This window comes from Simochromis diagramma, unplaced genomic scaffold (assembly GCF_900408965.1).
Source record: "Simochromis diagramma unplaced genomic scaffold, fSimDia1.1 OVJJ01000113.1, whole genome shotgun sequence".
Taxonomy (NCBI): Eukaryota; Metazoa; Chordata; class Actinopteri; order Cichliformes; family Cichlidae; genus Simochromis; species Simochromis diagramma.
In genome coordinates, this window is record NW_024387142.1 from 294943 (window position 1) to 439121 (window position 144179).

Here is a 144179-nt window from a genome sequence, read left to right on the forward strand (position 1 = left end):
GTCTGCCCCCTTCCTATTTTAACATAATGATATGATCCCAGATTGCCTGCATGGTGTGCCCATCGAAATAAAGTCCCATCCCTGCCTGCATGGCTTCTCAGCAGGGCCGAAGATTCTGTTTCTACTGAGGACCATCAATAACTGACGTGAAATTATCTAGGGCTGGATATAATCATAGGCAGGCTACTTCCAGCCCATTTGGACTTAAGAAGTGTAGTTGGATCGTTAAAAGAAAAGGGGGAGGGGGTAGTCCCATAGACAAATAGGAACGAACCATGAAATAAGCTGGCCAAAAGAGGAGATAGAAGCCACTGACATGCATGCAGCACCCTAAGACTGTACACTAAGAAGGAGGAAGGTGGCCAAGGTTAGTGAGTGTCAGAACTGCTACCCAGGATGACACAATGAACATCCACAAGTACTTCAGGAAGATGGCCACAACTGAGAGTGTGGTTAGTTAATATCTCAGGCAGCAGAAATTTGAGAAGAGGAGCATCATGGATCTACAGGACCCTGCATGGTATATACGGCCGGCAGAAGAAGTGGCTGATGTCCAGAAATCCTACCAGTGGCTGGACAAAGGTGAACTGAGAGAAAGGCACTAATCATGGCAGTGCAGGAACACACTCTGAGCACTAGACTTTACGGTCTATCACACAAGGCAAGACCCCAAGGGCGGGCTGTGCAAAGATGCCCCTGAGCACATATAACAACAGGGTGCTAGATGCTAGCAAACAGGAACGCCATAACCAAGTGGCCGGCATAGGATACAGAAACATCTGTGCTGAGTATGGCCTGGAAGTCTCGGGGTCAAAATGGAGCACGCCCCCCTAAGGTGCTGCAGTGTCTATGTGTTTTTTTATGGGATTATTAGGACGTGTATCATCACCTCATCACCCTGGATTTATTTTCCAGGGAAATTATGTTAAAATGGTCGGGCTTAAGATTCTCTGGTTTGTTTGCTTGTTTAAAATAAATCTTAGCTCGTTATACTGTCTCAGCAGGAATATTTTATGAGCTGGAACAATGTTTCTAACTTTGTTTATTTTTCCCTTTGAATTTGAATGCATCTGCTTGTAATCACACAAATTAGTCTGAGTTGGTGGGATTAATAAACATTTCTGAAAAGGGGTGTCTAAGAGTTGAACAAACATTCTGCATTTAAAGTCTTTTATACAATATACTCAATCCATCTTCCTTCATAATTCTGTTGAAAGGTATTTATATTGAAGAGGTAAATCACAACAAGTGTGAGTCAGTTAGCACTGTTAACACACAGCATGAAATGTGAGTATTTTTGATTCAGTCCAGTGTAAAATTGGGCAAAATCCTCTATATTCCACAATGTGTGACCAAAATATATAAAGAAAAAACCCCAAAAGGCCCACATTAGGAGTTTATTTACCTTTACATTATTGTAAAAGAATAAGTGATGGAACTTGCTCTTTATTTATTTACCATAGATCTGTAGTTCTACTATATGGTCCAGTTTTTGTTTTTTCTTCTTTCCTGTGTAAAAGTCAAAAGCACTCAGTGGGTGGGTTGGTGGGGGTAAGGGGGAAATTTTTTTCATGTCTCTCCAAATGTACAGTTATATTAGGCTCTAGGTTGAATGGTCCAGCAGTCAGAAATATCCTGTAGTCTTCTGTCATTTGACGACAGGTCAGCGTAGTCACTCCACACACCAGTTTCAAAGTGGCACAGAAATCCACACCCTTGCACATACAGGTGCATCTGTGTGGCAAGTGGAGCTATATGAAATATAGAGATGCAACTTAAAACTTTAATGGCGCAGTTTAACTTAGATAAGAATCCCAATAGTTAAGAATTATAATAATTACCCTGACTGGCAAGTAAAAGAAAAGGTTTCAAGTTTAGTAAAGTTCAGAACAATGGCAACTGTTGTTTACCTAAAAAAAACATTCTTATTTTCACATTTCACTAGTTGTGCACGTCCAGTAGCTATACACCCCACAGATGGAGAACCACTGGGTTAATTGGTGATTCCAAATTGGCCTTGGGTGTGATTGTTGGTGCGAATACACTAAAAGTTGATTCTGTTCATCTGGACGTAGCGATTTCAGATGGAGAAATGTTTCGTCCTTCATCCAAGTGACATCTTCAGTCTCAGCTCACTGCGGGTTTCCTGCATTGATATATTGCAGAGATACCTGTAAAGACTAGCATGCCCAACCACAGTGAGATTAAACTGCTAACAAAAAACTAGAAGACTAGAATGAAGTGTAGTCTACGCACTTTCAAAAACTATACTTGTCATCCAGATTCATAACAGGAACTCTTCACCTGGTGTTAATAAAGGTTAACTGACAGAGCTAAACTTTGAGAACTGATGAATTTTATCTTGTATTATTTAGAAAAAATGTAGTCGTGGTGATCACTGAGTGATGATACGTACTGAACAAACATTGGATTGGATATTTTTTAGTTGGCACATCATCAGTTTTATTCTTTGACATTTATATTTCAAGCTGATTTATACTGTTTATATTGTAAGCAAAAAACTTTACAATAATACAGAGAAAACGAGACGAGCCTCTTTGAGCAAATACTTTATATTAGAAGGTGAAGAAACTATACATAGAGTATAAAGAAAACAGAAAACTCCAGTAGAGGGCTTTTTCTTATAGAGCAGCAAACTATTTTTCCAGGCTAAATGAAGCTTTTATAAATTAGGTAGATGTAATTTCAGCTATACCAGAATTACTGCTTTAAGGTAAATGTTTGAGAGTTGTACCAGTGAGCAAAGTACTTCTCATTTTAGGCTTTCTTTTTCAGATGAGCCACTGTATCCAGAGACATACACAGATGAAGATGACCCCTGTGGGTCAATTAACATTTTTAACAGATTTACCATTTCTTTGTCACAGCATCATATTCATAGAGTTGCATTACGGTTTCTTTTTTGCATTTTAACTGACATGGTGGTTTAAGACAAACATTAAAGGCTCTGGGTGGTAGTGAAGACTTGGAAAGGACAGCTGAAGAGGTGAAGAAAACTGAGAATAAAGAAAAGAAGACAAAGAGGCTTGATGGCAGAATTAGGAACTACAGGAAAATATGTCAGTGAAGAATAAGTGGTAATAAAAAAGTTGGACAGTCTATGAGATGAAGGAGAAGTAGCCAGGAACACTGGTAGGGCACGTGCATTGCAAAGAGAAAGGTGGAAAAGAAAAAGTGTGTTGCACGTGAGATTGGACAGTATGGAAGGAGAATTGGACTTCTATGAATTGGCTAGACAGAGAGCATGAGCTTGGAAGCAGGAAGTGCAGAAGATTAATTAAGAGGAAGTTGAGGCAACTATGAAAATAATGAAGAGTAGAAAAGTTCCCCAAAAGTTGATTCTGTTCATCTGGATGTTTTCAGTGGGAGGAACAGATGATGTCTCAGCTAACTGCAGGTTTCCCCGAACTTAAAAACTGTACGTTTGCACAATAACTGAAACCAGCACCACTGAATGAAAGGTTCAGATGATGCAGCTGTAGCAGTGCGGAAATATCTAAGAGAGGGCAGTGGACTTAACCAGACATTTTAACACAAAACTGGAGACGCTGATGAATGCAGAATTGTACCAGTGAACAGAAGGATGGAGATGATGATCCATGAAAAATAAATGTATTTATTTACTAAAACTGAGCCCTTTCACAGCTTATTAGGAGAGCTATTTTTGCCTCCATTGTCACACACCAGTGCACAGCATCCTTAAGCTCTGATGGCACACAAACGTGAGACAGCCGCAGAAATAAGCGTGTCTATGTGTAAAGAAAACCCCAAAGGTTCCCTCTTGCACTCAGGTTTGCCCGTGAAAGCTTGGACCAGCTCTCTGAGGTTGCACCATGAATTACGAATATTCTGTTTATTCAACAGCAGCACTGCAGCTAATTGGTCTGATAAAATAGGGGAGGAGGGATAAGATAAGGTCGGTGGGGTGCAGAAAAATCTTATGAATGAAATCCAGTCTATTGACGTCAATGGGGACCTTGACGCAAGGATCACGTGTGTGCGGAAGGAGGGGGTAGAAGACAGCCGCAGCCTCTGTCCGTAGTCCTGAAAATAGAGGAATTAGGTTCTGACTCCTGTGATAGGAGCACACGAAGAGTCCGAAACCCAGCGACATACAACAATAACAGTAACAAGGATTAACAGCACGTTACAACACGGCACGCGTCACGACGAGCACGGAGTGGATGACTGCAGGACTTCAGCAGCTGTGTGACGTGACGAGGAGGGAAAGCAGGAATTCCCCCGCCGCACACACTGAACTGCAAGTAAGCGGCAACTTATTTTGCATTAAAGCATTTAACCTTGTGCTCTCCGAAAGAAGTACTGTTGCTCATTAATATAAGCGTTCTTAGAAATACTCATAAATGTTTGAAATATTGCAACAAAATTATGATGTCACGCTACAGCTTTGTAGTCAAAGCAAAGCGAGGCGCAGGAAATGTGCAAAATATATAGAAAATGCAGAAAAAGGTGGTAATGCCTGCTGTGTGATGGGTTGGAGGAGGTTTAGTAGATGAATCGGAAGTATTTATGTTCGTCCCAAACTGTGGCACATTTAATTGATTTTAAGGAATAAAAATCAATTAGGCCCCAGTCAATATTTTGCGGACACGCAGGCGGTTCGTAAGTCAGGCGTCACGTTGAAGTGTGAATCTTGTTTGGCCCAAAGACACGGCAGGTGGAACCAAAGATCTCAGATTTGGACAGACCAAAGCACAGATGTCCTCTGGTCTAATGTCCACTCCTTGTGTTTCTCAGCAGCTGTTTGACCATAAAGGCCTGATCCACACAGTCTCCTCTGAACATGTAGAGATGTGTCTGCTACTGGAGCTCTGTGTGGCATCTATCTGGGCTCTGATCTGAGCTGCTGTTAACTTGTGATTTCTGAGGCTGGTGACTCGGATGAATGTATCCTCAGCAGCAGAGGGGAAGAAATTATATTTTGTGCTTGGGCTTTGAGGCCCACAAATGCCAAAATAAATACATAATTAAATGTGTAATTAATTAATTACAAATTAAAATTGAAATAATTAACTATATCAGTCATTACTATTCCATTAAAGTGTTTATTATTTATTAAATGCTTCAAATTTCTTTAAATGCCTTTGAATGATTTTACATTTTTATTAATTAATGACACTTTAAAAAGATATTTAATGACGTGGCTGTAGCTCAGGAGGTAGGGCAGGGCAGCTGCTGATCAGGAGGTTGGTGGTTCAATCCCTGGCTCCCACAGAGTGGACGAGTATCCCACAGCCAGCTTGGATTAATGCACCTCTTTCTAGATGATACCCACAGGTCAGGTGCTTGGCACACAACAAATACTTCACCTTAGAATGACGAAAAAAATCCGACTTGTGAATATTGTAGTCGCAGTAACACATTGCACATTATGTGTAATAGTTTATTAGGAGAAATCAGGACAAAGTGATGCCATGTAGGGAGAGACACTTCTTTTTCCATGAAAACAAGCTTGAACACTAACATGAAAATTTTGCATGGATCCAATCTACTTAATATATGATCATCAGTTACACAAACACTCCAACCACTTTCTGAACCAGCAAGGCTTCAGATGTCATCAGTGACATCACTCACCCTAATGAAGCAAGCCTCATGACGAAGAATCTTCATAAAAGACTTTCTGGTGACATGTTTGTTTGTTTTTAAGGAAGTACAGGAGAACTTCTGTCGTTTAAAAGATTTAATTTGCTTCAGCACGTGAAATTACAAGTTTACAGCGCTGGACCTCAGAGTGAAATCAGCCGTCTGTCTCACACAGAGGATGACCATCAGAGCGGGCTGTACAGTTTTATAAAACAAGAACAAACAAGTATTGTTATGACTGTCTTCTTCTGGGAAGCAAAGTGGCGGTCCTGCCGTCTCCCTGCGAATCCTCTCTCTCTGTTCACATCTGGCCTTGTCTCGTATCTGCTCTTCTCCTGGAATATAACAGAAAACTCCTCCCTGCCTAGCCTTGATTAATATTATCCCACTGATTCTATTTATTATCTAAGTTCAGGATATTCTGAACCCTGATCTCTTGGCCCAGAAATATCATCCTGATTTTTAAAGGGTATAATGTGTAAGCATGTTGCAAAACCCTCTGCACAATCACGATAATCCAATTCCCTCTTTAATGAGCACATAGCAATGTGTATAAAAACAGCTTTATTTAATCATTTTATTCCTAATACTGGATTTCTCGGCACATACCCCGAAGCCTCAGCACAGTCCGTTCCATCACTGACAAGAGTTATTGGCCAAATTTTGTGAATTTTACATTTTGATTTGTATTTTTTTCCACTTCACAACAAAACATGCTAATTGTCCTGCAGGGTTCAGGATTTTATGTGCAACTGTTTGCAAAGATTTCTGGTATTATTAAAACATAAACGTAGCAGTAATTTATAACAAGACTTCAATATAACTAAACAGCACAAGTTAAAGAACAGTTCCTATTTACATTTATGAATATCTTCTTTTTAAAAAGTATATAATATAGCACATGTAAAGTATAACAAAAATGTGTAACAATTTTGTATTAAATTTTTTTTCCTTTCTGTATTTCAACAACCAGTGTTTTTACATGTAAAGGACATCAGACATTGAATAAAGTGAAATGAAACAATAAATCTTTTCATATTTTTCAATAACAGTTCAAGAGTTTGCATTCTTCTCCTGGACCACGGTGTGGATCTTTCTTAAGTTCTGTCGGACTCGAACAAACTCCATCAGCTGGGATTCCTCTCGTACCTCCTCATCTTGTTTTCTCTCTCTCTAAGAGACAAAGAGAAGCACATAGAGCTTATTATTGAAAATAAATGACAGAGAAAAAGTAACTTTTTCATGTCATAAAAAGGTCCTTTTTATGACATAATATGTTTATTGTTTGTGAAATACATTCTGCGTGAATGTATGCAAATGTTAAACGCATTGAGTAAGAAGTGCTTTAACTGAGTTCAGTCCGTTTGCGTTCTGTGTTAATAATGTTCTTCATGATATCTGAAATCCACTCATTTTATCTACAGTCCTTCCTTAGTACAATTATGTTTTATATAGTACCAAATCACAACAGCAGTAACCTCAGGGTGGTTTATATTGTAAGATAAATACCCTACAGTAGTCTTGGAGGAAATGGTCTTGAACCCTACTAGACACTGTTTATAATGGATGATCCGATTAAATGAAGGAACTTACTAAAAGTAGCTAAAGCTGGTGCAACACTTTAAGTTTACTACCTCATGCTGTTTCTGCTGACGTCTGAGTAGGACTTTCTCCAGAGGAGTCCTACTATGTTGTTCCTCATCCTGGTAACTCTGTTCCCTTTTCCTCCTCTCAAGCACCTGCTGAAGTTCTGATCTGCTGCTCAGAGCCAAACCCCTTTATCCATAAAGGAAGCAGAGAAAAACTGCAGTTAAGATGAGAATACGGGGCTGTTGAAATGCTACCACACCTACCAGCGGAAGGTGTTACATCAAGAGGAGGTAGGACCTAAGGAATCTTCAACACCTAAAATCTAGACTAACAAAGAAGCAACTAGTAGCTCAGTGTTCCAGCATCAGGAAGCAACTGTTATCACAACTGAAGATTGATGAGGTAAAACTCGAAAGCTACAGCAAGGGGGAGCCATGATGTCAGGTAAAGGCCTACTGGTAAAATCAGACCCTACTGACTGATTTACCAAGACTATGTGAAGTACCAACTACAGATGTATATGCAGCACAGACAATCTCTACTGCAACCATCACTGCAACCAAATAACTTATCTAAAACCACTGGAATGCTTGGTTACAAGGACCCACAATGAGGAGGACCCTCCATGGAGAAGGATATGCGATGCCAAGATCAAGGCAACATGGGGAGAAATTTCAAAGCTAGCTATTGGAGCTGTAGAGCACTGCCAAGTAAAGACTCATATCCCTGGCTAGGATCATGAAGAGGTATACAATGGAGACAGAATTCAGGAAAGTCAAAGTCAGAGTAAACTTCATCCTGTCATCTCTGCTATATCCAGTGCAGCATACAGAGAAGCAAGACGACAGGGCTCCGGTTGCATCAGTGGAAAAGGGCTAATAAATAGATATAAAAAGGAGTACGGAAAACAAATATACACTTAAGTCTTAGGGGATCAAGAGAAGTTACAATTTAGAGTTTGGAGTGGTTTAAAGTCACCAGCTTGTAAACCTGGAGTAAAACATTTGTCTATAAAGCAGCATGTGGCGGTGGTGCCAGTGTCCGGCAGCTCCGCCTCTGTCAGTGCGCCCCAGGGTGGCTGTGGCTACAATGTAGCTGCCATCACCAGTGTGTGAATGGGTGGATGTAGTGTGAAGCGCTTTGGGGTCCTTAGGGACTAGTAAAAGCGCTATACAAATACAGGCCATTTACCATTTACCATCTTACAGAGGGAGTGGTGTGTAAAGTGCAAAAGAGTCTGTTAACAGTTTGTGTGGGTGTTTTGTTGTGGGGGGAGACGGGGGCCTGGTAGTGAGTTCAGGAGTCTGATGGCTTGTGGGAAAAAGCTATTCCGCAGTCTGGAGGATCAGGCCCCGATGCTGCGGTAGCGTCTGCCAAATGGAAGGAGAGAAAAGAGTCCATGTGAGGAGTGTGAGGGGTCAAGCACAATCCAGGAGGCCTTACTGATGCAGCTGCTTGGTCCAGGCTTGTACTGTGTGATGGCCTGAATGCCCTGCCATAAACTGCGTGAGTCTTTTGTGTTGTGGATGTGGCTCTGGATCTTTTGTGCATGCACACGCTTTGCATGTCGGATGGCGCGAGAGAGGTGGGCTCTGGCTGTTCTGAGAGCCGGTTTATCTCCAGACCGGAAAGCAGCATCTCTCTCTCTCAGACATGCACGTACTGCTGCAGTGAACCAGGGCTTCTCGTTGGTTCTCGTGGTGTGTTTTTGGAGACCGTTACATCCTCTGTGCACTTACTGATGTAGCAGGTCACAAATTCAGTGAACTTGTCCAGGTCCAGGAGGCCGTTTCATGTGGCTGCTTCTTTAAACATGCTCCCGTCTGTGCGCACGAAGTAGTCCTGAAGCGCTGCCAGCTACTCTCCACTGAGACATCCAAGGTATACTATCAGTGTATACAGCGCAACTGAGACCGAGCAATATCAGAAGAGCATATGGCAGAATGACACAACATATTGCACCAGTGCTTAGTGGCTAGTGGAGCTAAAAGCAGACTACAGTAACCTCCATAAACAGGATTGAGTATCCATCGCAGTGGCAGATATTCAAGTAGGTGTCTCAAGCAGGGGGAGATTGACAGTATCAGCCCCTGCGATGATCCACATCTACTGGCTAAAGAAAACAACAGATGCAGCAATTCAGCAGCAGAGGCTGGGGCTGAGTCATCCAGGACAGAGTTAATGAATTGAATGTGTTTTTCAACAGATTCGACACTGCAGTGAATGCTCACCCCCCAACAGCCTTACCTGTAGTCAGCTACATCCACAGCCATACCACTCTCTCTCCCTCCCTCTCCACATTGCACCGTTGCCTCCTGTAAAAGTCCTGACGCCCCTCTATCGTGGGAAGAACAAGACAGAGGTGGGACCACGTCATTGTTTTGGATCCAAAGCAGCTGCTTTGAGGTACACTGGATCTGAGGAGGCTGCTCTAGCCATTCGCACACTGATAATGATTCCAAGAAATCTTTTGTTCAAAGATGCTTGGAAACTCCTTACCAGGCCATTCAGGAAATTGACTTGAGGCTTAAGTTTTTTAAGGTGGTGATTGAGGAACAGTATGGATGGACAGCACTAATTGCGACTTTGTTCTTACCTTGTGTCAAATATGTTGTTTCTTCAAAAGGTTACAAGATGTCCACCATCTTCAACAGGATAAAATAGGAAACTCAACACACATTCAAAGACACAGACTCAGAGAGATGGGCTTTACACAGTGACCTGACTACACTGGAAACAAGGGAACACACAGGCAGGGATAGCAAGACACAGAACAGAGGGAGCACAGAGAAACATGAGGGGCAAAGGGAAGAAAACCAAAACACCGACAGCAATAATGTGGCAAGTAAATAATAAACAATTCAACTCACTGGGTCACAGACCATGACATAAACTTTATTATCTTTATTTTACTCCAAATCTAAAGGCTTTTCAAGTAAACAGTTTCAAGTTCAGTTCAAGTTGCAAGCCATCGGTGTAAAAGTCCAAGACAAGTCACAAGACTTTTTTCTTTTCAGTCATATGACTCAAGTCCACACCTCTGGAACAAGATCCCAGCAGTCAACACAGGACAATAAGGACAATAAGCTGGTGAAAGGAGGAAATAAAAGCCACTGACATCAATAGAATTAGAGTAGAATAGAATTCAACTTTATTGTCATTGCACATGTCACAGGTACAAGGCAACGAAATGCAGTTTGCATCCATCCAGAAGTGCTTTAGCCATGATATAGATATATTATAATATATATTAGCAATAATGTAGATATGTAAGTATATTACAGAAATATGTCTATTATGGTATGTTATAATGTACACAGTATGAAGGTATGTTATGAATATGCTATAACTTTAAGTACAGTATGTCCAGGCTGTAGCGAGTACAAGCTGTACAGGCTATGAACAGGATATAACTATGAAAAACTATACAGAATATGAAATAAAAAAAATATACAGAAATATGAGATATACAGCTATACAGAAATGGGAACTATGCAGGTTATAAACAGTTGTAGGATTAAAAATTATCGTATGTACAGAATGATTATTTACACAGAGCTATACAGTAGTGCAGTTAAGATAAGTGAGGGTGTAGATAGTTTCTACAGAGGCTATATAAAGTGCTAGTGGTTGTGAGTGGTGGTTCAGTCCATGTTATTATTGTGTGTTTGAGAGTACAGTTGTCCATTGTGGGTGTGTGTATGTTCAGTCCATGTGTTAACGTGGGTCAGATGTCAGGAGGCAGAGTTCAGGAGTCTGACAGCTGTGGGGAAGAAGCTGTTCCGGTACCTGGTGGTCTTAGTCCGGAGGCTCCTGTGGCGCCTCCCAGAGGGCAGCAGGGTGAAGAGTCCATGTGATGGGTGACTGGGGTCGTTGATGATTTTCCCAGCCCTTTTCAGACACCGCTTCCTGTAGATGTCTTTTATGGCAGGAAGTGGTGCTCCGGCGATGCGCTAGGCAGTTTTCACGACCCTCTGCAACGCCTTCCGGTCCGAGGCAGAGCAGTTCCCGTACCAGACTGTTATACAGTTGGTCAGGATGCTCTCGATGGTGCAGCGATAGAAGTTCACCAGGATGTCTGAGGACAGGTGGTTCTTCCTCAGAGTCCTCAAGAAGAAGAGGCACTGGTGAGCCTTCTTGACCAGCTTGGAGCAGTTGGTCGTCCAGGTGAGATCCTCGGAGATGTGGACTCCCAGGAACTTGAAGCTGCTCACACGCTCCACAGCCGTCCCCTTAATGTGGATGGGTGGATGTGGGTCAGCATTCCTCCTGTAGTCCACGATGAGCTCCTTGGTCTTCTCGGTGTTAAGCAGCAGGTTGTTTGTGTCGCACCACTCAGCCAGACAATCCACCTCCTCCTTGTAAGCGGCCTCATCGTTGTCACTGATGAGGCCAATCACTGTGGTGTCATCTGCAAGCTTAATGATGGTGTTGGAACCATCGGCAGGCCTGCAGTCGTGGGTGAAGAGGGAGTAGAGGAAAGGGCTCATCACACAGCCTTGTGGTACACCGATGTTCATTGTGATTGTAGATGAGCAGTGGTTATCCAGCCGGACATGTTGGGGGCGGTTGGTCAGGAAGTCCAGTGACCATTTGCAGATGAGGGAACTGATGCCCAGGTCTGTCAGTTTCCTGATGAGTTGTGAGGGGTGGATTGTATTGAATGCTGAACTGAAGTCTATAAACAGCATTCTGGCGTAGGCGTTGTTGTTGTCCAGGTGTGAGAGGACAGAGTGCAGTGCGATGGAGACTGCATCCTCTGTGCTCCTGTTCTGGCGGTATGCGAATTGGTGGGGGTTCAGGGTGGGGGGGAGACAGGATTTGAAGTGTGCTTCATCACTTAGTGATGATGGGGGTGAGTGCTACTGGGCGGTAATCATTGAGGCAAGATGGGTTGGAGTTTTTGGGTATCGGGACGATGGAGGTGGATTTGAAGCAGGCCGGTACCACAGCGTGGGCCAAGGACAGGTTGAATATGTCTGTGAGCACTCCTGCAAGCTCCCCAGAACACGCTCTGAGAACACACCCGGGGATGCCATCAGGGCCTGCCGCCTTTTGGACATTGATCCTGCTCAGCACCGCTCCTACATCGGTGGGGGAGAGAGTCAGAGGTTGGTGGTCTGGCGTCACGTCTGCTTTGGTTGTGGTTGTGGGGTTCCCTCACTCAAAACGAGCATAAAAGTTGTTGAGCTTGTTGAGGAAGGAGACATCGGAGGATGCGGGGGAGGGTTTGGTGGTCCTGTAGTCTGTAATGGTCTGGAGTCCTTGCCACATGCGTCGGGGGTTGGAGTTGGAGAAGTGTTCTTCTACCTTCTTTTTGTAATGGTGTTTGGCTTTTTTGATGCCCTTCTTTAGATTAGCCCTGGCTGTACTGTAGGCGTGTGCATCTCCTGACCTAAAGGCGGTGTTGCGGGCCTTCAGGAGGAGACGAACATCCCGGTTCATCCAAGGCTTCTGGTTGGGGTACATGGTGATACGTTTCTGGGTGGTGACACTGTCTGTGGTTTTGGAGATGTACTCCAGTACAGATGAGGCGTACTGGTCCAGGTCTGTGTGAGTGAACGTATTCCAGTCTGTGTTTTTAAATCTGTCCTGGAGCACTGCGTCTGTCCCCTCTGGCCACACTTTAATTGTCCTCACAGCAGGTTTCACACGTTAGATGAGTGGTGAATACCGAGGTGTGAGGAACAGGGAGACATGGTCCGATTGTCCAGTGTGGGGGAGGGGTGTTGCTTTGTAGGCTCCAGCCAGGTTGGAATAAACACGGTCTAAAGTCTTGTCTCCTCTGGTGTGGCAGAAGACTCCGCATTAGGTGAGCAGTGACTCTCAATAGTAGTGGAGTTCATGCACCAAGCATTGTTAATATAAATGCACAAACCTCCACCTCTGGTCTTGCCGGAGTCATCTGCTAGCCTGTCGGCTCGGTGTGTGTGGCGTCCTGCTAACTCGATAGCATTGTCCGGGCAGCTGTTGTTCAACCATGTTTCGGTGAAAAACATGACATTTGAGTCCATAATCCGTCTGTTGTTAGTGATGGAGAGCCATATCTCATCCATTTTGTTTGCCAGAGAACGGACATTGGCGAGGAAAATACTGTTGTTAGCTTTAGCTTAGCCCTTAGCCCATAGCCCTCCGCGCCTACCTCGCCTTTGTTTACGTTCTCGGCGCCGTCTGCGTGCACTTCCGCCCGGCCGGGGAGAGTGGGCAGCCTCTGGTGTTCTGGAGATCTCTGGGATGAGTCGGAGATCCGCGATAAAACTGTTGGAGTTATGAGTCCAGATGTCCAGAAGCTCTTGTCTGCTGTAGGTCAGCAACGCACAGCAATTCTGGATGAATAATCCGGTTAAAAGTAGATTAAAAAAACGCTAAATAGCAGATTCTGGAGAGACACTGAGCCTCGTGTTCACGCGCCGCCATCTTGGTCCTTGGTCAAGACAAGAAAGCTCCTTACCCGCTGTGGGTTTCAACCGAAATCCAGTGCTCTAAGACGCTAAATAGAACGAAGGTGCCCGCGGAGTGTCAGAAAATTTTTCAAATGAAAAATCTGACACTAGAATTATTGCAGTGGCCTACTAACCCCTTAAACTGTCAAAAGACTACACAAGACAAAAGGTGGATGAATTCTTTCTTGGTTAAGACAAACTTCATCACAACAACTTGCCAGGTCAAGAACACTATTGAGACAGATGTATCACTGTCCATCTATGGACACCAATCTAAAAGAGCCTGCTCTGTTCTGGAAAACATTTTTTAGCTTGACGAAACCAAGATAACCTTGTATGGCTGCAAATAAAACAGGATCACTGGGGTTTATGTGACAACAGATAAAAATAACAAAAGCTAACAAAAATCAATGCAAATGTGAACTTCATTAGCTTCCTGCTCAGAAGACCAGGGTTCTACAGCTGGCATTTTCTTGTGACCACCTTTAACCAGCAATAAACCCTTACTAAGACAACACTAAGACAAACTAAGACAACAAACATGTACAGTTACCCAGAACACAATCTCTGAAACCTGCTGGAAAAACGGTCCCCCCATTTAAATCAACAATAGTGGGACTCACTAAGTCGAGAATCTAAAATAAAAAGCTAGAACTAACTTACATGTGTTGACAACATACAAAACCCCTCTCTCTGGAGAATTAACTTTTACTTGGTGCTTCCAAAAAGCATTCAAAGCTATGAATGAGCCCACATGTGTTACAAAGTTGGCTCAAAATTGACAACAAAGAACAGAGACTGTACAGACAAAGCTTAGCTTGCTCATTTAGTTTATTTAACAAAGAAATCATGAACTATCACATGGGTAATGGTAGATATCAGTGGAAAAATGTCCCGAACAGATGATTGTAAAGATATGTGCAACATGTTGAAAGAAGTTGCCTGTAAAAACAGACTCGCCCTCAGGTGACCCTTGAAGAACAGGTGAAGACTTGCAATGTAATTTACTCCCACCTATAGTGTGGTGTAGCACTTTTCTAGTCTTACTGACCACTCGCAGTAATTTAGACTACAAGTCACATTTGTGTGTGATAAAAAATGAACAGACCGCATTAGACTTCATTCAAATGTTAGAAAATATTTGGTTTTCATATGGTACCTACTTCTTATGTGCCAGGAGCAGTTCCTTGTGGAGTGCATCGTGAGCCCTGGAAGCCTTCATGGGTTTTGAGTGCTCTACACAGGCGCCAGATTTGACTCCATTATCTGACACAGAAATGATAATTAAAAAAACAAAACAAAAGAAAAAATGTTAAAGGAGTAGCTCAAAGGAATGACAGATGCAAATATCTAAACTCGCTCTGCACACGCAAACAGATATTTCATCTGTGACATTTGTGAGGTTTCCTCAAACACAGTCTGACAGTCTTGTTGCTGTTGAACAACAAAATGTTTAAAAATGTCGCAAGTTTACCTGGTGATATTCCCATGCAGGAGGCGATTGTGAGAACAGCAAACAATTAACACCACGCCGATGCTGTTCACAGGACAGCAAGAGTAACGATCAGGAGCATCTTGTCTTCGTTATTATTCCCCTCGTACGTGTTATTACTGCGATTTCAGTGTTTTCACTTCACAGCTAAAGTGTGCAGTTTACTTTGTGTGCACTCAAATGGAGTCGAGTCAATTACCACCACCTGTGGCTGAGTACCATAGCCTACAGCCAGATTAACTTGTGACACACATCTGCACCTGGCTCTGTCACCACGTTTGAATTCGTTTCATGCACAGCACATTTGTAACTTTTAATTTTGCCTGTTTTTGTGTCTTGCAAATAAACCTTTAAACTAAATAAAATTATATTATGTATTTATTTTTGACCTACAATAAGAAATGCCAAATTATATACACAAGTTTAGAGAAATCGCCACTCCTGTTGTTCATCATGATTTTAATGTTCTTTACCATAACAAAGAAATACGTCTTGAACAAATAAATTACACATTAGTGTTATAACATCACATCCTGTAAGCATAGTCTGACTGTGTCATTTCACTGGAAATGAACATTTTCACCCAATAAAGGTAATTCATCAACATGGCTGGAGAGAGTTGGTGGTTTAAAATGTCTAGCTTTTGGTAAATAATTATCTGAATCTTACAACCAAAGTGGTCATCTGATGTAAAATGTATAGAAATCATACTTATATACCAACAAGGCAGTGTACATCACTGTCGCAACAGTGTTGGTTTATGGCTTTTCTGATAATACCTGGTGGGCTGGTCTTGAGTCAAAGTGCCCGGGCCAATTTTTTGTCCCACTCCAGCTCGCCCTCCCACTTATGCTGGCTAGATGAAACAAGAAATCATTCATGCCTGTACAACTCTCTGTACATCTATCTAAAAGCACAAGTATACACTGCAATAGTTGTACAATCCTTTATCGACCAAGCATCATTTAAGCCACCTGGACTTATATGGTAATTTTGGCTGGAAAAAGACCAGAAATCATATTATAAATGAATACGTTTGTCCCCTTTTTTCAGAATAAACTCAGCTTTCAATATCTGGCCTCATTTTATATTATTGTATTGTTATGATGGAACCACAGTTTAAATTCGAAAAAACAACAACAAACGGACTCTGTTTTTTCAGATTTATAGTTAAGTGGAAACAGGAACAAAATGCAACACAACATCAACTTTAAATGTGAACTACACTAAATATGTACAAAAACGTTTTGGAGCCTACTCAGTTTTATAAATCTGTTTTTTGGTGCGTTGCCACTTCTCCACACCCGCCTCTCTGCTCCGTGCGTCATCAATTCTTACTTGTGATTGGACTGTTATTGCATGCGCTTTCTAATGATGCACCATAAAGTTTCGTAAAGCTTGTCTTCTCATCTTTCAGTAACCGTTTGAAGTGTCTCTCTAGTCCAAATGGTCAAGGAGTTACGTTAGTATGAAGCGCACATGGTAAAACCTAAGCTGTGTTGACTTTTCTTTTTTCAGACAGCAGTAGCTTGTGAACACTGTGTGCTACCATAATACACCAAAGATCCCTGTAAAGCGCAGCTTCTCTTCTTTTTGAAACTTTTCAATAAATTAATATCTGCACATCCTCTAAGAAGAGAAAATAGTTGTTAATTTGTTTGAGGGGCACCTTGTGTCCTTCGTTGGGACATTTATATATTAAAGCTATTTGTATTGATAGAGCTACTTTGTAATTACAATGAACATGTTAACACTGGACATTAGGCACACAAAGAACTACAAAACACAGAAGCATTCACTCAGAAAATGAAAGCTATACACTTAAAAAAGTAAACTGTTGGATTAACAAGAAAAAAATACTATGTGTTTTTTTTTTTTTTTTACTCAGTTCGCACACAATAAGTTTGTTTAGTTTAAACTTAATGTTCTGATTTATAGCTGCACAGCTTTTACATGCTAAATGAACATGATTTTTATATGATATTTATTATGTTTTTCAGTCATTTACAGTTATCGCATGTAAATATAACACAAAATGTTTGTTTATGTTTAACCTTTTTATGTTCAGTGTATTTAGTTATCTTATGTTAAACCAATATAATGACTTCATTTTAATAATTATTATATATATATATTTGTTTTACTAATCTCAAATTACAGATAAATATCAGTTGGTCTACAGGCTCACATCTGCAGATGATAAATACATTTTGTACATCATTTGGTTTAAATAAATATCTCTGAGATATTAATTCTAAGCACTTTAATAACAGCAAGGCAATGACCAAAAACATGTGTCTTTAACCAGTTATCTGTATTTTCTCAGTATTGCAGAATTACAAAACTGGACTTACACTTAACACTGTAAGCATGTGACACACTTTTTTTGAACTGTAATACAACACAGCACTGAGAAAACCCGCTGCTCTCGAGCAAGAAAAGCTACAACAGGAAAGTTACTAAATTGTCTCATAGCAAATAGTAAAGTGGGACGCGGCCCAAGACCAAGCTGCCATAGTACCTCAAAAGTATCCTTCAGCTCAGGAGAGTATCCAGAGGTACAAGGTAAGTGTTCAATACTCCGAATAACAGCAGCAGCTTATTGCACTGACAGTTTACTGTAACTAGTCAGTCATTGTCAGTCACTGTCATTGTGTATAAACGGTGGAAGATGTAGGTCCAGCAAGAAGTGAGCAGTTTTCTAAATGCTGTGCGTGCTGTTTGTTGTCCCACAAACTGGAGTATGCCCAGTCTTGTCTATGGTGAACATGCAGCTAGCATGGAGCAAGCTTTCATTTAATTTGATTTAGTATATTTTCAGTGCTTGCAAACAGGATACACAACATTTGGATAACTGTTACACTACATCTGGGGTCTGTGTGGATTCCCCAGAAACTACAGGGTGGGCCACTTATATGGATACACCGTAATAACATGGGAATGGTTGGTGATATTAAAGTCCTGTTTGTGGCACATTAGTATATGTGAGGGGGCAAACTCCTCAAGATGGGTGGTGACCATGGTGGCCATTTAGAAGTCGGCCATCTTGGATACAACTTTTGTTTTTTCAATAGGAAGAGGGCCATGTGACACATAAATAATGGCCCACCCTAGTTTCTGCAGTTCTGCATGTTTATCGTGCCCGAGGCTGTGTGTGGATATTGTTACTGCTGACACACTTTCAAAGGAGCAGCTACATTAATAATAATAATTTTGTAATTGTTGCTGGTAACACCACTTGCTACAGACACTGATAAAAGTTTATAATGGTCTGTTAATTTAGCTTTAAAAATGTAAATAATCTTAACTCACATTATATTTGAATATTTCTGATTTGATTCTCACACCAATTGACAATAGTTAACATTAGCTAACTGGTGCCTTACGTTGCTCCTGACCAGCCAACATACTAGTAAAAAAAATGTTACCGCCAAATGTTACTTATATATAAAGGGTCTACGCTCTTTCTCATTGGTATTTTAGCTTTAAATTTGTATTTACCTGTAAAGTGTAGATCTCCAGACCACAATAAAGTTTCCAAACAATGGTGAACTGAGCTGCTGTCCAGGGGGCGGAGCTTCCAGAGAAAACGCATATATATGACAATTACAAGACTAAATTATGTTTAGATGACAAATTTAAGTTAGTCATTTCGGATATATGATGTTCTTATATGCAGATTCAACAACCACGCCTATTGCATTTTTTTTATATCTCTGGTGAGTTTTACAAAAAGGCAAGCAGAATTAAGTGCTCTTTGACTTTGTCAAAAAGGATGTTAAACTATTTATAACAAAAAATCAGTTTAATTAAAAGTGTGTGACATGGTTAACTGACAATATGTAGACAAGGGATTAAAATATGAATGTGGAGCATTTGGTAAAACATATTAGACTCAGACATTAAGGATGGTTAACAAGATGAAACTTATTTGTTAATGACCATAAACCATTGAAGCTCATTTACTTGCTAATGCTAGCTGTTTCTGTATAAAGCGCCCACTATAATTGATCTCAGAGCAGTGAAAGCAGCCTGCTTTGTACACTGGTCTCCCATCAGTGAAAGACCAGAGGTTATGACAGCTGTGTTTGAGATGAAAGCAAACTGATCGCTTTATTTTGGTACATTTTATTTTGTCTCTTTTTCAGATTTGACACATACGACTCTGACACATGAGTCGTATGTGTTGGGTTGATGTTACAGCAGAGATGAGAGACAGAAGGGCAGTTTAGGTGATTCTTGGTGCATGCAAATCACGATAAAGAGTAGTACGCGTGAACCTAGACTGAAGTCACAGCTGCTGTTGCATACCAAATAGCAACTTATAGGGCACAGGGAATGGGGATGACTGATTCAGTATCATGAAAAGCGAGACTTGAAATGTGAGTCGATAGCAGACAGAGAAACAGTAGTGTGGAAACTGATAGCTAAAGTAGAAATGCATAATTGATGTTGTCATTGAGTAGGTGTATATGTAAATGCTTCACCCCAGTGCAGATAAGAAATGGTTACTTGACAGAGATTAAATGTAAAAATGATCATCTATCTCACTTACAAAACTACAAAATGTAGAAAGTAAAGAAATGCTTCTTGCATAACGATGCCAGATCATGAAGAAAAATGCAGACAAGAATTTACATTTTGTACTTTGCACTGATGTTGCTCTGTTATGTTAGTTTTCTATAAAACAGAATAACAGTTACACATTCTGACACAGAAAGATATTCAATATGATACAGATAAAATATAACAGATGATATAAAGTCAGAAATGTGAAATGTGCAGATCTGCATCTAGGTATTCTATCAGGCGTGTCTAAGAAGCTGTTAAAATGAAAAAAATGTCATGTATGATGTGACAGTTGGACATAGTGCCGCTCCATGCAGCTCTACGTAGTTTATATACAGCAGCCAAAGTAAAAGGGAAAGGATGCCGGATTTAGCCCTACCTTTGCTGCATTGTTCCTTCCTGAGAGCTTGTTGTTTGAGGACATCAGCCATAGTGTGGAGCTGGCAGGCAGTGATACTGAGACTAGTGTTACTTGAGAGCCTTAAATGTGGCCCTCATTGTTCAGTGCCTCTTGGTCAGAAAGTGTTTGAGAAGTCGAACTTCGTTTGTGAAAACAGTGCTGTTGCATTTTTCAACTTATGACAAAGTTTTCAAGACATCATTGGGGGACCCTTGAAAATATGTTCCTGTGTGCAAAAATTGTGCAACAGTGTTACAGTAGAGTCCTGATCAAAAGTTTAGACCACATGCCTTTAAAAGGTCAAATCTGTGCAAAAATAAGGATTTTTGTGGCTTTGGAGTGGAGTGGATCAATCCTTTTGAGAGAGAGGGACTTACCATCAAATAGATGATTTTCTTCTAAGCCCATTTCATTTAATTTAGAGAGGCTCACCTTGTGCATGTTTAAAGGGATGTCGAAACCCAGGATGGGGGGCACGGCAGACCCACGACCAGGCCGGCAAGGCGAGGAGCTGGCCCAAATGGTGGCTGAAATGGCGACTACCCAGTGGAGTTGGTGCCTGTACGGGGAAGTCTGTGCGACCGAAGGCAAAGGTCGATGCGTGGTTGTGGTCTTGTCCTGCCTTCATTATTGTGGTTTATGTGCTCTTGGGTGGTGTTTTTCTGTTGGCTGTGTGCAGGAGGATGGAGGCTGGTCTGTGCTGGCAGACATAGGTACCAGGCTAGTAGTCTAGCTGCACCTAGGTGGGTCTGGGGCGGGCTTGGGGTTCTGTGTGTGCTCCACCTCCAGGCTGGGGCTCTGGCTGGGCCTTGGGGGCTTGGGTCCAGGTTGGTGTGTGGCACTTGGCCCCAGCGTCTGTGGGGCTTGGCAGTACCCCTGCTGTGGGCCCTGGAGCAGCCCTGGTCCAAGGGCAGGCTGTTGCCCTTGGTGGATTCCAGGGAACGGGAGTGCCTACCAGGGTCAGCGGGGTTGCTGGGTCCAGGGAGGGGGACTTTACATAGAGTATGAGAATATATGTGTGTACAGTGTTCACTTCTGTTTGTCTCCATGTTGGGCGCGTGCTGAGTATTTGCATATGTGTGCATGAGGGTGGCAATGCATGTTTGTGTCTGTGTGTGCCTGTTTGTCTGTGTTTATTGATGGATGGATGGATGGATGGATGGATGGATGGTAGTCGGACGATTGGATGGATGGATGGATGGTAGTCAGACGATTGGATGGATGGATGGATGGATGGATGGATGGATGGATGGACTGACTTTTATGGTTTCTTGACTGACATTATGCTTTATATGATGGTGTCCTCATTGTTAGGGATTTTAATGTTCACGTTCTATTAATGAGCCAGTGGCAAAGGACTTTGTAAACATCACGGACACTTTTAACCTTGTGTCTCATTCCACACATAAAGGCGGACACACACTTGATCTTCATTTATGTTCTTTTCTCAACTTGTGATGCAGTGTTCTCTGATCATGTCCCTGTGTTATTTGAAGTTCCTCTTTCTTGTACCACAGTTTTTTTTTAAATATGTTTGATTGTCTGTGCTTTTCTTATTTGTGCCTATACCACAGTTAAACCGCACTCTCCTGCTCGCTGTAGGCACCAGTATACCCTCTGTATTGCTTCACGACATCATCACAGATTCAGCCACTTATACCTGCTGCTTCTGGCCATTTGCACTCTACTCCTGCACTCCGTAGACATTGAGGGTTCTTGGGAGGGGTTGAGCTGACACCAGCTGTTGTCTCGCAAACGGTCATTGGCATCATGCCCCCCACCCCCCTTCGCCTCTCTGGGGCTGCAGGCTGGCCCGGTCGGGGGTCTGGACTGGTGGGCTGCTCTGCTGCTGCTGCGTAGGCTGGGGTAATTGTCATGCTTAGTACTGGCACAAGATGGTGCTAAACATATTCTAAAAATTCTAACTTTAAGCACTTATTCCCTAAATCCAGTTTTTGAGAGCAGGGCTCCACGCTTCAAATAGTCTTCACACATGTGGAGTTTCATGTCCACTTTAACCCTGCATTTCAACATACAACTACTTGTATAGATGCCCTTCTCCACGTTAAACAGATAAGGGCATCTATTACATTTTAAAACAGAGAAGGTGGACAGATACCCCACCAGCACTTTAATATCAACATATCAATGAAAAAACTTCGTTGGCTAAATGTACAACATGTAAACAGCTTTTTTGCTAATACATAATTCATTTTTAATCATCCTGTAGATATATACAGTGAACCATGTCACACAGTGCTCCCTTAATTTCAGATGTGATTTTATTTTTAAGTAAAATTTACTTTTTAAAATTATGATGTAGGCCTGTGTTTCTGAGCAGATTAAAAGCTTTGAAAAGCGTTGTTAATCTGTAGAGCCAGCACCCCAATAATCTGAATCGGCTCTTTGTTTAAGAAATCCTAATGTTTGCTCCTGTGAATATTACCCAGTAGTCTTTGAAGAAGTTAGATGGAGCTGCTGGGTGAGGGGACTCCCCCAGTTCTAACTGCCTCTATCCTCCAGATGTCTACCCTGCCTACTCTGATAAAACCCAGTGGTCATGAATAGCTTTGCAGGCCCAGTATTTCACCAGCCACACTGTTGCAGAAGCTCCCTTCTACATAGGTGGATTTGGTGGATTCAATTTAGTGGCTTGGAAAACTAAGCTCCAAGGTGTTACTGTTTATTTAAAGGCTAATACTCAGATTTTTACATTTACTGCTTAGCAGCGGGTTAAAAAGGGAATGTCCACAATTTAGACTTTCTGAAGATTGTTTTAGTAAAGCAATTTAGCAGGAGCAAAGCAAACAACAAACCAAGTAATAATAATAATCACATAATAATCAAATGACTTGAATTATACTTATCTAATTAACCTACTCTGAGCTAACACTGATTTTGTTCTGATCTTTGAGAGGAGAGAGACTGAGGAGAGAACAGGCACGCCTTGGCCACCGACGCACTTATGTGTCTTTCATGCTGCTGATAATAATAATCCAACAGGAAAACAGCAAAACTTGTAAATTCAGTCCATCAGTAATAACATTGATAGAGTCACTAGTGTTTTGTTTTTATAAGGTGTTGTTTTTATGTATCTAATGATATTAGGAGTCAACTGTATTGTATAAATACACATGTATAAACACGGGATAGTAAAATACAGTTTGCATCTAATCAGAAGTGCAAGAGCAGTAAGTGCAACAGGAGCAGATTATACACAGAGTGGTGGGATAACAGGTGGGAATAGTTATGAACAGATTATGTACAAATAAGTATACAGATGTTTATATAGAGACAGCAAATATACAGATGCACTGATATGTCTTTTGTTTTCAAATAGATTTTATATGGTATAGTTATGTGTGAAATAAATATAAGATCAGTTCCATTCCTATTTTCAGAGTGCAGTGTATTCGTTTCCTGGTGCATGCTTTTGGCTTATAGTAATTCATGTAAACTCTGATATTGTTGCAGCTCTGTTCTGTGTCTGTCAAGTACCACGTGTCCAAAACAATACTTCCATTCGCTCATTTCGAAACAAAATGGGTAATGAGCCTACATCCAGACAGCTATTCGACACGAAATGCTTTTATTTTGAAAGTACATTTCCGGTAACAGTCACGTTAAGTGAGGCAAACCTAACAATCCGACCGTCTCTCAGCACCATCCAAACATTAGCTTGCTAAATAGCTTCCAGCTACCCAAACTGAAGAAAACCGAGCGCTCCATCCCAATAATCTATGAGTCGCAAACGAAACCACAGTTTCACTGAAGCGAGCCTGTCTCCTGAAGCCCACGGCGTCTTCATGGAGCCTCCCGGGTCAGTAAGTGCAGCTGACGGTGATTTCGTGGAGCTGGAACCCGACGAAGAGCTTCTCTGCTCGGTTAGCGACATCACTGAGCACCTCGGGAGAAACATCACCGTAGTGCTGGAGACTGCGTTGTCCGAGATCCGTAAAATGGTCAGCATCCGGATAAGAGTATTGAAAATGGAACTTCGCGAGAAAAGCGAAGAAATCGAAATGTTAAAAGCACAACTGGATACAGTTCAGCGGGATGGTAGGGACGCATTTCCTGGCGTGGCGAGCGTAGAGCCGCCTGCAGAGGCTGGCTTCAAGAAACATGACTTCAGCTCTGGAGCCAAGCACAACAATATCGACCCACGGAGAGCCAAAGCGCTCATGTCTGGTGTGAAGAAGGAAAATATAGACGCCATTTGTCACTATCTGATGAAAGACAAGAACTCGAGGGGATGTGCTGAAATGGACGGAGACCAGAGCGACCAGGCCGGTGACAGGGAGGTCCGCCAAGGGCCAGACCCGCATTCCCTTAACTTGTGGTCGGACAGCGGGATGGCCGGGACCGTGTCTATGCACGTAGATTCCGAGTCCACCACAGATGACATCTTCAGCATGCTCCCTTCCGGTAGCAAGCGAATGTATGAATATGAATGGATGGCACCAATGGAATACACTTCAGACCTGAAAGGTAAACGCACATGGACGTAGTCATAAATAATGCTTATTTACTTATAACTTGATGACTAATATGAAAACAGAGCCAAGTACGTGTTTACCACAATATAGAAACGTATAAGTGCTTGAAGTAGTTCTCGAGGCTTGTTGAAGGGCATCCAAGGCTCTCCAACTCCAAATGCGTCCTAAAGCATGACTGAGCATGCGTTTCACACGCGAACCTCTCATGAACTCTTCTGTGCACATAGTGACCATTTTTGCCACTTTTTTTTTGTAGTGTTAAAATGGGAACAAATTATGTGTTTTTGCAGTTTGCTGCTAAAACAAAATAACTAATGACATCACAAGCCCAGCACGTTCAGGGTGCATCCTCCTGTTGTCCACGTGGGGACAGTGTTTGTATTGCAAACTGCCTTTGGTAGATTTTTTTACCAGCGTCTGTGACATTCAACAGTTGGCTCACTGTTTGGATGCACAAAAGAAAATAATGACTACACTACACACTAACTACACACTAACTACACACTCCAAATAAGCCGAGTGTCACAAATCTTTTACCATCACGCTCACTCTTCCCCTGGTTGGTGTGGTGCATTTTTCCTACAGAAATGGGGAGTGCCATGTTTGTTTTTCCTTTGTTTTTCTCACAAGCACTTTGTTTGTGACGGCTTTCTTTAGAAAATCCCATTTTTACCTTTTCTTATTGCACTAAATGTGACGATGCATTCATGGAAAGCATCGTGTAAATCATTTATCATAAGTCTCATTTTGCTTTGTCTGTCAGCAAAATAAAAAAATTGGTACATATTGGTTCACACTTTGGACAAAAGTTGAGATGAGACTCTGCGAGGTTGTGTCATTTTAAATCAGTCATGTGATTTGGGGGCCACTTACTTACCCTAACCCTATACAGGCCTCTATGGGGTTAGGTTAGTGGTGCTGGCAGACCACCTGACTCCAGGACATCTCCATCAAGCACAATCATTACCTTACAGCATAAAAATGTAATACAATAATATGTTCATACACTTCATGATAAATTTGATTTCCATTGTTGACTTTTACTTTTCTGCAAATTCAAGTTTTGTATTTTGAACTTAATTGTTCAAAAATATCCAATAATATATCAATATGTTAGATCTGGACAGTTTTGCAAGTAATAAGTCTTTATATTGATTTGATCTGTTGTATCAGTCTATTTATATGGTAACCACTGGCTTGTAGAACATTAACATTAATCCTGATTTTTCTGCTATTGTGCCGCAGTTATAAAGGAGCCTGATCATGAGAACGCCTGCACCACTGAGACAGAGAATGATGGGAATGAAGATGACTCGACCACGAGGGAGGGGTCGATACCTGAGCAAGCACAGACTCCGCTGTCACGTGCCCAGCCTTGCGACTTCTCTATGGAGCCTCAGAGCTCTCCAGGGGAGGAAGGGAATCCTTTGGAGGACTGCACAGACAGGCCTGAGGCAGGTGCGAATGTAGCGAATTATTTTAAAACCCCGTACTTATTGCATACAATTACAAGTGGCATATTGCAATACCAGGTCAGTGTATACAGCTGAACTATGATACTGGTGGTGACACATAGATAGGTTGTCTGTCATCAGTGACAGAAACTTTGATAAGAAAATAACTTTCATTTTGTGCACACTAATAAATGCAGCTGCCTGGTTGCTGCGCTCGGCGATGAAATTTTGTTTAGTGTTTATGTCATAAATGTTATCGTGAATTTATTTGAAATACTGTGATTTAATTTCAAGGCTAAATCACCCACCTTTAAGTGCCAGTTCACAACAATAATCAACTCAAGGCATGTTGTGTGGTGGACGTTTCAAATAACGACTGAAACCGACAATTTCAAACTAAATATTTACTTGATGAAAATGCTGATGTTGACGAATAGCAAGAGATACATAACTTTCTTATTCTGCACATAACCTTCATAACATCAGCTAGAGGCTAGCAGCAGCACTAGGATAATTCCCTGCATTTCAAAATAAAAACACTTCCTGTCTATACCTTTCACAATAAAGCAAAAATAATTGTCACTAGCAGTTTAAACATAGCTGCAGTTTATATATTCACTGTAATAAATGACAAGAAGAATAAGCTGAATCAGCTGAACCCAATATCATAAAGTGTCATTTAATTTCAATTCACAACATCCTCACCCCCCCATCAGCAGTTGTTCATCAGTATCCAGCTACCTTACATCTCTAATGGATGTGATAGCCGAACAGGTCTCTTCAGCAAACTTCCTCACAAGTGTGAACATTACATGAACAAATGCGTTCATCGCTCCCTGGAAAAAATGCTCTTCTCCCGATCCTCCAGGTTTGGGAGGGTCAGTTATTGTCTCCAGTCAAGACAACATCTCCCACTTTCAACACTTCAGAGCAAATCCAGAGCAGTTCACTTCAGAGCCGTCTGTCAAGTTGTCACTGCCAGTGGCTCCATAAGCTGGTTAAGAATCTCTACCCATACTTCATCCTCGACCAATGTCCCCCCAGCTTACGTTGATCGTCTGAGATGGGGAAAGTGTAGTCTTTGGCAGAATAGAAGTGAGTCTCCCCCAAACGGACCTCTGATGCATCACTGTACACATAAGAAAGAGGTCGGGAATTCAACATGGCCTCTACCTCAAGTAAAGTAGTTAACACCTCAAAGTTCAGGACTCATCAAGAATGGATGCTCTCCGATGCATTCATCGCAGTATGACTGTGTATGACTGTTAGATAGTAAGCACTTAACGACTTAGAAAACGTGCTTGTGTGGTGTGGATGTGGGTTTGATTGGGTGAAAGAATTAGTTTTATAAAGCACTTTGAGCTTTGAGTGCTTTTCTACTCTATCTGAGCACTCAGAGTAGAAAAGCGCTGTATAATAACCACTCCATTTACCAGATGTGGGGTTCAACACCTGGCCCTGTGGTGCAGTCAGAGTAACAGAACTGAATACGCTCAAAACTAGAGACGGCTGTGGATAGAGCAGGGTAGGACTGGGCGATATATCGAGTTTTTTAAAAATATCGATATATTTTCATACGACATATAAGATGTGACAATATCGTTTATATCGATATAGTCTATGTTACGTTATAACTATTCTTGTGGAGCCGCAGGTTTGCCTCTCTTTCATCCACTTTTGTCTCTACGCAACGTTACTCGGCCTCGCCTCTCCTTCACTGAACACCACTCCCCCTCCTCCCCCATAGCTTCGCCTGCAGGCAATGACAAGATGAACACGGCAAATCTCCGTTAACGAGTTACCGCGGATCGCCCCATGCGTGGGAGTGGACAGCGTCAACATGTTAGCGAGCTAACCACCTAACGCCATGGCCTAGCATGGCCTAAAATCCTTTCATTTTCTCATAAATCGACAGTGCGCCTTATGTATGAATTCTGGTAGTGCTTGATGACCGCAAACCGATTTTATGTGGTACACAGCGCTCAGCAATCTGTCAAATGTTTCAGTACGACTTTGCTAAGCTATGGAGCTGCACCGCTTGATGGATTGTTGGAGCATTACGGCTACCGAGGAGCCTCGCGGAGTGATACGTACTGTGCTTCAACGTGATATTACCGTACTGTGTATAAGGACCATAAATGGCACCTGTTCAGAGACGTGGTTACGAAGCGGATTTCAAACTCCAGGCTGTCAGTCACACAGTAGAACTTGGGAACAGAGCAGCTGTGAAATCTGTCTGTTATTATGCTCAGCGTCTGTTAGTTTACATTTTGACTGCACAAAAACAGTTTTCTTTTATTTATGGAACATTATTATTTAATAAATGCTCATAATTTATTTTTGAGTAATTTCTTCATTTACATCTATGCTGTATGTTAATAAAAGTGCCCGTGTGACATCTGAGACACAGCAAAAAGAACTCTGTTTTTGTTTTTACCTTATGGCTTTAAAACAAAAATATCGAGATATGAATTTTGGGTCATATCGCCCAGTTCTAGAGCAGGGCACTATGACCAAAAATATTTATCACGATATACATTTGAAAATTTGCGATAACGATATAACTGACGATATGATTGACACTAAACAAAATACTTTACAACTCCACAACTTTATTAGTGCAAAAAAAAACCCATCAATGTATTTTCACTTAAACAAGCAGCTGTTTTTTATGTGCATTAAAGTTATATAAACATTTAACAGTGCAAATGCAAATTCCTCGCTGACAGTTTAACCAAAAGGCATTTCCAGTGGAAATTGGCCGACATATCCTGAGCATAACCATGTATAATATCCACTAAAGTTAAAAAGAGGTTATACACACACAATACGGTAACATTATGTTGAAGCACAGTACGTATCACTCCACAAGGCTCCTGACTACGATACCCGTAATGCTCCGACAATCCATCAAGCAGTGCGGCTTCGTAGCTTAGCAAAGTCGTACTAAAACATTTGACAAAATAGTGCTTTGTTGTGTATCTGACGGATGAAAGCTTAACCAGTTCCACACCACTGAAGTTGCAGCATTTTTACAAACCAATTCTAGTTCATCCGTTTCATTCAACGATCCGCTTTCGCCCTTCTCATTTTCCGTCGCCACCATGCTTTTTCCGCCATGTGCGTATGAAAACAAAGGCACTGCACATGCGTCATTTTCTTATCGTTGCCCAACATTATACCGGTATTACCGTGAACGGTATGATATGGCCCAGCCCTAGTTGTGGACTCTCCATTATCCCCCCTCACCTTACTCAAAAGCACTGTGTCTGCTGTGGAAACCTTCAGGTTTCTGGGATCCACAGTCTCGCCTCAGGAACTGTTGATCCAGTCTATAATCCAGTCTGTTCTCTGCTCATCCATTATCGTAGGACTTGGATCAGCCACCAAACAGGCCAAGACCAGACTACAACGGACAATGAGGTCTGCAGAAAAAGTCAATGGTGCTGGTAGGCGCTACAGAGCACTGTATGCCAAAACAAGCAGACAGCGTCTTTCTATAGGTCATCACTTTGATGAATACTTACTACATTCACATAGTCCTGTACCAGCCATAGTACAGGACCATACCTGCTGAAATCAAAGCGTACTGCATACACTGTTTTGTTCTTTTGTATGTAATTACTTATCCATCCCTTATTTATCCCATGATTTCATTCCAACATTTTTGCTCTCTGCACCATACGTGTTGTTATTGTCTTTGTATACGCGCACACATACGTGGTCAATAAAACTGATTCTGATTCTGACATTTCCACGACCACCTCATTTGTGTGCACTGTCTGTCCACATAACTCTCAGATCTGGTGATTTTGTCCCATTTGCACAGATTCATGGCTGCGTTTGCTGTTGTGGTAACCAAAAAGGCCTTCTCCACAAATGGTAAATGGACTGATTCTTATATAGCGCTTTTCTACTCTCCCGGAGTACTCAAAGCACTCTATACAACATGTCACATTCACCCACTCACACCCATTCTCACAAGCACTGACTCTAAACTGAGTGCTTTTCTAACTACATTCACACAACTTGGGGTGAGTATCTTGCCCAAGGATACTTAGCATGCAGACTGGAGGAGCCAGGGATCTAACCACCAACCTTCCAATCAGTAGGTCACCTGCTCTACCTCAAGAGCTACAGCCACCACATTACATGAACTGCAACGGAAACGTTTCATACTGCCTGAGATGTTTTCTTATGGTTGCAGCTAACAGGAATAGGCCGGCTAACACATCAAATACCACTCATTCACATGTCTGTGAAGGTTCTCAGTCATCCAGGTCATCGTAGTCAAAGGATCTTGCAAAGAAAAGCGTCTGAACTTCTTTAAGTTGCTTGAAGACGGGTGAGAGGTGAGAGGTGAAACGTCTTCAAGCAACTTAAAGAAGTCCAGCCGCTTTTCTTTGCAAGCTCCTTTGAACACTCATTCACATGATGCACAACTCAGTTTTGCAGCCTTTGGTTGGAGGTCCATCAAGCCACAGAAACCAAACAGCATGTGTGTCCTGTTGTCCTAGAGCAGGGGTAGGCAACCTTTTTGATGACGAGTGCCATCTAAAATTTCCTCAGAAGTCAATGTGCCATATAATTGCATTAGCAATAAATTTAATAACACTCGATATTAACAGTTGCTGCGCTGAGCGGAGAGCTCCTGAAGCATTTGAAGTGTCAGAATGTGGAAATTTCAACATCGCTTGAAAAAACTGACAGCTAGCAACGTCCCTCTCACCAGTAGGCTAAGTGATTTTTAGCCAATGACAAGTTGAATCTGGTAGTTGGGGTTATTAGCTAAGATACCATCATTAAGAAGCGGTACAACTAATGTGTCTATGCGAGCTAATTTGCGATGTGCACCGCTGGCCCGGCCATTTATTTTTTAATTCACTGCATGAAAACAAACGCTGTGGTGACACTGATGTACAGTCTTGTTGGCATATGTATGATTTCTATACATTTTACATCAGATAAAAACTTTGGTTTAAGCTTCAGATAATTATTTAACAAAAGCTAGATATTTTAAATGAGAATAAGAAAGTATTTCTTTGTACCCCCCTCTCCCTGTTAATGCCCTACCTGGCCCCCTGGCAAAACTTTCCTAGAGCCGCCCCTGCACAGCTACCAGCTGTCAGCTACTTAGAAAAGGATCCTGGTGTTATTTGTCTCTCAGAAACAGTTCATAACTTCCCTTCAACACATTCATGTCAACTAAAAGGTAAACCTGTTTCTCCATCACAGCTCTGATGATTCAGTAAGGACATCTCCTGGTTTCATCTTCATGTTTCCCTCTCACCACATATCCAAACCGACATCATGACCAGCAGCTTTACAGCTGTGGCTCCAGCAAACATCAGCTGATACTAGAAAATAATATTAAATACATTCTAACAACAGCTGATCAAGCTTAAACGTGCTGCTGTTGTTTAGCGTGACATCCGCTGGTTTCCTCTTTCTGGCGCAAAGTCGGAGATAAACAAAGAAGAGACGGGACTTGCGTCAGAAATACCGATCAACTGATCATTGATCAGTTTCATGATTGAATGAGAGAAGAAAACGCAGCTGACAGCGTAAAGATTCAGAATGACTCCAGCTTTGTGTATTTTTTTCATTCTAGCTAAAGTACAGGACAAACTGTGTTCCTTTTCAGCTCAATACGAAACGCGTGATATTTTCTCTGAATACGAGACGATTCCGTTTTATACGGCACTGTTTGCAACTCCACTAACTAACCTTATGAATAAAATAAAGTTCACTATCAGTAACATCATAGCACCCACCCAGCTGTATAGAAACTCCATCATGCTAGCTAGTACGCAGTACGAGTTATTGTAACTGACTGTAAAAAGTCAGCACAAGGAAAATAAACTCCACCTAAACTTGGTTTGTATCTGACCCAGATAGACTGCAGGTCATAACTTCTTACCTGAAGTTCAGTTCATTGATCAGTGGTCATGAGAATTTGCATAATTAAGATTAAGGAACTGACCTCCCAGCCCTTTGTTCCTTCAGTGGGCTGGTTTCAGTCATTATGCAAATGTCCTGTTTATAAGATTGAAACCTGCAGTCAGCTGAGACTGAAGGAGTCACCTGGATGAGTGACGAAACGTTTCTCCCACTGAAAACGTCCAGATGAACAGAATCAACTTTTGGAGAACAATGGAAAATGCACAACATGAGGAAAGATGAGGAGAAAAAATAACTCAAACAGGGAGATCAGTTTGAGAACAGAAAAAAACACCTCAGCACATGAATCAGCACATCTCACTACATAGAAGACATAAGCTTCGAAGTCATTTGGAGGGGGGGGGGGTGATTGTAGGTCTGTGTCAGTGTACATGCATATGTGTGCGTAGGAGTGTGTGTGTGTTCCGTGTTCAGCCAAGAGAAAGTGTCCCTTCACCGGGTTAGGCAAAAGTCAACAATCTTCGGTCGACGCGGGTGGCCTTGAATGAGGGGGGAGAAAGTCACAACACAGTTTTGTTATCTAAAGGAGGATTGTTATTCCTGTCAGCTTTTGCCTTGAGCGTCCAGCTGGCGTCATGAGATGAAGATGGTAGTTGTTTTGGTTAGTGCGAACAAACTGCATCCAATTTTACAATTGGTCTAATGTCCGTCACTGGTCACCAGGTCTCTCAATTCGTGCTGTTCTTCCTAAAGATGTTATCCATATAGCAGAGCCATGAGCTTCTCCATGATCTTATCCATATTGCGTTCAAAAACACCGTCTGAGTACTCACAGCCCTGTCCATCGTCTATCATGTCGGCCAGCCTTGTGGGATTTTGAACAGCTGTAGCCGCTTCTTGTTCTTCAGTAAGCCAGGTCCGAGCCAGGTCCAATCAGCCAGAACTCTGTTATCGTGGTTCCGAATTGGTAGATGTCATTCATTGTCCTCCATCAAGAGTGTCGCCAGACACACGACGCAACTGACCATCGAGTATCCGTCAGCAAACGTCTCCGCAGGACAATCAGGCTCTCCCAAGCCCAGGAAGGTGTCAGTTTCATTAAGGGACCAGTTGATCAAATCCATAATTCTTCTTTAGGTTTTTAGAGAACCAGTCTGGGAGACTCTCTTAGGGTTAGAGAATAAGCGAGACTATACAATAGACATGAGAAGCAAATTATTATAAACCTTGTATGTGAGGAGCAGGATTTTCAATGTAATTCTAGATTTAACAGGGAGCCAATGAAGGGAAGCCAATATAGCAGAAAGCTGCTCTCTCTTTCTAGTCCCTGTCAGTGCTGTCACTGCAGTATTTTAGATCAACTGAAAGTTTTTTTGGGAGTTTTTGGGGGGACGTGATAATAATTCATTACAGTAGTGCATTGAGAATATCCTGTTAAAAAATGACTCCTAAATTCCTCACACTATTAATGCAGGCCAAAGCAATGGCACCCAGGTTAAAGATCTGGTTAGATGTCATATTTCTAACATTTTTAGTGCAATGACCTCAGTTTATCTGAATTTAGGAGCAGGAAGTTAGAGGACATCTAGGTCTTTGTTTTTAAGACTTTCCTGCAGTTTAAGTAACTGGTGTGTGTTATCTGGCTCCATGGATAGACAGAGCTCGGGATCATCACATGGCATTAGAAATCTTGGAGTCATTTTTGACTATGATATGTCCTTCAGTGCATATATGTAGGACTGCTTTCTTCCATTTGTGCAAAATCTCTAAAATTAGAAATATTCTGTCTCAGAGTGACATGCATTTATTAGGCTGGACGACTGTAATTCATTATTATCAGGATGTCCTAAAACTCCCTGAAAAACCTTCAGTTAATCCAAAATGCTGCAGCAAGAGTCCTGACAGGGACTAGAAAGAGAGAGCAGATTTCTCCTGTATTGGCTTCCCTTCATTGGCTCCCTGTTAAATCCAGAACCCTGCTCCTCACATACATCTCATCAGTCAGTGGACTGGTTCATTCACACAGGCACTTTTTCTATATTGTTTTTAACAGCATAGTTTGTGTCTAACATTCACCCTTACTTAGTATCTTGCACCAGGAGATTGGCATGCAGCTGTTGAACCAACAACTCTGGTGTTGTATTGGCCCGCGCTACAAACCGGAGCTGCAGCCACCCACCTTATATGACCATATCACCCCATTAGAGCACTTCTGAGCTTTCTTTTTAGGTAGTTGAGATCCAGAGAGGATTTAACACTTAACACTAGAGTGGCAGAGTAGTTACGGTTATTGCCAAAAGTCCATATCCATGAAAATACTAGGATGCAAGCTGCAAGTTCATACTCAAGTTTAAAACAACAACTACACTAAAGCTATTCTGTTATACCTGTATACAAAAAAATATTTCATAGTTCAGCAATACTGATCAATCTAATAAACTTAGACCTACACCATCCTCCCTATTCTGGTATTTTAAAGAGTACTTAGCGTAAATATTAAGCAACCTAACTAATAGGGTTCCAACTCCCAGCAACAACAAAAATAAATAAATAAAAAATAGGGAACCACCCCTCACGCGCCACCTCATGATGCTTAATCGACGTAATCAACCTTAATTTGATGCAGTGTGAAAAAAAATGCACAGAAATCAATTATTTTTCAAGAAATATTAAATAGATTCAACATCTTTCTTCAACAAAATTGCAGACTGCACAGATGGTACCTTCCCAAAGGAAAAAGTACTATAGCTTACTAGGGTATATATATTAGACTTAATAGTCACTATATACAGTAATTGACTTCTATTCATTTTACATCAAATTAAAACTTTGGGTGTCAGATAATTATTTATTAAAAGCTCGACATTTTAAATGAGAATAAGAAAGAAAAGTATGTCTTTGTGCCCCCTTTTCCCAGTTAATGCCCTATCGGCCCCCCTGGCTAAACTTTGCTAGATCCGCCCCTGCACAGTTACCAGCCGTCAGCTACGTAGAAAAAGATCCTCGAGTAGAAAGTAATATTAAATAAATTGTAACAACAGCTTATCAAGCTTAAACGTGCTGCTGTTGTTCAGCCGCTGGTTTCCTCTTTCTGGCGCAAAGTGGACCAAAAACAAACAAGAGAGACTCGCGACAGAAAAGCCAATCAGCTGATCATTAAGCAGTTTCATGATTGAAGTAGCAGCCGGAGAGCGAGAGGCAGTTGCTCATTAAGCTTAACGCAGGAATGCTTTACAAACATTCAGAGATGGACTTACACACTTGCTTTACTTCTCTCGGGGATAACTTTGTCAGAGATGAAATGCCAGGTTGCTAGCGAAGCTCCAAATGCTATCCAGACCACCGACAGGTCCCGCATGCCACAGCCGCTCTATCACGTGATGCATACTGCTCCGACGTGCTAACATTCTGAGGTGAGTTACGGCGTGTTGCAAGTTTTGTGAGGTGCTTTCGTGATATTTAATGGATCGGATTACATTTTTTATTTTTCTCCGATATCCGATCCAGTAATTTAGGTCAGTATCGGACCGATACCGATACGTAATATCGGATCGGTCCATCTCTATTAACAACTAGATCTGGGGGGAGCTCAGGTAGCTGCTCTCCTCTATGTTGGAACATGTCATCGAAGACGATAACAGTGGAGGAATTATATCCTTAAACTTAGTTACAGCACTTTCAGACTGTAATGCAATTTATTCCCTACTGCTGTGTTATTCATCATTGTAAATTTAACTGTCTTTGTTTCAGACCAGCAGTTATCCAGTCACACCTACATCTGCTCAATGTGTGGAACCTTCTGCCCTGACTCTTTCTTTCTGGAGGAGCACATAAAACTAATACACTCAGACTCTGCTGGAGCCCTGGCTCTCCAGGCACTCCAGTCCACGTCCTCCACTACACCCTCCATGGGAGATAGCAGTGGTGATTCCAGGAGGGCTGGTGGGAGCCAAAATGAGGGAAGCACACAATTTGGGTCTGTTGCAAGCATCAGTCAAGGAGGGGGTCCTATAAAAAAGGAGATAAAAATTGAGGGGGGGTATGAATGTGGGGACTGTGGCCGCCGCTTCAACTACCTCGGCAACCTGCGGCAGCACCAGCGCATCCATACTGGAGAAAAACCCTTTGTGTGTCCAGAGTGCGGGGAGAGATTTCGCCATGCAGCCCGCTTAAAAAGCCACAGGCTAATTCACAGCGGTGCCCAGAGCCCGTTTCCTTGCCCTCAGTGTGGGAAAGGTTTCTCTGTGCTGTCAGGACTCAAGAGACACCAACGGGTGCACACTGGTGAGAGTCCATACGCATGTCCTCAGTGCGGACGGCGCTTTAAAGAACTGGGAAACTTGTACACCCACCAGAGGATTCACAGCGGGGCCACACCCTACCGCTGTCAGCAGTGTGGGCGCAGCTTCCGACATCTGGGCACCTACAAGAGTCACCGCTGCACCCCGGGACAGTAATCGGCCTCTGCTTCTGTTCTCCACACTCCTAATACTATGAAGTCTAAAATGTAGATCAAAGATAGATTGTGATCCAGAGTTTGACTCATAAGTCGTAATTTCAGTGCTCTCTGATGACACCGTGAGGACGCTGGACATGTGAAGACTCGGTTTTATGAGATGATGCCCCAATGTTCATGTTCTGTTATATTCATGATGGAGATGTGCTTAATGAGCCTCAGTGTCTTGAATAAACTGACCTCAAGGCAAATACATTGAATTGTTCTTTAGCTTTCAACAGTATTGCAACGCCTTCATCACCAGATGAAGTCTGAAATTCTCTGAGAAAAATCGGAAACCACCGGCAAAATGATATTTCTATGATCATTAAGCAAACCACTGGTACAAGTTACCTGTCCTGCAGTGAGATTGGTAAAGTTTTTTTCAATGTGTATACATTGAGCTTGGAAGTCCTATGGTGTATAGTGTATAGTATGGTGCTTATAAACATGACGGCAGGTGTGTCATAGCTAAATTCTCAAGAGCCTGCTGTCTCTAAAGTCACTTTTAACTACTTCCTGAAGTAAAGCACAACATATTTTTTAAATTTAAAACTGCTTGAACAGACACAGAAACTTGTCAGCTTCTATGTGTAACAGGTAAGGTCCTAGATTTCTTCCTTTCTAATGATAAGAATATCATATTCACAGCCACATTTCTAAATTATGGCAAAATATTATATTTTTAAACCGGGTTTCATTTTGTCTGTTGTTAGTATTGCATCCACAAGGTCACATATCAGGCAAGCCTTTGGCTAATTCTTTTATTTATTTATTTTTTGCCATAAGGACAAGTTCACCTGACATTGAGAATTAAAGCTAGAGTATAATTTCTTTCTGGAGTAGCTGCTGGTTCACAGGTTTTGCTTATCAGGACATAAGAAATCTTCTGGTCCTTTGCAGAGGGTTTGATTTTAGATTTGAGAAGTGATTCTACTCTACCGGAGTTGCAGCTCATTGAACATTGTACACACATCAAGAATACCTGTTCAGTCATTAAAATTAATTTCATTTTGATCTGCTGACAAATTAAGGCGATTTACACATCTCTTTTATTAGCGTATAGTTAATATAGTTAGTATTTAAATATGTCCAAATGAAATCTTCAGAGCTCTGATGTGCAGCTGTCAATGTCGATATAAAAAGCAGCACTAAGGGCGCAGTTAAAGCTAAAGTTACTAACTCAAATTAAAATATTAATTGAAGCACTCTGTGCAATAAAACACCACATTAATAACTTTCTGCAGCATTATTCTCTCATCATGTCAATAAAAATGTTGCGTTTAACTTACATTTTGTATATTCTTTATATTTATCATCATCATCTGGTAACATTTGTGATTCGATTGGGGAAAAACCCAAGAGATCACTTTATGCGGAAGAGTCATATGACGTGCAAAAGTCCCATTTTAATATGAGTGCACACAGAGCTCGGCCTAACAGAGACAGCTGTTAATCACTATTGTGATACCTGTTATTCCCAACTTGGGTTTTAGGTTTGTTGAACAAGCAAAGGCAAAAAAAAAGAAAAGCCTGTGTGTGTTTGTTTCTGGAACACTGAACTTTCTGCACTTATTTCAAAAGATCCTGAAACAACAACGCATTTTAATAATTTACCAAAAACGATGCCAAACTGGAGTAATGGCGTATGAAAAGCTAAGTACACTCCATGAACTCAGTAACTTGGAGAACCACTTGAAGAAGATGTTTTCTGTGTGACTTTATCAGTCTCCTCATCACATTGTTGTGGAGGGACTTTGGCCTACTCTTGTTTACAGCGTTGGTTCAGTTCAGTGTTTATGTACAGGTCTGCTAAGGCCCACCACAGCTTTCACGACATGGTCTGGACTTCGACTGGGCCATTGCAACACTTTCTTTTCTGTTTTTTAACCATTCTGTTTGATATTTTCTGTTTTGTGGTCATTGTCCTGCTGCAGTATTAGAAAAGCTCATGACTGCTTCAATGACTACGAGATCATGTGGCTGCAAAACAGAACAAGCAGACCAAATACTTTTTTGTTTTGTTTTTTTGTGTTTGTTTACAATTTCTTCATGTGAATTTGCTGTGACATCAAACCCTGGGTCAGTGATTTTGAATATTATCCACTTGTGAATAATTGTTCTCACTGCAGAATGACAGATGCAATTGTTGGAAATGGCCTTTAACCCTTCCCAGATTAATGGTCAGCGTCCCTGAGTTAATGGCTTTCCTCCTCAGCATTGTGTAGACTTTTTATCTCCTGAAAATATGAATAAAAATAAATCTAACTACAAGTATTGGCTCCTCTATTATACACTATGTTACTCCTCATATTATTTAAGTAATAAAATGATCTTTGTTACCAGGCCAGTAAAACACTGGTCTTTTTTTATGCATTCAGAAATTTGATGACATGCTGGGATATTTGAATCAGAAAGGCAAAGCATTTCTTATTTGACCAACATGGTTGAAGTATGTTTAAATCATGAATCTTTGAGTACTAAAATGTAACAGTTTGACTCTAGTAGGTTCATATTAACTGATTTGTTCTCAAACCCGCTGAATCTCCAGGATCCCTCTTACACGTGTAACTAAATGGATGGACCTGACGAAGCTTTTGGACAGCACCACCCACATGTAGACTGTTTGTGTAACACCAACAAAACTTGGCTTTTGTGATATGTTTGCTGTCCTGATGCTACTTTGTGTTTATATTTAAAACCTAATTCTACAGTTTGTGTGTTTGATGATACAAAATTGTGAATTGCAGAAAAGTCATTAGCCACTGAAAGAAAAAGAAAAAAGCACATAAGTGTCAAACATGAGTTTGACACTTATGTGCTAGAGGGTGTGGGAAGCCATAGCCCCGCCCCCCAGAGCATGGGACATATCAGGAAGGAACTTGGGGTTAGTAGTATAGTTAGGATATTTGGCATTCTGACTGGGAGCAGCAGGGACCAAACCACCAACCCTCTGATTAGAGAATGACCTGCTCTACCTTCTGAGGTACAGCTGCTCCAACTTAACATGTGTCTCATTGGACTGTGGAAGAGCCTATAAACTCCACAAATATGCTCTAGGTAACCAGTTAGTTTAAACACAAAGCCCTCTTGCTGTAGGGCATCAGTGCCAGTCACCTCACGATCTCAATGTCAGGTTCTATTCCTGCATTTTGTGTTTTAATACAGAGTAACGCCATTAAAACTGCCTGAAAGATATCCATGCAGTCAGCTGTGCTCTGTGTCAGCCCAACTGAAGATCATAATTTCATGTAGTAGCTTCTTTTCCCTGACTTCCATCCACAGACAGATGTGCACAGATGTTCAGACCTCGGTCAGATAGTGGACCAGCGTCGCTGACGAGAGAACACATCCACTGTGCCAAGACATATTTATTGTATTTAACATTTCAAAGTTTGGCACACTTATGCTCTTGTCTGCAAACATTAATAGACTCTGCAGTCCAGCTGGCCCCTTTCCTTTTTATTATTCTGCACGGGCGTCTTCTTCAGCTACAGCTGCTGTGAAACATGAATGTGTGATTGAATGTGTTTTAAAATATATCAAGATACAAAAGTATTCTTGTCATTGATTAAGTTTATGGTGTTCTACCATCTTCAGTGTTTTAAGGTTTTAAAATAGGTTATAGATTTGTCTGGATTATTTTTAGCCCACACATTGAATTTTAGCAGTGTTTCCATGTTTTTCTTAATTTGTTTTCTTCACTATATTCTATTATAGGATAATGTAGGAATGTTTTCTTTTTAAAGCAACGTTAGATGACGGTTTAACAGAGGTGCTACATCATTTCAGTGTAAAAACATTTCATCCTTTTTCTTGGTGTAATGTTGGCCCATCAGCACAACACAACCCCTGTCTGTAAGGGCTAAAAGACAGGTAAAATATAGTGCTAAGCAATGTAGAAACGACCTCTTTCCAATAAATAAACACATGTTTCTGCAACATAGGGACTACCTATGTAACAGAAACTACTACCTACCCTATCCCTATTATTGTGCGATCTACTGGACAATATAAAGCACCTTGAGGCGACTGTTGTTGTGATTTGTCGCTATATAAATAAACTTGAATTGAATTGAATTACCACTACACACACAGTGAATATAGGTCGGCATACATCGCTGTGCGGTCTGGAAAAGACCTTAGACGCTACTACAAAACTTTAGACACTCTTATTCTCCTCGTACAGAGGTGTGCATGGTCATGAAATATACAAAGCAACAATTGGTCAAGAAGGAGGTTTTGCCTACCAGGTATTCATCAGTGCAATTCTGGTTTCTAGTTACTTTTGCTGTTATTTATACAACTGGAACTGGATCCGGAAGACTGCTAAAAGTACAGCAGTGGTGAGAAAGCACTGCTGCATGCTGCATGGAGGGATACGCACGCTGACAAATATGGCAATAAAATCCTTTAGACCCACTGTTTCACCAACCTTCTACTTGCCTTTCACTAACCCCTGTCTTCATGACTAACGCACTACTTCCTGTTATATTTTTGGAAGGTTCAGTTGGAGCGTGAGAATGCCTTGGGGTATGGCTGTCTTGACCTAGTGGTATAAAAATAATATTTAAAAACAAACAAACACATAGTTTGAAAAAGATCTGATGGCAAACCTCGCCCTTTTGTGAGGCCATGAGGGCTGGTATGTATTAGGATGCTTTCTTTTTATCACGATTAGAGCGAAGAGTTAAGTTTGGGTGAGTCCCACGAGAGCCTGTGGTTTTTAAGTGGGTTGTAGCACTCTTGACTTAGGGAATGGCTTGGTTAAACATTGCCTCCCAGAAAGAAAATGTGAAAGGAAGTTATGGGAACAGGAGGTGGGGTTCCAAAGGAGGCCCTAGACTGACCAATTTAAACTTGTTATTAATGACTGCCTGAGTTTTTGCATGGCAAACATCTGGATTTCTCCCACAGTTGGGCTGATACACCTCCAGAACTCCCACCACAAGTCTCTTCCACCCTCGGCTAAATATTATCTCACCTTACAACCTGTAGAACTCCCATAAAGTACGCTGGTTTGGAGGTGCGCCACAGTCTGTTTCGATTAGTGGCTGTCAGTGTGACAGCAGCGCTGTGCTATCTTAGTGGCTGGAAGTGGCCGATCTCTGCTCTGTAATGTTTGGTTATCAGCTTGGTCACAAAGACATGTTGTGCCTTGTGTCAGAAACAATGCTTGGTGCATTTTGCTATGTCAGTCTAATGCAGTACAGTCCCAAAACAAAGCTGAAACAGTTGCAGAGAGTGGTCCAAGTATCTTTGGTTTGTTTCCCTGTCACAATCCAAGCTGACCAGGACAAAGACACAACACAGTGGAACTGTTTCTGGCCTTTTCTATATTTATCAACAGTCCCAAAGCAATCTTTGTCTTCTGAGCATGAAGCTGCTGCTGATCACTCCCGCTCTTCTCACCCTCGCTTCAACTACATCCATCAGCTTTATGCCTGTGTAGTTACTATAGCTCGGCACTAGCACACTTCAGTATTCCTCAGACATCCTTCCATTTTCCAAGACTGTGTTAAACAATCCAGTCAAAAAGTCCACTGTCTGTCCACAGGTATGTTATCTGGTCTTTTCTATTCTTCATCCTCTTCATCCTCTTTAGTAATGTACTCCACTCTCTGGTTTACTATCCTCCATCTGTTATCCCTCATCTCTTATTTTCAGCATTCATCAGCTCCATAAAGAACTCTTTCTCTCTTCTCTTAACTTGTACATTAAAAAAACTGGACGGTAACATCTGAAAAGTAAACATACTTTTTCAAATGTTAAAAAAAACCCAAAAAAAACGAGAGAAATCAGAAAGGTCTGAAGTGACTTGTGAAAATGCACTATTCTAGTCACATTATTATGTCTGAACCAAGTACAAGTACCAAGAATAGTTTTTATATTTTTACTAGTGTGTCACACAAACAGCAATATTGTCAAAAAAAGTAAGAAATCTTTGGGGTGCTTTGATTCATTTTCAGCACACCCAGAAATGAGCTAAACCCCCCCACCTAGATTAAATAAAGTTGAGACCCTAGCTAAACCAAATTTATCTCATAAATATGATATCTGTTCATCAAAGTTGTCTTGTTGTTTCCAAGTGTTCCACTGTGTAGGTCAGTACATATTAGCCAGCCAGTAGGTCAGAGGTGAATCATCTCCGCTGACTCCAATAAACAGCAATGGTGAATCACAGAGGCTTGTAATAGTTACTGGAAGTTAATAGCATACACAATCTGTGCCAAGAGATATAGCAGCACAGATGTTTGAGATGCATTTTTTAATTGTAAGAAGTTAAACAAGACTCTGTCATCGGCACGCATCAATCAAATGAATTTGTTCCTGATGACCAGGCTTGGGCAATCCTGTTAGCAAACACGTAATACTACTGAGTACCACCAAACTAATTACAAATTCTGTTCTCTTAATGTTATTTTATCAAACATATTTAGTCTTCATCTTGTTCATGGGGGTTGTTAGCCTGTGTTCGGTTCATTCTTGGCTGATAGTAAAAGCAGAGTGAACACAGAGGACCAAATTGACTAAAGTTGCGCAGTCTAATTTCCTCATATGTCAATCAACATTTCTCAGTAGATTTCAAGAACCTCAAAGTATTCTGTCCATCTTTTGAAGAAGCAACTTCTTCAATGATATGTTTGTTTTTGCCTGAAGATATTAGAGGATATCTTGATGCATGCTCAGTCATCCGGACGTTTTCAGTGGGAGAAACATTTCGTCACTGATTCGGGTGACTTCTTCAGTCTCAGCTGACTGCAGGTTTCAATCTTATAAACAGAACATTTGCATAACGACTGAAACCAGCCCACTGAAGGAACAATGGGCTGGGAGGTCATGACCATTAATCAACAACCACTGATCAGTGGCCATGAGTCCCATTCACAGAGAGTTGGGGAATGGCTGCAATCACAGCATTGTAAGATGGTGACAGATGTAACCTTAGGCCCCCTCCATGATTCAGAGATGGTCTTTCCCTTTTCACGTAAATGGCCTCCTTGACTCCGCCCTCAAACCAGCGTTCCTCCCTGTCCAGGATGTTACATCCTCATCATTGAAAGAGTGTCACTGGCCTGTAGGTGTAAACAGACTGCAGAGTCCTGACCTGACAAGGTGGCTCTTCTGTGTTGTGCCATCCGCTTTGCCAGAAGTTGTTTGGTTTCCCCGATGTATAAATCCTGACAATCCTCCTGCACTTAACAGCTACACTATGTTACTCTTTTTGTGTCGGGGGACCCGATCCTTGGGGCGAACCCATTTTTGGTGCAGCGTGTTTTGGGGTTTTTGGGGAAACCTGCAGTCAGCTGAGACTGAAGAAGTCACCTGGATGAGTGACGAAACGTTTGTCCCACTGAAAACGTCCAGATGAACAGAATCAACTTCTGGAGATATTAGAGGATGGTGATCATTTATATCATCTGGCTCAAGTATTTCAATGTCACATTTTTTCAGACACCTCGTGGTTTCTGAAATGTTGACTACATTGCCAACAAAGCTTTCTGCAGAGCAAAGAGACATTCTTAATGGTAGAATTTATACAAACAGTAACCAGTTCAGAGTGCACTGACCTGCAGATAACATCAAGTCTTCATGGAAGAGGACTCCATGCAAAAGCAAGTGATAGCATTTCCAGATGTGGAGATCTTTCCCACTATATTTCTTTCTTTCCGAGCTACATGTGCTGACTGTTTTGATGTTTCGCACTAATAAGGAAATGAGGCTTGAACCACCCAGGTAGCCATTATTAACTCATGTTTGTTGGTTGAAAGCTTTTTTGGAAGCAATCTAGAGCAACAGCTGCAAGATGATCAGCACATAAACATAAGACTATTCAATTTAAATGTGAGTCTATCACAAATATATGCTGCGAATCCACGTAATAAAAACCTAATTATACACTAACTAAGAATCTCAGAGCTCATGAGACCCATTAAAGGAAGTGCACATCATGGATTTGACCCATTAGGACTGGGAATGTGGAGGATGCATGCTACTGGTGACCACAACATATTTGATTATAACTTAAAATCTATTTTATCAATGTAATAAAAAAGTGTTTCTTCCACTTAAAACTGTAGTATGCTTCATGCCTAATGTGTCATTTGACTTCTTAGCAAAAGTGGTTTATGTTAATGTTAAAAAATAAAGAATTTGATCGTTTTGTTAGTTAATACTCAAAACCAAGCCATGATATCATTAGGACCTGCTTTTAAATAAAGCACAGGAGTGTTCTACACAAGAACAACGACTGTCACGTAGTAAAGTGCACTGTATGAGTTAATTCTTTAAAACAAAGTGTTATTAGAGGGTTTTTTTTTTCAGGTCTTCTATTAAAATTGATATATATCAGCACTCCTTGGTCTGAGTCATACTGCTACATGGTTTGTGTCACAGTCTTATAATACACTTAAAACTTTGACAGACTCAGATTTTGTGGTAGAAACAATGAGCATTGCTAATTAAGTAAACACTACAGGGACTAATAAGAGTTCACATGCCTGACGCGTCCAACCGACTGTAATCTAATTTGTAGAAACAACACCAACTTACAAAAGAAAGAAAAAACATTCTCCTGTGCAGTTAGTGAATAGCCTGGGTGTGTGTGCAGATGTCTGGGTGTGTGCGTGGCTGGGCCTGGGTCTGGCTGAACCGTGGCTCCTTTGGAACATGGTTATGGAGGGTGGGGGTTGCCCCTCTGGGCACTGGCCAGTATCCACACCCTACTTAGTGCCCTGTGGACCTGTTCTCGGCCCCTGGCTCTGACTGGGTCGGCTACTCGTTGCCTCTGGTTCTCTGAGACTTTGGCCACAGTTGTCATTAAGGTGTCGGGCTTCAGGTCTTTTGGGGTCTGTGGATGGGCCATCCTACCCCAAGCATGGCTCTAACGTCTTAGTTCAAGAAAGAAAGCAGTTGGAGTCATAGGATAGCTCAACTTAAATATACTGAAGTTTCTTCATTAAAAAAAAATATAAATAAGATAATCACAAAACATTAGTGAACACTTCACTGGGTTTTTAACAACAACAACATAGAAACACAACTGATAATTCAGGAAAATGTCTATGGGATGTTTGAAATTGCTTTACTTCATCCACTGTTTTGTAGCCTGTTAGCTCGCTTTGGTCACATAAGTTAGTATCCAGTCAGGTTCAGCTCCAAAGTGCTCCTGAAATCGAAGCAATTGTCCAGGTGTTGGGTCACATGCCTCCACACAAGTGTACTCGGCTGCAATGAAAGAAGCAGTGGACGGTGTACACCACAGTGAAAACTCAGAGCTGCTCCTTTGTGTCAGGAGGTGATCCGGTGGCTCTCTGTCATCAAGGAGAAACCCGAATCAATCGGCATTCCCATGGGATCTTTGAATCCCCTGCCTGTAAAACAGGGATGTTACTGCATTAAATCAATAAATACTAATATTTCATTATCATCATGAAAATCAAACCAGGCCTCTCAAAATATGCCAATGCTTGTATATGTGTCACACAGTGGAAATTTGTATTTATCTTGTATATTGTTTTTATTCTGATTTTTAGTGTTTATTTATGAGTGTCGTTTTATTTGCATGGTTTTATTCTGTTTCTATTGCATGGTTTTTAGTGTTTTATGTGACATGGTTTTTATCCACTGTGGACTGGCTGCACATGGGACAAATTAGCTGATAGGGACCACCTGCTGAGGCAGGGGTGTGTCCAGAGGTGGCCTATCAGCTGTGTAAAGACCTTTTAAAAGCAGGCTAGCTGAGCACTGAAGAAAACAAAAAAGGCCCCAGACTGGAAGGTGAATGTGAGATGGCCAGCGTGACACGGCGACCCAGTCCTGACCTCATGGAACAGCAACAGCAACAGTAGGAGACAGCGCGTGTGATTGGCAGCAGGGCAGAGGTTTAGGGTCTCTACTGTTGTTTACTGGGTGCAGCTGGATTGGGAGAGGGTCGTCATGGCCATGAGCCAGGGCCGCTTCTGGGAACATTGTTCTGGCCCCTATTTGTTATTTCACAGGACACCGACGCACGGGGAGCTGTGGCGGTGGTCGCATGATGGATTCGGGTGCAGAACGCAAGCTGGGCTGGGATATGATGGGCCCGTGGAAGGACAAGAAGATGGGAGGCGCTTCCTTGTCTGCCGAAGACGGGGCTGGCGTGGACTCTGCTCTAAAGCTGGAATTCCTGGCCTGCTGATGGACCCATAATGAACATGTGGCATAATTATAGCAGGGGTTTTTAGTGAATGTAGAAAATGGTAGTTTTACGGGTTTTAGAATTGTTTTATTTAGTTTTAGTAGATTTAGTTTTAGTAGAGTACATTTTATTACGTACATTTTAAGAGGTTTTTGTTTTTGTTTTTTTTAATATTTGTGCTCCCAGGCCGTAATAAACTGTTTCTGATCAGACCTGCTTCCTCTCTGTGCCCTGGGTGTCTGACTCGCTTGCTCCCTTGTATTTTAAAGAATCTTTAGCAGGACATTCTGGCACGACTGCTTTAGTGTCCCTATGTGTTACATATACATGGCTTATCCACACAGCTGATTATTAAGGGTGAGCATTTGTTTTCTGTGCGTTTTGTGTGCTTGTACAGCATTTTTCTATTTGCTGGTGTTTTCTTAAGCTGCAGAGCATTTGGCCTCCCAGTACTACAATGTGAATAACAGCTGGAACCCTCAGCTTTGTGTTTACAGAAGGGAAGGAGCTAACCTGAGGGTTGCATAGCTCTCTGATTGTCTCTCTGCTTCTTTGTAGAGACAGCAACATGTTCCCAGATCCTTGCAGCAAATGTGTACACCGTGTTATATTCATGCTAAATAATGGACAAACTATGACTGCTTTTATTTATCATATACATCAGAGTTGTAAGAAGTGAGTAGATTGTGTCTGTATACTGAGACCTGCAGAAAAGACGGTGATTTTGATAATTGGACAGACAGTGAGAGAAGAGACCCCCTCTGAGAGCCAAGCAAATACATCAGCTGGTTTTAATCAGTAGACTCTATTAGTCAGTACAGGCACAATGTGAGGTCCTGAATCATCCTGTTGTATTTCCTGTAAAAACACATTCTAAGGAAGGACTCTGCTGATAATAGTTACTTTTCCAATCACAGCATCCTTTTTCCCCTTTTCTGAGCTAATGACAGCAAATACTTCTAGGATTTTGAATACAGTAGTAAATGACAAGAATATCACAGCAATGACTAAAATAAATGGAAACCCTTGCTGCATATTTAATCTGCTCAGCAGCTTTGAGTGTTCAAATGCATTTAACAGATGCCACTTCCTGTCTGAGGTGACGTGATTGCCACTGCTCAAAGAAAGCTCTCCTCTAACTGAACTGTTATTTCCAATAAACTTTCAAACTCAACACTTTAACTTACAAATTCTTAACACAACCTGTTCTCCTCCCTTCTGGTACAGAGCACTGTACACCAACATAAGCAGACATCTACAGTTTCTCTCCGCAGGCTGTCACGCTGATGAACACTGTATTTAAACACACCACACCTGCTGCTGTATCACAGCATACTGTACATATTATTTTTATTCTGTTGTACATCTTTCTCTCATATATATGCATTCATAGTTAATCCTTCTGTATATAGTAGGTAAGAGCCCAATTCCATGTATGTGTACACGTACTTTCTCTGAGTCTGACAAGTGAACATCAGATAATGTCGAGGTGACTGTTGTTGTGATTTAGCACTGTTTATAAATAAAAACGAATGAATGAACAGATTTAGCTATAAAAATCATACCACATTTCATTAGTTTGAGTCGATTACTAGTATTATCTTTATTAGTATTTTTAGTACTCTATACAATCTTCTTTCCTCCCGTGTTAGTAGTCAGTTTTGAACGCAGGATACAAATCCCTTGAAATCTCAATGTCATTTGGGAATTTAAAAATCGAAGCTCCATCGGCAGCTGCACTGAAAGCAGTCTGTACACAGCTGGATTTCATCCAAGGTGGCCAGAAATGATTTCTTTAGTGCATTCAGGAATTAGCAGTACAAAGGGTGACTGATGGCCATTTCACAAACAAGGCCAGTGTCACAAAACAGCTGCTACAGCCACTCTCTGTGTAACAGTCACAGGGTTTATGGAGTGTGACATTATTTCAATGAACTATTACAAGCATTATATTTTTAAAATGCTAACAAGAAACAAGCATGAAAGAGGGTTTTGTTCAATCGCAGCTCCACAATTCTGCTCCAACACAGCGAACTTGTGTTCAGCATTTTTCTGTAAATTGTGTCTGCTTCTGGACATTTATGTAGTTTCCCTTCATTCATTGCTGACTGAGGCAACCACACTTATAAAACACAGGTAACAGTAACAGTTATGAGCAGAGATGTGAAACTGAGTCAAATTCCATTACAAAACAAAAACCTCTGTTACCTTTATAAGCAGGAATTACTTCATCTGGGACATGCTGAAACGAATAAACATGTCAATAATCAGGACGGTGTGTGTGTGTGCGTGTGTGTGTGTGTGTGTGTGTGTGTTCTGTACCACATAGAAAACATATTCACAAAAAGACTTTCTCTGTACTTTCCCTCCTGTCACTATGAGTTTAGATTCAAGAGTTATTTAAATGTGTCCCAGAGTCAGAGGGACCAGATGCATTCGTCACCGTTCTTTCCCTCTGACACAGGGTTTGTTTATGTAAACGTCTTCACAGTTTTAAACACAGCTCTGCGCCCCTGCTGAGGGGTCAGGAGCTCCCTGTTTCTCATGAGACCCTGAGATCCAGTGGTAGCAGTCAGCGGCATTCTTATCGTGTGCCGTAACTCTATAGCGGTTGCAGTAGACAAAACCGAGTGCCACCATTATGGCAATGAAGATGCAGATGGGTATGAAGAGTCCCACCATGAGCCAAGTGCTCCCCTTTGTCTGGACAGAATCCGAGCTGTCGTCACCTTCCTCGTCCTCTGTTAGGGGCGGCTGGGAAGAAGCCAGCCTGGTGGGAAAGGCCAGGTTTTGACTGGGGGTAGATTCCACAAAGGTCATTTCCTCTTTGCTTAACTCCGCCTCTGTGAACTGAAAGTTTTCCCTGAGGAGATTCGTCTGTGTTTCTCCTTCTGGCTCTTTGTGGTAACTGGACTCTTCAGGCATGTCTGTGACAGAACCCTGTGGAATCTTGCTTGAAGTAACGAGATCCGCCCCCCAGTTCCAAGCTCCTTCTACTGTTGAGGTGGGGTATAAGGGAAGAGCTGTAGTAGCTTCACCCTCATCTTCCTTGTACGGGTCTGGGGTAGCACTGGAGCTAAGGACATGAGGAGTATTGGAGGCAGTTGCTGACAAAACCTTCAGCTCAGTCTGAAATCTCTGATCACCGTTTGACCAGTCAGCTCTGTCTACAGCTTCTTCTTCATCTTTATCAGTTCCCTGTGTCAGGGGAACCAGCACCAGTGGGGGACTGGTGGCCCAAATTACATCAGAATTCAAAACTCTGGTGGACTCTGTCAGCCAGTCCAGAGACTCCTCCTCCTGTGTAGGCCAGTCAGTGTGGCGCTGCTCTGGGTTCCAGCCATAGTCCCACAGAGGTCCAGCCTGGCCTGTGACCCAAAGAGAAGGAGGAGTGACAGCATATTGGTCGTCTCCTTCCTCTCTCTTCTCACATGAATAGTTATCAGACATGAGTTCAAAGCCTTCACTGCAATAGCACTCAAAACCGCCTTCATAATTCACACACATCTGCTCGCATGTTCCAGGAATCTCGCACTCATTGATATCCTGGCATTGCCTGGGATGCTCAGGCACTACGGAATAGCCCAGATGGCAGTGGCAGATATGAGAGCCTGGGGTGTTCTCACAAGCATGTTCACATGGGTCATTTATACACTCGTCAATATCCTCACACTCACCCCCATCGTTTATATCATAGCCCTCGTGACACTGACATTCAAATGTCCCCACGGTGTTCACACAGATCTGCTCGCAAGGACCTCCGAGGCACTCGTCTACATCGAGGCAAGTGCGTTCATCTGGTGCAAGCGTGTATCCATCAGCACATTCACAGTAGACATGAGCACCAGCTGCCATGCAGAAATGCCCACATCCACCATTATCCTGGTCACATAGGTCGTGTGATATAGAGGAATGAGAACAAAGAGGAGTTTCTTTGGTCCATCCCACTGAGCCATCTTCCCTCGTCATACATGAAACCTCTTCTTTGGCGCCTGAAGGACAGCGTACGGTAGCAACAGATCCAACGGGTACATGAGTCAGCAGTGCGCTCAGAAGGTTAAACGGTGTGGTGTAGGTAACATTGCCTTCTCCCTCACTCCACAGGGGAGGGCACATGCCTGCGTAGGCATAATGGCACAGATACCCATCTGCAGAGACTGCACAAGCACTGTCTATCCATTTAAAATTATGATCCTGGTCTTCAGTGCTGTAGCCCATAAACACACAGCGAGGCACTGAACACGAGTCAGGGGAGTCCGGGTTCTGCCAGTCGGTGTACTCTGTGTCCTGGTCACCGATAGTCCAAGAGAAACCTCGCAGCGGGTGCGTGGCATTGCACTGGCGAGGCTGGCGCTGAAGGCCAATCCATACTTGGACAGTAGTGCGTGAGTGGCGCAGATCCACAGTGGAAAAGAGAGTGGCAATAGCGGTTGCGTCCACCTTCCGCTTGATGGTGGCCAGGTCGCCACCTTTTTCTTTGCAGGCCCTCCATGACTCCAAAAAGGTTTTGGGTTGAAAATAGACAACAAAGCAGCCATCTGTGTTACAGAGTGCATCTCTTTGTCTCAGGGTCTGGGCCAAGACTGAAGAACATCCAAAAAGCAAAGCCAGCAGGGAGGTTAAGAGGAAAGCACTGCTCACCGGGGAGCCCATTCTTTATTTTAAACCGGCTTTATAGATCCTCTCTCTGCTTGCCTCTCACCCTGATTTTCTTTACACTTTTATCGTCTGCCTTTAAAAGATTTTTTCTTAATGTGATGTTTTAGTCTTGGTCTGAAATTTCCTCCCTGAATTTTAACTTCTTTTCCTCTGTGGTCTTCACTCTATACTGCTGAAACAGATCAGCACTGGAGTGTTTGCAGGCTCAAGACTTCAGGAAGCAGAGAGGGAGGAGAGAAGAGGAAATAGGAGTAAGAAGGAGGGAGTTATAGCAACAAGCAGGACGAGGAGAAGGGCAAAGAGGGAGGGAGTTAAAGGGAGATTAATATGTTATTGAAAGGGGAGGGGTGAGAGGGAACCCTGTGAATGTGTATGTCAGAGTTGGGGGAGGAATAGCAAACTGATTTCTTTTTCAGAGTATGTCATATGGTTTTCATAAGTTCCATCTGTGGACATAGTTGGTACTCTGCCATTTGGACAAGCAGACAGATATGTATGTGCTGATGCATCCAAACTCGTTCATATACAGAGATAAAATCGTGACACTTATCTCAAATGGAGATTAAATGATAGTTTGAATAAATATTCTTTCTAGAAAAGCATCAAACATATTCTGTCTTCTCTTCTATATATTCCACCTTCTGAAACCTTTCAGTATGATTTTGATAACACATTAACATGTATGCCACTCATGGCTTCCATGATGTCTCTTGCCTTTCAACATGTTTAGTGTTTATGATTGTCTTATCTTTCCTTTTCAGTTCTTCTGAAACTTTCCTTCTGTGCAAAGAGAGCGTTTTACCTACTTTTACTGAGGGCTTGCTCATAAGAAGTTAATTGTTTTCATTCTATGGAGCTGTGAGGTCCTGACTTTACAATGTAAATGTGCTGAGATGCCTGTTGTGTGAACTGGCTCTGAGTGAATCCAACCTGTGAAATCAAATTTGATTCCATAGAGTTCCATGCGTTTATTCATGTATTTTAATGTGCATGTGAGTTTGTTGATAATTAAATAATAATTCTCATTTATTTATTCTTAATTATAATGTGGCAATGCTGACATCATGCAGCTCAATTCTGTTTTACTTACACAACAACATTCACCTCAAGGTGCTTTATACTGTAAGGTAGATCCTACAATAATACATACAGAGAAAAACCCAACAATCACATGACCCCCTATGAGCAAGCACTTTGGCGACAGTGGGAAGGAAAAACTCCCTTTTAACAGGAAGAAACCTCCGACAGAACCAGGCTCAGGGAGGGGCGGGGCCATCTGCTGCAACCGGTTGGGGTGAGAGAAAGAAGACAGGATAAAGACATGCTGTGGAAGAGAGACAGAGATTAATGACAGATATGATTCAGTGCAGAGAGGTCTGTCAATGCATCACACAACGCTTGGACACAAAGAGGATACTTAGTTCAGCACAAATTTTCTTTACCTACATGAAAACAACAGCACTCTCCTCCATGCTAATAATGCCAGGGCAGTAAAATGGAGACTTGTGCTTTAAATAGGACCTTTTAGATGGAGAAGGCTCTGGTTGTGTGTGTCTGGGAGAGAGGGTTAGGAAGTAGAGAATGGCTGGGGGTTCACTATTGGAGCCCTGTGAGTCTGACATAAATCAAGTTGCCTGCTTCAGAGTCTATAATGTGTTGGACGCACCTCTAAAGACAGAGATGTGAGGAGGGAATATTAATGCACCTGAAGCTGCAGTAGCCACAATTTCTTTTTTTTTCTGTACTACACAAAAGAGCAAATAAGGAGATAATACATTTGGATATTGGAAACTGCTTACTTAATGTAAACAGATGTGATGTAATCTAAATTAGGTTTTCTATCTATGTTCTGTTTTATTATCCAAAATTCAGAGACCTAGTGTTCAAGACACAGACAACTTTTTCTCCACTGTGTGAGTCAAGCTCCAAAACCACTAATCAACAATTGACCATAATTAAAAATCACTATGTATTACCATTAGAAGGTATATACCGTACATATATTTTGGGTAAATTACAAGTAAAGAATACATCTTTTAGCTATCAGCTTGAGGTTGGTATCTCATCTAAAGATATTTGGCATAAATACTCCAGTGCTACTGTGGGACAAGAATGGAAAAAAAATATAATAAAAATAAATAAATAAAACCAAAACATAAAGAGTAGTCTGCAAAGACGAAGGAACTGTAGACAGAACAAGCTGGTTGACCTGTATCCTGCATCAGAGCTTGCTTCCTTTCTGCACTCATCCTGCTGCATTAACTAGTTACCTACATGAAGACTGCCATAAGTTTGACTTATCCGATTGCTTTGTTTCACTTAATGCGCCTTATAATCCAGAAAATATGGTAAATCTACCTTCCTTTAGCATGTCCAGAAGTCCAACTTTTTGTGCGATGGTTGGCATCTTCCTCTGCCTCCTGGATGCTACCGCAGGTGCCTTTGTGGTGCAAAACATTTCGTTGTGTTTGTTGGGGAGAAAACATACAAACATACAGTACCGCACTTCAGAGTCACACTGCTAGGATAGAAGATTTATGTAAATTTCTGTACTGTACAGGAGACACGGCACAAGATTGATTGACAGCGGTCTGGACGCAGAACACAATGTGCTGTTCAAAAAAAGAAAAAACAGGCAAAATTACACAAAAACATTCGCGAAACAGCAAAACCGTAAAAGGTGAACCGTGTTATAGCGAGGGACCACTGCATTCTTAGAGTCCAGTGCTCTCAGCAGTGTTGGTCAAGTTACTTGAAAAAAGTAATCAGTAACTAATTACGGATTACTCCCCCCAAAAAGTAATCCCGTTACTTTACTGATTACTTATTTTCAAAAGTAATTAATTACTTAGTTACTTAGTTACTTTTTAAAAACACGATTTACAACCTGAATAGGTGATAAAGCGATAGATCTTACAGCCCAATTCTACTTTTTCTGCATAATCCATCATACAAAATGTAATCAAATGGAAAAGTCTCTTTTTAAAACTTGTTTTATTAGTTTTAATCTTTTAACTTTATGCATCAAGCAAAAATTTAATTATATGCAACATTCTCTGACTTGAATAAATTAGTTTAATATTTAAACCTATTTTCTGCACATTCCAGCACATAAAATAAAATATTTTTTGTGTTTACACTCACTCTTTCAAATAGATGCAAGTAAAACACAGCAGAAAATAAATAAAGTCAAAGACTCAGCGGTCCTGTTGCTCTATTTTCACCTGTAAAGCAGGAGTGGGGTAGGCGGAGGTTTACCCTGGTGCAGGTGTGCAGCGGTCAGTTGAAGAATCCGCGAGTTTCTCTGTGAGTTTCCCATTACGTCGTAGTTACTCGGTGCTTGCTTGGAAGTTTAGGGTTTTTTTTCGCTGTAAAAAGTTTTCTTCCCACGCACGATGGACACTAAAGTTTTTGTCACTTTTTATGGAATCAAACTCAAAGTAAGGTCAGTACTTCCACGCTTTAAACGCTGCACGCTCATACTCTCTCCCACAATCGATATGTGATCCATTGTTGATCTGCACACAGCTGTTGTCACTAACGTCGCACTCGCTTACGTCACTGTCATGAGACATTCTCGCAAAAAAAATCACGGTTTTAGTAACGCAGTAACGCAGCGTTCCTACGGGAAAGTAACGGTAATCTAATTACCGATTTTGCAATAGTAATCCCTTACTTTACTCGTTACTTGAAAAAAGTAATCAGATTACAGTAACGCGTTACAAGTAACGCGTTACTGCCCATCTCTGGCTCTCAGTGTATCAAAATGTGTTCAAGTAAGACAACAGAGATGTGGACTAACAGGACTGTTTGTAGCTGTGCACTTTAGTCTACACACACTAGGAAACTTTCTCTGATGGTGCTTCTTCACTCTGCAGGATCTTTCCTTCCTGCTTCAACACAAGATTTTCAGGGTTGACTTGTCAGTTGGAGTTATGTGACTAAAGAATTGAAAGGTGTGGTGCAATGTAAAGACTTCCCTAACGGATCCTATTTTTAAATGAAATCTGTAAATAACTGTTTAGGAGCTGAAACAAGCTTCCAAAAATGAGCTTTATTGTGAAATCAGCTGTAATTATAATTAAAGTGCATTTGTACTGTTTGTTTAACACCATGTGATGTTGTTGCTATGGAAATAACTGTGTCCGTGATGCCACAAAGTTCTTTAATTTAAGAAACACAACAGAAAACTGTCCTTTCCCTCCTGCTGGTAGGACAGCCCTTTTGCTGCTTGGAGAGGCTGTCCAGCAAAAGCTGGAAGGGCTACAATTCCAGGTCCCGCCCCCAGCCCCCTTCCAGGTTTTCTGCTGTCAACAGAACCTGAAACCCAAACCAAGTCTGGTTTTAGACTGCTGCATCCAAATATAAACAACAACACAGATTTCAATCCAGTAAAATAGCTTCACGTCAGGTCTGACCACTGAACAAAGTCCTCTGGTTCAGCTCGCCTCAGTCCAAGCTGGAAGACAGAAGAGGGTTTGTAATACTCAGCTGATACCTACTGAAAAAAGAAAGGGCATTTTTTCCCTTCGCTGCATGAACCCCCCTGCCTCTCCCAGTGTTTGGGAGGGTAGACCACTCACAGCTTGTCTTTCTCTGGCCGCCGTTGCCAGAGAGTGAAGAGTCTGTTTACCCTCTTATCAGCAAACCCCTGAAGCCTCCTGACTTCCACCAGGGCTTGGGCCAGCTTCAGGACATTTTGTCCTGACTAACCATCAGGACTTTGGACCTCATCCTGAGAGGACTCTTTGGTGCAGATGTGGATACTGGATTGTTCTTTCTTTGTGATATTTTATGTTTAACTCATTAGTTTGGTTTTTGCTTGTTTAGGGGCAGACAGACTGCAAAGGGGATGGGATCTTCGGGGGATAACCGGAGGAGAGAAGCAGCAGAGAGTCGTGTAAGACTGCAACTGGCTAGTTACGGGTTTTATATCAGCTGCAGACACCAGATCCTGTAAGCTGGGTTTGAAGAGGGTACCACCATCGATTCTGTTCAATGATAAGCCGTGGTCTCCCTGAGCTGTCCCTGGGAAACAGCATCACCATCTGTCCAGCACCATGCAAAGATGGTGCTGGACAGATGGTACTATGTGCTCACCTTCTTTGGCAGGGAACAGAAGTGGTTGGAAACCAAGGGAGGCCTCGAAGGGAGATGATCTGTTGCTGAAGAGGTGAGGCTGTTGCGGGTATACTCTATCCAGCAGAGCTGCTCACTCCAGATGGTCTGAGTTGGTGGATGCAACACAACGGAGAGCAGCCTCCAGCTCCTGATGAGCCCGCTCTGTCTGACAATTTGTTTGCAGTTGAAAACTCGAGGAAAGACTGACCATAGCGCCCAGGGTGGGACAGAAATTTGGTGCTGCGTGACCCGGATCTTTGGTGTGCTGAGGAAGACCGATTTGGCCTGTGGCGAGATCGTGAGGCGAGGCGAGCAGAGGACCGGTCCAAATATGATCAAAATGATACAGCTCTGGAAGGCCCAGTTACCAGGGCATGGAAGGATGACAGACTTTATTAAATGAGAAGAAGGAATTTTCTGAGATTGAAGGTGCTCTGGGTAAGTGGTTGACTAAAGCATGCATAAAATAAAAGCTATCATTTTGTTATTGATTGGTAATAGATGGATAATTAGCCACATTTACAGCTGTATTGACTCATTGTAGATGCAGTCTACTTCATGTTTAAGGACTTTAATTAACAGATTGAAAACAGCGACATTAAGGGAAGAATATGCAGCGCCACACTATCAGATGCCTATCAGCACCTTTTGTTCCTCCTTCAATTAACTCTCAATCACAGAAAACGCAGCACTCCGAAATAAAACTTACACCGTTAGTTCATCATTTTCACTCTGTACCACTTCTCCTCATCAGGCTGTGTGAAGCACAGTAAACAAAGAACCAGTAAAGGACCAAGGATAAAGGAGGACTAGTGCTGTGTCCGAATTCCTAGGCCCAATCCTTCAGAGGACCCGGCCTTCGCGGTCTACGTGGGCCGGGTCCTTTGAAGACCAATAAGGCCACGAGGCTGTGAAATGGGACGGTCTAGCCTTCTGATTAGCGTCACCGCTGTCTCGGTGGAGTTTAATAAACTCGGCCGTCTGCTCCCTGCTATCTAAAATATATCAGGACACTGGAGTAAACTCTCGACCGTCTCACACTTCTGATAATCAGTTTTCTGTGTGACGTTTATTCAGCTGTGTGAAAACTATAACTTTAATCTCAGCCAAACCGATTTCCTCAGGATCAAATAAAACACTGAAAAAGCCAAACAATAACGTTTTTAATTTTCTGGTGGAAGTGTCTAAAAATGACAGTCTTCATTAATCCCATGCAAACGTACACTGTCCAGAACAACCTGACATACTACAGAACAATAACATGACTCATTTCACAGATTGGAGTGTAAAGAAATTAAATACACATATTCAAAGGACCAGACTGATTCTGTTCTACAGATTGATGAAACTCCTAAACTCTTCATCCACTTTGAATGTGGATACCCTCAAATTAAAGCGTCTGTGGTCGACACATTATGTCCATGTCCATTAAATAACTCTACTTGGAATGTGACTCAGTAAACAAGTAAAAAAACAAAAGTCAGGTCCATATATATTTGGACACTGACACAACTGTGCACCCATTTTCTTACCTGAGCTTCATCATGAGCTTTTGGGTACTACCAGGAAAAATGAAACCATGGATAGAAGCAGCTGCTGCTGTCACTACATCTCAATATATCCTGTCAAGGAAACGGATTTTGCCTTGACGGGGTGGCTGTAGTAGCTCAGGAGGTAGAGCAGGTCATCTACTGATCGTTGGATTTCTAGACATGCTAAAGGAAGGTAGAATTACCGTATTTTCCAGATTATAAGGCGCATGAAGTGAAACAAAACTCATTCTTCTTACTACCTCTACTTCCGTACCATTGATTCATTAATGCTGAGTTCTCTATTCCCATTTTCTGGACCTGAAAACAGGGTTTGATCTTTGGTTTCATTCTATAATACTGGACTTATGTTTCTACGAAGGTTTGAACGTTGAGAGTTTAAACAAGAGAGAAAAGTGTGAAAATGTTCGTGCCTGTCTGAGAAAAGTCTATAAAGTGTGTAGTGAGGGGTTTTACAGCCTTAAAACATCTATAATAATTGTAAAGAATTAAGTTGGCTACTTCGTGGATTTCACCCATCGGATGTTATTTTTAGAACGTAACTCCCGCGATAAACGAGGGACCGCTGTGTAGGATACAGTACTTTGTCTTTTTTTAAAGCAAGACAGTCCCTTTGATCCAACGACAAAGAACAAGATTACTTAACAGTCAATGTTTAAGAGACAAAAGCACAGACGCTGGCAGTTTTATAAAACGACATTCTTTATTTACAAATTTATATTTTGCAGTAAATGCAAAATTCCTGTAAAAGACTGTTGTACTAAAACATGGTTCTGTAGCCTCTAACTGTAAAACAAGTGGGACACAGTGAGCATAAAATACATGCACATATCTGTACACTGTCACCAAAATACATCTGATTACAAAATATAGTGCTCGATACAAATATCTGGAGTTTGGATTCAGCAGATGTCTCAGATTTCACATATGCACGTGTGAAACAATCTTCCTTTGCATTTCTGTATGAAAATAAGGAGCTGTTTAAGCAAAAATAGACTCTGCCTTCCACCTATTCTTTCACATGTACAGGTTGTGCATCTTCAGTAGCAAATACTCACTATTGGCTGAGGAAGTATTTTTCTCCAACAACAGTAAAAAACAAACAAACCAAAACAAGAAAGAAAAACAAACAAACAAAAGCCTCAAACCAGTGCTTCAGTCTGATCATCAATCCCACATCTTCAAGCTAATGTCAGTGGGAGGAAAGTGAAACACTTGCAGTCAAACCAAGACGAGGAGAAAATACTACAACTATTTGCTCTCAGAGAGAATAATTAGATGGAAACTGCTGCTTCCACCTGGTATGAAGGGTATATCCAGTCTCTGTGAGGTAACGTCAGAGGCAAGACAGTGAATCAAACCAGGACAGGATCTGTACTCACACTACACATGCTCACAAAGAACTATAACTGATGCTACCGGCCCCCAGCATGCGTATGCATTTGTTGATTTGATGTGTGAGTGGCCACATAACTGAGCAGTTGCAGAAACCATGTTTCAGCTTTTATTTCAGGACGTGTCGCCTCATTTCATGGGTTGCATTTTCATTTTGGGTAAAGCCAGGAAATCTGGGATTCATTCAGTCGGGATTAGGAGAGTACTGATTATCAGTTTGCATATATAAATATATTCTTACAGCAGTCGATCTATACAGCACTTAAATCAAAAAGTAAATTTTAAAATAACTGCATGCTTTTCCTGATTTTAAACCCTAACTCTGAACATAACCTGGTCTTAATCAGTTTATGTGTTTGCACTAAGATGCTAGTGATTTAACCCAGTAAAATAGATCCCCCATGTGTAACTGTGACTCTGTATCTCAGGTCAGGTCATGCACCAACTGGAAGGTTGGTGGTTCGTTCCCGGGCCATCTCAGTCTGTATGCTTAGACATGACACTGAAAACCAATTTGTTCTCCAATAAATGATTGAATTGAATTTTAGAGCTGGTGTGAATGAGGCATGTTGTGCTCCAGTCGAGTGGAAAAGCACTATATAAGAACCAGTCTGTTAATGATGCCGGTATTACTGGAACATGTTTACATCCTCTGGGCTCAAGTAGTGCAAGCCAGTAAGACCAAATTTGTGCTGAGTTTTTCTTAAGATTCTGAAAGTTTCACAGTTTATTATATATTATTAATAATCCTATTTCTGCATAGAGGTAGGCCCAGAATTAGACAAGAGTTTTTGTAATGTTGCTTCTGTTTACTTCAGTGAATCAAGTGGATTTTAATCAAACAGTCAAGTTATAGATTTTCAGCTATAATTCAAAGGTCTTACCCAAAGTATCGCATCGTGTTTAGAAATGACAGACATGTTTACATGTAGCAGCTCATTCTTCTGTCAACGACAGAAACATGAAACACTTGATTTTATAGATTTTTTCTAATGAACGCATTAAAGCCATACATCCAAAATAATAAATAATCAAGTATCTAACTCTCAGGCTGTTACTTTCATCCTCTGGGTTCGATCAAGTTAAACTAGCTGTAGAAGCAGTGGCTCATCTGGCATGTTTGTGGCAGAAGGGAAACTGCATGCCTCTATCATACAGGATCTTCAAAAGAAAATGTTAGCAAGCAAACTTGACGACTTAAACTTTAAAGCACCTTGAGGCAACTGTTGTTGTGATTTGGAGCCATATAAATAAAACTGAACTGAATTGAATCTACTTTTAGAAATATATTAAACACAGGATGGGATGTTCTGCATTGACACCCTTCCTTTCAATACTCAACATCTGGCTTGTTAGCCTTAATGTTCACTCTGCAGAGGTGTGGAGTGCAGCTTTAACTGTTCAGATATCTGTCTGTCACTGTTGTTGGCAACACATTTACATAAAGAATGTCATTTTATAGAGACACACAGATGAGGACAAACATATTTTCAGTTTGTCTTTTTTGACAAAGCATTGGATTTTCAAAATAGCATTTTTAAATTCTTTAGAAAGCACATATTACTTCTATTTGCACATAAAAACAGAATCAAAGTTCAATGTAGTTATCCCCCTAACAAACTGACTTTATTGGGCCCCTGCACAAAGCCCCGCTCTGCAAAGATGTGCTTTAACTTCTTATAAAACTGAGAGTCATCTTCTGACTTATACACAGACTTTAGCGAGGGCTCGAGTCGTCAAACATCACACCAAAATGAAAAGAAAGACTTGAGGAGAAGAATGGTTGATGCTCACAAAGCAGGAGATGGCTATACAAAGTAATGACTGGGTTTCAAAACTGGCATAAGAAGTATGATCGAGAAACTCAAGGAGAACCACACAGCGCACAAATAAAACACGGTAGACGAGGAGGTTCAAAGACCATTTCAAAGACTCTGGAAAGGAAACTAGTAAAAGATGTTCTCAAGACCGCGGAACAACTGCCAGGACTCTAGACTTAGCCAAGCTTGGAATCAGTAAAGGACTGCAGACCAAGAAAAAGCCAGACTGAAGTAATCGAAGGAGAACCCTGAGAAAAATGGTGCATGCTGCAAATATGCTCTTTGACCAGATTAGATGAAATTGGAGCGCTCTGGTCACAAAGACCACACACCCCAAGGGACACCATCCCTGCAGTCAAACATCATGCTGCGGGGCTGCTTCAGTGTGTCTGGAACTGGGAATCTTGTCAAGGAAGGAATCATGAAGAAGGATGTTTCTGACTGCTTGAGTTAAAGCACAACTCAAGCAGTCAGCAGCAAAACTGGACCTGGGTCATTGTTTCATCTTCCAACACGACAGCCCAAACCATACAGTGCTCGTTGTGAAGACCAAAACAAATACTAACAAGCTGGGGACAATCGTTCCTGCCCTTATCTGTAAATGCAACTGAATTGACTGGCATGCATTGTTTGTGGATTGACTCTTGTAAATTGATATTACTAAAAGGATCGTGAGTAAATCACCCAGCACAGTGTGTGACTTGATTACCAGACTGGATCCAATTTGAATTAAGTCTTCCTTCACGAGGCTACTGGACTCTGCACACTATTTTGTATTACCGGAAAATAAAATAATTATATAATCTTCTAGACCTTTCAGTAAAATGTAAGAAAAAACTCACAATTCAACATTAATAAAAAGTTCAGGCGCTGTGTTTTGGAACAGGGCGGATCATAACATCAATGTGAAACTGACGCACAGGCCAGCACTGTTTCTATTCAGCAGTTATACAAATAAACTGGGGTAAGTAGTCAAATATTTCACCACACAGCCACATGGAAACTGGCAGACGGTGTGTCTAGTGGTGCCTCCTAAATATTGTAACTGGTTGTGTAGTACTGGGAGCAATAAGTACACAACCAGAGTTGTTCACGTTGTTGTGGAGGAATTTTAGCCCATTCTTCTATGCAAAATTGTTTTAATTCACACACAATGAAAGGTTTTCGACCACCAACAGCGTCGTTACAGGTCATGTTGCTCACTCTGAAGCAACAAAGCAGCCCTGACAGTTACACCACCACCACCACCCATGTTTGACTGTTGGCGTGATGTTATTTGTAGGAAATTAAGTGTTAGTTTTACACCTGATATACTGAGAGGGTAGTCTTCCAAAAGGCTTGACTTTTTGTCTCACAGGTGCACAAACTATTTTCCCAGAAGTATTTGTGGTTGTTTAGGTCAGCCCTCGTTTCCACCTCTGAACTTTCCCACAGAGGCCATTTTTTCCTCTTTTTGTATTCTTCAATGACGAACACTGACCTGAACTGAGGAAAGTCAGGCCTGCAATTCTTTAGATGTTGTTCTGGGTTCTTTTGTTTCCTCCCGGGTGAGTCATTGATGCACTCTTGGTCTAATATTAGTAGGCTGGCCACTCTGGGAAGGTTCACCACTGCTCCAAGTTTTCTATAATAGTGAATATCAGGTGTGCATGTCGCTTTTTACATGCCTGGACTGAACAGAGCAATCAAGCACTTATGAGTCAAAGTAGGAAGCAGACAAGGAGATAAGTTAGAGGGAAATGATTTTTCAGTACCAGATGACTGATGCCATCGGGATGATAAACAGAACTGAAAGGTCCTTTGTTCCTTACAATCAGTTCATTCTGCATTTCCCAAAGTGCTTCGCTGCCCTCGACTGACAGCTTCAGGGAGGTAAGGCCAAGACAAAACACGCCACATGAAAAATGTTTGGAATTAGATACGAACAAAAATGGCATATTTCACTGACTGAAGATCAATCTACAAGCTTTTCCATACGTAGGACTTATTGCTGAAGGTCAGAGCAATCTACTTTGTCTTCACAGTAAGAGTGCAGCTTTGTGTCTTCAAGTTTTCTGGGTTTTTGTTTAGTTGTTTGTTTTCTCCAGTCTCACATTAGCTTTAACCTGTTACTGGTTTACTAGTGGACATGAAGCAAGCAGAGACACTGGGCGACTGTACCAGTCTGTCACTAAGAACAAGCGTCAGGGCACACTGTTGTGTCACAGAAGTCTGGTGCAAACAGCTAAAGCTTGAGTTTGATTGCTGTAACTATTCTCTCGTGATTATTCTTAATCATGCACAGGTCAGGTAATAGTTAAACCACTTTGCACTTTAATGAAATGTACCTCTGTACATTGCACATTGTGCCATTCAGGGTTCAATTCAGGAGTTTCCCAGTTGGGGCTTATCATCTTATTAGTCACTGACTGGTCACAGATGCTACTCTCTTTAAAAATACCAGCTGCTGCCAGAGCTACTTATAGATGCACATTTGCTATCAAACCTCCGACCCTGAGGTCAAGCTCACTGAGAATCAAACTCTTTCAGTATTTTTAGTAGACGCACCAACTGTATCAATTTGAAAATCCTAGACGACTTAGTTATGATATAGTTTTTGTGTTCACAAGAGTGTTAGAGAACCTGACCTCTGACCTTGAGGTCACTGAGATTTACTCAAAGCTTCCTGTTTACTTGGGTTTTATTCAGTTTTTGCTGAATGTATTTGTTTGGCTTCAATATGATGTAAAAATAAGTGGTTTACATAATCTGGTTTATTTAAGAGGGCGCCATCAACAGCGACAATCCTGAGTGCTTGTATTTCTGCCCGCTGATGGCGAACGATGGTTAAAACAGCGACAAACCTTTTGTCCTTTGGGCATGTACTGGTGACTAATTTCAGCAACACTGACTAGCTCTTGTTTGTAGTAAAGCTGTGTTCACGTTGCTTGCTTCTCTCTTAAATTATGCCCAAAGTGTTTTATTTAGTTGAAGCTAAATTAAATGAGTCCTACTCAGTCTGCACACATACGATGTAGGAAAGTCTAAGAAATCTCATTTTAAACAGAGACTAGATTACAAACTGGAACCTGCCGTGGAAAACTGGCACGAAAGTGAAAATAATTAGCAACTGATGTGAGCAACATAGCAATCACTCTGCATATACGCAATATACAACGGACTATTAGTTGAAAATATAAATTAGTCATGTTTCTCACAAACAACGAGCCAGGTGAAAGGAGCAGGAAGTACGTTTGTTTCCAACCTGTCCTGTGATGTCAGTGAGGTGATTGCAGCCATCGTAATAATGAAAACATGAGGTGCAGCAAACCAGACTCACGGGAAACGAGTCAGACCGAATGGAGTCCATCACAGAGTATACTGTGGTACCTTATCACAGAGTATACTGTGGTACCAGCATTCTAAGGAGAACTTGCTCATCTGTGTTATGTCAGTTCTGCTGCACTATCCTGTATCTGTGTGGCAGTGTAGGACACATTAGCTGTCTTTGGAAATCGACTGTCCCAGTTTATTCTCAGCTTAGTCTCAGCAACGCGACTCTAACGTCTGCACACCATGAGAACCAGTTACAGGACTGGTGCCACATAAATACAGACAAACAAAGTGTCTACAGACCGAGGAACGGGTCTACAGAGTTCCTCCCCTCTCTGTGACAACAGAGTCGTCACTGTTGGCCCAACAGACCTTAACTCTTAACGCTAATGAGGAAAAAAAAAAAAGTCAAAAAAGCAAAAACACCCTCAATTACTTCTTGACAACAGTAGAAATGTGAGGGTGGGACAAGGATCAGGAGAGGCAGGAGGAACTGGGAAAGGAGGTGAGGGTGCAGACTGGGAGGCTGTAATAGGAGGGGTCGGTGAAGGGGAACAGAAGGAGAAAGAAGAGGAGGACCCCCAGCAAATAGGAGGAGAGGACAGTGAGTCGGTAAGGGTGCTCCAGAGCTGTGCTGATGGCAGGGAAACCCATGTAGTTACAGAAGGAGTGGCAAAGTACCGGACCAATCAGGTGGCCTGTAACAGACAGAAAAAACAGCCATTTACTCCCACTGGTTGACAGCGTTACAGCTTCCTTCAGCTTCTCATTCAGCTGTGACAGACGAAAAACAAATGCTTTGATTTAAAAATAATCCTTTAAATCCTGTAACTGAAAATATTAAAACTGTGTTTTAAAGACAGAAGAGAACATTTTGGACAAGAGGAAAGAATTTTAGATAATCAGCTAACGTGCAGCTTGGACACCAAACTGCTGAGTGATGAAGAGTATAGTTTATATACAGAAGAGACCGCTCTCATCCAACTGCCGGCCTGTAACCTACCTCAGTACCACAGTACGATGAACAGGCACACTCAATACATGAGCTACTGGTAGACGGAGCAGTTGCTCCACACTGCAAGGCCACACTGGCCACCCTGTGCACTGTGTGACACTTTAAACACTCATCCAAGGCCAATGACACCAACGTCCAGCACATAAGTGCTACAGCAAATTTAAAAATTACTTCATCACACTTATTAACTTAATGTCTCTAAATCCCGCACATATAATATTGCTGGAGACAAGGATAAACTATGACGCAGGCTTGTGGGACAAGCTGCAGGCTGCAGTGTCCCGAACAGTTAACTACATATATCATAGGCCTTTATATACGACTGTTTAATATGGAAAACATTTTATTTTTAGGTTTTACTCAATTACAGTGGTATGCAAAAGTTAATTATAAGTTAATAAGTTAATAATTTTCATGTTTCTCCTTCAGAAATCGCTGGTTGTTTGGATCAGTAATTTCATTTAAACACAATATTTGAGAAGTGAAATGAAGTTTACAGGATTTACAGAAAGTTTGCAATAGTTACTTCAACTAATTTAGGCAGGTGCATAAATGTGGGCACCCTCGCTGTTTTATTGGTTTGGATGCCTTCAGCACTCATTATTGAAACATAAAATTTGTTTGGTAAGCTCATTGACCCTTGACCTACATACACAGATGAATCCAGCCATGAGAAAGCGTATTTAGGGTGGCTAGTTGCAAGTTTTTCTCCTCTTTGCATCTCCTCTCGAGAGCAGCAACATGGGAGCCTCAGCTCTCAAATGACCTGAAAACAAACCATGTTCAACATCATGGTTTAGGGGAAGGATACAAAAAGCTATCACCTCCACTGGGAGGAATATAGTGAGGAAATGGAAGACCACAGGCACAGTTCTAGTTAAGGCCGGAAGTGACAGGTCAAGGAAAACCTTAGATAAGCAGAGGCGATGGATGGTGAGAACAGTCAGAGTCAACCCACACACCAAATAGAGTCACTGTGCATCGTTCAACTATTCAGCGCACTTTACACAGGAGACGCTGTATGGGAGAGTAAAGCAGAAGAAGCCTTTTCTGCACACATGCCACAAACGGAGCCGCTTGAGGTTTGCTAAAGCACATTTGGACAAGCCAGCTTCATTTTGGAATAAAGTGCTGTGGACTGATGAGACTAAAATTGAGTTATCTGGGCATAACAAGAGGTGGTATGCATGGCAGAAACAGTACACAGCATTCAAAGAGAAACACCTGCTGCCCACAGTAAACTGTGGTGGTGCTTCCATCATGCTGTGGGGCTGTGCCCAGTGCAGGGACTGGGAATCTTGTTAAAGTTGAGGGTCGCATGGATTCCACTCAGTATCAGCAGATTCTTGAGAACAATGTTCAAGAATCAGTCACAAAGTTGAAGTTGCACCGGTGCTGGATCTTTCAACAAGACAACAACCCGAAACAATGCTCAGAACCCACTAAGGCGTTCATGCAGAGGAACAAGTCCAACGCTCTGGAACGGCCATCTCAGCCCAGACCTGAATGTTATTGAAAATCTGTGGTGTGAGTTAAAGAGAGCTGTCCGTGCTCGGAAACCATCAAACCTGACTGAACTGGAGACGTTTTGTAAAGACGAAAGGTCCAAAATACCTTCAACCAGAATCCAGGCTCTCATTGGAAGCTATAAGAAGTGTTTGGAGGGGTTATTTCTGCAAAGGTGGATCTCCTAAATATTGATGTATTTTTTCTGTTGGGGTGCCCAGATATAAGCACCTGCCTGATTTAGTTTAAGTAGCTATTGCACACTTCCTGTAAATCCTAGAAACTTCGTTTCACTTCTCAAATATCACTGTGTTCGTCTGCTATATGATATATTTAAATGAAACTGCTGATCCAAACAACCAATCATTTATGAAGGAAAATCATGAAAAGGGTGCCCAAACTTTTGCATGTCACCATATATGGCAAATCAAACTTGTCCATATTCAGTAAACCTTCAATTATTTAGTAACTGTACAAACCCCTCTGTGTGGTCCACAACAGGAAAAAACATCCAGTGCACTTCAACGTTGAAAGCTATGCACAAATGATCTTAAATCCTCTTTCACATACAGCAGATATATTTTTCCCAGTAATGCACATCTGTTGGCTCATACGATGGCTGACCTGTGCATTTTATTTTAAAATGACGTACTGGTAAGTTTCTTTCATTTAGTTTATCTCAGGTTAATTGCTGCTTCAGGACTGATGACAGACAACATTTCTGTAAACGCTCTTAAGCCCAGGCTTGGACAGCCCGGCTCAGAAAACCCAAACTTAATCATACCACCCAGCGCCGGGCCGACGGGACGCTCCAAGAACAAGAATAGTGAAGGAAAGCCTCTTACCTGTTCTGATGAAGATGAAGGCTGTGTAGGCTCCAAACACTGCCGTGTAGGAAAACTGAAACACTGGTGCAAAACAGAAGAACAGAAGTGCATCTTCCTGCTATCCTGTGATGAAGTCACAATAAACGCAGTGAAAAAGATGTTCTCACCTGCAGAGAGGAAAATACCCAACAGAGTGCCCTGTCTGAACCTCAGCAACTCAATCACATGGTGGAAGTGAGCTGGAAGAGAGGACAGAGCAGGCACTCAGACATGCTGCAACTTCAACACAGACATTATTGGAACACACTCTGTATTATTTATTATACACACTGCTACTTCCAATCAACACAAAAGTTAGGGGGAAAAAACTTTCCAAAAAGCACTCAAAGTCGTGGCTTCTTTGTTTGACTTGTGCTCTTACAGCAGCGATATCGTCTGAGTGGCGACACCATCGTTCAGAAGAAAACTGCAGGGGCTTCCTGCGCTGTAATGGTGGGTATAAAGGCTAGTGTCCTGTAAACAGGGTAGCGACAGAGCTCAGATTTTGCCTGTAAGTCTGGAGAGGATGAACCAGGCAGTGATCAGACTACAGCAGATGGAGGACAGAGGTGCTTTTGTCCCTGGTAGGACAGTTCATGTGCTGGCTGAATTCTCATGTCTGACGTTTACTCTGTTAAGTAACAATGAGCAGGGAGTCCGGGTGTTGTCCTCAGTGTTCGGTATATGATGCTTTGCTAACACAGGCCTAACAAGGTGAACTCCTGTGGAGTATGAAATGATTTAAACTCAGTGATAATGGTCTCTAGGTGAGGGACTGCATGTTTCTTTCCCAACACTGCCCCATCTAAACACCAACCTTTGTTTATATACAAACAGATTTCGCCTCCTCTTTTCACAAGCAGCCGGGGATGTAGTCACCTAGCTAGCTTTTAGTGAAGCACAAAGTTCAGAGCTGCTGCTCCTCCAGCTAAGAGCTAAACACTCTGGGTGGCACTGACTCGGCCTGCAGTAACAGCGAGGAATCCTGGAGTCATTTTTGAGAAGGACACATCTTTCAATATTAAACAAATATGCAGAGCTGCTTTCTTCCATTGGTGCAATATTTTGTAAATTAGAAGCTTGTGTATTTATTTCTTCTTAGCTGGTTTTACTGTAATTCATAATTACAGTAAAACCAGTAAAAAAACAATTTAACACAATTAACGCATCTGGAGTGCAGAATGACTCAAAATCCCTGAAATGTTTCTGTAAACACATTTCGGGCAGTTTGTCCAAGCAGTTACCTTCGAACATGCAGGCGGCAGTTGATCTGGTAGTGACGGGCAGCTGAACCAGTCAACTCAATATGGAAGATGATAAACGCACATCGGCCCTCTCGATGGGACATTTGAGTATTTATTTCAGCACTTTGTGACGTTTTTAAAACGACTGAATAATAACAGAAAAATAAATAAACAACTTGTGGCTAAGCTGGAAAAAACTTGCACTCACCCACTCCGAAAAAGAGGGGGCAGGTTATGATAGCGGTAGAAGGACCAGCACAGGGCACCAACATGGGCAACATGCATGCTCTGAACACCAGCTCCTCAGTTAGCGGCGCCACCACTTGATTCCTCAGCCACCGCATATCGTTGGCACACAACATCCAGAACCACGGGTCTAGAGGAAGAAGCGAGAGCAACAGGTGTAAACCAAATTTAGAAACAGATCTAAAATCATGAATCAAGAATAAAACACAGCACAGCTTGTTGGCTCACCAAAGGCCACCCGGATCCCATCGGTGAAGCTCCACGGACAATCCATGGCCAACTGCATGAGTGGGCCCAGAAACAGGACCTGCAGCACATGGCCAGACAAATAAAAGTACTTCCAAATATTTGAGATGTTGCTGCCATTATCAGAGCTGCATATCAAATGTATGTTTTCTCCTCTGTCCACATAATTTCATTCAGCAGTGTAATTGTGAGCACTGACTGAATGACAGTAAAGGAACCTGAATCTGAAAGTCAAACAAATCCGAGCATCTGTGTCTTTCTTGCATCTCGAGTTTCTCACCTGACTCAAACCATTGTTTTAGCATTCCTACTGCACACGTCACCACTGTCTCGCTGTCCTCATACTTCACTGGAACTCGTGATTTCCTCATGTGGGGCCACAGTTCCTTCTCATCATAAGCTTTCTATACATCCACAAAGACAGTACGACTCCTGACCTTCTTTATACTTCAACAACACTCTGAAAACATCACATCTGTCGTGTTATCTCTCAACATGAAGCCCTCGCCCTGATCACTGATCATCACCTCTCTTCATAACCGAACATCAATAATTTTTCCCATAGCTTCATGATATGGTTCATCAACTTTGTCCCTCCATAGTTACAACAGCTCTGCACATCGCCCTTGTTCTTGAAAACCATCACTTCTCTATCTCTAGGTATCCTCCCACTTTCCAAGACTGTGCTAAATACTTGTGTTAAAAGGTTCACTGAAATCTCTTCTGGACATCCACACACCCCCACAGACATGTCATCTAGACCAGCTGCCAGCGTTGCCCTCGCTGTCCTCCATCCATCCTCTTCACTCTCCTTTTTCTTTCCTCCAGCTCCTCAAGAGGTTCCACCTCTTCAGTACATTCGTTCAAGACTCTCTATGACTCTGTCTAGCCACATGGTAGAAGTCCTTTTCTCCTTCCTCAGTGTCAAGCCTCACATGTGAGTCACTATAAGCCTTTTTGTTTTTGCCACCAGCCTGTTTGTTGAACACATAGACTCTGGGTATTTCCGCCTCCTTTCTTCATCTCTCTGGCTACTTTTCTGTTGTGGTTGTAGGTGAATGTAAGTACGAATGAAAGCAACACTAAAACATTTAACTACAGATTCACAGTTCTCAGTATATTTGTATAAATATCACATTTGTGAATCTTTTTAGGTTGAAAAAAAGTGTGTGAACATTAATAAAGTAACAATTTAAATTATTATTTGAAATAGTTTCTATACATTCTCATATTTTGCTCTGAGTGACATTACAAGGACACAAAAGTGTGCATGTTTCCCACAACTGATGTTTTCATCATTCAAACTAAAGAAAAATAAATGTTTTCTTTCCCAAAATATTCCAATCAAGCAGTTTAACGATGAACATGTACTAACCCAGTAGTAATGTTAGGTAAGCACATTGGCTGTTTCTTACCATGGTGAGGAGCAGAGGAAGTATAATGGCAGGAATGAGGCCTTCAAACCGGATCCCCATGAGAACCAGCAAAGACGGGCCATTCTGACACACAAATGAAAACAGAAAGTGTGATACAACGCAGCACAAAATGTCCATCCCGAGGGACTGGAACACAGCACAGTTATCCAAGATCTCAACTCACCACGACGCCTGCAGATTCTCTCCACGCCCACACAAACAGGGGCGACAGACCTGACACAATCAGGACGCTGGTGAAGCGTCTCTTTATGACAGCAGGATGGTCCCTGAGGACAGGGGACACGCACAGAACGTTATCCCAAGCACACAAGCAGGAGATACGAACAGCTTCTGTGCGCTGATAAGATGGAGGCGCTTTGGTTTAATAATGCACACATAGAGAAGCACATTAAAATCCTCCAACCAATAACAAATCTGCAAATGTAAAGTGATGCGTCGCAGACACACTCTGGTATCAATGTGAATGATAAAAGCTGTGCTGCACGGAGTCGTGCTGAAGACAGAAACAACCCAAAAGTTTTCAGGTTCATTTCAGCCCCATTCAGTCTTACTGATACATCTATAACTCACAACAGCAGTTGCCTGGCAGGATTTATATTGTAATAAAACTATTTAAACAGCGAGCTGTGAAACGGTTTTTTCATGCTTTAAAGTTGCCCATTTAAATGGTAACTGGTAAGTGGGCTGGTTCTTATACAGCGTTTTCTACTCTGAGCACTCAAAAAACCGTCTGCAAGCGCCACAGTTTTCAGTGTCTAATTTAGTGGTCGTTGTGATCCGGGAGGTGTGTGAGCTGTGGAAGCATGCATCACACGGTCACTGCAATTTACATCCATTCAGTTGGTGCTGAATACAATACAACAACGTTTTAAATCAGATTTCAGGTTTCTCCACCACAGCCCCCCCCTCCCTCCTTCTCCTCTCACACCTGTGTCATTAATCTGAGTACAAATGAAGCAGGTGTTGACATTGTGGAAAACATCCTGTACCAAAAATGAAGTGTCCAGCTGAACTGAATGCCTACAGAGCAGTGGCCCCCACATCATGAAAACCTTGGAACAGCTGATTCTACACCGACTGTGACTTCAGGTCAACAACATACGAGACCCCCGTCCTCTACATGCTTCACCGTGCCCGAGCTCATCTGGAGAAATCTGGCACTCATGTGATCTTTGACAAGCTCACAGAGATTACAGACTACCTGACAGAAAGACCACAGTCAGGTTGGAAAACTGTGTTTCTGGAACATTAATGAGCAGCACGGGGGCAACACAGGGGACTGTCCTGGCTCTGTCCCCTTTCACATCGCGTACAGCAGACTTCAAATACCATTCGGAGTCCTGCCACATCCAGAAACACTCAGATGATACTGCCATTGTGCTGTGTTTTAACAATGGACAGAATTCTGAATATAAGGATCCTGTAAAAGTCACAAAAACGACCTCATGTTGAACACCTGTAAGATGAAGGAAATGATAGTAGAATTTAAAAGATTCAGGCCTCCTCTCCAGCCTGTGAAAGTCTTTGGGCTGGACATAGAAATATCTAGGGTTACACATAGGTAACAAACCACACTACTCCCTAAATACAGAAAAAATATACAAAAAAGGGCAGAGTTGGCGCTTGTTGCTAAGGAAACTAAGATCTCTTAACATCTGCAGTACAGATGTTCCTTCAGTCTGTGGGGGCAGGTGTGCTGTTCTAGTCTGAGCAGGGATGGAAATCGAGAAGCGGTCCCTAGTAGTTCAAGTCTTTGTTAGTCTTCTTGTCAGTTCAGCTCATCGGTTCCACTGGCACTTACACTACAATCAGCTGATTTCAGTTGATTAGTGGTACAGTCTACATATTTTTATGGCACAAAAAGACAAGAGCGCGATGTGTGAGACAGAAGCACCTCGTTATGCTGCTAACACAGCGTTGGCATCTTCACAGACGGCTCGCTGCGCCTAAGCTATCCAAGAAGACAGAGGAGTTAAAAAGCTGAGTGAATGCTGATCCGAGCCCAGCAGCCAGACCTTGACCTTCAACTGGTAGCAAAAGCAGTGATGAGCAGTCGGGCTCATGTTTGTAAATCACTGTGGTGATCGTTTTAAAGCAGCAGTGCAGGTTGCTTTAAAACCTGCAGGTTTTAGGTCTCACCCTGGGTCAACACACCTGAATCAGAGGATTTGTTCATTACCAGGCCTCTGGAGAACTTCAAGGATCAAGGACACGTCTAAAACCTGCAGGACACCAGCCCTCGAGGCCTGGAGTTCCCCACTCGTGCTTTAAAGTCTCCTTTTTTGGTTGATGGTTTTCATCTTTGCTTTGTGGTCATACTTACATTCTAAAGGAGGACACACACATGATCTTTCTCTAATAGAGATTTGTGGTGGTGCCTGGGTCAGTTTACAGTTAAGAGGTAATTATCAGACAATTCATTTCAGACCATTTTACAGAGAAAGTAACACAGCAAAGAGCGTAAAAGTTACTTTTACCTGGAGTACTTAAGTAATGTACTGCATTATCTCTAAGAGCAGTGTTCTGTGTAATAGATCGCTATTTTGAGTAATGACCCAAACACAACAAAGAGGGTAAATACCTCCAGCATGCACAAACTTCTGACCACAGCGTGCAGACTAACGCCTGTAAATGTCTCGAGGGAACCAGTGAGAATCCACTTAACACAATCAATAAGTGATATCTGTGAATCACTAGACACTTATCAATTCCCATCACTATGAATGGAGTGGTGGTGACGATGAGCTGCCACAGTCTCTGCTACATTAGTACCATCACAGACAGACATTTGCTAAATGTTGGACGTTACTGTCAGTGCAACATTTTTCTCCCAGAACAGTTGTTAAACCAAACAGGAGGGTGGAGGCCAGCGTTTTGGTGCATTAGCTTTGTGCCATCCACTTGTTATGACTCTGTGGGCAGGTGTAAGCAGCTGCTCTCTACACCTGTGCAAACACAGTAGATAAGAGGGGAAGAAACAGGAGAGTTTCTATTGTCTAAGGAGCTGGGAAACAAAGGTGTCTGGACTTCTTTAATCCCGTGCATCTTATGGTCCGAAAAATACATATTTGATTTTTTTATTTGGCACAAAGCAGTTTAATGTTGCAAAGCAGCTCTTTTTAACTTCAGTGGATATTATACATGGTTATGCTCAGGATATGTCAGCACATTTCTACTGGAAATGCCTTTTGGTTAAACTGTCAGCAAGGAATTTGCATTTGCACTGTTAAATGTTTATACAGCTTTAATGCACATAAAAAACAGCTGCTTGTTTAAATGAAAATAAATGGATGGTGGGGGTTTTTGCGCGAGTAAAGTTGTGGAGTTTTATTTTGTCTCGCAGAAATTATATCGTCAGTTATAATGTTATTGCAAATTTTCAAATATATATTGTGATATATATTTTTGGCCATGTCGCCCTGCTCTAGTAGCAAGGAGACATATGGCGTAGCACTATACAGCTCATCTATCTTTGTACAGTCTCACGACTGCTATGAACCACTCACCATTCAGTCCTGGAACAAACACTTTTCCCTAGGAACAAGCAGAGAGTCACTGACGGGTCTTAGGCCCATTTGACTGGCGCTTTAGTAATCAGCTTCACAACTACTACCAGAAACCACACACAAGTGGTTAGAGAAGCTGCATTTTCTTTCCCTATATGACTGGGGCCAGCTAATATGAACATCGCAGTATAGTCCTGTGGCGTTTGCTATTCACAATGATAGGTGACAGGATACATGCATCTTTACACACAGTGACACTTAAGACATCATCTAGTCTCTGCCCTGGTCCATTTTGAGTGGCAACATAATTCAACACAACTTCAAAGTAAAGCCTGAGCCAGGCGCTTGTGATATAGTGGAGCATGAACATTTTGTAGTACAGGTATCACTTAGCTGCAGAATGAACCAAGGACTCATTTTTCCTCACAGAAAGGAATCCATTATTTTTTGTGCAAACTTCTGCATTGTTAGATTTTTGCCTCGACTGCCATCAAGTCGTTGCCAAATAGGATTCCATAAATTTAGCAGCCCTATTTTGTAGCCATTCAAATTTCAAGATCCCCTGATACAAGCACAGGAACGAAAGAAAAACAATCAGAGTCAAGCAAAACAAAGAAAATATTTCTTTTGCAATTGGCCACTTTGTTATTAAATACTTGCTCTGGCCCAGAATCTGACAACTGTTGCATCCATATATGCCCTTGTCAGATGACAGGAAATTCTTTGTGCATCTGTGAGTGAAAAACTGAACCAAGTTTTACTTCAAGTTTAAAAAACACCCTGAGAAAAGAAGCTGTCCTAGTCTACAGCGGGGGTGGAGAACTCCAGGCCTCTAAGGCCCATCTCCTGCAGGTTTTAGGTCTCACCCTGGGTCAACACACCTGAATCAAATGATTCATTCATTACCAGGCCTGGAGAAGTTCAAGAGAGGTTGAAGAGTCGTTTAGCCACTTAAATCAGCTGTGTTCAAGGACACATGTAAAACCTGGTCTGCAGTGTGCCCAGGTGGAGGTGAAGTAGCAACAGCCCTGGAAGCTCCTCACAGGTTAATCCAGTCAGAAACAAGGAAGCTGTCATTGCTTCATTACTGCACTGGTAGCCACACACTGTGACATGAGTACTGAAGGTTATCATAGAAGATACATTTCCTCAATAAAACGAACGGAACCGCGTGAAAAATCTCACTTGCAGATGCCACCAGCCTTTCTTCAGTGACTCTTTAACATGCTCCACAAACATGCAGACTGATCAGTTATTTCTAATGAAATATTAATTCAAACTTGATGCAAACTTCAGTATGGGTAAATAATACAGGAATGAAAGCAGTTCACTGACTCTCCTTTCAAATAAGCCCCACTATAAAGCGTATGTAGCTCACCTCGGCAGGTGACTCCTCCACACATATAAGCTGCCAACATAAAAACAAGCCAGCATCAGACAGAACAGCACTGACAACCAACACAGGCCGTCGGGAGGGACCAGCTCTCCACTGCTGTGCTGCATCTTCTCTGTCAAAAAGTTGGCTGGTAAATCATCTTCCTCTGTCATAATGAAGGCGAGCCAGGACTAACCCAAACAGCTGCTAGGAACCAGAGGTGCTGCTGGGTCATTTACCAAGACGAAACATTGGCCCACACGAGCTACGAAGCTGTCAGTAAGCTCCTTTCAAATTGCGGGCTAACGGAGCTAACTGGTTTGCTAACGTCTACGGCGCTTTCTGATTACGTCATCGTATCTCCTTTCCGATATTTGCTGGTGCTACCGTTAGCGTCCTCTTCGTCTTCTTCTGGGTCGTGGCCGTGTGGGATCTACGATGCGATTAATCGACGATGCAGGTGCGTAACAAAAGTTCGCGATGGCCAAATGAAGCTTTCTGAAGCTTGTATCGAAACAGGTTACTCGAAGCTTTTCAACACTGCTCTCTGTGGTGACATCTGGTGGCCAGAAATATGAAGAGCAGCTTCAATCTACAAAATGATATTAACTTCATATGAGCTTCATTCTGACTGCCCACTCTACAGAGGTGAACTGACAGTTTCGGTTTAATATCATGTAACAGTTCTGTGATATCGGGCCCATTTTTTTTTTTTTTTTTTTTTTTTTTTTTTTGGGGGGGGTGGGGGTGTTATTTGATTAATAAATACTTTGGATCATTTGAGCATGTGCCACACTGTTCTCCTCTTAGTTCCTCCACAGTGACATCTGCTGGCCCAATTTGGCTATGACTACATCTTCATAATGCTTTCCTGTGAAGCAATCCCAAACAAAGCTACTTATTACACCAGACTGTCAATAACGGTGATCAACACTGAGGATTTTGGAGAAATCTTCACACAATCAAGGCAAGAAACATATTGAGCCTGTTAAAGACAGCAGGCTGTGACTGTAACAACTAGTGTCTCCATTTGTTAACATTTGCGTTGCTCATAATAAATCCATTTATAAAGTCAAACATACAGAGAAAAGACTGCTGTGTTTGCTGTAATACACAGAAACGTTCCTGAACTTTATCACTGTGAGTCTGGAGTTTTGGTCATAGTGTACCTGCATAGCTGGGAAGAAAAGGGGGGGATAGGAAAAACACATCTGTCAGGACATTGTTTTTCTAGCTTTTGTTTCTATAATATAAATATACTTTTTATGGCGGCGCAGTGTGTGAGTAACAGATCATAGTGAGGATGATGTCACTCAATGCTACAAATAACATCTTCTGTTGAAAGCAGGAAAAATTGAGAGCACAGACGGAGTCAGAGCTGACCTGCCTGTTTTATTTTCTCCTTGAAAGCAGACGTGGTTTTTATTAAGATATTTTAAGGATTTTACAGCCCAGTTGTTTTTATATCTATATAATCTATATTTGATTTTGCTTTGGGTTCCAGTGTTTAAGTGAATGGGTAGGCTAGTCTTCACAATCACCCCAACACTCTTGGGGATTCTCCAGTTTTCCAGTGTTTGGTTCACTCGGGTTGGACCTCCACTATCCACAGTGACATTTCACGTCCTCCCTGCAGGACGTCTCTTCAGACTTTCAGCCATTGCTGTGGTCTCTGGAATTAGGATAATTCCCTTTTCTTCATCCTCCAGCATCATTAGATGGGCAGCGCTTTTAGACATGTGCAATAATTTCACACTGTTCTGATGAGAGTGGGCTAATGTCAGTGTGTAGGCCTGCCAAAGGTGCTCCTACAGGTTATCCGAGGTCATAAACACATTGGAGCATTTGGTATGTGCAGTTTCAATGTGTATCCACCTCTTGAATTAGCTTCTGCACCGGTCCAAGGCGGGTGTTCAGTGCAGGCCAGGCTGATTTGCTCCTGCACCTCTGTCAGCCTCTATTACAAAATTAGCCAACAAAAAGTGATGAATTCAAGTGTCACTGCAGCAGCAACTTAAACAATATGGTGCCGTTTAGAATATTGGAATAAAATAAAGGAACTCTTCTTTTCAGTGGTACTGAAAAGCACTTTGTTACAGCGCTGAAGCTACAGGTGAAAGACTGTAACTATAGAAATAATGACCAAATGCTCAGGGACTGTATTGTATTTGGAACTTGCTCATCAATAGTAAGGGAAAAGCTGCCCAGCTAAGGAGCAGACCTAAACAGACATAGGCCCCTCCCATGAGTGAGCTCAGATGCAGCTAAAGGCTATGGTTAGCAACAGCCACGAGGTCCACTCAATACAAGATAAACATGGAAGAAAAGGCACAGTAGGGCACGCTGATGGGGTACGCGAAAGGTTAGAAGCACCAGTTAAGGCACGTGAGACATCACAGTACACAAGCAGTATGCTTGACAGTGTCTGAAATACAAAAAGTATTAGTTTGCAAAAGCCTGTAGAACGAAGTTTCACATGAATCAGGTCATAGAGAAGTGCGCTCCATCAAAGAAATCCATGAGGACATAGACTCAGAACTGTTTGTGGTTACTGTTACTGTAACTGAAGATGAGGCTGGCGCACATGCAGACAGAGAACTTGGATGCGAAAATGTAAAGACAATATTCAAGCTGGATACCAGTGCACAGACCAGCATCATGCCCTCATGGCAAATAAAGGGCACTCTTCTTCTTAAAACCATGGATTTTTTTGCACCCAGCATTTAACACAAGCTTCTTTTTTTGTCTTGTTGTGATACAGCCTGAGTTTGTAATCGGTCTATAATCTTTAGTAATGTAATTGATCTTAGTTTCCCCAGTACCCTTGTGTCTTTACCCTGTTTGGGGACGAGGATTATTGTGCCTGTTCTTTGTTTCAGAACTTGGTTGTAAGTCCATCGAACCTTTAAGTGCAGGTTTTAGAATCATGTCCAATTTCTCTGACTTTAGGTCAGAGACACAATATAAATAATTCATTCATTTTTGAACATGAAACCTTTTTCTACAACTTGACTATATGCAGATGAATAAAGTATAACATTGCAGAGCTTCTTTGCTTTTCTGTTGTTTTACATGGTTGCATGGTCATAAATGGTTGCATCGCTTTGCCTCAATTTTTAACAGCTCATGGTTTTCCTGATACATTTATTTAACGCATCATATTTTGCCACACATACCTTATTGTAGAATTCTGTAACACAACCTTTTGTTTCAAATTGGCTTGAAAGGTTTTTTTTATTGAATAAATCATGCAAATAAAGCAAAACAATACTAGATTTCCTTGACAAACAATCACCAGTGAACATCTAAATACATTTGATACTTTATTGGCCTCCTAAAATGGAAATCATTCAGTAAAGAACACCTGCTGTTACCATTTCTGTCCTGTAAATCTACATTTCAGTGACATTGCAAAACGGAAAATACTCCCAGGAGACACAGTGAATGATCTGAAATGACTATTGAAGCACATAATAAATTGAACTGTGTATTAATCTTTGTGTTATTTTATTGTATTTTTTTAATTACTTGTCTTTTATTATTTTATTCTATTATGATTTATGTGTTGTTGTTTTAAGAAACTGGCCGTATGGCACTTTTGAACTGAGCTGAGGAGAGAGAGGGGGAGACAGAGGTGACATCGCACTGTCTGCCGTTATTTGTGGGAGAATCGATTCTGGCGTAAGATGAACGGAAGAGAGATGATATTGCTTGTGATGCTCTGCGCTTCCTGTTCTTCTCCATCACTCCTCTTTACGCTTCCCAGGCCGTGCGGCGACTGAAGCCCCCGCAAATATTCCCATCAACAGGAGGAATTCCACACAGATCCGAGCCGTCCTGGACCTCTGCTGGCAACCATCCGCGGGTACGGGCCTGTTTATCCCCATTTTCCATCACCTGTCTTTCTTACAGCTTTCCTCTTACAGCAGCTTCCTCTACAAAACATCAAATGTCAGGAGACGCCAGCCGGCCTGTCTTGTGCTTTATTCCTCCTCTGGAGAGGTGATGGGAATCCAAGTCGCCTTTTAATTCGTGGATTGTTGACTTTATCGCCTATTCAAGGCTGACGTGAGTCTTTATGAGGTAAAGAGATTTATGTGATGTCAGCCTAATGTGAGTGATGAAGAACGGGTTTCGTTTGGTTGTTATATCGGCTACTGTGTACATGTCGTACACAGATATGCGTGCTTCTGCATGGAGGGTGTGTGCTCGCAGTATGTAGCTTATGTTGTTCGTGCGGGGGAATCACCTACGTAAATGTCTTATTTTTCTCTGTGTAGCCTGTTTGTGTGATCACATCTGCTCAGATTACTACACGTCCTCCGTGCACACAAACATGGCCCGGAAAAAAACGCAATTGGCTGCAATCCGCGCACACAGAAGGAATAAGAAGAGGAGAAAGAAGCCATATTTGAATCATCTTGTATCACAAATCAAGCCTTTGTGGTGCATTAACACTTCCATGTGACACTTCCAGCTTCTAGACGTTTCCAGAGTGAATGAGGCGGAGGAGGATTTGGTGGGATGGTCCTTCAAAAAGGCTCAGAGCGTTAAAAGTAACAGTCCTTCGACGATATTCACGATGCAACAATAATTAGTCATTTGTAACTTGATGGGATGTGACCGTACACAAAACACACGTCTGTGCATTCTCAGTGCTGCTGAGGCTTTGTGCTGTGATTCGGCTGCTAGTGGCTACAGACGCGAAGCCAAACTATTCCAAAGCATATTACAGTCACCAACATCACCAATGAATGTATGCAGTTCTGTGCTGTAGTGATAAAAACCTTTACAGTTGTCCTAGGATAAAATACTCAAAACCATTTTTCAATATCACATGAAATTTTGGACCCCATCCTGCAACAACTCTGAACGAGAAGAAGCAATTCTATGAAAATGTAAATGATAATTATCAACCAGTTTTGTTAACCATAAGGTAGATTTAACAAAGTATTTAAGTTTAGAGGTTTTATTCGCTGTGCAGATGATTTAGCTCTTTTCGTATGCTGAAGACAATATATTTCAGAACCAACTAATGAAGGGTACAACAGTACACTACCTAACATATTTAAATAATTAAATTATTGTATAAGAAGAGAAATATGGAAATGTTAAAAATTAACTTTGGATCAGTGTGATTCCAGCTATGCTAAAATGAAGGCATCAAAAACAGAGCTTTCTTTGATCCAGCGACGGCCTGCATTTTAAAACTGACCTCACAGCGTGCTACAAAAAATAATCTCAGTTCAGCGACAGATTTCCTGCTGCTCTGCACAGCCAGCAACCCACCTGGTTCTCCAGGCGTCTGTAATCCAGTCAGCCACAGCTCCATATCCCACCGGTGACCCATTCAGCCCAACAGCAATTATTGCTTTTCGGGGTTTTTAATCTAACGACTGCCTGCTAGTTTCTATGTTAATGATTAAAAACAGCTAACGTGACTGTTGAAAATTACTAATAGTTAATCTGCTATAATCATAAAGGACCAGTCGCACACGTCGTTGCAAGAAAAGTGTGTTTCTTCATGAGGTTTTCCACTACTTGCACAGCTTTTCAGCTGCTTCAGGTCTCAGTACTCGAGTAGAGAAGGCATGGTTAGGTTGTGACCACCAGCCTTCCCTGACACGAAATCCTAATCCCACTGCTCCACCCCTCCTCTGCAGGTGAGCCACAAACCATACGACAACGGCAAACACCACTGTGTGTCCCAGCAAGATTAAATTATAACTGTTGAAACAGGAGCTTGACCTCTCAAAAATTCCTCCTAAAGTGTTGTTCAGTATTACCTACGTTGACTACTTCAGCTGTTAGTGAGAGGACAGGACCTGTGTGCTTGCCTGCCTGCAGCAGAGGTGTCTAAAGTTGTGTCGGCTTGAGGAGGCATTTATGAGACTGCTGATATTTGCTTTTTGAAAAAGTGTGATTTAATATTCGCTTTAGCATTGATTATTATCTGAGTTGCTTTTTTAACTACTACCTTTACTACCTGGGTAACAGGCAGGGGTTATAGATAAGGAATGTGGAGGACCTTTAAGGTCATGTGTAAGCGGTGCAATGGATATAGTGGTATGAAGTGATTTTGTCACTTTCCATAAGTCACACAATAATTTGTATTGTGCGTTCCCGTTGAGTCTTCTTTGTGTTTAGGCTGTGATCAGCTGATTTGTTTCTGCTGCTGCTCTGGGATTTTTTGCTCTTTGTGGATTTCTGTATCTAAATGAATTCCACCAGATATAAGTAAATGCAAAATGAGCTGTCATATAAAAGCAGCATGAAAGGTGCAATTAAGTGAGTAAATCTAATCATCTTAAACTTATTGATGTCTGCCATCCTTGATGTAACCTTACAGTGACACAAGCATCAGTCTGCTCTGCACCAGACTAACCAGTTGAGCCTGCATTAAGCTCTATTTAACTGCTTGGTATTTTTATGTAACTTTTAAATAACCCAAAATTTTATACTTTAGTTTGCTTTGCAAGATGCTTTACAAAATAGCAATATATGCATTGATCCAATACCTGACTTGAAAAAAACCCCCAAAACAAACAATCAATCAGTCAATCAGAACTGAATGGATGGATGAATATTTCCGTCCATCCAGTCAGCCATCCATTTTGTGCTGCTTATCCAGGTTCAGGTAGTTAGGACAGCAGTCAGAGCAGAGAAGCCCAGGCTTCCCTCACCCCAGCCACCTGTTGGGGACACAGAGATGTACCTAAGCCAACCAAGAAATGTAATCTCTCTAGAAAGTCCTGTCCTAGAACCTCCTCACCAGTACGAGATCCCCGGAATACTTCAGCAGGCATCCTGGTCAGATTCCCGAACCACCTCAGCTGGCTCCTTTTGATGAGTAGGAGCAGTACCTCTACTCTGACTCCCTCTTTAATGACTGAGCTCCTCACCCAGGCGAGGCCAGCCACTCTTTGAAGAAAATTCACATATGCTGGTTGTATCCGTCACTCCACCCTTTTCCAGCTGAGAACCACAGTCTAGGACATAGGTGTCGAACTCCAGTCCTCGAGGGCCGGTGTCTTTTAACTTTTCCATGTGTCCCACTGTAACACATCTGTATTAGTAGGTCATTAGCAAGACTCTATAGAACTTGACTCCATGCTGAGGTGACAATTCAGCCATTTGATTCATGTTACAGCAGCTCATGACTGAATGAACAACAATAAAAGTACTTTTAGAATTAGATTTTTTCACAAACTTAGATTTATTTACATTTACTTGAGGTTAGGGGTTGCCACCTCAGCATGCAGTCGGTTCTTACTAATGACCTACTACTTTTATTCAGGTGTGTTGCAGCAGGGACATATTTAAAAGTTTCAGGAGTCCTGAAGTACTGGAGTTCAACACCCGTGGTCAAAGTGTTAATTTTCATTCCCACGTTTCACAGCCAACAGAACCACATCCTCACCAAAGAGGAGACCCTCCCCGACTTGGCTACCCCTAGATATCCGATCCATGAAGAGAATCTGTGGCAAAGGCCAGCCACCAGAAAGGTGTTTGACTTACTTGCTACAGTTGTAGAGCTTGAATGGCCCATAACAACTGGCCAAACAGCCCCAACTCCTGAAACTCCCTCCACAGGATACCCCGAGGGACTTGGTTGAATGTTGTCTCCAAGTCCCGAAATTACATTAGTACATTGGTTGGCCAAATACTCACAACCCGTTGAATATCTTCAAGAACATAAAGAGCTGGTTTAGTGTTCCACGACCAGGGCAAAAGTGGCTTTATTTCTCCTGAATCCAAGGGCTGACTAACGGATGGACTCTTCTCTCGAGTACCCTGTGATAGACTTTTCCTGGGAGGCTGAGGAGTGTGATCCTCCGGTAGTTGGAGCACCCCCTCTGGTCCCCTTACTTATGGGGGAGTTCGCCTTGTAATCGGAAGGTTGCCGGTTCGAGTCCTGGCTTGGACAGTCTCAGTCGTTGTGTCCTTGTCCTTGGGCAAGACACTTCACTCGTTGCCTACTGGTGGTGGTCAGAGGGCCTGGTGGCGCCAGTGTCTGGCAGCCCCGCCTCTGTCAATGCGCCCCTGGGTGGCTGTGGCTACAATGTAGCTGCCATCACCAGTGTGTGAATGTGTGTTAATGGGTGGATGACTGGATGTGTAAAGCGCTGTGGGGTCCTTAGGGACTAGTAAAGCGCTATATAAATACAGGCCATTTACCTACTTAAACAGGGGAGTCAACAACCTAGTTTTTAAATCCAGAGGCACCCAAACCCCCAAACCCACCCAAAGACGTGTCAGTCCTGACAGCCCTACATCATCCAGAATCTTCAGGAACTGAGGGGGAATCTCACCCGCCCCAGGGGTCATGCCAGCGTGCAGTTGTTTAACAACATCAGTGTGAGAGCTTTGAAGTTACCAATAGAGTCTCTGTGTGGAGCACTCTCCAGCACCTCATCCAGGGATTCTGGCACTTAGGTACAAACGATAGTCAGGACCTGGGGCCTGAGGAAAACTCCAACGCACAGGCAGCGAGCCAGGGAGATACATTTGCACCACTGCCTCCCATTGGGAAACTCCAGGGTGGAGTCCACTCTCCAGAAACTGGTTCCAGAGCCTCTTGGCATGAGCCCAATTATATCTGGTTGGTATCTGCCAACCTCAAGCACCAGGTCAGGCTCCTTCCTCACCAGTGAGGCGGCATTCCAGGGATCAGAGCACCAGGTCCCCCACCTCTGACTGCCTCCCAGTCCACTAAGGACCGTAGAATATTACATTACAGAGCAGTCCTTACCTTTGAAGAACACATCTTCAAAGGTAAAGATTCTTTTAAGAGATAGAGATATAGAGATAGATCATGTCTTTTCTTTGGTAATACTTGCATATTAACACCCTCTTAGAATACTCTGGCTTTTAGAAAATGAAAATATTAAAGCGACTACAATGAAAAAACTGAGATGAGATCTTCCCATAATAGCAGCACTCACGTCTGATGTGGAGAATTTGGACAAACCTGTAATAGCATAACATCCTGACCTTGACAAGTACATTTTATAATAGTTTAACAACTTAAAGATACCCAGTGCGAGCAGAAAGACACGTGCAGAGATCAGAGGCTGACTTTGTTACCGGGGGAGGGTAATCGTTCATAACACTGGCTTGTAGGATTTGTACATAATAAAGTGTTACATGATGCACAGTACACATGCTCTGTGGCTCTCTGCCCTGCTTTCAAAAAACAAAAATGTCCACGTTGGAGCTGATGTTTAATAAAGTTACATGTTTACAAATATATCTGCCCTTATTTTGACAACTAAACTGGATTTATGGGGAAAATAATACGTTTATTAATCTCAACCAGAGTGACTAAGAATTCGTCCAAGGACAGAAGTAGAACATCTTTATTTAAATAGATTGAAGAACACAACTAGTGAGGCAGTTTTGTCCTGAAGCCATATTTCAATGCAGAGTTCATTTGTCAGGGGAATATATTTAGCTCTCTGTTCATTTGTTTATAGAAGAGACAAATTTGGCTTTTCTGTCTCTTGGTCCTTCTTCCCTTTCTTCCACAGACAAACTTGCCCTGCCTCTTTTTCTTAACCATTTATGACATTTAAATGAAGTAAAAAATGACCTCTAAATTTACCTAAAGCCAAAATTGTCATCTCGATGTTTGTAGAAGCAACCTGATCTGTATTAAGTGATGATCAAGAAGAAAAAAACAAAAGTAAATATTGGGTCAGGTCTTCACAGTTGAATTAATTGAATACTTGCCTAATAAGCGAAAAGGTTTATAGAAACATTGTCTTACAAAATATGCTTTTCCATATTTCATAATGTCGTACTCTACTCCTGAAAACTGTAGTGTGGCCCTTAAGGACAAATCACATGTCAGAGTATAAGCACTAAAACTTAATCTGGAAATGCTACAAATAAAAAACAAAATATTTTAGGTCCTATTAATTATTCACTGTAATAGTTACTCTCCCCCCGTCTCCCATGGAAGAAGGAGGAATTCATAATCTGTTAAGTATTCACAATTTTTGAATATTTTTCAACAATGAGACAAATTATATATTATAAAAATCAGTATTTACTTACACACCTTCACAACTATGTCAATAAGCCTTCTGCTGCTTTACAGCCAAACTATTGTAACTAAGTACTTCTGGCTACAGTAGCTTAGCAAGTGTATCCACTCTGCTCAGAGCTGCATCCCTGTGTCTGCACACACAGGATGTGACTGTGGGTTTATTAGAAAATGTGTGGCTTAGAACAGGCAATTCATCACCCTGACACTTGTGCGCATGCACTTGCTGACACATATAATCAAACACACAAAAGCACCCTCCTCTCTTCTCCATCCACAGAAAGTAATTTAAGGTTTCTTGTGTCTTTTCTTTCTCCGTGCTCCACCTCTCCCTGTCATTTAAACCCCAGCTTCTTCTATTTTCTACATTGTTTCTCTCTTTCTGATCACCTTCTTCTTATAGCAGCTTTCATTCATTTCCTACATTATTTTTCATTTTCCATGGATTTGTATGGAGGACCAGAAGAGTCACATGCATCAAATTAAAGCATTTTGTGCTTCAGTAATGAATTGTGCAAAAATAATAACAATAATAATCCATTATTAAATTAATTTACAATTTCATTTTGCGATTCTTTTATTTATCTAGATATCATGATAGTAATGTATTGTTTGATAATTTACTTTAAAATAAAAGGACTAATTATGTGTTAATATTTTAAAATGAATCATTAATAAATATAAAAAGAATCAATAAGAAGTCCATGTTTTTTGCTCTAAGGTCATCATTTTATGTTAAGAACGTAGCCATCGTTGTCAAAGATAAGAGATGGAAACTTTGTGACCTGTGCAGATCCAAGTGTTTACCTGCTAACTGACCCACAGAGTTTTCAGTCAGGAGATTGTCTCAACCCCACTTTTAAACCCTCCTGTCACCACATTATTGACACCAGGAACATAAAATAACACACTGTTGTGTAGAACAAGTCCTCGACACCCTCGCGGTTCAAAACGTATTTTGATAGGAGGAACAGCAAATTTAGACACATTTGACAGGGATTTGCCACAGAGTACCAGTATGTTAGCTTTTACTGCAGTCTAACCTAATGCTGCTGACAGGTGTTTCCAGTTGGTGAATTTAAATGTATGTGAATGATGGAGCATTCTGATTGGCTAATTTTTTTATTGGTGGATTGGGTAAAAAAAATAGTGCAGAAGATATCAGCCTGTTTGTCTCCTGCAGTGCAGATGATTGGATGAACCACAGGGATCAACTGCTGCCCAGACTGTGGAACATTTCAACGTTCCAATTACAACTTCCAAGCAGTTCAGCTGTTTTCTTGTGGATTCTAACTCCTTAGATGAGTATAATTCAAGTGATTTGAGTCTGTGATTATCATTTGGCTTTTGCTGCCCCTTCCTGATTTGTTTTAATAAATTATCCTGCAGTCAAAAAGACCAACTCTTTGTGAAACACGTAAAAACCTGAGCATTAGTTTACATCTTATAAATAGCTCTTACAGGTTAGTCCAGCCTTTAACAGTAACAGATCTTTGGGGCTTAGTTTTCCACGTAGTTAGCAAGTGCATTGATATAGAGAGAAGCTGCCAAGGTGGGTGTGGCTGGTGAAATTAGTACTTTAAGCTATTCCAGAAATAAATTCACCCTGTCCTGTTCTCACATATCTGAGGGCTTCTTCTGTGACAAGCTCATTATGGTGGAGGTCATCCTCTCTTCATCCTCTCTTCTTCTAATTTATGTTTTCTGGTTGAGCTACGACCAAAGGCTCTCAGGTACTGGCCAGTTCTTAGTTGCTACCAAAAATCCCCTCTGGCATTTTCTCATACAGCCTTCATAGTAATTAAGACTTCACGGGACAATGGCTGGAACTGTTATAGAACTTATAGTCTTACATTTAGCAAAAACCTGACCGGTGGGATGTTGCCACCCTCAGGTTCTTGGTGGAAAAGGCTGGCCTCTGATGACGTGTGCTGTCTTACCTTGTTGTTGAACCTTTGCCACCAGGAGCCAAAGCATCATCCTCCTCTCTTCAATGGCAGGGAGAGGTCTCTGGAAAACCACCAAGTTTCTGTTTTGAAGGAAAATTGACTTTGCAGCATTCCAAACTGCATCTTGGTAAAAACAGGAAATGAACTGTGGAATAATCTGATCAGCCAAGGCGGTGCATTATATCCATTATATGTGAAAGGTTAGCATTAAGTACTAAGGAGCCAAAGACTGGCAGATATGTGTCCCGTCTTTGTGGACGTCTAGGTCCTTATTGTCTGGAGCTGCGTTCTAATGCCAGAAGTAGCCTTCAAGCTCACAGGCTCACTTTTTGACATCTTGTATTTTACTTCTCGGATTTTAACAAAGGAAAAGTCAAAGGAAAGTTTGAAGATTAAGGCTTCAAACTTTCGTTTCGTTTATCGTTAGGGCTTATCAGATGTTCCCGTAATCCTCCTCTAGTTCCACTGCAATAGGTCTTGGCTGCCAGGGGCTTCTCATGGTTCTTCTTCATTCACCTTTTTACACACTACTCTGCATTTAATCCTGAGATATTATTCCTCTCTGGCTCTTTTGACCTGCCTTCCTCCGCTCACCTTCAGCCACATGGCTGCCCCCCCCCCTGAGCCTGGTTCTACCAGAGGTTTCCTGGTAAATGGAAGTTTTTCCTTTGCACTGTCACCAAGCGCTTGCTCGAAGGGGGTCGTTTGATTGTTGGGGTTGTGTCTATATTATCTCAGAATCTTTATCTTACAATATAAAGTGCGTTCTTGATATTTGACACTATATTAATAAAACTGAACTGAATTCCAGTGGGTGTGGACGCTTTAAGAGTAAATACAAATTTAAAACTGTAACACAGAGAGTTTCGATCCTTTGTAGACGCTCGACCCAGCTGGATTTTTACTGGGTGAGGTGGGTTTTGGTTTGTTTTTTTTTTAATTTTGGGGTTTTAGTTTTTGCTGTATGTTATTGAGACAAGCATCAGGACCCTGTTATCTAATGTCAAATCTTTTCTTTAAGTCAATGGTAAACAAATATAAGTGAATAAAATCTGAGAAATGATTTTTTGCAACTTTATGACAACAGACAGTTACATACTTGCATCGGTCATGTAGTAAGGAAAGGTGCCTGCAGTGTCGTATAACATTTAAACAGGCTAATGTGGGCGGAGTTTCTTGCTTGTTGAAACATGTCTGCTGCCACAAAATGAGGAAATTCATGCTCATGTACTATTTTTAGGATTATATTTGTAGCTCCTTACTGTTAATGTTGCTGCTGTGTTAAAGTGTGGAGCAGCAACATTACCACCACGTAGCAGCTGCCCCTGTACATGCTGATCTACAATGTGATGTAGCTGCTGCAGTCAGTAACGAAGCAGAAACCTGAGTTTCAGTAGAACAGTTTTTATATGAAATGAAAGCTTTGTGCTTTTAGCTAATGTTATGCCAGCCTAGCCATGAAGGGGAGTTAGTGAAAAGCTTTCCTTTCATTTGTTGGAATAGCGTGCACATCGATTGGAAAGCTGTTGGGCGTCTAGCACAGTGTCCCCGTTAGTTCAGATGCTGTTCTGTTTCACTAAAGAGTTCTAAAAATGTAAGAATAACTTGTAGAGAGAATTATACTTAACATTGAATCATAAATAAATAAATAATATTCTAAATATAATTCCCATTTGTGTGAATAATATAATAATAATAGATGTTTAGTGTGTGTCTGTGATGTTACTTATCTGTGAGTATGTTGTGACTGTAACCCAAAAGCCTTCTTCAGTTCATTTACACTGTGATGAGCTGCCTTAGATACTGTGAATGCTAACATGTGCTTATTTAGGATTGAACTGTGCTGAATGCTTTACCTCACTGTTGTGAAAATGGCTTTGAGACTAATGGATAGTTTTGTTATTTTACAGATGCGTGATATTCTGCCTATGAAATGCAGTAGTTGGTTTCCATTTAGCTCTGTCATTGTAAAAGCTCGTTAGGATTGGTGAGTATTTCAAATGTGTTTGAATCACATTTGTTTTGTTTAAAAAATGCTCTGTACAATGATCACATGACAAATGTATTTAGTTTTTTCTTTCCCTCTCCTCTGTGAATGTGGATGAAAACAAGATAAAGAAAATTATAAATGTATGAAGCTTGTGCAACAAATATTTTTCATTCTTTTAAACAGATTGAGACATGCACTGACCAAACGTAGACTTTGATATACAACAGACTTCCTCTGAACCTCTCATAGAACTTATCAGTGAGCTGCAAAGCTTGTCAAGCCTTAACTTCAAGCTTCGGTCTATGGCTGCATTGCTGAATCTCTGTCTTCAGTGGATGAAATGCAGGACACTTACTCATCTCTTCCACTTTGGCTGTTGCTGTGTACCTTTACTTGCTGTGTGGCTGCACGTCAGAGCTCCACTAAGGCCAAACAAATCAAAACCAATTCAACTTCAGGACAGAAGCATGGTTCATTTGTTTATACTGTGTTATAATCCAAAGGATTATTTAACTTATATCTGACAATAATTAATATTATAAATAAAAATGTTAAAGCAGTAAAAAATACTTTTGGACCATTTTATAGATGAAAATGTAAAATAAAATAAATAATAACGTTATAATAAAACATTAGAATGATGGCTTGCACATATCTCATCAATCTCAAAACCCATCTTTTCTCAGCAGAACATCGTCCATGTCTGCTCAGTGTTATAAATATATTTTAGGGCGTCATGATTTGAATTATTAATGTCGTGCGACTCACAGGGATATTTTTCTGTGGGGTCCCAAAACCTTGGCAGCACCCACGTGTGCAGCTGAGACAGTTTAGCTGTTTTACATCAAAGCGTCCACAGAGGAGACCACAGTGAGACACCAGAGGACATCAGGACTGTCCTTTAGTCGTGTGGAGTCATTTCACTCTGTCGTAGCTGCTGCTGTTATGTTAGACCGCTGCACACTGACTTTGTACTCCTGGATACTGTCCTGAGTTTCAGAATACTCAGGAGGAACTGCAAGTATCGTCTACTTTGTTTTGGGGCTTGAAGGCAGCAACTTTCAAAGAAAACACTGAAGAATCTGGGCCGTGTCCGGCTTTTACTAAGTTACTATGAGAGATTAATATTTATGGACATTTTGGCTTTTCACAGAATATTTTCTGTAACAGACATTTTCTTTGTAATCCTCACAATCAATTTCTGTGCATGAACATGGTAATAGTCTTCTTTCAGACCCCACTCAGGACTTGGTTAAGTCATTCACAAGTGTCTTGGCAGTTGTTCTGGGATCATTAGACACATTTCTAACTAGTTTTATTAAAAAGGCTCAGCAGAGGATGTAATTCCTCCATCAGCTCAGGAAGAACAGATCGTAATAGACAGTGAGGCCTGCAGAAACCTTGGTGTTGTAATTTGGGACTTTAAAAATAAAAACAAATGTAATGAATGAGAAAGAAACATCACTGCAAAGCTCTCGCACCCTGAACACAATCTGTTCCAGGTCCTCCCCTGTGGTAGGCACTACACAGCACTGCACCCCACAGGCAGAAACCCTCTGAACACTTAAGTTTCTACATAAAAGACTCGTCACACCTGCTGCTGAATCAAAGAGTCCTTTTTGTTTTTGTCTGTCTGCTGCTATTGTCTGCGTTGTGTGTGTCTAATCTGCCACATACACTGAAATCAAAGAAATACCCAAATACTCGGTCTGCATACTGGGACAGTGAAGCTGATTCTGATTGTCTTTCAGTCTCTAATCTATTGTTGTCTACTGTTGTTTTGTACTGAGTGGCTCTGAATTTCTCATCCCAGGACTTGAAAATGGGAAAAACAGGCTACAAGTTGGATAAGACTTTTGGTTTCTCAGCATCAGAAATTACTTTTCTCATGTTTAACCTGATTTCTTCTGTTTTTGGCATCATTCTCCCTCAAGTGACGGCTCAGACCTGATGTTTTTATACTGTACGTGAATTAAAAGCTAACCCTCAGCTTTAACTTGAAAGTTTGAACAGCACATCATGGTTGGCTCTATGACTAAATCAAAGAGTCATTTTTTCACAGGGTCATAATATTGATGATTGAAATTTATGTTTTTTGCTGAAATAATTTTGTTATTTGTAAAAACAATTTCCAAAGAAAAGTATTATGTTCAGAAATACTATGATGAAAAATCTCTCGCTCTGTTAAAAAAAGGACGTTCATACTGTGAGGCAACAGTGTTAACACCACCACATTGTTGCTTCGCAGCAAGAAGGTCCCTGGTTCAAATCCACCAGGGCCGGGCCCTTTCTGTGTGGAGCTTGTGTCTGTGTGGGCTCTCTCTGACTTCCCCACAGTCCACAGACATGCAGTTAGTGGGTTAGGTTAACTGGTGATTGTAAAGTGCACACAGGGGTGACTGTGAGTGCAAATGGTTGTCTGCTCTCTATATTAGCCTGTTGCCAAAACTGTTAAATTTAATAGTTCAAGTCACCAATTAACCCAACAACAAACGAATAACGAACTCAAATAGCTGAAAACCCATGTACACAAAGGGAAACATGCAACCTCCACACAGACGGGGCCACAGCCAACCAGAAGACTGAAACTGGGAATCTTCTCAGTGTGAGAAAACACTGCTTAACAGTGCAGGTGGTAGAGTTCGAGGAAGCTATGAATACTTTTATATTGCAGCCTGTGTGCTAATGTTGACCTATAATTCATGCATGACATTGTTTGCATTTTATCATCTGTCACACCATTGTGATATGATCAGATATTAAAGATGTGCTACTACTTTAAATGTACATTTCTCATTCAAACGCACAGGCTTTTATGATTTTCTTCTGACCTGTTCTCCCCAGCAGCGAGCCCCAGCTGTGGCCGGTGGGCATGGTTTTGGAGGGTAGCTCAGAGGCGTTGTGTCCCCCCCCATCTCTGGAGCTGCGCCCATCCTGCAACAAGAGCCAGCCCTCGCCTCCTTTGGGCTCAAGCTCACAACCCCACGATGGAGTCTTTCCTGAGGACAAGGAGCCTGTAAAGTATGGAGAGCTCGTCGTCTTGGGGTATGATATTAAAGTACCGTGTGCTCTGATGTACGTCTGATGTTAACTTCATGAATCTGCCTGATTGTACAGGTGTGTTCATTCATGTTTGGAATTCTTAGTCTTCCTTAGCTCCAAGTCCCTAAAGTTGGACTTCCAGTTTAGAAAGTCCAACAAAAGCAGAGCATTGAACATGCTCGGTCTGTACACTGCGTACAGTGCACTGTGTTGCTAGTAATGCATGAATGGCTCAACCCTCTGCCAAGGAGCAAAACAAATTCTCTTTCTTTGCTTTTCCAGCTTTACTACTGAACAAATGTTTAAGCTGGGAATGATGTCACTCCCAGCTCTGACATTTGACCTTTGAGTGTCAACAGTTCCACATTAAATGGAAAGCAGCACATGGTAAGAGCATCTCCACTGAGCTAATCAGGATAACTCAAAGCAGCATACAGATTTCTGCTAAACCAAAGCAAAGGCGTTTTAGCCATGAGATGCATTTGATAGACAGATGAAAATATTAGTAAATAAGATAATAATTCCCATCTTATTAATTTCTGTACTCTCTAGATGTGCTGTAAAGGTCTTGATGCACTATATATTTTCTTGATTAGAAACAGTAGGTCAGTCTAGGTCACATGCATGTATGGAGAAATGATGATTCAGGGAATAGGCTAATAACAGTCAAGCCCCAGATTTTCATTTGGCGTCGAGGTCAAGGATATCTTCCTGTCTGCTTCTGAGCCTCTTTCCGTGTGGGTTTGATTTTGAGATTGAAAGTCCAGTTATGACCAGTTGCACTTGCACATCTGGAATTTCACCAGGAAGCTTACTTACTTACTAAAGAGCATAAACTTGCCAACTTGTCTTCAAACTGATCTGACGACTAGTTTTCAACCACTCGAGGTTTTGCAGACATGTAACCAATAGCCATGTGACATTAACTTGACCCATAATTTCTTATATTAAGTTCTTCTTCTTTAAGTGCTCTGCAGGCTTCATGAAGCTATTTCAAAGTTGTTATTTGAACACTGCTGCTTTTCAAATCATTTTGAGTCTTGTCTTTGTACTTTAGATTGGAAAGTTATTTCAAGCTACATTAAAGTGTATTAGTGTATTACCAGTTTTACCTTGGTAGATGTGCATGCGTGCATCACTCCTATCAGCTGTGTGGGCTACATTTTGTGGGGGCGGGTCAGGCTCTTTGGAATTATCAAACAACCTGACGCAGCACTAATGTTTTTGTCACTTTTTACAGAAACTCAAAGTAATGCGAGTACTTCCAAGCTTTAAACACTGAGTGGTCGTACTCTGTCCTGCACTCCATGTTATCCATTGTTGATCTGCACATGTCTGTTGCTGCCACGGAGTCGCACGCTCGTACGTCACTGTCATGACACACTCTCACAAACAAAATCACAGTTTAGTAACACAGTGACGCAGCCTGCTTACGGGAAAGTAACGGTAATGTAATTACTTTTTTGGGAATATTATCCCTTATATAACGCAGGAATGACTTAAAGACATAAAGATCTGGATGCCATCTAATTTTCTGATTCTACATTCAGATCAAACCGAGGTTATTGGCCGTGACACTAATAATCGTAGAAATAGAAGGATCTAACCAGGTTCTTACTCTGGACTGCACCGCCTCGGCCTTCACTGTGAGGAGCGTCGGAGTCATTTTCGGCCAGGATATGTCCTTTAGTGCACATATTAAATAAATATGTAGGACTGCTTTCTTCCACAGTGATGCTGAAAATCAGTTTCATATATTTATTACTTCTAGGCTGGACTACTGTAATTCGTTGTTCTTATAGCCAAGCTGGTAAACTTGGACCCCCCCCAATCAAAACCGTCCTTACTGACCGAACACAATCAGTCAGGGTTGCAACCAGAGACCATCCGCCCTGCCACTCAGCACTGGCTCACCACAGGGATGTGTGCTGAGTCCACTCCTGTACACCATCTACACCACTGACTGCACCCCCCTATCCCTGCAACATCATCATCAAATTTGCAGATGACAGCATGGGGCTCATCACCAACGACGATGACACCGCCTACAGAGATGAGGTCCAGCGTCTGACAGAATGGTGTGACTACAATAACCTCACCCTCAATACCAGGAAAACCAAGGAAGTGGTCATGGACTTGTGCAAGACAAAAGCTGATCCCCCTCCCCTGTCCATAAAGGTGACTATGTGGAGAGGGCGTCCTGAGATGAGTTGGAACAGGCTGCAAACCTACTAGTGCTGCCATCCCTGTGGTACGCTGGTTGCACAACAGCCGATAAGAAGAGACACCAGAGGGTCATCAGAACTGCAGCGAAGGTGATCGTCTGTCCACTCTCCCCCCTGGACTCCATTGTCAGCTCTAGATGTCTCTCTAGAGCCACGGCGATTATAACCACCACCTCTTCAACATCCTGCCTCTGGCATCAGGAGCAAAACCAACAGACTAAAGAACAACTTGTCAGAACCATTAATGCAAATTAAGAGCATGAGCAGACCTCTGCCATACAGTCATTCTGTCGCTGCTATTGACTCTGTGCGATATTTTGGTCTTTCCTTTTTCTGTACAATATTCTGGCAGATGTGCAATTACCATCCTCATCCTTAATGACCACAGCCCTTAAAGCCTTATTTACTTATTATATCATATATAATCCCCTTGTACACACACCCACAATGTTTCTGTAACTCATACACCGTGTAGATAGTGTGCTTATAGTGTGCTCACGTGGTATCATGGGGTTATTTTACCAAACGAAGGACATTTTGCCTGATAATTATTTTCATCCTCCTGTAACTTTACTGTATAAAGAGCTAAAACCTCTTTCAGGAGTAGTCAGTCGTTATAAGAAGTGTTTGTGAACTAAAAATGAAGAATGTGGGATACTGTTTGTCCGCGATTAAAGCTGTTGTGCAGGTGAAGCCAAAGGCAGGAATGCTTCATCATATTTTAGTCTTTGGCTTTGAAGGAAGTTGGTTTGGAAGCATATTTGGCGATGCTTCATCCTCTGCTTTGCGTTTGTGTGGGAGCCCCGTCAAAAACCTGTCCGTTATGCTAGCAGTGTCCAAGCGTTCTTTTTTTTTTTAATTTATACCGTGCCCCCCCCCCCCCCCCCCCCCCCTGCAATGGCCCTGCACCCCCCCTGGGAGGCACACCCCCCATTTTGGGAACCACTGGGCTAAAGTTGTGTCTCGTTACTCTGAAGTGTTCCTGGAGTCTCTGCGTCATCACATCCTTATCTTCTCCATCCACCCTGAGAGTAGGTGAAGTTGTTGCAGAAATATTTGTTGTTAAGCAGTGTGCCAACATGCTTTCAGCACACTGAAATCTTTGGCAATGACTGAGCATGAATTTGACTGAGCCTGGTGTTCGCAGGTCTTGCTTTAGCTCAAAATGAACCAGAATCTGTCATTTTAAACAGATATGGTAAAAAATGTCTGATAATGATGAAAAAAGTCCAGCGTTCTTGCAAAGTGTCATATGTAAGCAGACACTAATGAAAAAACAAAAATAGGAATGACCCAAGGCTCAGCAATGGATGAGTCTTTAAAGCATGCTTTTACTCGTGTTGTGCTTTTGTGGGGAGTTTTTCCAGCTCCTCGTGATTTGTCAGCGCTCCTCACTCCGGATGTTCCTGCTACCTCTCTCTCCTCTCTGGGCCCAGCAGCTAGCTCCTCAGCGACTGTAGGACTGTGTACGCTCGCTGCATCTGCTCCACCCAGGTGTCATTGTGGATGATAACATCATTCACGGCAGCATGTGCAGCGTGTGGATGCATCATGGTCCATGAGGCGCAGCAAAGTGGTGCTCTGACCAGGAGGAGTGACAAATTAGTGCAAATTACTGTATATAGAGTGGAGAAGACCTTTTTTTCCCCTTGGACTGTGTAGACAAGGTAATCTACCAGTAGCATGGGGCATGGAGTAGGCGTCAAACCGTGATCTTCACTACAAGAACGATGGGGCTACACCAAGCTTTCTGTGACTCCTCTGTCACCCCCATCTCCAGCAGAGCAGCCACTTCTTTCCGAATAATTTGCTTGTTATGCGCAGACAGTCTATAGGGACATGAACACACTGTCACACGTTTGAAAATGATGCTCTAAAAGCATCGTGCAACCAGGCATTGGGAGAACACATCTCAGTGCAGAACCATCCACTCTCTGGTGTTTAATGGAAATTAAAGGCTAGATTTCTTAGACTGTGAAGTTCAGTAATGGGCATTTAAAAGTTATCATGTAACATAACCAACACATACAGATGAGTAAATAAGGTTTGACTCTTATCCACTGAAATACAAGTTGGACACAAATTGTGTTCATTCTGTGTTATGAAACACAATGAAAACCATCCTCACCCACAGATGCAGCAGCAAGAGCAGCAAAAGTACATGATATCAAAAAAGCATTGAGTGAATGTGAGGACGCTCCAGGTAATCCAGGAGAGAAGGATCACTGCTGCATAAACGAGAACCTTCAGTGGTCCCTTATATGTGAGCAGGCCCATTTTTTCAGAATGCCACCTCTCTGTGGCTTTCAAACCCCAAAACACTTTGCATTAAAAATAGGTCCACTCCCAAGGTCAGCTGCCCTGGGACAAACAGGTTGACGCAGTGCACTCTGTTAAGTTCCAGGAGGATTGCTGTAACTTACACATCAAGAAACCCAAACAACCTCTGATTGAATGGATGCACGATACAGAACAGCTACCATGTGAGGCTAGGATTATTTACACCTATAGGCCAGTAATAAGGGGTTCAAGGATTCAAGGAAGCTTTATTGTCTTTCTCATTGCATGTTTACATGAGGTGGAACAAAATCACCCATGGTCCCAGTTTTCCATAAAAACAACAGAATGACAAGTAATAAAACAGTACCAAACAGAATAATACAAATAAGTGAAGTGCAACAACCTGAGTAACAGTATGGAGTATAGATATAGAAGAGTTTCAGTTTCAGTTTTATTTCTATAGCACATTTAAAAGTCTCAGGTACATCAAAGTGCTTCACAGACGAGCCGCATTTGCAGGGTTACAGCAGTAAAGGAGCAGGAAATACAATTATCAGCAAGAGAAATACAGTTATAAAATGGTGACGTGACAACAAGCATGAACCGGGGAAACGTTAAAAACTAAGTTGTTTGGAAGGCAAGCTTGAACAGGTGGGTTTTGGATCAATCGGCAAGCTGTTCCAGAGTTTTGAGTGTAGGTATAAAGATTTTAGCAGCAAAGTATCAGCTGATTAAGGTACTACAGTAGCAGTTTCTTGTCCATTATGCACTGAGAAGTCTCAGAGCTTCTGGAATGAAGGTGTTTCTCAGTCTGGTGGTTTTGCATTTGATGCTCAGCCTCCTGCCTGAGGGGACAAAGAGTGGGTGTGCTGGGTGAGTGGGGTCCTGCATGATACAGGTGGCCCTCTTCCTGCATCTGGAGGTGTATATTTCTGTGACGGTTAAGAGGCTGCCTCCGACCACTCTCTGTGCAGCCATCATTTCAAACTAATCCCTCTTTCAAAGATGAGGGTGATGTGCACATCCTGGAGAAGGAGGAATGCTGGCTTGAGCACAGAGTCAATGAGGTCATTTATGTGAAAAGGGAAAGACCGTCTCTGAACCAAAGAGGGGCCAGGGCTGCATCTTTCACCATCTTACAGTGCAGTGTGCAGCCATTCCTCAACTCCCCTTGAATGGTATTCATGACCATTGTTCAGTTTGCATATCACCAATCATGAGTCTGACCACACACCTCACTGTCAGTCAGCAGTGCTAGCTTTGGTCATTATGCAAATGCACTGTTTATAAGTCTGTGGAAACCTGCAGTCTGCTGAGACTGAAGAGTTCATTTGAGTGAAAAGTGATGAAACGTTTCTTCCACTGAAAATGCAACGCTCAGATGAAATGATCAGTTTTCTGGGATTATTTTTCATGTTATTTTTCATTCAGATGGTAGATCTGCACATGAGCTGTTGCTTTAACAAACAGAATTATAATTAAATGTTATTCAGCGGTTACACGGGATAGTTAGTGTAGGCTAAAACTAGTCATTTGCAGTCTTTTAAATTACTTTTGTTGACCTTTTTTTCTTTAATCTGACTGCTGAGTATATTGACTTGCCTCTTGAAAGACTCATCAATTTGAATTTAAGTTGCTCATGTTTTTTAGAAACACTTGCCAAGTACTGCTGTTGTACAACTTTCTTACTGGCTACAATTTGGAAAGCAGCCACAATGGCTCCTGTAACAGCTGTTTATATATTGTAGAATATAGTTGGTGCAATTCACAAAGAGTAGTGAACTTCAGAGCCAGCAACATCAAGGGTCAGACAGCCTGTCGACAAAGAACACATCTCCAAGAGCTACCAACAGATATGTGACTGACATGAGTCGTTGTTTTACCACCTGCCAAATCCCACTTTAAGCCATGCACCTACGTCGTACACTTGAATACATGGTGCATGAAATAGTTTCTTTCTGAAACAGATTTCTTCCTCATCCCAGGTTGCCAGTGTTGATTTCAAAAGTCCACTGACCAGCCCAGCACTGATGCAGTTTTCCATTGAGAGCACCTTTAAAGAAAAACTTGCTACGATGTTTGTTTTTCTGCTAAGGAATTGTTTAAACTCAAGTCTTTATAGCCATTATAGTGAGGTACAATTGATTTTATTTTTCACAGGCACAACGGGTCACTGGCCAATGGGGACAAAGGTCGCAGAAGAAGTCGTCTGGCTCTTTACAAGAGACCCAAAGCCAACGGGGTCAAACCTGATGTTATCCACAATGTCTCAACTCCTTTGGTGTCAAAGGTAAGAAATCAGCTTGTTATACTATTAAGTAATTCATATCATTGAATTGTCACTGATCTGAGCAAAAAATAAGTTACAATAAAAATATGTATATACTGCTCAAAACATTAACCTGATATTTTCAAACATCCACTCAGTTAAACTTCTGGGATATTGATCTAATCAATAGTAGCAGCAGGGCTTGTTGATCAGTTTCACCTTCTGCTGGTTAAATACATAAAGGATCATGAGGGAACGAGAAATGGGAGGGAAACAGCTGGAGATAATCAGACACGACGAGACAGAGGAAGCAAAAGAGGGGGAGAGGGGGCGAGAGAGGGCGAGAGAGGGCGAGGGAGCACAAGAGAGGGAGAGGGGGCGAGAGAGGGCGAGGGAGCACAAGAGAGGGAGAGGGGACGAGAGAGGGCGAGGGAGCACAAGAGAGGGAGAGGGGACATGAGAGGGCGAGGGAGCACAAGAGAGAGAGGGGGATGAGAGAGGGCGAGGGAGCACAAGAGAGGGAGAGGGGACGAGAGAGGGCGAGGGAGCACAAGAGAGGGAGAGGGGACGAGAGAGGGCGAGGGAGCACAAGAGAGGGAGAGGGGACGAGAGAGGGCGAGGGAGCACAAGAGAGGGAGAGGGGACGAGAGAGGGCGAGGGAGCACAAGAGAGAGAGGGGACGAAAGAGAGCGAGGGAGCACAAGAGAGGGAGAGGGGACGAGAGAGGGCGAGGGAGCACAAGAGAGGGAGAGGGGGCGAGAGAGGGCGAGGGAGCACAAGAGAGGGAGAGGGGGCGAGAGAGGGCGAGGGAGCACAAGAGAGGGAGAGAGGGCGAGAGAGGGTGAGGGAAAGAAATGATGGAAACATGGACAAAGTTTCCAGACAGTGGAGGCATGGAATGAACATGAGAAGAACAAGGGGACAGAAAAGCGACACGAGACACAAGGACACACACAGGCACATAAACAAACACACAGAGAGGGACACAGAGGACAAAGACACAACGGGAACCTAAACGGACGAGAAAGTCAAACAGAATCAAGTCAAAACTACTAAATGAATCTTAAATAATACAAGAAAACTCAAAACACTGGGTCAGAACCATGACAACATGAACGGTTTTAAAGGTGGAGCCCACTGATATTTACCTTCCCCCTCAGTTTTTGACCAGTGTCGTGTATTTGAGGTGTTTATTTATGGGGCCATTATGCCCAAACACCATATTAGGCATGCTTTTTTATTTGAAAAGCCCGAAGAACCGCCTCCCCTCCTTTTTTGTCTTGGGACGCAGGCAGGCTGAAATGGCTGTTTTTCCATCTTTGCATCAGCCAGCCTCCAAAGTGGTACCCCAAACACTGTAACTCCCTCCGTCCAACAGCACACTTCTTTGGGTTGGCCATGAGCCCTGCACGCGTCACGGACATCTAGGTAGGCAGCAGCAGATCCAGTTGTGGACGTAGCACCTGGTCCATGAGGCGCTGGAAAGTGGCTCAGAGCAAGCTGAACTGAAGAGTGAGGAATTGGCACGACCCATACCTCCAGTAGCCCTTGGTTAAATCCAGCATCATAAAACAAACAGCAGTGCCCAACCAGTCCAGGAGCTCATTGACCCGGGACATGGGATAAGCATCAAACTGTGAGACTTCGTTCACCTTGCGGTAGTCAACACAGAACCATATAGACCCATCTCTCTTTATTACAGGGACTATGGGGCTTCTATTACTCCCAGCTTCAGCATTTCAGCCAATTCCTTTTACACAGTTTGTGTCTTGTGCTCAGGTAACCTGTGGGGCCGTGAACACACCGTCACACCAGGCTGCACGCCAGATTCATACAGCCGGGCAAAGTAGAGAACACATCTGTAAATCACTGTTGCAACACAGCAACATCCACTCTCTGGGCCACAGGCGTCAGTCTATGCATTTTTCACTTATACCCTAATTTCACCAGAACCAAGGGATATTTATGAATGTCCCCACACACACACCTACCCTCCACCCGCTCTGTGCCCAGCAGTGCGCCTGGGGGAACCAGGGTCTGCCTACAGCCCGAAGCCACCATAGCATGGAGTATACCTGCCTTGGAACTAGTGTTGGTGAAGTTACTTGAAAAAGTAATCAGTAACTAATTACTGATTATTTCCCCAAAAAAGTAATCCTGTTACTTTGCTGATTACTTATTTTCAAAAGCAATTAGTTACTTAGTTACTTTTTAAAATTTACAACCTGAATAGGTAATAAAGCAATTTTACTTTTTCTGCATAATCCATCATATAAATGTAATCAAATGAAAACATTTAAAACTTGTTTTATTAGTTTTAATCTTTTAACTTTATGCATCAAGCAAAAATTAAATTATATGCAACATTCTCTGACTGGAATAAATTTGTTTACCATTTAAACCTATTTCCTGCATAAATAAAATATGTTGTTGTGTTTACACTCAGTCTTTCAAATAGATGCAAGTAAAACACAGCAGAAAATAAATAAAATCAAAGACTCAGCGGTCCTGTTGCTCTATTTTCACCTGTTTAGCAGGAGTAGGGCAGGTGGAGGTTTACCCTGGTGCAGGTGTGCCGCGGCGGTCATGTCAGTGGAGGGATCCGGGAGTTTCTCTGTGAATTTCACATTCCTGTGGCAGCGTGCTCAGTGCTTGCTCGGAAGTTTCTGTATTTTTTTTGCTGTAAAAAGAAGTTTTCTTCCAACGCAGTGAACAGCAGACACTAATGTTTTTGTCACTTTTTATGGAATCAAACTCAAAGTAACGTCAGAACTTCCACGCTTTAAACACTGCGTGGTCATACTCTCTCCCGCACTCATTACATTATCCATTTTTGATCTGCACACAGCTGTAGCGCATTGCTTGTAACGCAATACTGCCCATCTCTTCTTGGAACCTTACCGGCGATGCGGAACAGCGACGAAGTTTTCCTTGTCATAAGAGTTTGGTGTGCTCCACACCAACTGTACATGGTATAAAAATATTAATAGTAGGACAGCAAGAATTAATAACAAACAAGAGGAGTATATACAAAACAGGAAGAAGGCACACAATAGAAAGGCGCACAATAGAAAGGCGCACAACAGAGGACAGGACCACATTACAGGACAATTGCAAAGTGTTTGAAAGTAGCTCAGTGGACTGAACATCGAGTCCATGTGTGAACGGTCTGAGTTATGAGGGTTAGTCAGACAGTGGCTCTGATTGTTGGGTGGGTGGGCAGGGGTGGGGTGTGGGGGGAGTGTTTGTTTACCGTCCGGATGCACGAGGGGAAGAAGCTGATTTCTGGAGGTGTGGAACCTGATTGACCTGAGGCACCATCCCAACTAAGCCTTGTAGTTGGGAGACTAGCATGGTGGCATGGTTTTATAATGAATTTCCTCAATTGAACCTCAGATGGCTCTCCTGTTGTGTGCCTGACACGTGCAGCCTCTGAGGTTTAAGTGTTGTAGCTAGTGCTAAAATAGTGCTAAATTAATCTTGTGTGTAACTATTGTGTGTAAGCAGACTTGTGAGAAGTCTGTGGTGTGTATGGATATATAGACATGGAGTCAGGACTGTTTCCTGTGGGGCAACTGTACTGAAACGTGAGGGTAACAAATATGCCAAAGTAAATAAATCAGCTAGGGGGCAAATACTTTTCACAGCACTGTATTAGTCCAGGTGCCAGAAGAGTTGAATCGGTCTGTGCAGTAAGCTCGCAGACACAGACCCAGCCAGGCCACAGCAAAGCTCAATAGTATAGAGAGCTTTGTGAAACAGTTGGGGATAGCCCCTTCCTGTCCCAACATGACTGTGCACTAATTTGCAAAGCCAGGTCCATAAAGACATGGATGACAAGTTCGGTGTGGAAGGACCTACCTGGCCTGCATAATTTCCTGACCTTAACCTGAACACTTTTGGGATGTGAGCTAGACTGGAGACAAGCCAGGCCTTGTCATCCAACACAAATGTGTTTATGGAAGAATGTTCAAAAATTCCAATAAACACACTAAACTCTATTATATTAAACCCTGGGACAAGCCCCTCCACCACGATAAGATAGCGATTCGCGGAGGGGTACTGTTAAGACATTTATGTAATATAATTTTAAATAAAGTTATTCTAGTATTCATTCCTTGTCAGGATTCAGACACTTTCTGCCAGGTACTGCAATAACTTCTGCATTGTTTATTACCAGCATTCAGGTTGGGAGGTCACATGACTGTAACCCATGTGAAATACAGGGCTACTAAACCCCTTGTAATTATTTTGAGTTATTGTTTAGTATTGTTATACAGTGGCGCTCTGAAACTATGTATGATGACCTTACATGTTGTGCAAAGGAAGCGCCGTCTGTGTCTTCCTGGTGAGCTCTTTCTAAGGAAACTGGACTCAAACTCTGAGCACAAAGAAACCAACATCTGTCCAGTTATTTGTGTTGGAAAATTTCATTTCATTTTCAAAAGCCTCCTTCTCCACCCACCTAAATGTCTGGGTCTCTGTTGAAGCTGATATTGCACAGATCTTGAGTAGAGGCGCTGCATGATGATGATGATGCTTCGATTGCACAATCCTAAGAATATAGAAATAGATATAGAAAATAACATAGATATAGCAAGATTGCATCTCCCTCCCTTTTTTTACAAAAAATTAGTCTCACTTAGTAGAGAATGAGTTTCTTAAATTGGGCAAAAGCTGGTTTTCAAATTGTTTTGCATTTTGAAATATGCGGGTTTTTTTGGTTATGTCTTGAGATTTAAAAGTGATTATTTTTACGTTTGGATCGCTTCTGTAAATAGTAGCTTAATGCATTAAGAACTAGCGAGCAATAACAGCAAACATTGGCAAGATGTAATGTAACAATTATTGAGCAACACTAATGAGATCAATACAGTAACCTGGACACCCCCAAATGGGAGTTATGTAACGTATGCACCACCTTGAAATTACATATTATCCGAGAAGTTGAAGCTCTTTTCTTTTCCCTCCTGCTTCAGTGAGGTGAGGTTTGGGGCCATTTCCCTGCTTTTCAAGTTTTCTCGACCAGTGCAATTCTTCTTTGATGGTCATCTGGGCACAGGTCTTCATTAAAGCACAGATGCTCCAGGTTTGGGAGCCCTATAGGCACAGGTCCCGCTGTCTTTATAACATGATAATTCAAGTATCTTGCTTTCCATTTTTTTAGCTCAATGTTATTGACTCTCTTGATAGTTTCATATTTTTTTTTCACTTCTTTAATTTCATAGTGGATTAATTCCACTGACTCTTTCACACGATTAATAGCTTACAGGTCATTGCTCTTCATAAAATATACAATTATTTATATACAATTAAAGTGTTTCATGTTCGGTCTTGTACAAACAGCAAACTACTACTTTAGGCCAAAAAGACCTCATTACACTTGGACTCCTCATTAGCAAAGAGAAAGAAAAAAACTGTTTCTAGTTTTAACCTCATCACTCTGCCAAAGCCTTAAAACTTCAGCTGCCATGGCTACAGGCTATTTATTTAACAGTCTTTAATAACCTTACTAACCTGAGCTAATGTAGTCGTATTTCTGATCTGTGCAAGTAAAACTAAGAGGGAAGCTTTGAATGCTCAACTCTGTGATCAAAACCAAATACATTGCAAAAGCAAAATTTATATGCAATGGTTAATATTTAAATCTGCCTTTAGAACATGGTTAATGGCTGCATTAATAATGTAAAACACATACCGTGCTGTCACATTGACAGTAAGACATTAAAGATAGATGCTGTCTGTGTTGTTGTTAATATTATAATTAGTATTAACAACAACACCTGTATGAATCCAAGTGCTGTTGTTGTCTTTAAAAATAGAAAATGCTCTCCAAGTAGATTTTCTGGAGGTCAGTGATGTGATGTGGTTGATGTATAATCTGTTTTCCTTTGGCAGGCACTCAGCAACAAAAGCCAGCACAGCATCTCCTACACACTGTCACGGAGCCACTCTGTAATTGTGGAATACACCCATGACACCAACACAGATATGTTTCAGGTCAGTGTCTACACACACACACACACACACACACACACACACACACACACACACACACGTGTGTGGTTGCCAATTCAACATTTTAGTTTTGTTTCCTGTTGTAGAAAAAGACACTGGACAGTAAAAAATCGTGTAAAATATTGTAACAACGTACCACAAACAGAAGACAGAGCCGTACCACTGGACACTGGTCGGGCTGAAATCTGTTAGCTGTTGAACACCTACCCTCAGATAGTCTTAGCTCGAGGAAGAGTACGAAAAGGAAAATAGTAACTGTAAAAACACAAGCTGAAATTCGATGATATTCATTTAAACTTGGACCTTTCATACCGAGGAACAGTATGACAGATCAAAGGATAGTCGAGGTTTAATAATGGCTACAAGCCTTTATTCAAGCTTATTTATGTCTCTCAGGATGAAAAGGTTTAAAGATGACAACATTCTCCGATGTTCTTTGTCACTGATTGACCTAAATATCACATATTTACAAAATTAAACTAATATTTTGTGTTTTTCTGCTTCAGACTTTAAAGCAGTTGTTATAGATCAACATAAAGCTGGTGAACCAGCAGCAGTTGTTTTCCAGTCTGCAGTCAGACCTGTGTGCCCTCAGCAGCTTGCAGTTGTTTTCCAGCCACCTTCTCTTATGAAGAAGACCCAAACAAAGCCAGGGCTCCACTGTTCTCTATTTAAGGGTCAGATCCATGAGTGGAGTCCCTGCTCCTTCTGAATAACACACAAAAAAAGTCTGCATGTTTGACCTTTTGTGTGGTACAGCCTGGTTCCAGTAACTATTAAAATACTGTTCCTGTCACACATTGTTCTTTTTATAATTAAAACATGCACGAGCCAGGCTCGAAAGCATTTTGTTCGTTGACTCTCACTTTGTTGAAAATCAAAATGCAGCACCACATAGTAAACACAGAGGCGTGTCCGTTGTACATGGACTTGATTGGTTCTCGTGTGGTGCTTTTCTGCTCCGAGCGGTCAAAGTGAAATCACTAACACACACAAGTGTTGTACTACTTTATGTATTTGGTCAAATGTTACTGAAAACTGGCTTCTGCCATTCAAAACGTATGGACCGATTCTTATTGGTTAATCCAGGTCTCACCATTTTTCAGAATAATCATCTTTGTGCTGGTGTTACACTTTCCACATCTGCCTGGCAACTAAGTAAATCAATTCAGTCTTGCTATTATTGTAGGGCCAGATTGTTGGCCTGTTCTTCCTTTACACAGTGAGGTCTATAAAGTTTTACTAAAATCACACAGCTGACAAAAACTGAAGGAAGAAAAAATGAGCTGGAACATATGATTATCTTCTAGAGGATTCTTCACCCGACTGATGCTTGTATGCAAATAATTGCACATATTTCTAAAACATGTACAATAAGACTGCACTGGAGTGTCTTTGTATGGTCTCAGTGGTCCCTCTCTCTCGGTTCTCTCAGATTGGCCGGTCCACAGAAAGCATGATTGATTTTGTGGTGACGGACACAGCCGGCAGCAGTGGTCAAGTTGGGGGTGCGGTGGGGGAGGGCGGAGGCCAATCAGTTCAGAGCACCATCTCACGATACGCCTGCCGCATCATGTGTGAGCGCAGCGCTCCCTACACCGCTCGCATCTACGCCGCTGGCTTTGACTCTTCCAAGAACATCTTCCTGGGGGTGAGTGTTCCCTCCCACGTGGGTGACAGGCATCGCTTGGTACGCGCCACTGGTAACCATAGCAACCACGGTAGTTTGACAGAAGGGATGTGGTTGTTCCACCCACGTGTGACATCAGAGCTGCAAGAATGCATGTCTGTTCATGTGATGGAGCTGCATGAAAACGTGAAGGTGTGTGTGTGTGTGTGTGTGTGTGTGTGTGTGTGTGTGTGCGTGTGTGTGTGTGTGTGTGTGTGTGTGTGTGGGAGTTAATAGTTGTTACTCATGAGTTATGAAAGAGACTTTGGTCATGTGTTTAATCTTTAGTCAGTAAACAGATCACAGTTCATAACATTTCTGATCCAAATTAATATTCGGTGCTGTGTTTAGTGTCTTACAGCTGAGTTCATCACTCCCTGCAGACAACAACAGCAGACAGTGATGCAGGGCAGCAGCAGCATATTTTGCAGCATGTATGGTCTGACTATAGTAGTGGGAAGTTTAAATCCTGCATTTAAAAGTGGAGAGGACGTCTTTCTCCTCTCCTGTGGCTGGTCTCATGGGACAGAGAGTTAAAGGCTCTGTCCCATGTAAAGTATTGAGAGCTGCAATAAGGTCTGTTGGGCCAAGCACAGATATCAGTCCACTGTCTGATACCAAGATCACTGTGTTGTTTCTGCGCTGTGAATCCTGACTGAAATTATGCAAACGATCACAGAGCCCATTTAGATCAACTTCTTCAAACAGCTTAATTATATCTACCTTATAAACCTGTGGTACCTAACTTATTAATAACAACAAACTCATCTACGCTTTATTTAGAGGCAGAACTTTTTTAAAGAGTTTTACAGGGATGGGGTCTTGTGCATTGAACGGCAGTCTGCATAAAGTAGCCCAGAGAGATCAACGGGAGAGAAGTGCTCTGTAAAGTATCAGCAGTTTCTGAAGCAGTTTGACTTGTTAACAGATGTGACTCGAGGCGGCCGTGGTTACAAAGTTACTGAAGTCATCACTACTGCTAAAGCAAAACGATGCTCAAAAGTGCTGCGACTCTTTGTCAGCCAGGCTAAAGTATTGAAAAGCAACATAGTGTCCTTCTGCTTTTCCCTTCATCAGTAACTAGTAACTATTACTAGGTTTAAAGGAGGTTTCTGAAACAGTTACAGTCTCTCTGCGCTAAGTGAAATCCTGCATTTGAACACCATTTGTTTTGGGATGTGACAGGAAGAGACAGTATAGCAAGTAGTTTGCCTGAACTAGCTTGCAGGCGTTTCTTCATTTATTATAATACTGTACTCACCAAATGAAATAATCTATACACGTTATGGTTCCATACAACAGTTTTCTACTCCGGACTCATCACACACTGGTGCCTTTGACTCCCTAAACACGTAGTCTGCAAACCTGTGGATAAGTTCACCAACTAAACCACTTTTTATATCTCTGGGTGTGTTCTCACCCTCAAAGATATGCATGTTAACTTAATTAATTCTAAATGAACTGCAAATCTGAGACAGTTGGTGGGAAATCTGACTTCCACAATATATAAACCCAGATATGAGCTATCTGGGGATATTTTTTCAAATTAGCCTCCGGTTGTTAGTTTCCCATACTGTATTTGAAATATTCCTTCCTTTCTAAATGTTGATAAAATCTTAAGAACCGTAGCAGAAGCAGGGGGGGACAATTTAAAATGTGACACCTCTGTGCTAAGAGTACCGAGGAATGATAATAAGAGATTCATTGACAGCCCTGACAACGTGGCTATCAGAACTAAATTTCTGGACTGCTTTTCTACTCTGAGCACTCAAAGTGCTTTACACAGACAGAAGTATAATATTGTACGGAGCAGATGTTGTCTTTTCATTCATATTTAGCAGCTTTGTTGTTTGTTACTGTTGCCTTTCCGTCAGATCAAAGCTGTGTGGTTAGTCCCGTCTGACCTCTGGCATCAACAAGATATCTTCAGCCAGTATTGCTGCTAACTGGATATTTTCTCATTTCTCTGTCAGCAGAGATGGATGTGCAGGTCAGCAGTTTCAGAAATAATTAGACCAAACACTTCTGGCACCGACCAACGTGCCACATTCAAAGTCACTTAAAGCACCTTTTTACCATTTAGCATTTGGCAAAGCCTGACCAGAGATTATAGCCCTGCACACTTCAGAATTCATCCTGCTCCTTTAATCAGCAGTAACATAAACACTGAATCTAGTTTCACTGTCAGCCATACAATCCATGTTATGATGATGCACGCTCAATCGTCCAGGTAAGTAAATCTCCAAAAGATCAGTGGGCTTTGATCAGTGGTCATGAGAATCTGCATAATTAAGATTAAGGAACTGACCTCCCAGCCCATTGTTCCTTCAGTGGGCTGGTTTCAGTCATTATGCAAATGTCCTGTTTATAAGGTTGAAACCTGCAGTCAGCTGAGACTGAAGGAGTCACCTGGATGATGACGCTACGTCCAGATGAACAGGATCAACCTTTGGAGATGATCCATGTCATAACACTGTCTCCACTGTGTTTGGCAGATGAAGATGTATGAATCTGAACCTACTTCCTTTCCTTCTCCATCATTGTGATACAAGTTTGTTTCATCTGTTCAAAGAATTTTTTTCCAAGCCTAAGGAGGCTTTAAATGTTTTCTGGCAAAGTCTATGTGGAGTGAATAAGGCACCCAGTGTTTTGAGCCATTTTATTTACATCACAACACCCCAACCCCCGAGTCCCCGTGTTTTTAACTGGGCGGGCGTGATTAAGGATGCCGTGCAGGTGTGTCCCCCCTCCCTGCACGGCACCGCAGGCCACGCCCCACCACAGTCTAATTTGGCCTTCCTGTTTTGAGTGTAACACCTAGTTTGCGCCTTGTTGTTGTGCATATTTACATTCATGAAGCGGCTGTTGATTGTGGACTTGAAAATATTATGAAGGAAAGAAATCTACAGTCATTTAATTTAGTTTGTATTGACTCGACCAGCTAGATAGAGAGAGAGAGTTTATTCATCCCACGGGGAAATTGTTGTGTTACAGCAGGTGATAAAGAATACAAATAAACAAGAAATAAACAACATAGTTAAAACAAAAGTGGCACAGGCACCTGTTAATGGTCTCATATATGATGACAGTGTAGCAGATGAACAGCAGCTCCTGTGGCAGGTTGAACTCTGAGTTGCAGTGCGTACAACCTCTGCTGGGCCTTCGTCCCGACAGACTCTATATGTGAGGACCAGATTGTGTGTACAGGCAGATCCCAGGAATCTGAAGTGAGAGTATTTTTGAGGATGATAAGACGATGATGGTGGGAAGGTTTCTCAGAAAGTCCATGGTCATCTCCACAGTCTTGAACAGGCTCAGCTCCAAGTACTTCTGACTGCACCAGTCCACCTCCCATCGGTACACGGACTCGTCACCATTCTGGATCAGAACAATTGATGCTGGTGTCAGCCACTAACTTCAGGAGAATGATAGATGGCTCTCCGGAGGTGCAGTCATTAGTGTAGAGGGAGAAGAGCAGCAGGGAGAGAGCACACCCCTGGGACAGGCTGAAATGCTCCTCAGCCTCACCTGCTGCTGCCTGTCCGACAGGAAGCTGGTGATCCACTGATAGGTGGAGATGGGCACAGTAAACTGGGGAGCTTTCAGTGGAGGATTAAAGGTTAACCTGAAGGCCAAGACATAATGGCTTATATCCCAGGTTGGTCGAGGTGTTGCAGGACATAGTCAAGTCCCATATTGACTGCATCCTTGGCCAGTCTGTTTGCCCAGTAGGCAAACTGGACAAACAGGGGGTCTGTGATGTCCCTCAGGTGGCTCAACACCACTCTTTCAAAAGACTTCATAACCACAAATGTCAGGGCGCCAGGCCTGTAGTCATTTAATCGTATCATGGTGGATTTCTTTGGGATGATGGTGCAACTGCAGAGACCTGTTAAAGATGCAGCTGAAAATGGTTGATCAGCACAGACTTTCAGGCAGGAGGGGGACACGCCCTCGGGTCCTGCAGGCTTCCTGGTCGTCTGTCTTTGGAAGAGCAGAAAGAGCAGACACAGGAGGAAAAGGACAACGTAACATAATCTGACATCTACAATAATAAAAGTCACTTTTAATTAAAGATACCATTTGAGATATGATAAGATGAGATCAGGGATAACTAATATATTTAAACTGATGGACATAGTGTAGAATCTACATGGTAACTTACAACATCACAACCCTGCGTCCTGACCGTCCACTTAACCCGAAGTGCACTTCACCAGAACTGTAACTACAGGTTTGGTCGACGCAGCAACAACTGAAGGAAGGTTACATCATAAGTTACTAAGTAGATTTCCTGCAGAAGTCTAAGTCAGGCATAAATCAGGCCCTAAATGTTACTTTTTCTTTAAAATGCCAACATTTATATGAAAGTAATATTTTTCACAGGCTGTTCTGTGTTTTATTTACCTCCATAAAACACTGTTGTTAGAACACGCTGTGGCAAGTGTGCACATTTTGTAGTCCATCTACTGTATCCCTGCCTGCACCCCCTAAGGAAACAAACCCCTCCAAACACCTGGGTCATTAAAATCATGGCCGTGCTCTCCTCCAGCTCTAGGACTGTGTTGATCTCACAGACTGGTCCATCTTTGGAGAGCAGGAGCTGGAGACCTTCACTCAGGCTGTCCTGTGTGTACAGAATGTGACAGAGGCCAAAGCAACTGGTGTGGAGCACCCAATAAAGGCTTATTCTATTTTATTCTATTCTATATTGTACTTTCAACACGGCGGACATCTGGCGTCACATCTGGCTGTTCTCTTTTCCTAAGTCCATATTGATTCTCCTATCCACTAAAAGAGGTTAGGAATAGGACATAGGAGGTACTTTTGGAACGCACCCCTAGTTTCTGATGAGCTGTGAAACTAGCGCAGCTTTGATAACAGCCGACTGTGGCAGTGACATAAAGGCTGGATGCCAATAGGTGAGGAGCTTTATGTAAGCGCTGTGTGGGGTGAAAGGAGAAAGAGCTTGATTTACTTTGGTACACTCTTCATTTCTGTCTATTTTTAGCCAGATTATGCACTGTAAATATAAATGAGGCCCAATGACACCAACCTGTGTAAATAGAAAATTATAAAACTCCACGAAATATGAACACAAGGACCTTGGATCCAGTTTTGTATTGGGAACCAATACATTAGGTTAAAAATGATCCACGACCTGTTTCATGCATCTTACTGTGATGTTTTTAGTGAAAAATAAACAGAAATATTTTGTTTTCAAGTCCACAAAAGCCTTTCTAAGCTAAATTACAGTCAGAATGAGGAACGCAGCTCTTTATGCTTAATAAAGGTTATTTTTATTGTATGTAAAATAGTTTTAAGTTGGGAACTCTTAGTGTGCTTTTCAAAGTCATCATCAAAGCCCAGCATCTCTGTGCTTTAGTCAGTGCACTGGTCTACACTGAGCTAGCAGAAGGCAAACGCAGCCATAGCTGCTTCCTTACTAACCATCTCTAACAACGGCCTCCAGCACCTCACAGTCTTCACCTTAACCTGACTATCTGCCTGCTCTGTGTGTGTCCATGTGGGGAATCTAAGGAGCGGGCTGCCAAATGGAGAACATCAGACGGCCTGATGGATGGTCTGACTACCAATGGTGTGCTGGTCATGCACCCAGCGGGCGAGTTTGTGTCTGAGCCGGCTCCTGGGGTCTGGAGAGAAATCTCAGTCTGTGGCAATGTCTTTGCACTGAGGGAGACACGCTCAGCCCAGCAGAGAGGAAAACTGGTAAGAAAGCAGCTGATGTGTTTCATGACTTCATGTGGATACAAGTGTCCAAACTACTGAGCCTGACTTAAAAGCTTAAAATTGCAGGGCTTTCTTTTGATGATTGATTCATCACAGACTGCAAAGCTAAACAATATCAAAAGCTACGAATAACTGTATTTAAAGAGTCTGTATTTAAAGATCCTGTTGTGTTTTTTTTTATTAATATTTCAAAAAGGAGGAAAGACGTCCTCTCAGCAGTATTAGCTCCTGATGTGTGTTTGAGTGCAATTCTTTAAATGGGATTTCGTGTTGCTGAGCTGCAGTTAAACTGCAGTTAAGCTATTCTTTAAACCGTGCAATAATGTAAAGCCCATGTAAAGGCCCGTGGCCACAAGGACCAAACAAAAGAAAAGAAAAACGTCAGTATACTCAGTATACAGTCGTACAGCACAGTCTCTCTGACATTTAATTAGGAGGCAATGATTTGGTTGGCTTCTCTGTTATCACAGAAATATCGAGTCGAATAATAAACTCGACTTAAACTAAACTAAACTTAAATTTAGGTCTTGGTTGACTTTATACAAACATTTCTTGGCCCAGGATAAACATCCAGTTTTTCCCAGCATGTGGATGATTTTAACTCCAGTAACAGTTTCAGCTGATTTACAAAGAAAAACGTTCTGAGGAAATAGACCAAAGCTGGACGAACACAGTGTCATAATTCACCACTACTTCCTTTGTTTGAAACATTCAAGCTGTTGGCTGCACACCATCCTGTAATGATGAATGAAATCTTATTTTTCAGTCCATTTCTGGGGCCTGCTGAATAATCTAAATCTAGATAATCTAATATAAAAGCTAATCTAATAATCAAAATGATTACAGAAGGTATACAAGTTAAGTAAAGCAGTCAAAGACGAACTGCAGCTTAAGGACGGTGACCTTAGACCATCACTAGAAATAATGGAAATAGTCAAAGTAACTAGGAAGCATTGAAAGAAAGATGCAAATATAAAAACAATAAATGCATAAACACAGAGTTTTCTTTGTCTTTTGAGTAAATAAATTTAAATGTGACTGAATATTTTTTTCTGCCTGTGTTCAGACATCTGCTGACTTGTTGCTTCGTCGAGACATAAACAAACAAAGCTGCTGTCTGGTTCTACACATCAGCGGTCTCCAACCTTTTCTACGCCACGGACCGGTTTAATGTCAGACAATTTTTTTACGGAGCGGCCTTTAAGGTGTCGCAGATAAATACAACAACATGATACGACCGAGACAAAAACTGTGGTACTTTGTAAATATAATAATAAATCTGAATTCACTGTGTAACTTTATGAGCAGCTTCCTCCTGAAATGCGCCAACAACACTGAGAGCAACATCATAATGCTTTTTGGTCGCTATGGTAACGTGTAAATATTTCTTTCAAATTAAGACACACAACTACAACACAGGAAAAGATGATAAAATCCTGAAAACCCTAAATTTCACACCCGAGCCTCAACTCTCACAGCCCGGTACAAACAACTCACAGCCCGGTACTGGTCCCCAACCCGGGGATTGGGGACCGCTGCTCCAATGCTGTACACTCCATAGATTGCTACATCCCATCTCAATCCTGCAGAGGTTTTCTAGTTTAAGAAAATTCCCAAAATTCCAGGAATACGAAAAATGATTTTGCCTGGTTCCGTTTCTGATAATGATGCTTTCCTTGCTTCGTATCTACACTCACATTTTCCTTTTTCTGTTCTGCTCTGAAGGTTGAAAATGAGTCAAACACACTCCAGGATGGTTCACTGATTGATCTGTGTGGAGCAACCTTGCTGTGGAGGACCCCCCCCGGATTGCGGCATACTCCTACTCTCAAACAGCTGGAGTGCCTTCGACAGGAGCTGAACGCTGCGAGGCCTCAGTGTCCTGTGGGCTTCAACACGCTGGCCTTCCCCAGCCTGGCCCAGCGCGAGATTGTCGACAAGAAGCAACCCTGGGTTTATGTCAACTGCGGTCACGTACACGGCTATCACAACTGGGGCTACCGGAAAGAAAAAGGGCCCCCCGGCCCCGGAGGCACAGCACCTGCCGGCACAGGTGAGAGGGAGTGCCCTATGTGTCGAAGAGTAGGCCCCTACGTGCCCTTGTGGTTGGGCTGTGAGGGGGGATTGTACCTGGACGCTGGGCCACCCACTCATGCTTTCTGCCCCTGTGGTCATGTTTGCTCAGAAAAGACAGTAGCAGGGTGGAGCCAAATCCCATTGCCCCACGGCACTCATGCCTTTCATGCTGCCTGCCCTTTCTGTGGTACCTGGTTGACAGGAGAGCAGGGCCACATCAAACTCATCTTCCAGGGGCCCGTTGATTGAAGCTGAGAGAATTCAGTGCGGGCAGATTGACTAAGGACCTGCTGACTAAAGACTGTGTGTGCTGACATGATAAGCTGAAAGCAACTTGCAATAGTACATACCAAGGCTTCACATGGAATATGAAGTGTATGGAGAGTATGTAAAATAAATTGTGTTGAAAACAACATGTCTTCATCTTTTTTTTCCTGTGTCAGCATTCTAATAGCCAGACTGCTGCTCGCATCCATGTAGGATGCAGCTGGTAAACAGTACAGCCAGGGGGCGCCAGAGGGAGAAAAGGGTCCATGGTTGACAGGAACGCTAGAAAACAGCAGAACAATCTATTAGTCTTTTTTTTAAGATAAAAAAAGACAGAAATGATAAACCTAAAAGAGACAACTGGACACTAGAAATGTGTCTAATTGCAGGCGGCCCCTTGGAAAATTACATTTTAAAAAGATATCCAAAGGATCATTTAAGTCATATTTGCCAATACTTAATTATTTCAATTATTTTGTCCTAAACGTTATGCAGCCGTCTGCCAGCAGTTGGCGCAGCATTGTTGAAAACAACATACATCTGTTAATCTAGGCCTGATCGTTTTGTAAACGCTACTGAAAAAGCTGCTGAAATGAAGGTGGACGGGCTTCTCCCAGAGTGTCAGGAGCTCAGCCATTCGGGGGGGGGGGGGGGGGGCAGAGTAGAGGAGGAGGCCCCAGGATAGACCTGGGACGCACTGGAGAGATAACATCTATCGGCTGCCCTGGAACACCTCGATGTTTCCACAGATAACCTGGAGCTGGAGGCAAGAGGGAGGTCTGGGCTTCCCTGCTGCTGACCCACAACCTGTCTTCAGAGAAGAGGAAGAAAAAGGATGATTTATTGTTTTGTTATTTTAGATTTTAAGTTTTGTTGAAGTAGTTATTAATTTTCAAACAGCTCGCATCATTCATAATGCTCAAGCTGCGCCACACTTTTCAATTGCAATTTATGAGTTTTTCAAATGTTAATTTGTCGTATTTTAGTAATCCGTGAACATCTTCTATAGCAACACGTTTTCATATTTAACATCAGGTTATTTAAGTGTTGTCTTCCTCGCTGTCTGGAGTATAACGTGTGATGTTGATAATGCACGATGCGAGGTGCCACACATTTATTCATTCTGTGATTAATGGTTTAAAATGCCTTTGTTAATAGTTTTTGACATTTTCCGTTAAAGCAGTTGTCAAGTGTACCTATATATCTGAGTGTTAACTTAGTGTAACTTTTAATTTCTTTTTAATTTCTCCATATCTCTACATCATATATCTAATAATGTTATTATTAAAAACATTAAAATGTAAAAAAAAAAAAAAAAGATTTGCAGATATCTCATCAGTTTTGCACAAAATCAAAACATCAAAGCAAAATTTTGATCAATTTCTGCACAGTATCATATTTTTAGAGTCAGCATGGTTTACAATATTAAAGTTCTGGGGCCCAAAGTTGGATTTTTTTCCCCCCACAGGGCCCCAAATCCTTGGCCTTGTGTCAAAAAGTAAGAAATTATAAATTAACTGTGATTAACCATATTAAAGAAAACTTGAAGGCCAATTACATCACAGCAAGGCGACAAAGGAATAATAAACACATAAATGAAAATAAAAATTTTAAGATTAAGCTCCAACAATCAATTAATATAGAAACCAGAGTAATAACAAAGTACAAACAAATATCAACAATTTTTTCATCAAATAATTAAGTAAGAAGAATAAACAACAAAATAATGTAGTAAGAAAGTAAAAAGAAGATAAAATAGTGATGATAATATAAAACAATAAATAACAAAAACAAGGTAAAAGGTGAAGTTGAGATAAATAATGATAAATTAAAAGTAAGGAAACACATACATAATAGCAAAATAAAAAAGTTACATTTCAACTCCTGGCATGATACATTTTACCAAAGGACTCGATTAAAGTGGCTTATTGGCAGTGTTGGGAAGGTTACTTTTAAAATGTATTCCATTACAGAATACAGAATACATGCCCCAAAATGTATTCTGTAACGTATTCCGTTACGTTATTCAATGATAGTAACGTATTCTGAATACTTTGGATTACTTAATATATTATCATGCTTTTTACAACAACGTGAATGTACTATTGCTGTGATTTATTACTGTTACTGAAGGTCCGCGACTCCGAACTGTAGTAAAGGGACCTCTGACTAATACGGCGGGGTCCCTGTCGGCTCGTAGCCGAAAAATAGCTTTACTTTGTTGTGTGGGTCAACTTTTCTTGCGAGAGACAGAGAGAGGCGTTGAAAGACTGCTCCAACGGAACTTATTGTTTTCGGAGGAAAACACGAACACGGTGTACAGTCGAGTCTTAATAGCTTACTTACAACTGGGCTCGTCAGGCACTCTTCTTGGCTGCAGTGGTTATTATTATATTTACATGCTTCCAGCTCCCGTTTTTCCTCGATGACAACTCGTACCTTTCCACTCCCCTTTTTCTCCCTCCTCGCGCTCACAGACCCATAACGTGTATGGCAGTCCATTCTCCCTGCAACACGGACTACACTGCCCATGATGCTACATTCTTTAGAGCTATGCTTGTAGCATTCTGCCTGTTAGCTTAGCACAACAACAACAACGAAAAGGCGCTCTCTCACCCAGGAAACACACAGTCGCAGAGAGAGAGAGAGCGTCGCCCTGTAACCATGGCAACCGTAACCCTGCCGCCTGGAACAACAGAACGTAGCTGTCAAACAAAACCCAAACAGTCCTGACCCGCGACAATATGAAACAGGAAAGTACCGCAGTGTAATCCATTTATTTCAACAAAGTAACTGTATTCTGAATACCACCTTTTTAAACGGTAACTGTAACGGAATACAGTTACTCATATTTTGTATTTTAAATACGTAACGGCGGTACATGTATTCCGTTACTCCCCAACACTGCTTGTTGGTCACAAAGTCAGTGAGAACACAACAATATCAGCAGTGTTTAAACGCCTTATTAGGGGCAACAAACTGAGAAAGTCTGTTTTCATTTGATTTTCTTTTAAAGCCACAGATTCCAATCCTGTGGTTTTATCTTAAAAACCTTCAGTTGCTGAATAGTAAATGACTTCCTGTTGTGAATCACAGATGACCCCTGGCAGAGTATCTTAAACCTGTTGTTACAAACCTGGGTTTTAGGATGGACAGTGAAGTTGGACACTCAAATTAGGGCTACTGTCTAGTCCAGTTTTTATCATTTAAGGCGTTTGGCAAAGCTAAGACCTAATTTACTCAGGCCACATTTTGAACAGTAAGCCATGCTTTTACTTCATCCTCGTTTGGATTACTGTGACGTCTGTATTTTGGAGTTAGTCGGTGTCTTCTCTCTCGTCTGCAGCTGCTCCAAAATGCTGCTGCACGACTTTTAACCAGAACTCGTAAAAGAGAGCTCATAACTCCCATCCTCGCGTCACTCCATCGGCTGCCTGTACATCGTAGAGTTCATTTTAAAATTCTTATGTTTGTTATTAAATGTTTAAACGGTCTTGCCCCACCTTACCTCTCTGAGCTTCTGCATCCTTACTCAGACCCCAGGTTTCTCAGGCCAGCTGACCAGCTGCTCCTGGAGGTACCCAGGTCCAAGAGGGGGCGGGGCCTTCTCTACTGCTGCTCCTAATCTGTGGAGCAATCTAGCCCAGCACATCAGAGAGGCCCCTTCACTGTCCACTTGTGAAACACATCTTAAAACCCATTTTTACTCCTTGGCATATGACACAGCATGACCCTGATTTTGTCGTTTTAATGTAATGTGCTCATTTTATTGTTTTAAATGTCATTTTAATTATCATCTTATTTTATTTTTACCTTTATTTTATTTTAATTTTTTTTTTTACTTATTCAATGTATCATTTCTGTGTGACGTGTACAGCACTTTGTGTTTAGCTGGGAGTCGTTCTGAAAGTGCTGTATAAATAAATGTTTGCTTGCTTCTAATTGTTTGCAGTTGTAAAAAACAAAAAAACACCAGCTATTCTACTTCATCATGTTCAGACACAGGGACTCAGCTCGCTGTGATCTCTGCTACAGTGGATGGATGCCATTTCTGTTCATCACCAGCCTATCTTTTAGGTCTCAACTCGTCATATTTCTTTTAACCTCAGTCATTCACAGCTCTGGTTTGACACATTGTAGCAACATGGCTGCTTTTTGATGTTGCCAAATTGTTGTTGAACATCACCAGCAAGTCCTGTTATCATCTTATTGAATGAAAACTTTATGTTTAAAGAATCACATGCACATGAGTCAAACCGTTACTAACTCTTCTGTTAGCTTAGCTTTTTGTTTCCAGTGGCGCCCAACTTGACCACACCCCCTGTCTTCATGCCAAAGGAGGTAATTACACATGTATAACTTGTTATGTCACGGAGCTAGCTGAGGTGTAGTCCACATGGTGTAATGAAACTATAAATGTTACAACTTGTCTATGTCTTGGACCCAGACCAGTCTCGTTCCTTCACAGTGTGTCTTGTGTAACTGAGTGGATGTCTCATGTTGTGACCCAGGTCTTGGAACTCGTCTGCACACTCCACTCTTTGTGGTGGTGCGATGGGTGCTGCCACAGACTCTGTGGTGCTCCGGGGCGTTGACACGCTGGCCCCGGGCCGGCCTTCTCCCTGCTATCACGGGTTGTGGGGTATAAAGGGAGCCTACTGAACCAGTCATTCACTGTACTCTACCTCCCAGTCTTACCTGTCCCAGCCCTCCCTCCTACCCATGCCTTCATGCAACACGTCACTCACACACTCGTGGTTTTGATGGGGTTTCGTGCTTCACATGGGGTGTATGTAAGGCCACTCGTGGGTTTTCTGGCTGTTCTGCACAACGGCCCCCACTTCCTTTTTTAATTACACTCGAGCCATCATGGTTTCCAACACACACACACACACACACACACACAAATACAAATTGAGGTAACCGTGGTACTATAGTACTGTTCTCCTTGTAATTATGGCTCTTTATGGGGCATTAACTGCGGGGCCATTAGATTTGTCTGACAGATACAGAACAGAAATAACAGGAAATAACAAAAAGGTTAATTTCTTACAGGCAATACTACATTTGTTAAACAAGAGTCGTGCACAAAGAGTAAACCACTAAGAAGGACATAGTGATTGTCTTTTCAATATACTTTAAATCAATCAATAATGAATTCAGAAATATGACAAACATGAACATGTGCAGTAGTAATAAGGCCCATAAATAGGCCTAATAAAGCACATTGTTGTAAAATGCAATGTGAATGCTGCGAATGCCTGAAATGCTTAAAAATATTTGAAATATTCAAAGCTGAACTTGCTGAATGACTTGATGTTATCAAAATATCAGCCAGCTTAACAGTAAAAACCAAAGTATCAAAATGGAAAATGTGCTAAACAAAACTAAAAAGCACAAAAACTGAGAACTAACTACAGATCGTCAAAACAAAGAAGTGCTGAAACAAATGCTCAACAAGAGAGAGAAACAAATTCAGTGTGAATTCATTTATTAACAGGAACACAGTGGAAAGTAATCATATTATTTGGATTGTCGAACTGATTGATGGTAGGAACTACTTCTTGTATCACCTCTCAAGCATAATGAATGTTTTTGTGTGCACAGTCAGAGGCATGTACCCTACTAATCGCACAATTACAAGCTTAGCAGATAACCTCAGGTTTAATCATGGGTTTCAATGTCAAGGTGAAGGTAAAACAGTGCATCTAAGCCCTGTGGCTTACTGAGCTTACACAACATTTGCAAGATTACTTACCATTTAATTTCTGTTTTTTTAATTGTTGCTCTCACACCGCCACCAGGGCTGCAGCTTCATTATGTCTGACTCCTCTCATGTCGTAATGATAGACCTTTTATACTAAGAAGCACAGCAAGCCAACATTACAGGGCATATAACACCCAGGCCACAGACTGCAGGTGTTGTTCCTGAGATATGCTGAAGCCACTCGCCTAGCTTGGGTCCACCAAGTGCAACAGTGCAATACTCCTGTTACCTTCATCCTCCACATCTTTCCAAGTTCTTCTTTCAACCCTTGGTACTTCTCAAGCTTCTCATGATCCTTCTTCCTGATGTTGCTGTCATTTGGTATAGTTGCATCACTATGGCCACTACTGTCTGCTTGGTTAGCCATCACCAGTTTGCCCGTATCTGGAAGTCCCACCGGATCTTAACTCGGTCATTCTTGACAATCCTATCACGTTTTTTACCTCGGGACATCCAGGCTACACTCAATGCAGATGTTCCTGTACTCTATGCCAGCCACTTGGTTATGGCATACCACGTATGCCCTGCCTGCATCTTGCCTCCGCCTGTTATGTTCTGGATTGTCTCCGGGGCATCTCTGCACAGCCTGCACCTAGGCTCTTACCTGGTGACTACCTATCCTCTCTTCACTACTATCCAACTCGACTTCTACAATCCAGATGGCATTCCAATGTCGCTGACCCTAGAATCAATCAATCCCATTCACTTACAGATCGGTGTTAAGCATCTAGAGGTGGTGGCTAACGATTACTCTATTCTGTGGTTACTATCCATAGTCAGTGATCTTACTGAGGGGGTTCAGGCAGAACAGCAATGGAGCCAGAGCATCTCCTAGGTAAATCCCACACTTCATGGTGACTTTTGTGCAACTGGCTTCAAACTGGCCTCTAGTGTCGTTCACCACATTCCAGACTCCTGCCAGAGAGAACGCCATGGATGGTTCGGTGGAGCTGGTTCATCCTCCTGGCTTCCATCTTTTCTATCTCTTCAAGTTTATCTTAAAACCAAGCATCTCCCTGATCCCAGCTGCCATGGTGGGCTAGCTGCTTGGTTGTGGTGATGGGCACAAGTAGGGATTGTCCATAATGTTGCATTCACATCTTCTTGTCATCCAGGTTTCCAGCTTTGCCTTGATCCCATCTTTCAGGTCAGTCTTTTTTTGTCAGAGTGTGTGTGTGTGTGTGTGTGTGTGTGTGTGTGTGTGTGTGTGTGTGTGTGCGCGCGCGTGTTTAGCAGGGAGAGAGCACCAAAGTGAAAAAGACAGCAGGTGACAGCTGAGCACCTGCTTTTTATAAATAAACATCAAGTGTCTTTATTAAGCCACTAAGCAGCAATAAATGAGTCCAAATAACACAGGAAACAAAATGGGAAGTGAAATAAAGAGAAATGTTTGACATGTATCACATTCAGAAACAAAGACGGTCTCCTTATATTTCCATGGACTACACAGCAGAGCAGGATTCAGTGTCTATAAATGTCTATAAATCAGAATATTAAGACTTGATGAAAGAAAACATTTAATTAAAAAAATTAATCAGTGCATCATCATCATCATCTTGATTATGACATGACTGCTAGTTCAGCATCTATTCAATTAAGACTAAATCACCTTCTGCAAACTGAGGCTTCTATGTTAGTTCCACACATGAAGCAACCGTCACACCTGCTTTATTCAAATCTATGCAGAGCTAGAACTTTCTGAAAGCGCGCGCGCGCACACACACACACACACACACACGACTCAACAAGTTTTGGGGGGTATCTGCATTTTCTCATATTTTCGATGTTTGTCCTCATACATGTAGCAGTTGTGCTCACATGAGCTGGAAATGCTGCCAGGTTGAGAGAAGGGAGCCAGAATTTGGGGAGCTTCATTTTTTTGACAGCAGGTCAGGACTGAACTGATCTTGAGGTTTACCAATTTTCTCTGACATCGTTGGCTAAAGGCCTGTACTGGAAGTGCATATCTGGCCATAAAACCAAAAGCACTGGACATCCAGACACCCACAAACACAAGGCACAAGATGAAACTGGCTGCAGTATATAAGTACAGCTTTCTTAGGCATTCAAATTCCCATTCAAATGCAAACAAGACACAAAGAAGAGCACTAAAGAATTTGATGAAAAACCAGACATACTCGTGGACTGAAACAACGTGTGGTCCATAACAGACAAAGAACATCAGTTTCCTAAAACTGCCTCAACCAGCACATCTCTGCACCGGCTTCATCTGCAAACAAGAAGGAAATCTGCTGTTATGAAACCGGACAAGAGGCCTCAATTAGAAAATACAAAACGAAATATAAAAAAAAAATACTAACAGAAAATTTATTGTAAGATAATTGCAGGATATTGCCAGTGTTGTCAGAAGAAAGCCCTGTTTCTATCAGCAGAACCAGGTTCCTTTAGAGTTTCCACTGCAGGGATTAGGGCTGACATTTAGTTTCCAATAAAATTATTTTACCCCTTAAAATCCACTTACAAAGAAACTCTAGAGAGATGCTGGTAATGCTTAACATTGACATCTTGTGTTCATTACTCTTCAGTATTTCACTCCTCTGTAGCTCCTTTGTTATTGGACAGAAGTTTTTACTGTTTGCAATCAATTTGTTGATCAATTTGTTGGCAGTCAAATGAGGTGAGGGGTGATGTTTACCAAAAAATATTACTCTGAAAACAGTTTCACTGTGGTCCTAAAGCACGTGTGTCCAACCTCCCACACAAAAGAGTCCTGTGAAGGCTCTTTAATGCCCCCTGTTCACAGTGGCCTCTGTAGCTCAGCACTGACCAGTCAGACGCAGAGAGCAGTGATCACGACAGCAGAACATGGTTGCTCATCTTTATTGCATTCCAGTAGACTGACTCCAGACTGCAGTGGAAACACAGACGAACTCCAATCTAAAGGAACCTTTAAGATCCTGAAAAACATTTCCTGGGACAAAAAGTTCTGCAGGCTTTGATGAAACATGACTGACTGAGTGAATCTCTTCACTCCAGCTCAGTCATCCTTCATCATCTATGTGCAGTGTCAGGGAAACACCTTCATGGCCCGAGTTCAGTTTATCATCCGATACAGAATGTAGCAAAAAGATGCTCGAGATAATCTAGAAATGGTGCGATCACAGTTTATCCAGCAGAGCAGCTCTGATTCTATTCAATACTTACATTCTGTATGTAGATAAATACAAATATTGGTGGTTTTATTGATATCTGAATTTTTGACTCAAATCAAAAACAACAAAACAACAGTAAGAGTCAGGCTCAGGTGACCCTGTGGTTCATCGTGCTAGCCTCTGCTACAAAGGCTTAGTTACTTTGCTCTTACACTATAAAGAGACTGAGAGCAAGTTCTCCTTCTGCCATCTTTCACATCAACACTTTCCATCTCTTTACATGGATGAAACAGTGTGCAGCACTAAGGAGGCCGTAGCAGAGAGTCCCAGTCTGTTTGAGAAAGAGTGAGCGAGGCGTGTCCACACAGAACATGTGACTATATATTACACAATAAATGATACATGATGAAGCAAAGTCAGACCCGGGTGCTCGAGTTAAAAACTTTGGGGGGAAATGTAACCGTTCCAACACACAGACCAACAGAGAGAAGCAGACTCTGGTCGACACAGTCAGAGGCGTCTGCTTCCTGCTGGCTCACAGCACACGTCTGCATGTTTAGTACACTGGCTGACTGAGGCGAAAGAACGCTGACTCCTCAAACAAGAGTTACATAATAAAAACATTCACCTTGCTTTTGTCTAAACACACTATAAAAAAGTGGCTCAGAAGAGGAAGGAAACAGATGAAGGAGAGGGGGCTCCCTGATTGGGCTTTCCCTAGACCATCCATCCATCCTAGACCCTCCTCAGGAATAACAACGATGCGTCACAGTTAGACTGCTAGCATCCTACAGAGTTCAGGTCATCCACAGTGTGTAGCGTAGTGAGTGTGTGCAGTGCGAGTGAAGTTTGGGCTGAGATCAGTAAAAACAGACGGAGCCCAAGGACAAATGCATTTGGCCAAACGGCTTTAATTTTTGTAACTCGTGCCATCACTACTGTGTGTGTGTGTTTCGTAGCAATAACCTCACTTGAATTTGAACCTAATCTTTTATCTCCATGTCATTTTAAATTAATGCTAATCTCCTGCCGTATCTCATTTCCTTCTGCCTCCACGGCGAAAGATGAAATGGTCTCAGTGTGTTTCCTGGTTGCTTTCCTCTGTCTAATCAAACAGGTCTGAATTAACCCTCATACAGATTCAATCTGACTTTGCAGTTTAGACCTCTGTCTGAGCAGGTCACAGGGGGAAAGTCGGGAGTGGGAGTGGGCTATATGGTGGGGTGTGAGTTCTACGGGTGATGGGAGGGAACAGAGTAGAGAAATCACTGAGATGGTTGTAGGTCCTTTAACAGCAGCCCCCTCCAGACTGCCTGACGGGGGTGCTATCGATTTTTAAGTTGGGCTTGTCCCCGCCGGCTGTGGCCCCAGGGCCCATGCGTTTCTTGATCTCGGCTGCCATGGTCATGAAAGCCTGCTCTACGTTTGTGGCATTCTTGGCACTGGTCTCCAGAAAGGGGATCACCAAAGAGTCAGCAAACTCCTGAAAAGATAAGAAGAAAATTCAAGTGCAAACAGTCAGAGATCTGCAGTCAGAATATTTCAGCCCATTAGGTGGCCTCAAGTGTCTGTGTGGGTTCTCAGTCATCCAGGTAGTCTAAGGAGTTTAGAAAGAAAGTTTCTTTAAGTTTCTTGAAGATGTTTCACCTCTCATCTGAGAAGCTTCTCCAGTTCTAAAACCAAATGTTGGAGAGTCCCAGGTGTTTAATCCCTGGTGGGAGTTGTCCCGTAAGACGGTAGTTGACCCACTACTGATCAGGGTCACCCTTTCAAGTGAGATCACCCGATGCAGGATGTGAGTGGCAGTTGAGGCGGCACAATCCCAAAAATGCATCTTCCACTAGAAATTAAATACCTGGGACTCTCCAACATTTGGTTTAAGAACTGAAGACGTTTTCTAAGCTCCTTAGACGATCCCCCGACACTACTCAGTGCAGCACTCTGATCAACTGAAGGCTTTTGAGGGAGGTTTTAAGAGAACAGGGTGACAGTGATTTACAACAGTCCAACAATATGTGTGTGTGTGTGTGTGTGTGTGTGTGTGTGTGTGTGTGAGTGAGTGAGTGAGTGAGTGAGTGAGTGAGTGAGTGAGTGAGTGAGTGAGTGAGTGAGTGAGTGAGTGAGTGAGTGAGTGAGTGAGAGAGAGAGAGAGAGAGAGATATTCATAAGCAGCCCCACCTTAGCAGTTGTGTAGTCCACTACTTTCTTAGTCGTCAAGTCACACTTGTTGCCCACCAGAAGTTTATTGACATTTTCACTGGCATATCGGTCAATTTCCTGAAGCCACTGCTTGACATTGTTATAGGACTCCTGTGCAATGAGAATGAATATGAACAAAAAGCCGTCTCTATACATGAATACAAAGTATCTTCAAAAATCAGGGCATGACAGTGTTCAAATCTTCCTCCAAACCTTGAGGAGAACATAGCAAGACAACATAGTTAACACTTCTTCAGATAAAAGTAGCAAGTATTGGCAAATATTTATTTATTAATTAAATAGACCATAACTCCATAAAAATGCTCACTCACTTGGTCGGTCACATCATAAACAACTATGATGCCATGGGCTCCACGATAGTAACTGGAGGTGATAGTACGAAACCTCTCCTGGCCTGCAGTGTCCCACTGGAGGGACAAAGACAGAGAAAGAGGAGCAAAAGGGGAGGATATATTAATATATTACAATTCTAACAAGTAGAAGCACAAAGATCATTTCTTCCTTTGATTTGCTGTGAGCATATTATGATAGAAAAACAATTGTGTTTGTGAAAAATGAAACATTCATGAAGCCACCAGTTAAGCAGTGTCAACTGTTGCTTTTACCATTTAACACTGCAGGTGTAACATTAAATGCCCATAACTGACCCTAAATCCATGATACACTTAATAATAGACCAAAGTTAACCTGCGCCATCGTTGGTTTAAGTTTCTGTAGTCTGTAGACTGTAGACTGAATATTTCTGTTTTCCAGATGACTCTAGCCTTTCAATGACTTGGTAAATTAGAAAGCTTTGAGGAAACACATCTACCTTGAGTAGACACGCCTCAGGGCAGAGTCAAGAATACACTATACTGCCAAAAGTATTCACTCGCCGATCCAAATCCCTGAACCCAGGTATTCCGATCACTTCCATAGCCACAGGTGTATAACATCAAGCACCTAGGCATGCAAACTACAAACACTTGTAAAATGAGTCCCTGTCAGGGGTTAAAGCCAGCGTGATATTGCTATAGGCTGCCACCTGTGCAACAAGTACAGTCACCAAATTACCTTCATACTAAATATTCCAATAACAAAGTGGAAGCAATTGTGAAGGACAGCAACTCAGACGTGACGTGGTAGGCCATGTAAATTACAGACTGGTGTCAGCAGATGCTAAGGTGCATAGTGAACAGTGGTTGCTAACTTTATGGAGAATCAAGAGCTACCAACTTTCTTCAGAATCCTTAAGATTGGGTCAAGAACAGTGCATAGAGAGCTTCATGGAAGGGGTTTCCATGGCAAAGCAGCTTTATATCACCGCAGGCAACGGAAAGCATCGGAAGCAGTGGTGTAAAGCATGCTGCCAATGGGCTCTACAGAAGTGGAGACACGTTCTGTTGGGTAACTTCTCCTGAGTTATTCTGATGGACATATCTGAGTTTGGCGGTTGCCAGGAGAACAGTACTTGTCTGAGTTTCAAAGTGTAAAGCTTGTTGCAGGAGGTTTATGATGTAGGGCTGTTTTTCAGGAGTTGCCCAGTGGTTACAATGAAATCGTCCAATGTACATGTAGTATAAAAAGTTCAGCAAGGATTTGACCTGTCACTTCACAAACGATCAAAACAAAACATCAGTTTGGACTTGAGGAAAAAGAGTTGTTGATTCTCACAAAGCAGGAAATATGCAAAGTTATCACAGCATTTCCAAGTATCAAGAGCCGGAGTGATTAGCATCATGAAGCAGTCAGAGCAAAAACAGATTTGCATCATCGCTGTGTCTCCCAAAATGACAACGATCTAAAACATATTTCTCTAATAGTGAAAAACTACCTTCAGAAAACTAACAACAACTTTACTGACTGGCCTGCACAGAAGCCCCAACTTAAACTTAAAAATCAGTGGGGTTAACTGAAGATCGAGCTCCTATCAGAGGATTATAAAATCTGGAGGAACTTGAGCTGGGATAGCTGGGAGGGAGAGACATCGGTGTGACTTGTCAAAAACTAAAGTTCGCTCACTCCAGGTTCACCAGTCATGGCGTCAGGTCTGCTGTGTAAATATAAATATAAACATAAACTATCGAACCCCATGTTCAGTCCAGCAAATGTAACCAAGCAAACAATCCACTTTCTAAAAGCTGACATCTCACAGATTACAGAATTGTAGTTTTGTCACACTCTGGCCAAATTTCCCTCAACCAGCCGCAAAAGAAGACCATAAATGTGGTGCTCTGTGTGTACATGTGCCCTCACAATCTGCAATTTGATGGTCTTGCCATCCAGCTCGATGGTGCGAATCTTAAAGTCCACTCCAATGGTGCTGATGTAGCTCTCTGTGTAGGTGTCATCCTACAGAAAGAGGAGGGACAGCATGATTCAGGCCAGCAGCAAAACCAGTTAAAAACAGTCATTCAGTCCAACAGAAGTGAAAAACATCTTACAGTGAGGAGGTACTACTTACAGCAAAACGCAGTAGAAGACAAGACTTTCCTACACCAGAGTCTCCAATGAGCAGGAGCTTGAACAGATAGTCACTGAAATACAAAGAACAAGGCTGAAAAATTTCCACTGCAATAAAAAACAAAAACAGTGGGAAACATTTTATAATACGACCCGACTAAGTGCAAATCCCCCTTTAATTAAATGGAACCATTGTTCTTTTAATTTGAAGTAGGGATGCTCAAACAAATGTGTACCAAGTCACAACAAAAACATAAATATACTATAATATACACAATATTACCTCATCTTACAACAATCAGACCTATGTGACTTTATAACAATGGACAATACAACTTTTTTTCCTTTTACAATTACTGTTCAAACACAACTGTCAAAAGGAGCGTGCAGATAAACGTTAGCTAAGGTTAAGCTGATACGACTCGACCCCTGAAAAGTGCCGCGTTCTTCAAATCAGCGGGCGATATATCGAATAGACTCGATAAAGGTATGGCAAGTGTTTCCACATACAATGGTTAAAATGGCTTTACTGAAACAAACCAGTATAAATCACCACGGCAACATTCACTTTTTTTCTTCCGCACACTGTGAATGCATCATTTATCGCCCCCTCCCAACTGGAGAATATTCTACCCGGCACACTGCAGTGAGCATGTGTGTTGTATCCTACCAGACATGGAATAACATAGCGCCAGGAGGAGCTTCAGGTGACGGTGAACAAAATGCAGTAATTTGCAAAACATGCTGTAAAACTATTGCTGCAAAAGGTAGCACGAAGAATTTATTCCACCAGCGGAAAAGTCGAGCTGCAAAAGCACGAATGTTTTAAACGTCTCCCCACACGCCAAAGAAAACGTTAAGCTGTGACAGCTGTGGCTGTTCGTGGTCAGTCATTTTCATAGCCACTATCTAGACTTTTGTTTCTGTAATTTGACGGAATCACGTTTTTTTAAATTGTACAATTTTTATGTTCACAAAAGAGCATCTTTTTAATTTCAATGTTTTAGTCTCATGAATTCTTGCTTGACTTACTTCTTTCTTGCTATGACTCTTTGTTTGTTAGAGGTCTATGATTGACCTCAGAGAGACGTACTGTGACAGCATTGCCATCTATGAAAAACCTCTGTGTGCAACTGATGGATAAAAAAAATGGTTAAAATAAAACATTTCAGTTCACTCAGATTTTTAGTATTCAAAGTAGAAAAACTATTAAATGGTTGGTTTAAAACGAGTATGCCAGCACTATTTTAGGCACTCTATGGTTGAAACATTTGTTTTTGGAGGTTATTCAAGCATAATGTGATATATACGGTTTAACTGCAGCCAGCTTTAAGGCCTGTGCTGATTAATTGAGATAGTTTGATCATACTTAAGACTGAAACGTCACTTAATGGCAGGACTTCTGTGAGCACTCCTGTAGAATCGGGATATAGAAGACACGTTGATGCTTCGAGGAGGTAATTACTGAAGTTAACTCAGAAAGATGAATCACAGAATCATTACTAGTTAACGTTAAAGGGATGGTTGGCTCAACAGAGCTCTGACTGTGTGCCAGCCTGGCTACAGTGCTGAAGAGAAACCTGGGGTTGTTCTTATTTTCTTCAATCAGTGATGAATAGTAAGATGTTCTGGCTTTGCGGAGGGCTTTCTTATAAAGCAACAAACTATTTCTCCAGGCTAAATGATGATCCTCTGAATTAGTGAGACATGTTTGAGAGTTCTACCAGTTAGTCAAGCACTTCTGACGTGAGACTTTCTTTTTCAGAAGACCTACAGTATCCAGAGTTTTACGCAGTGGAGAAGTGAAAGAAGAAGAGAGAGGGAAGTTTGTGGAAAAAACTTTGCAAATAAATAAACGCTGCAGAGTCTTTGCTTTCGATTTGCACTTCTTCCCCTTATATGTTAACACTTTTATACCAATGTTGTCTGAGTGGCAACACCCATCATTCAGAAGAATACTGCAGCCACTTCCTGTGCCTAACGGTGAGTATACTGGGGCCTTTACTCCTCCCAATTTATTTGCATATAGCTGCAGCAGACAAAACAACTCTGAGTGTAGGCCTTCAGTGTTTTGTGTGTTAGAGAAGATGAGACTTAAAGAAAGAAGAAAGAGAGGACACTTCTTTCAGATGCCGGTTGTTACTTTGCATCATGTTTTCACATCCCAGGTGAAGGGGACCCCTTCTCAGATGACAAAACTTAGCTATGACCCTTAATATCGAGACTCTGAAGGTGCGAACATGAAATTAAATTTGCCTCCACAGCCTGTGATGCCTACGAGTTCTCCCTCCTCTACCTTTGGCGTACTGCCACAAACTTAATGGATTAATTCTAAGTCTATGAAAATGTATCAAATGTAATTACACTAATGGATGTATATTTACAAAAGAGTACAAACCTCACATTGTTGTAAATATTTTATAATATCTTTTCATGGGACAACACTGAAGCTATGACACTTTGATGCAATGTGAAGCAGTCAGTGTACAGCTTGTATAACAGTGTAAATTTACCTCTGCTGAAAATAACTCAACACACAGCAATTAATATCTAAACCTGGCAACAAAAGTGAGTACACCTTCAAGTGCAAATGTCCAAATTGTGCCCAGTTAGCTATTTATTCCTACTCAGCGTCATGTTACGAGGTCTCAGGTGAGAAGCTGGTGTTATTGCTCCCCCACTCTCTCATACTGGAAGTTCAACATAGCACCTCATGGAAAGAAGAACTGTCTGATAAAAAGAATTGCTGCTCTACATAAAGTTGCCCTGGTTATCAGAAGACTGACAGCACCCTAAAACTGAGGTGCAGGTCCAAGAACACACAGCGGTTTAACAGGACTCACTGTGGAGTGCACAGGCAGATTATGAGTGTACGATTAATCAGTCATAATCCCTTGTACATTCCTTAAACATATAAATATTTATATCACGTGTGTGTGTGTGTGTGTGTTTGTAGATAGATAGACAGATAGATAGATAGACAGATAGATATGAACACATTCAGGGTAATTAATGTAACAAGTTCCATGGTGTGACATTCAAGAATTTCCAACTAAAGTGTGGAAACTATGTTTTTGTTTAGCAACAGCCTACACAAACAACACAGATGAGCTGCCTTTGCATACATCTAAAAAGTATTGCTATGGAAATAGTAAAGTTTAAATGCAAGTGGGAGTAAAAACGTATTTTTGTCGAGTGTTCCATACTGTGGCCGTCTCCATGGAGAAAAGGGAAACAGTGGGCGGAGCCTGTTCGCCCAGGCTACAGGTCAGCCATAACACGCCAGTACAGCCCAATCACCAGCTGGTAACGTTACACGTTTTGGCTCTGGTATCTGAAACGAACAATAACCGCGTTTCTTTCTTTGTTACTACATTAGCGTTTCTCTCTACACTGTTTTGTTGGGGGGTCGTAGTTAAAGGTCCGCGGTCACGGGGGAAACGGGAGACACGAGCAAGCAAAGTGTTTGTTGATGTGTGGAGAAACCGCACTGGGAAAGCTGACACGTTAAAGAAGCTGTTCGCACCCTGTTTACAGAAGCCGAGCTGCTGTTCTCCATTAGCACAACCAGCCTGGTGTGATGTAGCAGAAAACTAGCCAAACACAATGATACTTCCTGGAAGAAGACAATAACAACAGCCGTGCAGCTGATTGTGTTTAACGTGAAACTCACTATTCGGGATTCATGCTTGCAGTCTGGATGTTTCTCTGTCGGCGACTCGTCTCTTCCTACTCAGGAAAAAAAGATGACTTGTATGTCCGGATATCAGAGGCACATCGACGGTTGTTTACGGTCCCCGTCACTGCTCTGACTCCTCCGCTGTAGTCGGCTTCTATCGGCTCTTATAGCTTTAATCCTTACGGACATAAAATCGCTTCCTCCGGTTAGGTTAGTGTATTTTCTCTCTTTCTGCCTTTCTGTGACCGTTCTTTGCTAAATGTATACGACGACTGCGCAGGTGCGGTAGTGACGAAAGGTGACGTGTAATTACGAAGCGTAAACCTTTTTTTTAAATACAGAAATGGTGGCTCGTGGAGCTTGCCAGTAGCTCCCGGTGTTTCACGTTAAATGACTTTTACACCGGATTGTATTTTTTACATATTCTCCGTGTTCCACGTGCTGCATCCACCGATTGGACGGTTTCACTGACGGGTCTCCCCGTGTGTCACGCGGATGACAACCAGCTGTTTAACACCTGCTGCTTGTTTAGGAATCACGCCCACGCTAACCTGTGCTGGTCAGGTTAACGTGGACATCTGTGTGGTCAACATAACGTCATCGCAGCCAGTGTGCCTTGCTTTGTTAGCGCAGAGCTGCTGGAGCTTGCGTTTACTCTCAGTGTGACTTTTCTGATCTCAAATTAAAAAACGCAATTTAAATTTAAAGGTATCATACAGTTTATTGGCGAACCTGTGTGTGAGCAGGCTTTTTGGTTTAGAAATAAATATATTTAATGACGCACATCGATTAGATTAGCGACCGTTTACCTCATAGTTCTTCCACCGATCTCCTTAAATAATAAATTATATTCAGGAAACTCGTCATAGGCACAGGTAATCGATGGTTATTGTGAAAACTATCTTTAAATAATCAATCCCAGGTGTTAGGGGGAATATGCAAACATTGCCAGTGTTGATTGAGTTTATTTGTAATGTGTTGATTCAATAAATGAGTTCGAAGAATGAGAGTTGTTTTAGCAATTCAGAAATAAACTGGTGATTCCACTACAAACCATCTCAGCAAATAAAAATGCATGTTTTTCTTTAGCTTCCTTTTCAGATAAGGATCAGCTCCAAACAGACACGTGTCTCATGGTGTTGCAGCTCAGCTGATGGCACAGCCGGAGGGAAAATGAGACTGAAAACATATGACCAGTTTAAATTACAACACCAGTTATTATGTGGGGCTAAATGAGGAATTGTATAAGTTATAAAAATTATGTATGATACCACACTAATCACACAGCATGAGTGACATCAGACAGATGTGAGACCTCAGAGCTCCCTTATTGAAATCATGCATAAGCTTCATTTTCTTCTCACTGTGTGCTCTGAGATATTTATAGTCCTTCACTATTTTCACATCGGCCCCCTGCATTGAAACTGGGGTCACTGGTTTCCTGGTTCTCCTAAAGTCCACAATCATTTCCTTGATGTTTGTCACATTGATCTCTAGATGTTTGTGTTCACACCGCATGACAAAGGAGTCCAGCCCAGCCGGTACTCCATCTCATCACCCTCACTGATGCATCAAACCAACGAGAGTGAAGATAGCAGGGCCCTATTTCAGGAAGCCGGTTTAGAAAACTCAGAGTGAAAAACGATACTCAGGGTTGAGTAACCCCGAACTGTCCAACTCGGAATATTCGGTTTCAGAAAGGCTGATAACAATTAGTTCAGTCAACGCGGAGTTGCTTTAACCCCAAGTTAAGCGCGCGCACGAGGATACATAAAGCCCTGATTAGTGGAGCACAGATTAAGCGAGTCACCATGGAGACGGAGGGAAAGAAGGCGCGGTCAATGTATTTTACAGCGCTTGAGGCCGAAATTCTGATGGCAGCCATATGCCGATAACATGCAAATTATGCGGAAAAAACAGTAACACAGCCTCAGCTGCCAAAGAAAGGGAGCATGCATGGCAAAACATAGCCGACAGAGTCAATGCGTGAGTGTTAATTTAAACATTGATCTAGGGATTTCCACCCATTTAACACGTTATTTTATTATATTATATTTTATTTTTTATTTCATACATTTTATTTTGTGATGTGAGCGCAGGTGCAACCCAACAGGCCCCAAACATTCCTGGCAGCAAGTAAAAATGAAATATAAAAATATAGTCCAAACAGGTGAGGTGTAATTGTATTATGAGCCATAGTGCTTGGTCTGTTTGTCCGATGTAAATCAATTGCAGTTAGAGGCTACATTAATTTCCCCTCTGTAAGCACTTATTGAAATTATCTGCGCACATTACAAGTACATATTTGTTTATCTCGTATGCTCAAATGTGACCCGTTATAGCCAACAGAAAAAAAAGGGGAGGCCCGAAAAACAGGTGGGGGTCCTCCACCACCACCACTCACAGAGGGCTGAGCAGTTGGCTTCCACTTTGTGATAATGTTGGCAGCATCACATATGATCTTCACATTGCAGAGAACACAAATTAGCATCCATTACTATAATGAAATAATTTGTTAGTTTGAAATGCTACAGGGAACTATGTACCTGTACATTAATGCTGTGGAAAGACTTCCTGTTCACATCCTTCATTACTGAAGGAGCAATGATTGGAATGTGAGTGCATCTGTACAGCCAATCACGCCTGGGAACCGTGATAATAAATGTAAAATTTAAGTAGTAGTTCAAGTATCACCACATCATGAATTAAGTTTCGTTCATCCTGATACCTGCAATTTTGTGGCATCCCTCTTTGATAAATCTTGTGGGTCTATGACCGGGGAACACCACAAACGAGTACACGAGACGTTTCAGTGCAACTGTAACATTCCTGACTGCCCGACAGACGGTAGCCTTGGAAACGTGCTCAGCGTCACCAATATTATACAGAAAGCTCCCGTTTGCAAAAAAACGAAGTGCAATACAAATAATATGTACAGAACTGAGAGAATGTCCGCGATGTGTCACATGAGCAAGATTAGGCCTGAGGATGTTATTCAAATAAATTATAGATTGTGCTGAAAAACGGTAACGTTCACACAGGAAATCATCAGGAAATGATAAAATGTCCGAACGCGCTCTAATCACTCTCTCCCGCGGAGAAGCTTTGCGGAGAATTTGGGCTTCAACATCTACTGGCTCTTCAAGGAAGGGGCACGCCATGTCTGACACTTCCTACAGTCAGGTTTCTGACAAAGAGGCGGAGAACGTCAGGGTTAGTTGAAGTAAACCTGCTAGGGGGCAGGTTAGCTTCACGGAGTGTGTCGTCATAGTAACTCACTCAGAATTATCTGAACTCGCTTTGTGAAACCGAAAACCCAGAGTTTTCGTTAACTCGGTGGTATACTTACTCAGAGTTTGCACTAAACCGGCTTCCTGAAATAGGGCCAGGTCTCTGTGCAGTCTCCATATTCCCTCTGACTCTGCAAGTATCGCTGTTAGCTCCTTTGTTTTGTTTGCTAGCAACCTAACGTTCAGTGTTGGGGAGTAACGGAATACATGTACCCGCCGTTACGCATTTAAAATACAAAATATGAGTAACTGTATTCCGTTACAGTTACCGTTTAAAAAGGTGGTATTCAGAATACAGTTACTTTGTTGAATAAATGGATTACACTGCGGTACTTTCCCGTTTCATTTTGTCGCGGTCAGGACTGTTTTGGGTTTTGCTTGACAGCTACGTTCTGTTGTTTCCAGGGGGCAGCGTTACGGTTGCCATGGTTACAGGGCGACGCTCTCTCTCTCTCTCTGCGACTGTGTGTTTCCTGGGTGAGAGAGCGCCTTTCGTTGTTGGTTGTTGTTGTGCTAAGCTAACAGGCAGAATGCTGCAAGCAATAGCTCTAAAGAATGTTAGCATCATGGGCAGTGTAGTCCGTGCTGCAGGGAGAATGGACTGCCATACACGTTATGGGTCTGTGAGCGCGAGGAGGGAGAAAAAGGGGAGTGGAAAGGTAGGAGTTGTCATCGAGGAAAAAACGGGAGCTGGAAGCATGTAAATATAATAATAACCACTGCAGCCAAGAAGAGTGCCTGACGAGCCCAGTTTGTAAGTAAGCTATTAAGACTCGACTGTACAACTGTGTTCGTGTTTTCCTCCGAAAACAATAAGTTCCGTTGGAGCAGTCTTTCAACGCCTCTCTCTGTGTCTTGCAAGAAAAGTTGACCCACACAACAAAGTAAAGCAATTTTTCGGCTATGAGCCGACGGGGACCCCGCCGTATTAGTCAGCGGTCCCTTTACTACAGTTCGGAGTCGCGGACCTTCAGTAATAGTAATAAATCACAGCAATAGTACATTCACGTTGTTGTAAAAAGCATGATAATATATTAAGTAATCCCAAAGTATTCAGAATACGTTACTGTCATTGAGTAACGTAACGGATAGTTACGAATACATTTTGGGGCATGTATTCTGTATTCTGTAATGGAATACATTTAAAAGTAACCTTCTCAACACTGCTAACGTTCCTCATTACAATAGACAGGAAGCAGTACAGCCCCATACTTCTATTTTGTAGAAGTGTTTATCAATAAAAGGGCTGGTGAGTCTCGATCAATAAAGCAGCATTGACATGCACAACATACTGTCCTACTCATGATGTCAAAAGTAATTTGTTGGTGCCGAAATGAAGAAGAGGGAAAACTCGGGATCAGTGATTGAGATTTAGCTGGTATATAATACTTTATTATGGGGCCATTAAATTAAGAGTATGTCAATGAAAAATAAAACAGAATATGATTTGCTGTGGAAAGAAAGGAAAGCAAGGAAGGAGTTACTAAAAACAAATCCTAATTTTAAAAAATATTCCAAAATAAAATTCTTTGATTGTGTGGAGTCATTTCTGACTGATCTTGGCTGAGTCAACCGACAATAAACATCCTAGAGAGGGTGGTTTTAAGAAGCAAGAGTTGGATACCATTAGTGGATATTTAATGATGATACAGAAGTTCCTAATCCCCAAACAGATAAAGATTACATGATCTGATGTGTTTAAAAGTAGTGCGGTCAAAAATAACGGGTTAACGCAAATTAATCCGTTAACACGATTAAAAATGTTTAATGCAATTAACGCATCTGGAGTGCAGAATGACTCAAAATCACTGAAATGTTTCTGTCAACGCATTTCAGGCAGTTTGTCCAAGTAGAGTTACCTTCGCACATGTGCAAATGGGCAGTTGATCTGGTAGACGCATTTTAAGGGGCTGAAACTCCTCGACCCTTTGTTATGACCCGGCCTACGGGTAACCGGGACCCAACATGCAGATGCGACTCCCCACTCCCACGACTCCCATGACAGGGCCAGCAACACACTAACTAAAGGGGCTAATCAGCAGTTTATATTCTTCAAATATGAACAATGTCAAAATAACAAACAAAAAGGTTTCTTCGTCTTCAGAAAGCAAAAGCAAACAAGACAATTGTCTAACCTAAGCTCCTACAAAAAAGAGAAAAAGGGCTTCTCACTCACTGCTGCAGTGCTCAATGTGTACACATGAATAAGACATTACAAAAATGCTTTTAGCCCAACACAAAGATATCGTAATTACAAACAGCTCACACTGTATGAAAAGACTTTCTCACACAGATGCTCAGAACTACAAACAACTAGCTCTTTGTTGGGTGTAGAGCAGACAAGGGAGGGCGCTGTCAGCTGGAGGTTAAGAGGCTGCTGTCCATTCAATCATCCAATCCAGACTTCAAGAGCTTGTTTGAATCAGCCAATAAGCTCTCTAACCTGTTTCACCAGCCCAATACACAGACACACCCCAACACCCAGCCTGGAGGGAGGAGATTCAAAGAACACACATACACCAATGGGAGGAGCCACACATCAAAACAGCCAGCGTGTGATCACAAACCACAACATTTCATTGAATCGAAACACCTTCATCTAATTTGAATGTATGTATTGTAATGTACAGATACCCTCAAATGAAACCTGAGAGCCTACAGATTTTGTCTGTTATTTAACTATAATTGGAATTTGTTTCAGTAAACAGTTAAAAAAAAAAAAAACTTGTGTGAGAGTCCAAATACATGTGGACCTACCTGTAAAAAAAATATCTAAAGGATTAATGGATAGTTTTAAAATTACAGAAAGGAAGTATGAGAGAGGAGCAAAGAGTTAAACTGATAGTAAATGCATTATAGACGGTATAACTAGAGTGAAGTGGTAAAAGAACTTGATGTGTTATTTAGATAAAGAAAAACTTTGGTTTAAAAACTATCAGCAACAGAGGGGCACTACAAGCAGCTATTGACTTTCTACACCACAGACTTCAGCCACTGCACAGAGTCCTGCCATTTTCACAAGTTCTCTGCTTACTCTGTGATGGTTAGTTGCATCGGTCAGGGTAAAGAGATGGAGTCATATAATGTGGTGCACACAGAATCATCTGCAGCTCAGTGTGACAGACACCAAGGAAATAAATGTGGATCTTAAGAGGACCAGGAAACCAGTGACACCTGTTTTAATTCAGGGGGTCAAAGTGGACACAGTGAAGGATAATAAATTACCTCAGAGTTACACACCGACAATAAACTGGACCTGGGTTAAAAAAAAAAAATTGCTACTCCCACACTACAGGAAGGGTCAGAGCTGTCGCTATTTCCTGAGGCAGCTGTAATCTTTTAACATCTGTCAGACAATGCGTCAGGATTTTCCGCCAGTGCCATCCTCAATGTGTTGCATGCTGTAGTTGAGGTTTGGGATGCCACAGACTCAATAAACTCATCTGCAAGGACCAGTAACATTTTGGGGTGGAGCTGCACTCTCTAAAGGTGGTGTATGAGAGGTTAAGGTTTATTTATTTATATAGCACATTTAAAACAACAGGGTTGATCAAAGTGCTTAACAATCAGCAAAAATCATTGAGTCATTAAAAGGCAATGCAAGGGGAAAAAGTTAACAAATAAACAACAAACACCAACAAAAATCAAAGATGACAGACATAAAACAGGCCTGATGATGATTAAACTAATTTGATTCAAAAGCCAAAGTAAAAAGTTGAGTTTTAAGACGCGATTTATAAAGGAATGAATAGACTCAGAACTACAGGAGGTTGTTCCAGCATGTCGGTGCTTGCAATTACAAAAGCCCGATCACCTCTGGACTTCAGCCGCGATCTAGGTTGTTCTAAGAGCATCTGGCAAGATGAACTTAGTGCTCTCCTGGGGTTATACAAGCTGAGGAGTTCAGTCAGATAACTGGGTGCCAAATTGTTTACAATGTTAAAAGTAAGCAAGAGAATTTTAGAGTCTATAAAGTATTTGACAGGGAGCCAGTATTAATTAGCTAGAACTGGGGTGATGTGATCATACTTTCTAGTACCTGTTAGAACCTGTGCAGCAGCATTTTGAACTAACTAAGGGAAGAGTGTTGGAGTAGAGAGAGTTACAGTTACGAGAGGTGGATGTTGTCCAAGACGAGAACAATGCTAGATTATTCCTCCCACCCACTCCATGACATGCTGGCCAGTCACAGAGGCATGTTCAGTGAGATACTGAGATTACCCAAATGCAATGCATTAGCTGCACACCCTTACTATCATCTACGTTCAAAAAAGAGTTCAAACTAAAAAGACAACACATAAAACTAGGAAACCAAACTTCAACTAATCTTAAGGGAACACAAACTGTAAGTGAGGACAAAACAACACAGGATGAGGCAACAAAGTCCCACACAGTCTCGTAGAATAAACACACACCAGGAAAGTTCCTCCCCAAACACCGGGGAACACAGCTGAATGGAATCAGACTAACAAGACAAGGGGAAGCAAAACTAAACACAACAAACACGAGACGAGGGACTATCTAAACAAAACGAGTAGTAACAAACACTGAGACCTGGACAAATATGGACACATGACTGACTGAGAAGACAGAAAGAAAACAAACACAGAAATGAGACTGAACCAGAAACAGAAACTCAAGGAAAGCAGGAAAAAACTGAGAATTGATAAACCTGACTGAAAACAAAAAGATACTGCACGAGTATGAAAGTATGAAATCAGAAAACATAGGGGAATTTCACATAAATAGTTTGTTTACCTCTGATCTGAAACAGTTGATGAGTTTGAAATGAGAGAAAAACCCAAGTGAACTACAAGTGAACCAAAATGGATAACTACAAAACCACGAGACAATGTTCAGTCCACCCATCGTCCAAATGTGTCTGCGGTGGGAGCAATAAAAACAAATACAGGATGAAGCTGCTGCGTTCTGGACTCTTGGAGAACACAGAAATTCCACTGCTACTTGCTAGCCCATGCATACCTTTGCACATCTAGATCATTTTCCTAGATTGATAGTTGCAAACCACAACGTTTCTACAGGTGGGCAAACAAAAATGATCAAAAATACAAGCTAAAGAAAACTGAAAACATCCCCCAAAACACAAAACAGGGACTGTGACAGAGTGGGGAACGGAGATCAACAGTTTCTGAAACACTCAGACAAACAACCATGCAACTCACCTTTCTACCCGATGCTCTGTTTGAACTTCATAAGCTGTCTTGACCATGTCGACATGCCTATATGAATTACTAACCTGAAGATTGGCTTCTCACGTCACATGATGTCAGACGGGCTTCTGTACGTACATTGTGTACTGGGATTTTCCTAAGCAGAAGACAACACTGGGGGCATGTCGCTCGGCTACAACAGGAAACTAAGGCTACTTTTACACTGACTCACCAATAATAGACAGCAGAATATCATCAGCGTACAGTGGTGATCTTATTGGAGGTGTATCCTGTATTGTAGCCATGTATTCTTTATTGTTCCGAATTGTTCCGCCAACGACTCTAATGCGAGGCCACACAATAAAGGGCTCAGCGCGCATCCTTGTCTCGTCACCAAATAGCTTAATGATTCGGAAAGGGTTTTGTTTGTGAGTATCTGGCACACGGAATTACTATATAAACAACTGAATCCAGGAGACAAAATTAGGTCCAACTCCGAACTTACTTATACTGCATAGAGATATGACCATTCGAAACAGTCAAAGGCCTTTCGGCATCAAGGCTCAATATCATTAGGTCTTTATCTGGATCCTAGAGGAATAAATAATGTCAAAAAAGACGTCTCGGTTATAAGATGCATGTCTTACTGGGATAAACCCTCTTTGATCTGGGTGAACCAGTTTACCTATGTGGGAACTAAGTCTCCTGTCTTTGGAATGAGAGCCACAGTTGCTTCAATTCAGGGTCTGTGGGAGTGCACCATCGTCCAAGGCCATTTTAAACATTCTTCCAAATGTTTAATTTCTTCCGTTCTTCCAAATAATTGCAGAATGGTTTCCTTGTAAGAAGTTATTGGCTGACTCACCAATAATAGACAACACTGTACTCCAATGGCCTGCTCAGTCATCAGAATCTGTTTCCAGTAGTCCCTGGGATGTACTTGAAAAGGGAAATTTGGATGAGCAGCTGTGACACAAGACTGAAAATATGTATTTATATTTGTTGCAAGTAAACCTCTGACAGCGAGTTACTGTATTCACTCTTACGTACATACTTCAAAAAATGTGGAAGTAATTTGATTGTAAACATTAATGCAGTGCTGGATAGTATTCAGGAAAGTGAGCAATCTGGAGCTGTGTGTGACAAAAGTACAAAATGCTTTGATGAGTTGTCAGATTGAAGTGAGGAGTGAATGTAGATGAGTATTGAGAATGAGTTTTCTGCTGTGAGATTCATGGTCAAGCACGTACAGGTCCCCAGACCTACCTTGCAGTATGTGCAGTATACAGACCAGGGGATGTCAAATATAACACCTGGTAGCCAGAACATCAGCAGAACATCTGTCTACTACCCAGCTGCAAACTGACCAATTGAACGGTTTTTATCGCGTCCTCCGTATGAACTCCTGTCTGGCAGGAAGATGTGTACTAAACTGGACACCCTCCTTTGCCTTCTACGGTGTCTCCACTGGATGACTTTGCACGTCACTCAGTGAAGAAATGTCAGTTTAAAATGCAGCATGAGACGCTGATCATAAGAATCATGCAGAACTTTCCTACCAGGTGAGAGAGTGAGGATAGGAAACCATAGAGCCTGAGGTCTATCACCCAGGCAAGACCCCGGGTGCAGGCTGGTGCAAGACGCCACTGAGACAATCCAGCGCATAACAGCAGGGTGCAAGATGCTAGCAGGGATACATATACGTGTGTGTCGTGGCTGTATGGCCGCATAGCAAAGTTGGATCCACAAAAGAGAGGTCACTGAAGATTTAAAACAGTCTTTCATGAGAATAAGGGTGAACACAAGGGTATGTCTCAGGGATGTTCCAGGTCTGGGTGGAAAAAGGCTTCCATTAGAGAAGGAGAACAGAGTTAGATCCAGGTGGTGTTGGAGAGGCAGATGTTGTCCAGATCAGGACACTGGTGGACAATACCTTCCACCCACTCCATGAGGTGCTGGCCAGTCACAGGAGCAGGTTCAGAGACAGAGATTGTCGTGGTACCTGGTGGTTGATCCAGTGTTTTGGTTTTGGACTTTTGTCACTGTTTAGTTTCCTGTGTCTGTTTCCTGCTTTTTTGTGATTGACTTTTGTTCTGTGTGCATGATCTTTAGTTTAACTTCCTCTGTTTCATTACTTAGATTTATTCCAGCTGTTTGTCCACCTGTTTCCCATTTTCTCATTATCCTGCCCATTTAAGCGCTCAGTTCCTGCTTATTTCAATCATTTATGTTCAGTTCACTTGGTTCCTGTAATAAAGGACCGCATCGGTTCCAAGCCAGCCAGCCGAGTCTTGCATTTCGGTCCGCTCTCTGTTCCCACACACCTGATTGTGACAGAGATTACCTTAATGCACCACTAAATGTCACAGGAAGTCATTCCTGCCTGTGGCTGTCTTCCCCATTCAAAGCACAAGTACAAACTGCAACAGCTGCACACTGTTATTATCTGCACGTCCTCTACAGAGATAATTAACAACAGAAGGGCACCTCAGTATCAGTCATGTGTGTTTAATTTGATTAATATACTGGGGCAATGGTTAGAGCTATCTGCACTGATTAGAGCAAATTGTTATATTTTGTAACTTTGTAATATATTGTATTTAATTTAGTTTGATTAGTTACTGTTCTTGCTGTCTTGGAGCAACTGTGACAAAATCATTTCCTATGAGATTAATAAAGTAATCTGACTCTGAGCCTTTAAAATATGTTCAAAAAGTGATCATTTGTGTGTATTCTTGTTCATCTTTGTGTGTTGGTAGCAGGCTTTCTTTTTGTTGTCATTCTTTAAAAAACTCTTTTGTAAGTTATTTTTGTTCATTTGTCATTATGGAGTCACTTTAGCTGTGGTTTCAATTTACTGAAAAGTTCATATTTACAGTTGTGGTCAAAAGTTTACATACGTAAAGAATATAATATAATGGCTCTACCAAGGGTCCCGTTATTTCTAAAACTCAGATTTTCTCTGATA

General features: G+C 41.9%; 5 protein-coding genes across 10 annotated transcripts; 2 read left to right on the forward strand and 3 right to left on the reverse strand.

Moving 5' to 3' along the window:
* Nucleotides 1-23714: 23714 nt before the first annotated feature.
* On the forward strand, nucleotides 23715-38657 carry znf16l (zinc finger protein 16 like). 2 transcript variants are annotated; one of them, XM_040047194.1, is made up of 5 exons: nucleotides 23715-24610; nucleotides 25864-26076; nucleotides 29444-29521; nucleotides 29902-29954; nucleotides 35724-35828. In XM_040047194.1, exons 1-4 carry the CDS (start codon nucleotides 23863-23865, stop codon nucleotides 29928-29930), a joined length of 1068 nt encoding a protein of 355 aa, XP_039903128.1. In that variant the 5' UTR covers nucleotides 23715-23862; the 3' UTR covers nucleotides 29931-29954; nucleotides 35724-35828. The 2 variants fall into 2 exon arrangements, with proteins under 2 accessions (XP_039903128.1, XP_039903127.1); XM_040047193.1 differs by lacking the exons at nucleotides 29444-29521; nucleotides 29902-29954 and having other exon boundaries at nucleotides 23718-24610; nucleotides 35724-38657.
* Nucleotides 38658-47966: 9309 nt separating this feature from the next.
* Nucleotides 47967-51840, reverse strand: cd248a (CD248 molecule, endosialin a). Its single transcript, XM_040047196.1, has one exon. The coding sequence runs from the start codon at nucleotides 51299-51301 to the stop codon at nucleotides 49142-49144; it is 2160 nt and encodes a 719-aa protein (XP_039903130.1). The 5' UTR covers nucleotides 51302-51840; the 3' UTR covers nucleotides 47967-49141.
* A 6819-nt stretch (nucleotides 51841-58659) lies between these two features.
* On the reverse strand, nucleotides 58660-76147 carry rce1a (Ras converting CAAX endopeptidase 1a). The gene is made up of 8 exons (XM_040047160.1): nucleotides 75949-76147; nucleotides 71228-71330; nucleotides 71044-71127; nucleotides 69611-69689; nucleotides 69345-69512; nucleotides 68021-68092; nucleotides 67872-67934; nucleotides 58660-65203 (listed from the first exon to the last, which is right to left on the reverse strand). The coding sequence occupies exons 1-8, from the start codon at nucleotides 76116-76118 to the stop codon at nucleotides 64980-64982; spliced, it is 963 nt and encodes a 320-aa protein (XP_039903094.1). The 5' UTR covers nucleotides 76119-76147; the 3' UTR covers nucleotides 58660-64979.
* A 145-nt stretch (nucleotides 76148-76292) lies between these two features.
* On the forward strand, nucleotides 76293-115675 carry peli3 (pellino E3 ubiquitin protein ligase family member 3). 5 transcript variants are annotated; one of them, XM_040047155.1, is made up of 9 exons: nucleotides 76310-76405; nucleotides 79524-79626; nucleotides 79712-80028; nucleotides 92777-92977; nucleotides 99640-99769; nucleotides 105647-105748; nucleotides 107202-107417; nucleotides 112977-113165; nucleotides 114912-115675. In XM_040047155.1, the coding sequence occupies exons 3-9, from the start codon at nucleotides 80024-80026 to the stop codon at nucleotides 115509-115511; spliced, it is 1443 nt and encodes a 480-aa protein (XP_039903089.1). In that variant the 5' UTR covers nucleotides 76310-76405; nucleotides 79524-79626; nucleotides 79712-80023; the 3' UTR covers nucleotides 115512-115675. The 5 variants fall into 5 exon arrangements, with proteins under 5 accessions (XP_039903090.1, XP_039903089.1, XP_039903093.1 ...); XM_040047159.1 differs by having other exon boundaries at nucleotides 79712-79810; nucleotides 92780-92977; XM_040047156.1 differs by lacking the exon at nucleotides 79524-79626 and having other exon boundaries at nucleotides 76293-76405.
* Nucleotides 115676-122796: 7121 nt separating this feature from the next.
* rab1ba (zRAB1B, member RAS oncogene family a) lies at nucleotides 122797-133212 on the reverse strand. The gene is made up of 6 exons (XM_040047187.1): nucleotides 132745-133212; nucleotides 129073-129145; nucleotides 128865-128960; nucleotides 126941-127036; nucleotides 126588-126719; nucleotides 122797-125892 (listed from the first exon to the last, which is right to left on the reverse strand). Exons 1-6 carry the CDS (start codon nucleotides 132756-132758, stop codon nucleotides 125698-125700), a joined length of 606 nt encoding a protein of 201 aa, XP_039903121.1. The 5' UTR covers nucleotides 132759-133212; the 3' UTR covers nucleotides 122797-125697.
* Nucleotides 133213-144179: the final 10967 nt, after the last annotated feature.

What these genes read in the sequence shown, in the direction of transcription:
- znf16l (XM_040047193.1), top strand. Translation starts at nt 23,863, where the DNA reads ATGAGTCGCAAACGAAACCACAGTTTCACTGAAGCGAGCCTGTCTCCT. An exon ending in ATACACTTCAGACCTGAAAG is followed by an intron (nt 24,611 to 25,863) that starts GTAAACGCACAT and finishes ATTGTGCCGCAG; the next exon opens with TTATAAAGGAGCCTGATCAT. An exon ending in CACAGACAGGCCTGAGGCAG is followed by an intron (nt 26,077 to 35,723) that starts GTGCGAATGTAG and finishes TCTTTGTTTCAG; the next exon opens with ACCAGCAGTTATCCAGTCAC.
- cd248a (XM_040047196.1), bottom strand. Translation starts at nt 51,301, where the DNA reads ATGGGCTCCCCGGTGAGCAGTGCTTTCCTCTTAACCTCCCTGCTGGCT.
- rce1a (XM_040047160.1), bottom strand. Translation starts at nt 76,118, where the DNA reads ATGACAGAGGAAGATGATTTACCAGCCAACTTTTTGACAGAGAAGATG. An exon ending in TGGAGGAGTCACCTGCCGAG is followed by an intron (nt 71,331 to 75,948) that starts GTGAGCTACATA and finishes CCCTGTCCTCAG; the next exon opens with GGACCATCCTGCTGTCATAA. An exon ending in TTCCTCTGCTCCTCACCATG is followed by an intron (nt 69,690 to 71,043) that starts GTAAGAAACAGC and finishes CATGTGCTGCAG; the next exon opens with GTCCTGTTTCTGGGCCCACT.
- peli3 (XM_040047156.1), top strand. An exon ending in GGAGAGCTCGTCGTCTTGGG is followed by an intron (nt 92,978 to 99,639) that starts GTATGATATTAA and finishes TATTTTTCACAG; the next exon opens with GCACAACGGGTCACTGGCCA. An exon ending in CAACTCCTTTGGTGTCAAAG is followed by an intron (nt 99,770 to 105,646) that starts GTAAGAAATCAG and finishes TTCCTTTGGCAG; the next exon opens with GCACTCAGCAACAAAAGCCA.
- rab1ba (XM_040047187.1), bottom strand. An exon ending in GTCTTCTACTGCGTTTTGCT is followed by an intron (nt 128,961 to 129,072) that starts GTAAGTAGTACC and finishes CTCTTTCTGTAG; the next exon opens with GATGACACCTACACAGAGAG. An exon ending in TTTATGATGTGACCGACCAA is followed by an intron (nt 126,720 to 126,940) that starts GTGAGTGAGCAT and finishes CTCATTGCACAG; the next exon opens with GAGTCCTATAACAATGTCAA.